Here is a 105,384-nt window from a genome sequence, read left to right on the forward strand (position 1 = left end):
TCAGACTCTCTACCCATCCCTATGGACACATGGAAACTCAATAAATACCATGTGGTGGTTATTTATAACACCCGAATCTCCTCATCACATGGAAAAATCATTCTTCAAAATTATTCAAAAATATTCTACAACATTTAAAAATTAATCAAACTAATTCTATAGCAGATGACTAGTCCTAACAATGCAAAAACACAACTAAGTCAAAAATCACCGAACAACCCTGGTAGAGCCCTATATGACTTCGTAGTCACTACGAACCGTACCTCATCAGTGATGGGGGTCGGGTTTCGTTGGCTAATGGACGCCTCTGCAGGCGACTCAGCCTAGTTTGAACTGGACACAACCCACCCTCCATTACCCAACCTACTCTTAATCAGAATTTGTACCCATCCTAGTAACTAGGGCAAACACAAGAAAACATAAACAAAGCAAAAAAACCCATGTGGTGGATATTTATAACACCCAAATCTCCTCACCACATGGCATCATCATTCCATGACACTTCAAATTTATTTAACAACAACTATCAACTAAAATCAGAAATTAAATAGTAAATCACACGAAAAAATCAATACAGTAATTAAACACCTAAATTCAAATAAATGTTATAATTAAACACAATAATTAGATTCAATTAACAAAAGCCCTCAAAAACCACCTTACTAAATCGGCTTCTGAAATTCAAATTCAGGTTTGGAGGGTGAGTAGGGTTTCGATTTTGAGAGAAGGGGCGGCAAGAGAGTGAAATGATAGGGTATTAAGAGAGGGGGCAATGAGGAGATGAAATGATAGGCTTCGGTTTTGAGAAAGGGGTGGCGAGGGGATGAATAGAGGGGAACAGGGAAGAAGAGTGAGAGATGTGGCTTAGACGAAGTCAGGGTTGAGAGGAAGAGAGGGCGGTTGAGAGGGGGGCGTCGAGGCCGAGCAGCGGCAGCAAGGAAGCAGTGGGGAGTTGCGGCAACTAGCACAAGAAGAGGGTGAGAGGAGAGGAGAGGAGAAAGATCAAAAAGGGAGAGAACGAAAAAAAATAAGAAGCGAGGGCTTACGTGGCACAAGATGATATGACATTTTACGTGTCTAAATGGTGACGTGTTTGTCGATGTGTATATCTACTCACGCGGTGCTGATGGTGTGGTAACACGTAATCAATCAAAGTTTATGTGTCACCTTTGACTGTATACATGTACAGTAGACCAATCAAAGTTAAGTATTTTTCCAAATAAGTTCAAAGTGATGTCATTTATCGAAATAAGTTTGTTAAAATGGATAATTTGGTAAAAGGCCCGTGTTCATATCTCATTGACAAGAATCCAAAGCAATGAGGACAGGCATAAATTGAGATCAGATTTTCTTATACATGTCCCCTTCACAAACTTTTCCAGTAAAATATTTGTGGAAAAATGGTTCTAAATTCATACTAAAACTTCCTTCAGAAAATTTTCACCGGCATAAATCTGATTGAAGTCTTCCAGTTCCAACAGTAGAATTCTTAAATGATGTGGATCTTTGCCTGTCTTCACCAATCAAAAGGACTGAGCATCAGCTGGTCGTAATCACAAATTGCACTCATCAAGCGATCCTATCTATTCACCCACTTGCTCCTTTCATGGCCACCAGCATGGAACATCGCCATTACTGATAAGCTAATCAAGGAAGGAGACATTCATGGCCTACCTACTTACAGTTTCGATTCATGTGCACGTGCTCTGACGAGATCACAGATAAGGTTCTTGTGCAGGCAGGTTCTGGCTTTTAATTGAATCGTAAATGCAATCCTCTTTCACCTTCTCCAATTACATAAATTCATGGGGTCCTGGTCTCAAATTTACAGTTTACCATGGACGAGTCTTGTAACATTCTCGTCACGATCAGAAGGACGCAGAGAAGAGAACGAAGGTTAAACAAGCATACAGCTTTTACTCTTTTCAGCCTGGTAGAGAATGTTTTTTTCTCCGTTTTGGAACCAACCTCTAGATTCTTCTGCAGACATTTAGATGTCTAGACAAGAAACCCACATCAAGCAGTCCAAGTCTGGACATAAATTTAAGCTGGTTTTCTTTGATATCTCAACCTCTCCCTCATGCAGCGAGCTGAGAAGGTGAAGTGTACATGTCTGTGACAGCCTCATCTATTGTCTGCTCAAAAATGGCGTCTGCTATCTTTATTCCAATCTCTTTGATGTATGATTCCGGCTGAAGCCACTCAGCGGATGAATTGAAGTAGTCTGCTCTTGCTAGTTGTTTACTGTTAGGTGCGGCATTTGTCCATGAACGTATCTGATCGCAGATGATTTTTTCGAGCATCTCGGCTGCTGTATATGCATGGGAATTCAACCTTGTCTTCTTCATGTAAATCTGCTGCGCCTCTCTTATGTAGTCTAGCAAAAGTTTCTTTGTTTGCTGCAACAACCTTTTGGTTGTCATTGTCTGGGAAGAAGAAAACCCAGGAAGCTCTTGGTCTTCTGAAATCTGGAGACCTATTTTATCTGCAATTTTTTGTACTAGATATTCCAGTTGAGTTGCTGAAAGTAGTGATCCTTCTTGTTCTTCGCCTGCGGTTGGGCTAAAGTCGTCAGTTTCTGTTATGGAAATGACAGAGAAGCATGAGAAATGAGCATCCAATTTCGAATTACTCTAGAAGGGGAAAAAAAGAGAGAGAGAGAGAGAGAGAGACAGAGGGAGAGAAAAGTTGAGATGAAACTAACTGTGAGAACTTGCTGGTTCATCATCAGAGGGAACTTCTAATACAGAAACAGGACTCCGTTGCTTACAGTGTAGCATGCTTCTCCATTGATTTCGAGCCTGTTACATTTCTCAGATACTGTAACTCTCCAAACACGGATGCGATTCAGAAGTAGCAAGAACCGCTAAATAGAGAAATACCTGTGCTTTTGAAGAATGCAGTTTCAGACATCCGATTCTATGTCCAGCAGAGATGCGGATGAAAGCTGTTGGACCAGTCAAACACTCTTCCATGTCGCCTTCAGAACAAGAAAGAAACAGAGATTTACTGTTCGCAGAGGGAATTCTGTCCTCGTCTTGGAAAGCGGTCTCGCGCCGTACACCAGAAGCACAAGATGAATTACTACACCTCCCCTCAACGGAATATTTTCTGCCACTCTCAGGTCGTCTCCCTCCGCTGCCATCTCCAAACTTGCTGAGGACTGACCTGAGAACGGCGTAACACTTACGCAGAGCCTTCTCTTTCCTGTTCCTCAAACGATTACTGTTCAACCTCTTTGATTTCAAGCAATTATTTATGTCAGATTCTGAATCCGAGCTTTTTCTCGAGTGCCTCTTTTCAAGAAGGTAAACATCAAGAAGAAAGGGGTCCTGCTGCTCCTGGAGAAGCTCACGGAACTGACGTAGAGGACCACGGCTGTAACCAGACGCCATTAAGGATGGAGATGAAGGAAGAAGAAGATGCCAGAGAAGATAGAGCGAAAAGAATTCAAACACTGAGAAGGAAGAGTCGGATGAGTATTAATCGGTATAAACAAGGCTATCTGTCAGTTTGGGACTGAACATGAAGAGAAGAAGATTCGAAGCAGGAGCATGGAGAGGGGGGCAGCCTCCAGGTTTGCTTGTGATTGATTGCAGACAGCAGATAGCTCAAAAAGATAGAATCCAGAGGTGGTTTTTGAATTGCTTCAATTGTGTACGCGGGGACCTGTTTCTCTCGATTGACAAGTGACAACCACCACAACTGAAAATCTTTACTGTGTGAGACAGCCGTGAGAAGTACCATTACATAAACTAACTCAAGAACCAAAGTTGGGTTGGATCCCTGGAATCAAATGCTGAGAGTGAATAGAACCCAACTTTTCCTATAAATAGGTCACATTCACATAGAACTAAAGCCATTGCTATTAGGTATATTAGCAAATCTTATCCCATACCTCAAGCAACTAAGTAGTCTTATAACCATGGTTGTCGGATACGGTTTAAGACGGAATTTGATCAAACAAAAAGTTCATAGTGTTAAAAGACACTCACGTGTGTAACGGTGGTATGGCTAATAAATAAGAAGAACTTTTATAAAGATGATATAGAATCGTAATTATGCAAGTTGGTGTATGACCTATTCCTTTTAGCTCAAATTCGTCCATGCACCCCTTTCTTTGTTCAAATTACTTCTTTCCTATCTCCCAATAGTTAGAGTTCTTGTCTTCTCTCCTTCCATTCGATCTCTTGTGTTTATGTCTTTGTCTTTGTAAATCAACACATAGCATCTAATCCGGAGATTGTGATTAGTCTCTTGTGTAGAACCCAGTCACCCTCCAGTAAAATTGTAAATAGGTTTATCTCTATATGATCAATTACAACCTCAACCCATTTATGGATAAAATAATTCACCTAACTCACCCAGATGGGCAACCATGATATATCTTTTCTTGAAGCTCCTAATATGCTTCTCACAGTAAAGATATCTCACAAGATAGTCCTAGAAAAACAAATCGAGAGAGAATGACTCAGTGGCCCCTGCATCTTTCGTCGTTTAGTAGTCACACCCTTAACCTCCGATTGTGGTCGGAGGCTAATTGGCCTTTTGTTTCTCTTTCGCAGGAAAGCTTGTCTGCTGGTTGACTGCTAAGTAGTGGCATTTTTGTTTTATATACAGGAAGAGTGTTCAAGTCCTTATTTCTCTTTTCTTTTAATACTCTACTCCTATTTAGCTGTATAAGTATCTGAGATTATTGATCTCAAGAACGTTAAAAAGTTCATCATGGGGATTCCCTGTTTGTTTTAAGAACAATATTCGGGGCTGAAGCCTAAATCAACAGAAACTCAGAATCAATTTTCTCTCTTCCAGAAGTGGAGAACCTCCATGTTCTTCGTATTTGGATAGAATTAATCAAATCAAAGATGAAAATGAGCGGTGAAAGAAATTCCTACCAACCATCTGTGGCGGAATAATCAAAATAATGCCGACAGGATACAAGCTTAGTTAGGAACCTGAAGTAGAAAATAGAAGGGTCAAGCACAGGAAGAAAGCTACATGAATCTGTCATTTAATCTGATCGAGGAACAGATAAAAGCGTCGTTCATATTCTGTCATCGGAGAGATTCAGACCTTTTTGTTTGAATACTGTAATGTAACAATTGCAACTAAACACAAAAGGAGGGTAAACAATGAAATCCTATTTGAGGAGAGATTTTGAAGTAAAAGGTAAGAATTCTGAAATAAATGCTGGATGGCATACTGTAAGAGGTATTCTCCAAAGGCCTCTACCATTTTAGAACACATCTGAGTCGAGACAGAAGTTGAGACAGTATTTGTCTGGCTTTATTAGAAAAGATCCTGCGAGAACTGCATAATGCATTGATGTTCACGGTATATAATAATATAATGATCTCCAATTACAACATCACCGTGTTAGAGTAGCAAAAGAATATGAGCCACAGTCTCTTCAATTAGCAAACAAAGGGAACAGATAAATTTACCTTTTAATACAGAATTTGGTACAAAACACTGAAGAAAAGCACAGTATCTAATGAGGCTGCTAACTTGCATTCTGATGAAAGACCTGCAAAACCTCTTAAAACTCATTATCGTTTGCAGGCACTATGTGCCTTTAAACCCCACTTTCTTTTGGTATCATAATTGAATTGATCATTCTCAATTTCTCAAATTTGTCCTTAAATTCATTATGAAATGTGGCGAGACAACCCTGTCGATGAGCAAAAGCTTGGCTTAGTCTTCTGGTTTCTGCTCCCATATCTTTCCTCTTCTGCAGTGCTTTGTTCAGATCTTTTAAAAGCTCTTCCTTTTGGGCAGCTAACAGAGCAACATTGTCAGCAGATGTGGAAAGGTTCTGGATGAGAGAAGTTTTTTCCTCTCTCAGAAGGTGACATTCCTCTTCCAATATGTGACATCTTTCCCTGGAAGCCTCCAGGAGTTGGTTACTAGAACTGCACTCTCTTTGCAAGCTTTGACATCTTTCTTTAATAGCCTCAAGAAGTTGAAAGTTTGAAATACACTTTGCACTGTCATTCATTGCTTCAGAAGCCAAACCCTTCATCACAAGCATGAGCATCACCATCTTAATTCGCTCCAGTTATGTTAATATTGCAAATAAAGCATTTCAAGGTATAGGTAAAGTCAACGTTGCATCAATACTTTTGGAATAACCAAAGGGACAGTGATGTTATCAAATATAATTATTTGACAGCTCTGCATGAAATTAAGGTGCACTCCTGTTTTAAGTTCAGGAGACGGAATCTTATGCAGCCAGTGTGTCAACGTAAACATCATTTGTGCAGGCTCACCAGACTTATGTATAGGCCCTATCATGGAGATAAATTCCTTACTTGAATCACACGTGACACATTAACCTGAAGACCATTACTTCAACAATAGAAAATTAGTTTTAATATAAAACGAGCTAGGTCAGAAAAATGTTGTCTATTAGGAGTTGCAGCTGTCTATTTAGGCAGCAATTTTTTTTTTTTAAGCAAAGCTTGGGTCAGTTCCAAAAAGGTAGTTTTCTCTCCCTCATCAAGTTTAATATGTCCAAAAATTATTTTCGATTCAAGTTCATATATCTCTAAGGTTACACTGTGAAGCTCATATTTTCAGAAGATCTTTTACATATCCCTTGTGAAGTGCCTATCATATACTCCATACCTAGTGCATAGGCATCTCCTGGTTTCATTTGGATCCTCAGTCTCATGAAATACTCCTAATAAATGCCATAATCTGACAGTGTCACAGATATGAGGAAGAAAAGGTAAATTAAGATTCACAATTGTCCAAATCATGACTGATTTTGCCCACAGTAACCTTGAAACTGAGTTTCACAATCACCACTTCAGGGTCAGCTTAATTAATAAGCCAATATTGTAAACTTCACCAACCAAACAAACTAGCATACACCTGAGTACTTAGAAGGGCTGCTTAAGGCTACTTGCTTTTCAACTTTCCAATAGTAGGTCATTGCCGTCCAACTCCATTATAATATCAAACGCCTCATCATGATGAACCCATGAATAGATACAATCACAAAAGTTGATACTGCTTTATTAGAAGAAACTACAACAAGAACCTTCCTGATCATTATTTTGTCACTCTGCACAAGTCTCAATCAACGATGAACCTGGCTGATCATAGATATGACGAAACATAGAATTACCTGACTTAAGCTAGTCAGTTTAGGAGGAACTAGACAACTTATCATGGTACAACAGATGGTGCTGAATCTGTAGAACATGTTGAGGAACTATCATCCATCAGCACTCAGTAGGTGAACTCTGACACATATGGCCTTGATATAGCTCCTTATTTGGTATGGTATGTTGTTATTAATAAAAAAATACTTTTTGGTTCAAGGGGAGATCGCACGAGATGGTTTGGCTCGGGGTCTCCTCTATAGTGACAGTTTGCTTGTCTTTATCAGTTGCATATCTTCCGCATCATCAACTCCAAAAAAATTTAGTCACCCCCAAGAAATTTCCCTGAGGTCATACTTGTTCCAATTGGTTTGGTAAGCAATTTTAGTTCTACCGTAACAATTTCATTATTACTGAGGTGTTTATTTCTCTTCCTTTCATCCCCACATGACCCTTTTAGTTGATTACCTTCCTCCTACCATCTCTTTTTTTATTCTCGTTTACCCTTTTAGGCTAACCTCTTGGTGTATTACTTAGGTTGGCCCTTTCTTTATAGATGGGAGTTTTTTATTGGTGCCCCTTTTAAGTCCTTTTAAGTGACAGGAATTACTTTGGTTAGTGATTATTATTACTATTTTGCGTTCGCAATTCTATGAGGTTGGTTTCAACTCCTTTTTTCTCGCCTATATTTTTCTTTTTTGAGAATATGTGTCTAGTTGAGTACTTATCCTTGGAACACCTTGATGGAGGAGATAATTAATACAGTTATTTTTTTTTCAAGCTAGGATAATTGTCATTACCTCCCAACTTGAGTAGGAGTATAGAAGGAAAAGTATGAAGGATGAGGTAGGTGAATGAATCTACAATGAAGAATTCCACCTATTTTGATAAAGAAATTTAACATAACCAGAATATCTATGTCAAAGGAAATATATTATGAAGAATTTTTTCTTCACGGCCGAAAATCTTTTCCATTACAAGCTGAAATCATAAACTCTAGCTTGAGGGAGCGTGTTGAAGAATAGGTATGGGAGAGTCTTACATGACTCACACAACTAGAAATCTCATAAAGCCTGAATTAATATGGTGAAGTTTTACAAGAGTCTCACAGAATAGCCTCAGCTACAAGGTGTTCTAGTTATGTTAGTCTTTTATTTATGTTCAGTTGCTTAATTGCTCTAGGACTTATCTTTCAATGTTTGACTTTTAATATAACTAAGTCATGAGTAGTTTATTTGTCATCAGATTCTATTTGTTCCTTCTATTATAAATAGAAGCTCATTGTACTCAGTTATAATGAAGTCAGTGAATTATTTCTCTTCCCAAAAATTCAACACGCATTAGAGCAAGAATCAATGGTCATCTGTGAAAAACCCTTCCAATGACTTCCCAATTGATTAGTTAACTAACTAAGAACATTTTGAGTATATATGCATTTCAAATAAGAAACTAATTTCATGTGTTGGATCCTCATAATAAAGGTTCACCAAACTAAAACTCAGGCAATGTTTGATGTGGTTCTAGACTAGTCAAACTGGTGAGTATTTTCAAACTTTCAATATTTAGTTTGTTTAAAATAATAATAGAAGTCAAAATAGGAAAGCCAGCATGTTTAACTTGAACCTCCTTTTTTTTTCATAAACACGAGTCATCTTGTAATGTTCTCATGTCTATAAGTACCCTTGAGCCAATTCTTCAACATTATGCCCTACAACAAACATCAGTGTATACAACATTTATACTGATAACCACTAAATCATCTACCACAACCAACAAAAAGCAAAAATCTTACTTAAATATCTTTTTTTAACAAGAGAGGTGTCATGTGTTCTATATTAGAAGATTAGACTGCACTACAAGCATTTAGACCTTTCAAATTATGGTCCAAAAAGCCTATATGTCAATATCATGTACATATACTAGCTTTTCAATTTTCTTGAAAAGGTCAATTTAAACATCCAAGACAAATAGTTCTGCACAATGATCAATATAAATTTTTGTGCTTAAGTCAGTCCATTAGTAAAATCTAAGATTAAACTTCTGCAGCATTATCAATAAAGAGTTGTATACTTGACCCAAGTGTAACCCATTCATATCATCTGAAAAAAGTTACTTCTAAAAATGCATTATTGAACCAACATAACACACCAGGCTATTTTAGCCGTTTGAAAAGGACACATCACAATCATAAAACTATACAAAGAAAAAAGGATAACAAAACAACTGAAAACAATGTCACAAGTGAATAACTACATCTTAATGAGTGCAAAGAGACAACTACCTCTTGTGGTTGCCTCATATGCTTGTCTCCAAGAACTGGGGCATGTGAATATATCATATTTGATATTGCAGAATTTACTTTTGCAGAAAGCACTTTACATTCTTCCTGAATAACCAAACTGTCCTCCAAATTGATTTTACTGCCATCAACTGGCTCTGAGAAATGAGTTTCTAAAGTTGAGAAAAGATGGCACCCTATGTCATAGGTGCCAGAAAGCAAACTTGCCTCAACGGCCTCAGCAGGTCCAAAACTCTGACAAATGAATAGAAGCAGATGAATCAGGTATTTCACTTTTAAAGTATAGACCACAATTTTTCATCTTGGATTGAAATAACTAAATAGAGGATTCATGAAAAGAGATTTTACCTGCATAATCTTGCAAAGATCCTTGTAAGTTTCCTTGCAAGTGGCCACAGCTTCACACATCTTTTGAGGGATTTGTCTAACTAATAACAACTCTTCTTGAAGCTCAGATATTTCGTCCATGAGCTGATTGTTTATAAGTAACTGTGTTGCACGACTTTTCTGCAAATTACAGAAATGGGCAAGAACATTTAATTTGGAATAACAAGTAGAAAATTGAAAAATGGACAGCTAATAATTTTGTAACAGCAAGAAAAAAGGATTCTATTGAAAAAGCTTTTCAAGGGTGAAAAGGGTACGAGAAGAAACAAACAGCCTTGAAAAAAAAAATCCAGGGAACCAAAAAAAAACATTTAAAAAAGGAGGTCAAAGGGAAAGCAACATTTCAACAACGAGGTGCTGCTGGGGACCCCTTCCCTAGCTAGTGTGTCTGCTATGCCATTTGCACTTTTAAGGGTGTATTTCCAAAATACATTCAGGTTTTTATGTAAGTCTTCAATCTCATCAAAATAAATGAAGAGACGGCAGAAAGGCCTTTCTTTCCCCTTGCAACTACTAATAACAGCCGAATCCCCTTCTATGACTGGAGGGTCTGAAAATCTTCCTGTGTAGAGTCGAGGGCACGGGAGCAGAGTTCTCAACTGTACCACAGTTGCATCCTCAAGACCAAAGGGAGCAGAGTAAATAAGAAGGATGTTACCTAAAGAATCTGCCAATCAACAGATATGATCTAGATACTATATAATAAAAGAACTTAGTGGTATTATATGCACGCAAATACACTAAATGCACGCCCATTCGGCAGAAAAATAAATGGAACTTAACCAACTTGTTGCTAATAACAAGTGGCAATAAAAAAACATGAATACCACAACAAATCTAAAAATTTAAATGGGGTATTACTAATTTACACACCTCCAGTTCATCCTTTTCTTGAATTGCTTCCAGCAGTTGCCTTCTAAGAGTCTCAACCTCATCTTTGTCACATTCAACCTGCATCAGATTATAACTTAAAGATAATTGATACTGAAATGCAATACAGGAACCTTTTTATCCTTTTCAGAAGCTATAGGCTCCATAGAAAATAGTAATTTAAAACAACACACCAGCTCCTGGATAACATTTTATGACAAATTCAATTATCTAAATAAATAGTACTTGAAAGAAAACTTGGTATTTTTTTTTTAAATTGATGAACAAATAATAAAGTCAGATTAAAAGATGTACAGAAATACATCAGTTTAAAGAGGTCAAACCCAAAGCACAAGCAATCACAGTATTAGCAACCTAAACTGAAACTTTAACAAAACAAATCAAGCAACAGATTTGATAAGCTTCAAAATCAACATGGAAAAATATACTTCAGAAACTTAAGACACTTGGATTTTTGTAACCAGGTAACTCCTTTTATGAGAAATGCTATTCATGTCAGAACACAGAAAAACTTTTTTGAGCTGAACCTACTTTTCTTCTCTTAAGGTTGATAAGAGAAGCGTTTTTCTTTAGTTTGCAAGTACTGTGCTTGGATCAAAGGACTAAAGACAAGCTCAAAGTATGTTAGAGTATTGACCAAAATAAAGCCATATATTAGTTTATTTCTCAGAATGAAAAGGATCAAGTCTATAATCAGAATGGTAACAGCCCACAAGACAACACAGCACATTCAGAAGGAATACCCTCAAACACAGCGTCTCATCTCAATGCAAAACCAGCAAAGAAATAGAGAAAGAGGCCAAACATCAGCTTCACCCATGAGTGGCAGTTACTACAAGAACGAAATACTCACAGGACATGTGTTAATGGGTGGCAAAGAACAGCTCTTTTTGGCAGGGGTGAACAGAACCGAATCAAGATCTGTGTTGTGTCCGTTGTTCAATCTCAGCCACATATCCTCATCAGCTACATCTACAATACTATCTGAAATAGGGCTAGACTCCACCATCTTTGTATAGTTTGACCTCTTCATAACAAATGCGTTTGGTATTGCCCGAAAGTTAGGAGTTCCAAAATCATCTTCCTCTAATGTACCACTTTCACCACTGGAATCTTCAACACAACTTTGCCTCAGAGATACCTTTCCCTGCACAAATTAGTCTCCCAGTGTTAACTTCTAAAAAATTCAAAACAAAAATGAAATGGTAACTGTTGTATAAAATTCTATTCAATCTTTTTTCTCCAATGCGATTGTAGGAAAACAGAAAAATTCTCCAATCTTTTTTATACTGATCATGATGAATTTTATCTAGCTACACGTCTATCAAATGTGTCTTTCTCATCTAACAATTTAGAATTTAAGGTAAAGAATAACCAAATTGGCTGCAATTAATATCATGATGTAGCGAAGCAAGCTAAAGCTTACTTGGATATATTTGACTGATCCACGCCAAATAAGAAGAAAGAGAACAAGAAAGAAGCCCAAGCCCCTATTATTTAGGTTACTTTTTCCCTCTGATTTTTCCATAACTTTCATAATAAAAGGTTTAGAACATTTTACCATTCATAAGTAATAATCATTAGGGTTATTTTGGTCTCTTTAAATATGTTTGGTTTTAAATATCTATTTAGGGTTGTAATTGTGCAATCTATTGATTAAGCAGAATCATGGCAGCCATCTCTGCTTTTCCTTACTCTCCATTTGTCATCTAGAGTTTGAACACAGAAACCTCTTGATTTCTCATCAATTTGCGGAATTATATCACCAATCACCTTCCTTTAAATAATGTGGCCAATAAAATGATGGTTTAAGCTGACTCGGCTATTGACTGGATTGAGCATGAAAAAGTGCATCACATTGACTTTCAGTCAATCATCTAAGCATCCAGACTTTGATGAAGAAAGAGGTCTATATGAAAAGTAGAAAAAGAGCAGCAAGCGAGCAAGAGAGAAATTACGAGAGAGAGAGAGAGAGAGAGAGAGAGAGAGAGAGAGAGAGAGAGAGAGAGAGAGAGAGAGAGAGAGAGAGAGAGAGAGAGAGAGAGAGAGAGAGAGAGAGAGAGAGAGAGAGAGAGAGAGAGAGAGAGAGAGAGAGAGAGAGAGAGAGAGAGAATAGAGAAGAGTGAGAAGAAGAACTAGACAACCCGCTGAACATTTAGTCCGGCTCCATCTCTCCCAATCCTTGCATAGAGGGATGGATAGAAGTAACAGTATATTTGTGTCCAAAATAGATATGATAAAGAGAGAGAGAACAGCATGATGAATGTGCAATCACCAGTAGATCATCTAAAAACATCTCACTACAGTGATTCCTCATGGAGCAATAGGGTAATTGTACAAATAAGACCTACAAGAAGAGCTTGATTACACACACAGAGACTGAGAGTAACAAAGGGGTATCATAAGTTGGTTAATAGACCTATGGATAACCATCTAACCACTGCCACATTTCCATAACAAGTATAGAGTTTGCTTTAGATGCTACAGCAGTTCAAAAAAATAGACTATAATCATTCCCAACATTTGTGGTTCAAATTCAGCTCAACCCACTCATATAGGATATAGAGTGATCATAGGTTGTTAATAAGTAAAGAAGTTTTTTAAGTGCTACCAGACATTACTGAGAAGTTAAAGGAACTTTGTCTTTCTACGTCAAAACAAAAAATGGATCATAAATCTGTCGGAAATTATTCATCTCCAGTTCAAAATCAGCTTAGGCCACTAAATCACCAACCAATAGCAACCAAATTTGCCATCCAAAGTACCTTTAGCCATACCTGTGGTCCCACATTCAGTTTATATCAGGCATTAAAGAAATATAGCATGTGGATATAGGAATAACTTTGAATAAAACAACCCAGTTTAAGAACTAGCTCAGTTCTAAACTCAAATAGTAAAAGAGCTAAAGCTGTCTTTAAAAATGATGATCTATCCTGCAATCTAATACAAAGTAACCAGAATATATCAATAAACTGTTTTAAAGATTAGGTCCATCATCTGATTGAATATAAGACAATATACAATGTGATCCGATGCAAGTAGGTAGCCTGTAAAACCATTTTAGGTTAATCATACTCGTGCCCCCAAGAAATTTGTGATGCTACATACCTCCTTTGAATATGGATAAGTACACTCACCCAGTTAGTTTGTAATCTCTTGCACAACACCTTGCTCTATTTTTAAAATTTAAAAAAAAAAGACAAAAATGACATTGGTGAAAGGTTGCTAATCTCTTATATCTTATGGCCTCACGGTCTCTCTAGTTTAATGTGAGACCAAAGTTATGAGGGACCCACCTAATGCAACCCACATTCAACCAAGTGAAGCCACTTTTCAATGTGAGCATGCGTATTTGGTGGGGGGCCCAATTAATGTGCTTCTCAGTTTAAAATGACCCTATTATTATCATTTAAATGGACCTACTTTTAAAATGTAGAGCTCGTTAGATCGTTATTAAATAAAAGATGCATGCCCACATTGAAAATGGGTCACTACTTTAAGTAGGAAGCACTGTGCGGGTCCTGAAAAAGCAGTGGCTACCACGTTAAACTAGTTGGACATGATGTCCAAATGATATAAGAGATAAATAAAATTTCAGTAAGGGTACTTTATCTAGTTTTAGGAGAAAAAGTGTAAGGACAAGGGGTTGTGATGCTGACATGGAATGTAACACACCCTAAAGACCAAGTTTGCATTTCAGATCTACAGGAAAAACAGAAATCCAATAAGTTTGCACTTCAACTTGGTTCTGACCAAGAAAGAATTACTGCAATTTTGACATAGTGTTTGTCAATCCAATCGAAATTCCAAAATAATTGAGATTGAAGAAGAAAAGCAGCAACTTTATTTCCAAATTTGTAACTGAAATGTGGGAGAGGTTTAAGATTAGGGTATTAAACCCACCAACCTCCCATTCCCTTACAAATGTCACTTTTGAACATCACTTAAGGTTCCTCCCTTAAAATTACAATGATACTTTAACTTAATAACTAATGCACCTATCAACTAAGAAACTTAAAACAAAAATAAAGACATAAATGACCCTGCCAACTAAACACAAATAACAAAGATACCCTTTATGCTGGAAACTAACTCTCTACAATTATTGGCCGGATATAAAATAAAGTATATGAATATTCTATGCTTGAGAAGCCGCCTTCTCAACAATATGGCAAGATCATCTTGGCATAACTTTTTGACAGCTCATCATCTCAAGTTCTTCTCCAAGTTCTTCAAACTGTTCATGTTCCATCTTTTTTTCATTAGACATTCATGTGGCGTCTCTTGTCCTTAATTACATTTGGGACTGCATCGTTGAGTATAAGGAAATATCAAAAGTAGGTGAGGAGTAATTATTGATATTTTGGGTGGGAGTGTAACTTTGCAACTTTTTGAAGGGTGAGTGTATTTAATGCTTTCATAAAATTAGCTAAAACGCCAAAGATCTGAACAGAAATTTTTGGTAAGAGTAATGGTGAGCAGTTGTATATTATCCTAAAAGTTACTTCATGCTTAATGAGGAGATCATTCCCACCACAACCATGAACTTGTCTTGTCCTTGGTGTTGTTACATTCATGAGATGCAACTCTTTCAAAGATGTTATGGTTTGCTAAAGTTGGTCCAGGTTCATCCTAAAATTGCTACAAGAAATTCGAAGTTCTTTTCCCAACTACAACCACAGATTTTCCTAACTTTAACCAATGTGGGATTCTTTCCATTCATGATTTAATAATGATACTTTAGAAAATAAATTAAATGACAAAGAAAAAGATATACAAAATGATTAAACAAGCCCCAATTCTTGCTAAGAGACTAACTTTCAAACCTATTTACCTAGTGGAAAAAATTATAATCACAACAAAAATTAGATAAAAATACACTAAGATCCACCACAAGATTAAAAAGGTCTTCAGAGAAAACAGTTAAAAAGATGGTACCTGGGTTGAGCTTCGATCAGACTCGGAAAAAGTAACAAGGCTGCTAAGATTATCTATTTTCATTTGTTGCTCCCTTATGTGTTCCTCTCTCTCTTTGTGAGACTTCCTTTCTTCCTCAAGTTCCATTGCTAGCCTTTCACGCTCTAATTCATACTAATGATCGTAAAAAATACAACAGAAAAAGTAAAAATGAGCAAAGCTGCACCATGAGGCATTATATAAATGGTAACTAATGCAACTAACAAAAATTGACAAAGAAAATAAGTTAAAACAAGGGACTCCAATAAATTAAGGGTAACACGTTTTACGATGCAAACCACCAACATGAGATGGTTGTTGGAGCACTTTACCCAATCCATATAATAAAATAGCAAATTACTTACTTTGGGATAACGATTATGATGTTATGATGGATTAAAAACTGACCTTGAGCATTTCGTTTCGGATCTTTAGAATCTCTTGCTCTAGAACCTCAGAGTGAGATCCCTGTACAACAATACAACATTGTTCACAAACATTCAAAAAAATTTTACAACATCCAAAAACATATATATATATATAGATATATATATATAGAGAGAGAGAGAGAGATAGATATAAATATATATATCAAAGCAAAAGTGGCAACTAACAAGGCAGATTGTGAGAATACAAGACATAAACCTGAAGTTTTCTACGAAGTTCTTCAATCTCCAGCTTCTGCCGCTTCAAAAGGGTCGCATCAGTTAAAACCTGTTATGAATAATCAATCATTAGAATACCAAGACAGATAGTACAGTTGAAGACGCTTCACAGATCACTCTCAAAGATAGATAAATTTGTACCTTCACACTATCACTATAAGAAGAAGAAGAAAAAGTGGGAAAAAAAGTCTAACATATATACATACATAAAGATATATAAATAGGTCCAGCCAACCTTGGTTGCATCCAACTTTCTCTTCCTTAGAAAAGTTACTCTATTTAAAAGAATATCTTTTACTTCATTATGTATACAACAATGCCATTATTTCCATTTTATCATTACAATTGATAAAAATAAGAAAAATAAATAAATGAACATCAAATGAATGCATGGGATAACATGTAACAAATAGATATAAAGATACACACACATACTTCACTAAATAACATTGAAGTAGGTAAAATTGCACATATTACAACGATGAACAAAGATAAATACCATATGCTTACTAAGATGATAAATTAAACTAATTCAACTTACAAAACCTAGATGATTCAATTTGAAAACTTTAATCTATGCTGAATATAGTACCCACCTCATTCACTTGTACACAATTAGTAATTCGTTTAGCTCTACTTGCAAAGTGGAGGGTCCCCCTAGTTTCTTCAATATGAACCTAAATATGACAAGTAAAAGTTGGAGCAGAATCCCAGAAACTATTATCCAAACCAGCATAAGATAAATTGAAGGCAATCAATAAAAAAAAAGACAAGGTTAATAGACAGACACCTCTTCTGGTGAAATTGTGCAGATAATTGAAGTTTTGGCATTGCCACCAAGTGCAGGTTGGAGTATGCGAGTCAACTTACTATCACGATAAGGAATGTGAGCCCTGAATCAACATTTCAATCAGTTAAGACACAATTTTTTCCTCAAACAATAAACAAAGTGGCCATACAGCTTCAGACCCACCTTTGTTTGTTACCTTCACTAAGTTTATTGATTACATTTCCAAGAATCATTAAGCTCTTGTTAATATACTTTCCTTCCTTCAAACGGACACCACCAGCTCCTGTCTTAGCAATCCGCTCAGACCCAGCTAAATCAACCAAATTCTGACAGCACAATAAAATTCCAAAATATATCAAAAGATATACGAACACCAAAAAACTTCAACATTTGATAATAGATGATATTAGTGGATGCCCATGGACATGCTCCAACAGCACTACTCTATAAGTATGGAGTTAATGCAAGAATGATGCTCACGCACCAATACAAAATGTGATCCTCCCAACCATACATGTGCATCTTCGCATTTTGTTATTGTTAAAGTTGGTTCTAGGACCACCACAAGACAACTGACCAAAACTAGGAAGCATTTTCTCAACTAATAATTATGGAATATAACTTATAAGGGATTAATTCCCATTAACCTTCCCCCTTCATCCAGGTCTAAACAAATAGACAACAAGACAGATGTACACAACATAAACTGGCACAAATTTAAATAGGGCAAAACTAGGTTCAATGGAACAATAGTCCTGCTCTAGAGGCATGCTAAAATTGGTTTAGTTCCATCTCAAAATGACAAGCCAAAGTTAAAAGGCATTTTCTTAACTAATAACCAAAAATTATTTCCAAAATTAAACTTATTCAGGATTATCTCCACTAACAATTAACCCCAGACTACTCCCATCTCTAAAACATGAAATCATTGATAACTCTGCTTCATTCTATCTACTGAATTTTTTGGACTTCTAAGGCATAATTGATTAAAAACAGAAACTTAGCAGACAAAGGAATAGAACAAAATTTGTTTTAACAAGAAGCAAGAATTCGTGTTGAGCTTTACAGACCAATACAGAGACACGAACTGCATCTGCACTAAAGCCATCACCAGAAGTTGCATTTTTGCCCTTGCTCTCAATAACCTAATTCAGATGTCATTAGGTAAGTACCCACAACCAAGAAATCAAAATAGAGACTGAAGCAAAGCACAAATCATCTTGCAAAACGTACCATCCTAAATATAGTGTGGGATCTGCTACTTCTGATGTTCATGTTTGTCTGGCCGAAGTGTCGATTAACTACAAGATTGCATTCATCCAAGTAAATGACACTGTAATCCAATCAATATAACAGAGAATAAAATAGGGTCTCCAGTTCATTGTCTGTGCATAAGAAGGATGATCTAGTTTAAACAGTTTAACCTATATTTAACGTGAATATAGCTTTCAAGAATCAGAGGCAATCAGATAACATAACAAAGAAGGCTAAAAGAATCTAACCATCAATCCAGAAATACTCAATTAAAAACAAATATTATGGTGCAAGATTCTAACAAAGGTGATACAATAAGCTTTCCAATTCATAATTTTCAGAAGGAAGTCTGCATAAGTGCCTGTTTTGCTACTATAGATAAAGAAAATATAACTCTGTGACTAAGGATTTTAGACCTTCAAAACTATGAGAGAAGAGAGAGGTCCAACTTATCTCAGAGTGTATTACAAGCAAATAGTTTGACATAACCCACTCTTCTACTCATCTCTAACCATATCAAGAGCTCAACAAAGGGAAAAAATTTGACCTCACCTTCTCCTAATTCAATGAGCTTTATAACTTGCTCAGCATTATTCACAATTTCTTCTCGAAGCCCTGCGACAAATATACCACGCTAAAGAATAAAGAAAAAGAGTCAGTATATAATGTAGTCTCTCAAGGTACAACCAAATGTCAAACACCCTTAACTCACCTCCAGACTCTCATGAATTTGAAGTTTATGGTTCTCTGGAGCGAAAAGATCATTAATCTCTTCATTATAAATTTCCATATACGAAACTCGGATGAGAAATTCACGGTCAGCTATCTGAAGTTTAAACAAAAAAAAAAGAAAGAAAGAAAACAAAACATGATCAAACAAAATCATGAAGTTACAGTCATAACTTAATTATTTCAAACAATAGACTAGTATTCAATACCATCTTAATATTTTGGAAGATATCTTTAACAGCCAAGTGAATAATCCCAGGATCGGTGTCAGAACCGTTCATGGTGTATGTCTTACCACTGCTTGTCTGACCGTAAGCAAATGCTGTTCCTGAATAACATAAACAAAATTGCAGACCAAATTTAATCCGACAATACCAAAAATGGAAAGTCCAGATATGAACAAAGATAGGAAAAGGCAATCAAAGAAAGTACTTCCAATCACATAAGCACTTGACAAGAGTTTATGGCGATCAAGTAAAGTGCATCGCAGTAGTTTACTTACTTTTTCTATATTTATGTGCAAAATTACTAACATCACAAGCCTCAAGCATGATTATTGTCAATGAAGCAATCAGGCAATCAGGCATAAAAGAAAAGCTTTATGAGTTTTAGATGACACAGAAAATCAAGGGAGCACATTTTCCTTTTGGACTTGCACACCAATGAATGGTAAATTTATCACAAGGACCCAAGAAGGAGGTCAACTCATAGGACCCGGTGTAGCATATTCTCACGCAGTAGCAGGATGCACATACCTTGGAAGCTCCTATACCTTAGATTAAAAGTTCACCAAATGAGTTTCTGATGGATCAATATTCAAAAGATGGAATTTCACTAACGGAACCAACTGTTCACACCAAATATAGCCTGTCCTTTCATTCAACCCAACTGTACACTTGGTTGGAGACCTGAAGCTGGCCCCGAGTACTCCACAACTGAATGTTGTGTAAATATGGGCCTGACTTGCACATAGATTATGGCTGCAAAAAGACCCCTCCAACACAATCAGTTTGCAAAACTCCCAACTTACTTATCTTAGCTTCCATCAGGATGAAGTCAGCAAAAATATGCCGTAGAAATGGCTTGGCTTATGGCATAATTTTGATCTGCTTGTTGATTGTTTATATACAATTTCTCAAGGATGCTTTAGTCTTACAATTACTCAAAATCCTTATAGTTACATTCCCTTTCAAGAGCCAATGAGTGTGAATATAAACGAAGGGTCAATTGGTACATACATAGGTAAATGGAACAAATTTTTACAATCAGTAAGTGTCTAGTAATTGACTTCCAAAAAGCGTAACCACTTAATTTGCATTAAGGTGAGAGCGAGGCAGTTAGAATATGAATAATGGAGAAAAGAAACAAATCAAAACAGTGAAACTGCAAAGGTGAACTAGTTTGGGAAACAAGAGATAATCAGTTTATTATTACATATCAGACTCTTTCCCTAATTGGAAGTTTGAATGATTATATCTAAGCCAGTACTTGTAGTAACGAGTCTAGGATACCAACTAGCAAAAAGCATGCAAATTATCTACCAGCGGAATTGGGTCCGCAGAAGAAAAATTCATAGTGATGCATCTAGAAATACCAACTGGAGAAAAGCATGCGAAGCTGTTTCCCAGGTAAGTTGTTAGACTCTTGAATCCAGATGCTCGAATTTCTAACCTTATAAGTACTCCACTGTCCATAAATTTCCAGAATAGAATTAATTTTTAGACATGTTAAATATGCTTTATTTTTACCTATCCTATGGAAGCAAGAAAAAGATAGAAAAAAGTAAACAACGTAGCGGAACCATTAAATCCTAACACAGAAAAATACTCCCACAAACTCACTCATGAAAACACGGAGCAAATATAGCAAACTATGGGACTTGACAATGCAGAAAGCAGATGTACCATTAAATCCATCGACTGCAGCACGAATGATGTCTTTGGTTAGAAGTTCGTAAATCCATGCATTTGTACACTCTTGATCGAAAACGTGATCTGCACACATAAAAAATCTAGATATCAAGACGAAATCTGCAATGACCAAAAGAGGGAAGGAAGAGCAGAATGTGTACTTTCTGATCCTTTGAGTTATTATTTTGCAGTTGTTAGAGACAGCCGAACTTGTACTCACCGAACGCGTAAGATAATCCGGGAATCGGGGTTCCTAGAGGCCTATGCAAGGAGATGCGGTTGTCCTCGACCTTCCAATGCGATGCATTTTCCACGGATTCTCCGGAGACCGGAGGACGAACTCGAACTGCAACGCAGATTTTCTCCATAGAAATTCAGAGAGAGAGAGACAGAGACAGAGAGAGGATTGAATAGCTGGTTCAAATGAAAGACTGCAAGGCGGGATTTTTCAACATTCAGTAAAACAAAAGAAAGTGCTTACACTAACCCCTGGACATTACGAAATTACACTCAGCCCCTTCAAGTATCAAATATTGCGCCACCCCATTTGTTTTCAAAATTTGAATTTTAATACACTTACCTCCTTGGCCTTTTATGCAAAATTCATAGGTTAAGATTACAAGGATGTTAATGTAATTTTCGTTATTATTTAAAACAATAAATTGGTCTGTCTTGTACAATCTCACAGAGACGATGAGAAACTCCCAATCTGCCTTCGTCTTTGTCTTCGATTCTCAAATTTTAGTTCTCTACAACCTCCTTCGTTACCCTCTACCATTCGCAAGATCGATTTCTTCGATTCTATTTTGATCACCGACAACCAGTTCTTCCGTCAAGCTGTAATGCAGGTGAATTGATATTCGTTAAGATAAAAGTTGAGAGAAACCTGCTTCCTTATTACGAAATCTAGAAGTTAAAAGGCTTATAGATAATGAGATTGTTTTAATTAATGAGGTTATCATCGAAGAAAGAGCAGAAGGAATCCCAACTCCAAAATATTAGTTTGATCCGACTGATCAGAAGTACAAAACAGCGTAATCCCAACTCCAGATATAGAGGAGAAAAAGGCCAAAATTCTTAGACTAACTGTCGCCTATCTATTCGTTCGATTAGAGTACCAAGGTCGAGAAACCTCCAGTCCTTCATATTCAATAAAGAAGCAAACAAGAGGCCCTTCAAGATGCTGCATTGTTTGGCCATTTAACCCCTCATGATTTAAGAGCTTACTTCTACTTTGATAACCAAGCATGTTTTAGTGTTCTTACTACTAAATCATCTTCTAGCATATCATATTGAGCCTAAATTTTTTAATGGCCCCAACATGAGTTAATTGCTTACAAGAGGTTACATACTAAGCTCAAAATTTTGAAATATTTAGTGTGTGATGTTGTTTAATACCTTGTGTTCAATACGATTGAAATCATTTGTTATTCAAATTGTTAATTTGAGGTTTGATGTCCTTCCATTAGAGTTATGCTATTGATTGAGGAGCACCTTTGAATTGGCCTTGTACTTTTTCTTAAAGATGTTTGAAACTTTGAAATTAATTGTGTTGGATTTAACTCAAGTTTCTTTTTAAATCAACCTATCAAGAGGCATTGTATTATAGCTATAATATGAGTAAGTAACCCTTGCATTGTATGTAGTCAAAGCCTTATGTAGGCAAGACCTTACCACATCACTTGCTGAAGAAATTCTTAAGACAAATATTAAGTTGATAGAAAATCCGTCAAAGGGTGTAGGTTGAAGAGCCTTGCTTGCTAACAGGAAGAGCCAAGTGTGGATAGGTGTCGAAGAAAGTCCCCAAAGTGGGCAAAGGTGGTTACTAACTCTTAAGTCCCAAATGTGGCCAAATGTTCAAGAATGTCTTTTGTAGGGGATAACTATTGTTGTTGACCTATAAAACTTTAGTGTAGGCAATTGTTAAAGAAAATTATATAAGTGGTCTAAGTTTGAGTGCTTAGTTTTTTGTCGATAAAAATCTCAAGAGTGGATCTAAGTTTGTATGCATAGTATGTAGCTGAAAATTATTTTGCATCTTGGTTAGTGACCCTGATTTACTGTTGAGGAAACTCTATGTCACAAGTCTAGACTTAATAGCCTAGTGAACTATGATGAAAGAATAATGAGTTGTGTAAAGGTTGAGGTGGTCAATTAGATGGTGTAAGCCCCGAGAGTAGGCAACATTGTAATTGGATCTACGAGGACGAGGTGTTTGATTCAAATGTCATTAGGCCAATATACATAGTGAATTAACTCCTACATGCAAACACCTAAGAGTTAATTAGTAATATGAGTTTGGATTGTAAGGCATTGTTATAAATCATTATGTGTCACTAAATTTGGTTGCATATCTGTGGGTCTTAGTATTCAAGATTCTCAAGTAGAGCATTTGTTAAAATGAAAACAAAAATATGCCTAAATTGAAATACAAAAATTTAGTTTGCAAAATGATGTGATCGTGAGTACAACAATAAAAGATAATTTATAAAATTTAAGGTGATTTAATGTTCAATCTCCAATTTATTTCTCTTACTTGATTTCCAACACACTAGTTTGACTCAAACTTGACTTACTCCTATAGATGTACTGAAACTTATTTGGTTTGTTACTTGATTTGTAACTAACATCCTGATGCTTTATGAGAATATTTGACCTCATATCGTATGTAGTAGCTTCAACGATAGTAACAAAGTAGCAATAAAAAAAGATTGATTGCTACTAGGAATCCTATAGGGCATCAAATTGATTGATTGAAGTGTTGATAAAATATTTCAAACTTTTATTTACTTGCAAATAGAAGTTCGACGTATTTAAAACTTAGGAAACATTTTTTAGAGTCTCTTCAAAAGCTCCCTTTAGGTCATTTTTAAAGTTTACAATGGACCTTATGTATAGGGTAGTAGCTCCTTTGCCACCTTTGCTTTAAAGTGGAGGTTCTTACGATGCCGCAAGTCGCCCCAAGTGTCACTTCTCTTGTTTGGGTGGAGTTTCCTTATGATGCTACGTGTCACCTTTTTGTATTACCCTGTTGCTTATGTAGCACTTAGGCATTGTTTATTTTTTTTATTTGATTTTAGATCATGTCCTCATGCAATCCACTTCGTCTTGACCGACACTTGATTGGACCTTGATCTAGGTAATCGAGTCAAAACCCTGATTTTGGCTATTGATTGGCCTTTTGACTAATCTTCTAAACTTTGATACCATTGATCAACTGGCAATCAGGCTCCTCCAATCTCGACCATTGATCGATGTCAATTTTTTATATCGTTGATTGAGGTCCTAATTCTGGTGATTGAATTTTCATGTCTATAACATATAAACAAAAAATTGAGATCAAGCAAAAAAAAAAAAACCTTTTCGCCCGTCCCACCTCTTATTTGTTTCTCACGAGATCTAACATATTCAACCAAAAATTCTTATTTTATGAATAACATTATAAATTAGGAGCATCGACTGATGTTGGACCATCAATATGATCCTAAATACTACCCTTCTTGATGCCATATTTTGAATATAGCCTTGTAGATAAAGTATTTTCATGTTATCTAGTTTAAAATACAATTCAACAAACTATGATGTGGTATTTATCCTTGAGATTGTTATTTTTAATTAAATAATTATTTATTATATTACAAAATATATGACGAGGAGAACTTCTCCCACCTTTTTTAGTGACAAAGAAAGGGTAGTGGGGAAAGGGTCTTAATTTCATCGTTAAAATTGATAACAATAAGAAAAATATTAAAATAACATCAATATGAAGACATCGAATAATAAATAAATATAGAAAACAAATTAAATTTTAAGTAATTCAATTCAATTTTAATACTATATATGAAAATTAAGTACAATTGAGCTTTATGGACTTAGGTCTATACTCATTTTTTCTTAATAAAATATTATTAAATTATTTTAAAATAATTTAAAAATAAATGGGTGATACTATTATGTCAAATAATATTTAAAATAATAATAATATTTTTCCATATTTTTTACAAAATTTATAACAATGAGGCCGTATTTTGCTAAATAATTATAAGTTTAATTTAGTGTTATACTTAAAAATACCGCAACTAAATTGTAAGACAATAATAGTAAAAATACGGTATCTGGGTTATAATAGTACGGACAATAATAGTAAAAAATACGGCATCTAGGTCATAGTAATACGCTATTTTGTTGTTTTATTTATTTTATATCAAAATCAATCGATTCGTTACCTCGTTACCACGCAGCAATCGTCTCCTCAAAACTTTGGAAACGATTCTCTCAGTTGTTCTGAATGCGACTGTTTAAACTTTAAAGCCGCCTTTCGTTTTTCTCAGGAAATCTAGCTTTGGTCGTTGCCGTTGGCGATCAAATTTGTAACAGGTATTGATTTCGGTTTTTTCAACAATGCCATCTGTTCTATTACCTTGCAGCATTTCATTATGAATGGCACCTCGCGTTAATTTTCTTTTGTTTTCATCATAGGGTTCACAATTTTGCTATGTATCATCATACTTTCCATCTAGACCTGATCCCACAGGGTATCATTTGGTTCCTCTTCCGTGTTTGCTTCTAAAGATAGTTAAGATGTTGCCAAACCGATAGTTACTGAAGATGCTGCCGAAGCATTGTTCATGCTTTTAGGCAGGCCAAAGCATTGCCAAACCCCCATTGATTTTATTTTTATTTCTATTTTTTTATTATTACAGCCGGTTACATCTTTTTCTATAACTCTTTTTCCTTTGTCTCACATTAGCAGGAGGCGGAGGTAGTGCAAAGTTGAGATTTGCGGGCATTTCTTCGTTCAACAGTAGATTTAAAGGATGACTACAAAGTCAACTAACAGGACGCTCTCTGTTTATCTATACATTCCTAATATAATCGGTAGGTTTAATTATTGTTGCTTACTGCTGTAGTTCTTGAACTTCTTATAACACAATTAGCTGCTGTTTACTTGTGGAACCAACTTACCAATTTGAAGCTGTGTGCTTCTACATATGTTTGCTATTCTATTGAACGAGTTCTGGATTCTGGTTGTATACGGTTGATAATGACATGGGATTGTGTTTGGGCTGGTCTGCTAATTCTAGTGGCTCAATTTTTGGGGATTGGAAAGATGCCTGTCACTTCAACTTAAAAACGTAAACTTGTAAAATTGAATAAAGTGACAATTTTTTAAAAATTTTTTTTTTTGGTTAGTGGCTAATCTTATTTATTTCTGTGGTTGACTTCTGTAAATTTGTCTAATTCTTAGAAATATTGTTGTCTTGTTGAGAGTCTCTAAAGGATCTTCTTAGTCGTTCTTCATCTAGCTGCATGGGTTAATTTTCCCCTTTGTTTATGTACACGTCTCCTGGATGGGTACTACTGCTGTTGAAAATTGTCTGTTGGGAAATGGCTCCTGAAATGAATTTAATGGTCGAAAGTACTCAAAATGCATGTCTGGCCCTGAGTTTAGGAGGTGTTCCTGAATCAATACCTTGGTTAAACAGCATTAAGTAGTACTGTCTTTGAATTGGCTGCATGCGTAAATTGCTCTGTAATTTCTCTTTATACTGTTGTGTCAGAAAATGGTGTCATATGTTCCCAACATCTTTTTTTGGTACTTCTTCATTTAATTGTGCTTCATCCTGGACATTTCCATGATTCAGTAAATGTCATGTGCTTTCTTTTCTGTTTTTGTTGTTTGGCCAGCAAAGTATTTGCATGATGAGTTGAACTGTTGGTTATTCAAGGGGAATTCTTATTGTCCGTTTCTTCTGGTAAATGCAGGATACATTAGAGTTATCTTGAACTGTGTTGCATTTGGTCAATGTTTTTATAATAAAAAGCTATTTGCAATCCTTTATTTTATCAGGTACGCATTGTGGTCTCTTTTAGTTTTTCTTGTGTACTTTCATTTGTGCATCTAAATAGCTGGTATAGATTTACAGATTTGTGCTTTCAGTTTTGTTGGGGATGGGCTAGATGGTTGGTTTGCACGCAAATTCAATCAAGGTGGGTTTAATCTCTTACCCCAAAACTAATCATCTGCTTGCAGCTAGCGCTGAGTGCTTACATTCATCAATCTTACATTCATCAATCTAGCAGCATTCAAAAGAAAGAAAGCGAGTTCATCAAGCTAGTCCATTCATGTTTAGTAGCAGTGGAAGATAAAAAAACTAGAAATGATGACTTTAACATTCACACCATATGACTTATGGCACAACCTCCAGAGAAGAAACCTTCTTCTTGTTATTCCTATTGGCAAATTTTTGATCTTGTATTGACTTTATTGGATAACTGTTTTGACAGTTTGCCAGACTAGAATTAGACTGTAAATTCAGTGATGGTCCAATACATTCTAAACAATTTGGAATATTCTAAAATTTTCTGAATACAGTTAGCTCTTATCTGTTGCTTTACATGTCAAGCTTGCATGTTGGTAAAAACTGACAATCCCTATGTCATTTTTCAACAATGCTAAAGTTGGTCACACATTCATGCCAAAATGATTAGCCAAAGTTGGGAAACTTTTTCTCAAGTAATAAGTTTAGGATCATTTTATTCCCGAATCTATGTGAGAGTAATCTTAGCACTCTCCCACATGCGGTTTCTTTATGGCTCATACATGTGCGCAATTAAAGGTGGCCCATGTACTGGTACTTGCTCATATGCCATGTTAAAGTGGGGTCTAGGTTCATCCCAAAATGACTAGTCGAAGTTAGATGACCTTGTCCTAAGTAATAAGTACAAAATCTTTCTAATCCTGAATCTATATTGGACTATTTTTAACAAACCAATTTTGTTTTGTTTACAACAATTTATGACAATAAAATGAAATTAATCTTCATGCAATGACTTGAAGTTTTTACATGTTGCATCATTTGATTGATGTATCTGATGATTCAGTTTCGACTTTTGGAGCTGTTTTGGACATGGTCACAGACAGGTAAGCCCTATCCAAGTTAATTTCTAAGGGAACCAATTTTTATAGGGTGAGAAAAGGAAAATGATCTGTTAAGTTTATATTTAACTGTTTTTCAGTTGGTCAAGCTGTCGCTAATGTTGCATAATCCAATCATTGCATGTGATTAAAAATAAAAACCGTCCTCATTGTGCTTTACTGTATGATTGTTTCGAATTTACTTATAGAATGGTGCATATGTTTAACTTGGTTCTTTGCTGCTTTATCTCCTTTCTTCATCCTTTACAAAAAAGACATTTCCATTATGTATAATGTGCTTCAGGATTCTAAGAGCAGCCGTATCTTTCTCAAAAAAAAAAAAACATATAATAAAAAAAAGCAGTTGTATGATATATGAGCAAATAAAATTTGTTTCTTGGTTCATTTTGTATCAGGGTCAGCACTGCATGTCTACTGGTGGTCCTCTCTCAAATATACAGGTAAAAACTTCTCTCAAGTACTCTATTCTGTTTCTATGTAGTATCTTTGCAGTATTACAATTGTAGCATTGAAATCTCTGTTATGACCATTTTGCAGGCCTGGGTTGGTTTTCTTGTCATTACTTGCCTTGGATATTGCAAGTCATTGGTTCCAGATGTATAGGTATTCCTTTATGTTCTCTTACACCTCATCTTTCTTTCATGTGTGTTATGTAGTCGTAACAAGTTCAGTTATTCTTCATGGATTGAACTTGCTTTTCTTAAGTTGTCTGAGTTCCAAGCTATGTGAGCTGAATCAGTTCAAAAGCATGACTTACAAATTTTGGAAATTGGGGCATTTCGGTTTGGCTTTGCTTCTTTGCCACAGCCTCTCGCAACCTGCAGACACTCACATAATCAAGCATAAATGGTCTCATTGACTTATTAGATACTTCAGTTCTTCACCATGATTGGATGTGTTTCTATTTCTCGGCTTCTTTTTCAGATGTATAAAAAGTTATAGTTGAATGGTAGATTGACCTGGCATCTAAATCACTACCACTTGAATTTTTTTGACAGTCTTAATGTCTTGTTCTTATATTTCACTTTGATTTGGTGATTGCAGTACATTTCTTTCAGGAAAGGCTAGTCATAAAGATGTAAAAGACAGCACTAGTTGGCTCTTCCGAATGTACTATGGAAATCGATTATTCTTGGCCTTTTGCTGTGTGGGATCAGAGGCAATTATTATTCTCCTCTGCTAATATTTTCTATTTCTTTTCCTTAATCTCTCTGTTAAAGCAAATGCAATGTGCTGCTTGCAGGTTCTTTATATTTTGTTATTCCTTCTTGCAGAGAACCAGTCCGAAGATTTGATTGATGTATGTATTTTTATTTTATTTGTGAGTACCTATGTGGATATATGAAAGTTTCCAGGCTCACTGACTTTTTTTTGTCCTACATGATAGGTGCTTATGAGTGCTATAAGACAGGGTTCACTTGTTTCATTACTTAGTGTTTTAGCTTTTATTGGGTGGGCAATCAAGCAATTAGTCAATGTTATACAGGTATCATATTCGTTAACTTTCCTCTTTAAAAGAAAATTTTGTCTCTCAATGTTGATGCATATAATAAATGAGGAAGAATTGTTAACAGGACCATCATATACAAATGCTATAGATGTGATCTCTCATGTTTACCAGAGAGAGATCCCTGTTATTTTGCTTCTAAAGAAGTTCTCCTAATCCAGTGAGAACTTATTAAACTCAAAAGTTTATCATACTTAGTTAGAGGAACTTGTATCATTGTTTATATCTTTTTTTTTTACAAAGACAAGTCTCACATGTTGTATGACTGGAATAAATTCCGCTAGATTGTCCATGAGGATGTGTGTCTATGTGGCAACATTTGGAATTTGATATCAATTCCAATGTTTTACTTTCTCATGGTCTCCTGAGGACCCATGCTTTATTTTCCATGACGGTTGGAAAAGCACGTAGAGGTATTTCTTGGGATATGTCTTCTTCATATGCACTTTAACTGATTGAAAGCCACCTGCATGTGCTCTGCTTACTTGTCATGAATGCATTTGCTTATTTAAATTTCGAACTCTTTTAGTCTGTACTTCTATTTTTGTAATCATTTTAAAATTTGGAAATTGATGGAGAAGTTCGCATCACATTCAGTTATCGACTCTTTGTTTTATGTGAACATTTGGTTACCTACTTTTTTTTAATGTGATCATTCAGTTGTTTACTTACCTTCTATAATAGAGGACCTTCTATAATAGTGGACCCCTGTTCAAATGTGTGTAATACTTTCTAACTGGGATTTATTGTTTTTGCTTGGTCTCAGTTGAAGACAGCTGCGGATGTGTGTGTAGTTTATGATATGAAAAGGGAGAAACCCTAGCACTCAAGCCTTTATGGACATTTTTAACTTGTATTTCACTAGTTTCTTTGACAGGGAACTTTTTTTTTTTTTTTTTTGTGTGCTTCAAATGCTACATGGCATCTAATTGTTTACTCCTGTACTTGATTATTCTCGATAGAAGCACCTACAATATGTTGGATGCATGTTTTATTCCCATGATAGATTGTTTGTACTGGATGAGAGCATCCACCAAGCTCTCCCATTTCATGAAATGAAAAATCTGTTTTTTTTTTTATACATTGACCGGGTTGGTTCTGTAACTTGTGACATGGAGGGATTGGAAAAATGGCAGTTTGAGAAATACTGAAAGGACCTAAAGTGAAAAATCAGATTTCTGTTCATGAATGAGAGATTGGGCATGCCAGTAGTCCCATTTGCCTTTTCTATTTGTCATTTGTACATTTTTGGCAATGAATTTGTTCAAGAATGAGACTAAACTGACTTCTCATTTTGCTTGCCTAAATCCTTTCCAGGAAAGAGCAAGCAGCAAGCTTTAAGATAGTGGAGGTCATGGCCCTTTTTGAGGACAAGACACCGTTTATTAACATTGAGGATTTGTAAGAAGTAGGAGAGCATCAGGTCACCCTAAAAGTCAGGTTCAGCTACCAGAAACTTTCAAAGTTCATGGAACACAAGTTGCATACCCTTCCAATTAATAGAATTGATTTCCAGAGAAGTGTCTCAGTATGAAACAGCGATGGTGACCATTCATTCATGTGCGTCCTACTTGAATGAATGGTTCTGATTGAGACTGTCACAGGAAACCTCAGGGACGAGAGAAAGCTTTGCATTTGCACACGCAGGTAATGACACTAATCTTAAGAGAAAATGATGCATACTCGTAAACAATCCAAAAGTAACCCAACTGCTTTAAAAAAGTGAGTCCAAATTTCCAAGCAAAGACCTCAAAGCAACTGGTAAGAATATGGGATAACTTTTGTCTTTAGAATTGAATCTTAGGCATGATAATGGTAAGATTTTCATCCTTTTCTTCCATGAGCTCATGTTTACACTTTAATTGAATTAGTTTAGAATGAGATGACATCATTGTGTGCTCAGCCACCCTTTCTTTAACCCAATCTTATTATTTATTTGTGTTTACTCAGTCATCTTCTTTGATTGCTTTTAGTGAATGATAGCTTCTTGCTGTAAACCCTATCCAATAAAAGGGTTAGCTTTAATGCACAAGAGAGTTCCACACAAGAAAAGGAAAGACTTCGATAATAATTGATTACTTGGATAGGTTTAGTTCTATTTAAAAGAATACTTCCCTCAAGAACAAACAAAAGTAAGTTGATATGTATTTGTATCGGGTATTGTATTGGAATACTTTAAATTTGATAGATTAAGTTTGTTAAATACTCTACCATCGGGCTGTTCCTGAGTCTTCTAGGCTGCATTGGCCACCTTGAAATCTTACAAATATCGGTTGATACGTAAAATTTGTCAATGAAAGAGATTTGTGGAGCTTATCATATAAAGTCTAGTATATGTTTTTATTTCTTTAATATTGTTACCCCTTGGTCATTGAAAAAAGTTATTCGGAAGGGGCAACTTCTATTGGCATGGTATGTGCAACTACCATGGAAGATGGTGCAAATGAGTGATGTGGACTCAAATTTGAGCTTTAATATTTGTCCAATCGGGGGACTTGGAAATGCATGAAACTATTGATAGGTGGATGAAAATTATGTTCACTTAGGCCTCGTTAGTGCCCCAAGTTAAAATTTTATATCCCAAGAAAATTTAGAAATGTTTTTCCTTTGATACATATTTCCAAGAAACTTTCGGATAAAATCCTATTAGTGCCTTACTAGGAAATTACATGATTTTTTTTAGAAATTTCCAAAGAAAATTAAATGTACCTGTCAGTACATTTTTTTAGAGAAATAAATAGAAATTAATAATCAATCTCATACATTACCATACTTATTTGATAAATTTTTGGTAAAATAAAATTTCAAATACAAAATTACCACGAAAAATTGCCTTGTGTTGAAAGTATTACAACATCAATTGTAAAAAATTTATTAAAAAATTTTTCATACGGTTTTTAGGGTTTTTCGACCCATCTTGGTTGAAAAATCTTACTTAAAAAATTATATGATTTTATTGGCAAAAATTTCTATATAGAAAAGTATTTCACTCTAATGATCTCTAGAAACATATTTCTACTATAAATATATTTCCAACGTTTCTTTGAAAAATGTACTAACATGGCCTTAACTTAACTATAGTTGTGAATGAATACTCCTTATTAATCTAGACTATTATAAGCACTTCTTCAACTAGAAATAAGAAATAAAAATGAATTTGCAAGCTTTATATGATATAATCCTATACTTTGCATCGACAAAAGCACCATCATATACCAAGTTATGCATTTCCACATGTCGTTATGGCCTATTGACACGTGTCTCCCACATCCACAAAAAAAAAATTGGATCATTCCATGCCATTACAAAAGAGAAGAAAAAATAATCTTAAACATGTTGTCTTGGTTTCCAGAGAGATCTCCCATTTCGATTCTTGTTTAGCCTTTCACCACCACAAACATGCTTAAGCAAATGTCAATGCAAAATTATGGAGTTTTGTCATGCTCAGCTTCATAGTTAAAAAAAGGGGAAAAGTGAGAAGAGAAAATTGCATTGAAGAGCCAAATTATATTAATGGTATCCATGGATGACTTCAATTTTGTCTCATGCCACATTGAGTTGCCTCCAATTCCTTTCACTTTTGTTACCTATACCTTTAAAATATATTAAGATTGCTTGTATTTTATTGGTTTTCAAATTATACATAATAAGAGTTTAAGGTTCCTCTTGATCAGATTCGATCCAATTAAGGCGACAGTTCGAACAAAGGCGAAATTTCAGTTTGATCTTGAACAATAATTTTATGATTAGACTATCTAAACTAAATTAGATTAACCGACTTTCCACCTATGGTATGCGCAAGAAGAGCAACAAATGAAAAATATTTTTTTTATCGCGAGAGGGATAGGGGGATTATTTTTCTTTTAATTTAGTAAATAATTTCACATTTTTTTTTTAAAAAGGGAGAGTGATTCTAAGTGTTGTCTCTAGTAGGACAAGTTTGGTAGTTGACCTATATTTGAATCCACTACAATCATAAATATTTTACTTGATGGCAGGACACATGTCAATTTATGGTTGGACCAAGAGGGTGTTACCAGTAATACGAATCCTTTTTCTCTTTCATTCTAACGCAATTTCATCCCAGTCATTCTTCGACACGTGTCAATGCGGTAAGTGTAAGATAGCATTATGGGAACAGTATCCTACAATTCCAATATTTGCTTACGCATCTGGTGGGGCCCAGCGGTTAAACCAATCAAAACACTAAGAATAGGATAAACGGATATAGTTGCACCTAGATAATACGGTGAATTGTAACCGTTCATCCGATCACTTTCGATGAAGTAAAATTAATTAATCGACGGTCCCGATTCACTTCCCATGGAATTCCGTGAGGAATATTCGCTTTCGCTCGACCTAAAGCTGCACCACTCGTTTAATTTAATCCAAAAGCGATTAATTTAAATTGGCAAAAAACAGTGGGTCTCTTGTCTTAAGCCTATTCGTCACTGTCCTTTCGTTTCCTTCATCGAATTGAAAACCAGTCCTGCTCTTACCCAACTCGACCCATTTCCCCGGCATCTTCCTGCCAAAATTTCTATGCCTGATTGTTATCACTGGTTTTGTGGTTTCCGCAGTGCAGTTTGGTGGATATGTTTGTGTTGAGAATACTTTCGTAGTTGCTGGATACGTGGAAAGATTTGCAATTCAGAGGAGACCAGTAGATTGAAGAAAACGATGCGAGAATGGAAGAAAAGAGCAGAAAAGCTTTATTTTTTTATTTTTTTACATAATGCGGTTTCAGTCAAAACCGCGAGATGATTTTCCAAACCCCGATTTTTCCGAAAGCCATGAAAAACTTCTCGAGGTTGTCATATAATATAACCCTCTGATTACTTTCTTCTGTTCCCAAGTTTTAAAAGAGTAATATACAAAAAGCAAGAGAAAGAAGAGAAGAGAAAGCAATGGCGTTTCTGTTCTCTAACTTCCCCTTTTTTTTTTTCTTTCCCCCGTGGGATGGACGGTTTAATGATCATGGTCCGTTATTTATCTGATATTTATAGAGGGTTTTGTTGGTTCACGGACGCCAAATGCTGGAGCCGCCGGAAGAGCAGAAACCGGCGAATATCCTGAAGTTTCCTCCGGAGTTCCTGGGACTCGGACCGCAGCCGGTCGTTTTCCTGCCGTAACATCTCGTTGTGTTGCAACGCCAAGTTCAACCGGTTCGCCATCTCTCGGTTATCGAGCCGGAGCCGGTTGGCCTGGCTCCGCAGGTCGTCCAAATGCTTCTGTTTCCGCATCCGAGACCGCCTCGCAGACTCCCGGTTCGATATCTTCCGTCTTCGCTTCCGATCGTCATCCGCGGACCGGTTAAACTCATCCGAACCGGAATTAGAACCGGCCGGGCTGACCTCCATCATAATGGAGTCCATCGACAGCAGCGCTTCCGCACTTTCCCAGAAACCGCCGTCGAATACCGGCAGCGGTATACCGACGAGACCTTCCGTCGACATCATGGCCGGGAAACCACCAATGAGAGAAATCTAGGTGTGGAGGGAGGGAGGAGAGGGAAAGGGAAGAGTAGCGGCGTAGGAGCTCGGTATTTATGGATGAAGGAAAGCCAACCCGGGGGCCCCACATCTGGGAAAAGCCTGATGACGTGTTCTCAGATCGTATAAAAATCGTATATACATCGTATACAAATCCTATACTTTTGAGTCAGGTAGCACTAATCTGGCCGTGTCATCTTTTTTTGTGGGTCCCTTATCCAATTAGCTTAATCCCGAAGGAATAAAGTGTGGACCAAGCAAAAACTCTCCACGTGTCAACATCTCGCTCCGCTTCGACGAACAGATCATGCGGACTGATCCGATTCGTCGGGAGCCTTAGTTTGAAGTTGGGAAAACACTAATCGGTCCCCTAATTGATGAAGAGTGAAGCGAGTGCGTCACTAATTACGTTATTAAGAGTGAAATTAGGCTCGTAATCTAATGATCCGTGACGTAAGCGCGATGGTGAATGATGGATGTCGCATCCACATGTCGAGGTACCTGGTCCGGTTGGCGGGCCCAACGGGCAATGTCACGTCGGAGTCCTTGGATCTTTGCCGGAGTGTGGTCAGCGACGTGTAGGGTGGCGATAACGCGGGTGTTATCGGTTGGGAAGGCGACAAGCGCGAGAGATGATTAAGGGAGTTTATTAATGAGGGATGATTGTTAATGGTCGGAACTTGACGCGGATTTATTTAATTACGGAAAGGGCATCCGAAGCTAACGTGGGCTTTGGGCGCCTGTAACTCTAAGGTCGGAATTCGGAGTACTCAGAACGTTCGAGATTCTGATTCGCAGTTAGGGCCGCGAATTGGCATTCCCAAGTTGCGAACACGTGTGATGGAATGGTTCCCATGTGGGTCCAATTTCCGATGAAAAGCCACAAAGCAGCGCCTCACGTGTCTAACTGTAGGATGTAGAGTGGAAAAAGGGGGCCCCACCGACGGGTTCTTGTCGATCTCGATGGGGCCCACATCAAGTTGGGCTGCTAACTGAAAAGAAATATCGGGAGGCTGGTGGAGGGCGACGGGCGACCGGAGACGAACAGGCGGCGGTCTTCTTCCTTCCGCTCTTCTGTGTTTTTCTTTTCTACTTTAATGTGTCTGTTCTTAATTCTTAACAGAGAAGTCTCATGTTAGTCACTTTCGTATCCAAGCGACTGTGTAATCTGCTTTTCCGCTCTTTGCTCGGCTTCTTTATCCTTAGTTGCTCTCTTTCTTTATCCCCAGGTCTCGTCCGAACTTTTTCTTCTTTAATTGGACGTGGGTGGCTGCCAATGAAACAGAGCAGCTCTTTCTTTCTCTTTCTTGTCGACATGAATACAGTATTGCTTTTCCTTCCCAGGAATCTCGCTCACCCTCTTTCTACTGTGGGCGGCTTCGTCTCTTGTTGCGACCACTTTGTTACAGTCCCTTCCAGAATCGGAAAGTCTTGAGAACATGGGTTACTTAATACTTGGTTGGATCTATCCAGAAACTCGCCCACTCTACAGTTGCAACAAAAGCACTCGTCCCGTCTGTTAGATAAATTTATCCGTTTGAACATGCTAACGACTAAAATCCCATTTTTTTTATTCATGTCAAGGCGGCTTCACGAAGGAGATCGAGCAGTCTCTCTCTCTCTCTCGACCTTTCTTTTACCCTGTAAGAAGAGTACAATGGCCGCCTCTTTTCCATTTTCACCAATCAAAACAACCCACTTCGATCAGTATCTTTCTTCTCCTTTTGACGATCCCATCTTTTTTTACCAGGAGTTCCCTTCCTTTAACTCCAGGAGAACGGGACTCATTGAATGCCCTTTAGCTGCAACCAAGAAAATCAATAGTATCAAAATTTTAAACCGTTTTTGCTTTTTCAAACTCTGATGGATTATATCCAGCAGAATCCAAAGTAGGGCCTCCCACTGCAACCCAAATCTAATGAACAAACAAGTGGAAGGGGATGGCAGTAAAGACATGTTTAAATGCGGAAAATAAAATAATCAGAGATCTAGTAGTGGGTCCTGCGCATCACATGCAAAGTTAGAACTGAGTTTGGCGGAGACTGTTCATGCACTGCACATGGACTCTTGCTGTATCTAAGCATAAACAAGCTCTGCTTTGCTCCCTAATTCCGCGGCTTTTAGAGCTGGAGTTGCTGTTGGAATGACTGAATGATTTGCCCTGTTCTTGGGCTTTCGGCAGGGTTAAATGATTGCTGAAAGACAAGAAGGGTTGGAGAGTCCCTTTTTGATCTTCTTTTCTTAGTTGTTGCTTTGGTTGAAGCAGTTGGTTCCAAACTCCCAAACAAACAATATTTTGTGTTAGAGAGTACTAATACTGTGGCCAGCTCGATCAGAGGAGGAAGATAATCTGAGTAGGGGTTTGCAAAACATACTTAGACAAAAATAACCATGCCAATAAGAAAGTTGAGGATTGAAAAAAAAAGGTTAATTTCTTCATTCATATGGATTACAATATGTGGGAGTTACAAAAATTTATGCTCTAAGCTCCATTCAATGTTTAAACTTCTTGCCTTTGGCCAAAACTGTGAAACAAAATAAATGAAAAAACCTTTAAAATATAGTTCAAAATTCATCTATTTAGACGATTTATCTACTGATTTCTGTGAAGATGGGGCACCCTGACTTGAGGTTATTTTTGCTGATGACTCCTCTGCTTCCACTAGCTTTCGAAGCCTCTCTTGCAATACTCGGACTCGATCTTCTGTCTTTCGCAACTTCCGCCACCGGTATGTTGTGTACACAGCCAACCCTCCATAGACAACAATGTAAGAAGCCCATACGTAAGGGTACGCCTCTGCGTGCTCCTTAGTTTTTAGCCATTGATCCTCGATCTTCTCCTTCCAACTCATTGGCTGCTTGGGGTCTTCACTTTCTCCCTCCAATGTCATGCTTATTATTATTTTTATTTCTTATGTTCTATCAGCCACTGAAGAAGATTGTCCAAAAGGGGTTTTAGATTTTGATCTACCTGGGCCAGGTAAGTGCCTTGGCTGTCATGGATGTTGGGTTATTGAGTTTGGTTCATCGTAGGCTTTCATGGTTGAGAATCGAGAAGCTGCATGGCGCACCCAAACCTGAGATGGCAATTGATATTAAACACTTAAAATGCCCATGGACCAGAGAAAAACAGATATATGTAACAAGGTTAATTACCTAAATACCTCTATAGCATGATATAATTATATGCAACCTCTAAAATTTTGAATTAATTTTCACATACCTTGTAAAATAATAAATTACTTATTTCACATTAATTTCTATCAATGCATTCAAGTTTCAGATGTAAAAAGACAAAATTATGCAAGACAACAAAAAAAAAAGAAAAAAATTAAAGCCTGTAGAGACACAAAGAAAGACCTAAGCAGAGAAGATAACCTCCTCTCCTTCCCTTTCTCCTATTACTTCATGGATGAAACAAGGAAAGGAATGGCCTCGAAGGGGAGGCTGTTTCCCCTCCTCTCTACTTCCCACAGATGCTTGTAAACCCTTCTATAGGTGGGACACATTTGTATCTCATAAAATATTATACAAGTTTTAATTTAAGAATAACCTTACCTTTAACATGCCAAAATTAAATGTCTAACATGGAATATAATTACCATTTTAAAATGTAAAGACAAGTTAGTATGTATGCCATAGGGATATTTAAGTACTTGAACTAATTTGAAATTGACATGATTAAATATAGATTATAACCAATGAAAAGTATAACATTTTAAGGTAGCTTAAATGCTCACTAATCAAATCTGCTAGCAACACCAACGAAAGTAAAATAAAATAAAATAAAAATTTACATAAAAAATAAAAACATTTTCAATCATATTCACTTTGTTTATCACATCGAATAAGAATGATGAGTAATCCTACTTCAATCCTTAAGTTGATAAGACTTTCCATTTCGTTGGAAGGTAAAATCAGGAGTATTATGCTGGCCTTATCACTTTGGGGAACTCCCCAGGTGAGCCCTTGCCTTACATTTTCTGGTTGCTCACTCTCAGGTCAGGGAAGGGCTGATAGCCTTGTCTAAGAAGGTTCTTCCCGTGGTGATATGGTCAGTCCACCCAGGGCTTGTTTTTGTGGTATAGTTTCATACATGTAGTTCATGTGGTCTTATTCTCAGTTATTTAATTTCCCTCATGTAATCTAAGTCAAAATGATTCACCTCTGCCTCCCCTAACTGCAGGGTTGGCTCTATACTACTATTCTAATACAATTGCAATCACTTTTAAAAAAAAAAGAAAAAATCTATCTTATATTCTACTAAATTGGACGCATAAAATAGTAGAATAAGAATATCATAGATGGCATGGTTGAGATAAGAATAACTGCAGTACTAAGAATCCCATCCCAATTCCCACCAGCACCATCATTAGGGCATACCAGCATTGTAGAACATAATTGAGTGTATAACATAAAAAGTCTAGTATAAGAAAACCACGACGTAATAACTATCTCCAAATTAAAAGTAAGGAGCAAAACTAATGAGTACTAAAAGTTGAAAGAAACTGAGGTTGCCTAACATTTCCAGAAAAAGAATGAAAGCACAGCGCTAAGAATTTGTAAAGATCTTTGAGCATCTGTGTACTCTCATAAAAATTCAAAACATAGTATACTTAAGTTTCCTAAGGCTACCGATCAATCGCTTGGAATTCTTAAATGGTTACAATGAACAACTGAGAAACACAATCTTGGCTGTAAGCAAATTTACAGGCCCATAACATGTCGTTGTTCATGGTAGCTTATTCAAGAGCCTATCTTATTTAAGCAAGAGCGAATCTATTTTCATTCAGAAACCGAGAGAAGAACAGGAAAATCCCAAAACGTAAAATATAATCCCTCTCCAATAACAAGAGGAAAAATCACATTGATAGACACGAAAGTAAAACAAGACGAAGGAATTTTCAAACAAGTAATAAATCATACGCAATCAAGGTAGAGATGTGTACCATTTTGCTCTATCTGAGCTGCCCACTGCCACGCCTATACGCCTTCAGGACTCGGGATCAACAGCAAGGTAAACTAGGGTTTTGCATCGATAGAAGTCGGGTCGGTTTGGAAGGTTGGCTTTTGGACCCAACTGGTTACTGGTCCATGTATCTTTTCCTTCCACAAGGCCGGTTTAATACGAAAAATTATTTAATGGCTAATGGCTATTTCAACCGTCTGATCATATTTGGAGGGTTAAAATAACCATTGATTGGTCGACTAATATAACCGTTGATCAGTAGGTATATCTTAAAATAAACTATTCCTTATGTTGTTCCATTTGTATATGGTTTATTTGTATATTGTTTTACTTGATTATTTATACATTGTTCTGTCACAGTTTATTTACCTAGTAATAAAGATAATGGGTAAATAAACAAAATTATTAAAAAATATTTAATAATATGTTTATATTAATAAAAAACTAAAAAAACATAAAAATTATGAAAATTACTGATCTAATACAAAAAACCATTTCGTGAGAAACATGAAAATCCGATCAATCCGATTATGATGGATGACTAAGATAACCGTTTCACATATTTTTTACCAAATAGCTTTTGGTATTTTCATCAACAGTGTGTATATGCACTCATCCTGTGCTCTAAAAATTTCAGTTTGGAACATAATGACCTCTATCTCACCCACTCAATTAAATTCCCATTTTCAGTTTGATGACAAACGGCTGAAGAAGAGAGGACTCCGGACACTCTTTCACTTTCTTCCACCGTGAAAGAAGAGTGCAGATAGCAGCCTCTTTTCCTTTTTCACGAGTCAAATTTTACCCAGTTTCAGCCTCTTTTCCGTTGTTGATGGCTACCATCGTTTTCTTTTTCTTCTTTCACACAGGCAAACTCGAGTACTGAAGGAATACCCTTTAAACAACAGCATTTGCACTCCTGAAGAATAGAGATCTAGTTGCAGAATCCCAAGTAGGGTCTCCCACTGCAATCCGTATCTAACGAACAAACAACTGGGTGATAATGGCAGTAAAGACATGCTTAAATGCGGAAAATAAAGCCAGCGCACAATATAAAAAGTTGAATTGAGTTGGCCGGGGACTATTCTGGGACACTTGCGGTAGCTAAGCATAAACAATCTCTGCTTTGCCCTCCCAAAATCCACAACTTCAGAGATGGGTTAGGTGTTGGAATGGCTGAATGATTTGCCCAGTTCTGCGACTCCTGGCAGTATTAAATGACTTTTTAATGGCTCAGAACTTGAAAAGAGATGGGCCATTTCCTAATTGGACGCAGAACTTGAACTTAAACTTAATTAGATGAAATGAATAATATATATTCTTTAACCTTTTAAAGATAAAATTACAAAAAATAATGCCTAAATACAACCTCTTATCCTTGTCTAGACATGTACAAATTGTTGCCAGCACTCTACCATTTTTGCATTGTTCTGTGTTGATTCAATCCTTATTCTGACGCTAGCAAGGTATGATGCTCACAAACTTATTGGTGGAGTTTTCTGTGCCAGTAAGCATATAACACCCATCAGCATCCTCAAAGTGAAAAACATGGAAATGTTTTGCATGTACAATGAGAGCTCTGAACTTAATTTAAGGATCTTATAGGCTTGGTATGAGCAGATTATTAGTGGCTAGATACAGGTAATTGCATGACCTGGTAAATGAATCTCTGAAAAAAGAATTAGGACATAAATTGAACCCACATAAATTAATTTTTGGAACTGATTGCAGTGTAGCCATAAAATAATGGAAAATTAAGGGATAAAGAATGAACAGAGACGTAGAAAGCTCGTGTATGAACAACATAGATTATCAATAACAGGCAGATTGAGATTGCTTCCTGTACTTTCAAAGAACTTACCTTGAACAACAAGTCATGTGCAATTTTCTCCCATGGTAAGGATATAGACATTAAGCAGCATTTTAGGGGCAAAAGTTCATCATCTGATCTTCTTGTGGCAGCATAAGCATGTCTTGCCGCCACAGATGCAGCTGAAGCAGCTTGACGGACAAATGTACCAAGACCAATTCCAAATCCTTTCTTCGACAATTGAATTGGTGAAGATGGGCCTGAATCGAGGCTTTGATCTGCATTACAATTCAAAATCATTTGCCAATGGTGGTACTGGTAAAGATATTGAATGTGAATTATGCAAAACCATAGGAAGATGTTTACAGACCTACAACACCAGAAACAGCAACCTCAACTTCACCACGTCCACCAGGACCTCTCATGATGAGTCTGTCTGTTTTACTAGGATAATTACTGACAGATAGAAGGCTTCCCAATCTTGATCTACCAGCTACAAATGAAAGAGATGAAAGAAATACTTATGTTGGATGACAGGTTTGAACTTCATTTTTCTCACTATATTGAACATTTAGAGCCAAAACCAGAGGAATACTTCTTTGCTAGAATCAAATACCAACAAAATCAATCAGATAAAGATGTACCATCATACGCCTCTCGAACCATTTTATAGCTAACGAATCCTGAGAAAAGTGTAAGCTGCAATTGCACATGGCATTGGTCATTAAATACTTACATTACCAAGTTCGAGAAATGAATAACAGAATTAGTGGATGGGTAATACAGACATGGTGCCCCTATATTGACAAAATAATCCCAGTCACTGGTTCAAGTCAGAGTACACCCTAAGCTAGTGCAGCACCTAAATGGGAGAAAAGTGTTTTTATGCATGTAATTTGTAGCAAGTGTGACTGGGATTACAACGAGAAATGGAAACCTCATTAAATTTCATCCCCTCAGAATTCACTTTTTTCAGCTCATTGTCAGAAGGAAATGCTGCTCCACCATGTGCATTGAGAAGTACACAGTAACAATGATCTTGTTCAGTCAAAACCTGTAAAGATAGAAAAATCCAGAACCTTATCAGTTGTTAAGATTAGTTTAAGCTCTCATGATTTCAGAACAACAAAGTGGGGGCAGATTCAGTGAAAGTAAGGCCCAGTAATTTCATGAAGTGAAGACCTCAGGAAGCAAATTTCTGACAAATTTAAAAGGATACATGTACTTTCCATTATACTTTTCGTTATTGAAATTTAAAACCAAGATAGAGAAGTAAGCATGAATCATCTTATTGAAAACGTTAACAAAACACATAATGGGAATGAAAGGGACTCACAAGAGACAATAAATGGTAGAGTAAGAAGCAAGAATTTGGAGAGATTGTATAAGCAATAGGTTGGAAGTAATTAAGAAGAGCAAGCTTCCAAGTTGCCACAATTACGACTACAATTTTATATATATAATATTTAATATTTAATTTTTTCAAATAACTGTTCCATGATCTAAAGTTGAACTTGAGCATCATCACCAATTTTCCTATCCTTTTACTTTCTATTTTTTTGAGAAACATTTCATCATCAATAGTTTTTTTCAGGAAATCCCCGTCAAACTAAATATCTAAGACACACAACATCATATAACAGAAGTTTAAAGAGAAATGAGCAGATAAAATCGCTAGGAAAAAGTCCAGGTCAATCCAACAACCTGGTAGGCAACAATCAAAATATAAATTAGGATTATGAAGGACTGTCCACTGTCAAATGCTTGTATGGTTGGTAGTAGAAAAGCTAGAAAGAAGACTTTAGACTTGGAAAGGAGGACTCCTCTCAAAAGCTAGGACTTTCTCCTAAACTCTTGAATCACTGGTGTTCCAAAATTTACTTATATTTCATCCTTGTCCAGTGAGTGTAGCTAAAAAAAAGATAAAAAAAATAGAATGCCGCAAGAAGATATTCTTGTGGAGAGAAGTAGAAGAGGGATTCAAGCACCATCAGGTTAAACAGGAAGAGGTTAGCAACCCAAAAGCCATGGGAGGGTTGAACATCAGATCAGTAAAAGACATAAACCATGCCGTCTTGCTTAAGTGGTTTTGGAGGTACAACAAATGCTGGCAATTAACTTGGGGTCGGATTGTCGAGGAAATTGGGATGGGACAAATAATTCTTGTTGGCTGGAGGGAGGTAGCCAGAGGAAAATCTCCTCTCTTGTGGCCTCTCTTTCCTCTTCTCCTGAAGTTCACTAAAGGGATAAAATTCTATGCATGGAGGGTGATTCCGTCAAGTTCTGGGATGACTTGTGGATGGGGGAGGCTCCATTAAGCATTCCAAGCCACTCCTATACAGTCTCATCGTCAACTGATAACCATCCAGGATGCATAATAATTGCTAGCACTCTGAACTTTGTCAATGACAGAATCTTTGCCACAATTCTGGCCTGGATTAGCTCCCTCCTTGCATGTGAATGCCTCTAGGGTGGGATCCTTAGAGACAATTGCAATCTTGTTGCACAGATGTCAACTCCCTATACGGTGGAGATCTCAGCATAATACCCCCCTGTTGGTGCCTTTGACAATCTGAGACCAGCAGGCGGGAGTTCTCCAGTCTCTTGATGACACAATCTTACTCAGACCCTTTGGGATCACAGATTCCACCACGGCTGAGATCCAAGCCCTCTTGCATGGATTCATCATTTTCAGAGACGTTGTTGGTGGCAAATTTGAATTGAGGGGGATTGTAGTGTTCTTCGTGGGTGGTGTCCTTCCATGAGATCATTGGCATATCTTGTTCCTTTAATTGTATCTGGAATCATGTTCTGAGGCCAGCTAATCATTTAGCTGGCTCCCTTGCTAAACGGGGAATCTTCCTCCAATCTCTTATTATAATGGAGAATTCCCTTGCTTGTTAGTTTTTTAATTCTTTGCCTCAGGCATTAAAGTAAAATGTAGCCTTTCTCAAAGAATAAAAACTTGCCTGACTAGATTAAGGGCAAAAATTGTAGAGTCAAATATGTTTAAGGATAAACAGGACAAGTCATAAACCATTTATACATGCAAGGGGTGAGAACTTATAAGATGAAAGTAGTCCTTTCAGTAACTGAAGTAGTATCCCTTACCACTGCATCAAATGTGGAATCAAAGTCATCAATTGCAAAACAAATATTTGGATAAGCAGGATGTGTTTCAATTTCCTGAAAGCATATTAAGTCAATCTTTAGATTTAATTATAAAAAAAGAACACTAAATGAGGTGAATTGCAATCTGGAAGAACATAGAAATATCTAACAATAAAAGGAACTGACCTTTTTTGAGTCCAGTTGAAAATCTACACGACTTGGAGAAGCATAAACAGTCTTTACAACCTGTAGAGATGGAAGTCCACGGCTTGTTTAAAGATGACATCAATCACCAAAAAAAGACTATCTTATGAAAGATGAAATACCAACTAAATACTCCATGAGATATTGTACAACTTCTAGGATGGTAGTAAGAAAAGCACATGGCTAGATTACCTTATAAATGCTGGACAATGGTGTCTCTGCTCCATTTTGACGTCTCTGCAGGGCTTGCAGACTAAAAGGCATTCATTTAAAATGTAAAGTGAGTTATCAGATATACAGTAGATTGTGCAGATTGGAGTACTTACTATGACCAAAAATCCCCATGAAGTTTCTAATTCAATAAATGAGAGCAATTGACTAATATCTACAAAAATTTGTTCGTTGCCAAAACACTGGAACCTATAAGAAAGAACAGAGGTTGCAGAGCAAGCCTTGGGCTCAACGCCCACATGAGAGGGTTTTTAATGTAAGATATTGGGTTCAAATCTCACCAGGGAAAAGAGTATAGTGTGCATGTGTAATCAACATTAAAAGAAAAAGAACAAAAAATTTCACCAATTAATTTCTCGAAATTCTGAGCTTGCACTTTGATTAGATTGATGAGACCTTGGCTTTAATTATTAAATTTATGCTTGCCACTAGAACAGGTGGTTCAACCTTGTCTAAAATCATATTTGCTTCACTGTAAGTCCATTAAAAGCATAAATGCGACAAAGACATGAAAGGACATAATCTGACTCCGGGATTTAAAAAATATCGAAGGGAGAGACAGCCAACTCAGGATACCAGATAAAGATATGAGAGGAGACAATGACATGCACCACGCCTTATTCTATAGGAAGACTTCCCCCTTTTTGCAGTATTCATACTTACACTTCAAGAAAGCACAGTAGAAATGAAAGATATTGCAACCCATAAAAGAATGGGAATCTAGAAAGGCCAAACCCCTTTGTTTCTTTGCTCATTTGTTTTCCAAAGGATTGCAATGGATTTTATGAAAAGAGATCTTTCTCCCAGTAAAAACTCCACAACCAAAACACACTCTGAGCAGGAAAATGGAAATAGACAAACATTCCCCAAAGCCAGTGGTTGGAAACAAGCCAGCAAATATTCAGTCTTAAGCATTTTGTAAGTTCTTGTCTACTAAGGTACTGTTTGTAACTCTTTGGCAGCAGAAAAGGTACCTTAGCTTTTCTCCATGAGAAACAGGTTCATCAACCACTAGAACACCAACATAGTTTTTGCCTCCTATGGCTTCTACTACTTTTGTGATGGCAGTTCACATGAACATCTGAGAGAACTGGGGTACAGATTTATTTTTCAGTATCATGAGTGACATTTAATGCTCACATTCCACAGCCCACCGGGTTTGGAAGTGTCCACTCAAGTGAGAGTGCACTCCCTTTGAAAAGGCGTATAATTATATGCAATGATATTTCATCCCCTTTGAGGGTAACTTTCTTGTTAGTGCCTAGCCAAGTGTTCCCAACAGACCGGTCCGGGAGGAACCCGAACAGCTAGCGCACGCCCAGCGGAAACTGTCGCCATATGTTCACGTTCCTAATCCCTGCTAGGACGGGAATTCGAACACCGAACCTGGCGCCCAGCTCTGATACCAATTTGTTAGTGCCTAGCCAATTGTTCCCAATAGACCGGTAAAAAAAAAACCGGTCCGGGAGGAACCCGAACAGCTAGCGCACGCCCAACAGAAACTGTTGCCGTATGTTCACGTTCCTAATCCTCGCTGGGACGGGGATTTGTACGTGAACATACGGAGACAGTTTCCGCTGGGCGTGTGCTAGTTGTTCGGGTTCCTCCCGGACCGGTCTGTTGGGAACACTTGGTTAGGCACTAACAAATTGGTATCAGAGCTGGGCGCCAGGTTCGGCGTTCGAATCCCCGTCCCAGCGGGGATTAGGAACGTGAACATACGGCAACAGTTTCCGCTGGGCATGCGCTAGCTGTTCGGGTTCCTCCCGGACTGGTCTGTTGGGAACACTTGGCTAGGTACTAACAAATTGGTATCGGAGCTAGAGTTTTCCGACAACAGCGCCGGATTTCAGCTCCGTTCTCTCAGCTTCCTCTGTTCTGACGGGAAGAGATTTCTCTGTCCCGAGAGAGAAGCTCGTTTTCTAGTTTCTGTAAGTGCTGAGAGAGGACTCTGTTTCAGAAAGTCCAGAGGGAGAGAAGGGTTAAGCAACTGAGCAAGGGAAACTCAATTTTTCCCTTTTGTGATTGAGATTTTTTGGGTATAATGGCTGCGAAGTACCCAGTAGAGAAGTTCGATGAGCAGATGAGTTTCAGTCTATGGCGCATGAAAATGCGTGCCCTGTTGGTACAATAGAGTTTCTACAAAGCATTGAATGGGAAAGAAAAACTTCCAGCTACGATGTCAAAGGAAGACAAGGAGGAACTGGACATCAAAACACTTAGTTCCATTCAGTTGTGCTTGACCGATGAGGTTTTGCGGGAAGTTGCGGATGAGATTACCGTGGCTGGTTTGTGGCTCAAGATGGAGAGTATTTATATGACTAAATCTCTCACAGACAGGCTGTACTTGAAACAACGCCTCTACACTCTTCGCATGAAAGAAGGTACATCTATTAAAGGCCATTTTAATGAATTCAATAAGATTGTTATGGATTTGAAGAATATAGATGTTACCATTGAAGATGAGGATCAAGCATTGATTGTACTGTGTGCTCTTTACCTTTTTCGTATGAGCATTTCGTTACGACTATGATCCATGGGAACAATACCATCTCTATGGAGGATGTTAAGGCATCCTTATACCTAAGAAGTTGAGGAAGAAGGTGTCTACCAGTGGGAGCGAGGAACAAGCAAATGGTCTGTTTGTTAGAGGGCGAACGAAGGGAAAGGAGTTATCAACTTCTAAAGGCAGTGGCTGTTCTAGGTCGCAGTCAAAAGGGAAATAGGGCAAGTGCAATTATTGTCGTCAACCGGGTCACTTTGTACGAGATTGTCTAAAACTCAAAGAGAAAGAGAAAAGAGAAGGAAAGAAAGATGTTGTTGGGGTTGCTGAAGATCATTTTGATGGTTTAAAATATGTTCTCACAGTTGATGCTTGTGCTGCACACTCACAAGATGAGTGGATACTTGATTCGGGTTGCTCCTACCACATGTATCATACCAAGGATTACTTCGCGACATATCAGTCGGTGAATGGTGGGACAGTTTTGATGGGGAACAACATGCCCTGTAAAACTGTCGGGATTGGAACGGTTCAAATCAAGATGCATGACGGTATAGTGAGGACTTTGTCAGAAGTTCGACATGTACCAGATTTGAAGAAAAATCTTATTTTTTGGGGTTCTCTTGAATCCCTTGGTTGCAGATATACTACTGAAGGTGGAGTCATTAAGGTCTGTCGAGGTGCTTTGGTTGTGATGAAAGGGAAAAAGGTTGGTAACCTTTATGTGCTTCAAGGCAGTACAGTTATAGGTGCTGCAGCAGTTTCCTCATCTACAGATTCAGATTCAGACACGACTCGACTGTGACATATGAGTGAGAGGGGTTTGACAATTTTGAAAAAGCAGAGTCTGCTTGGTGGTTAGAAAACAAGGAATTTAGACTTCTGTGAACACTGTGTCTTAAATTCAGTACGACAATCCACAGAACCAAGGGTACAGTGGATTATATTCATTCTGACTTGTGGGGTCCCTCTCGTGTTCCTTCAAAGGGTGGTGTTCGGTATTTCATTACCTTCATTTATGACTACTTTAGGAAGGTTTGGCTCTATCCGTTGAAGACAAAGGATGAAGCATTTGTTACTTTCAAGCAGTTTAAGGCCATGATTGAGAACCAAACTAGAAAGAAGATCAAGCGTCTGAGGACTGATAATGGTTTGGAGTTCTGTTAAGGGGAGTTTAATGATTTCTGCAAGAATGTGGGAATTACTCGGCATCGCATAGTGAGGAAGACTCCTCAGGAAAATGGTGTCGCAGAACGCATGAACAGGACACTCTTGGAGAGGGCTAGGTGTATGCTCTCTAATGCAAGTTTGGGGAAAGATTTTTGGGCTGAGGCAGTTTTCACAGCATGCTACTTAGTGAATCGATCTCCATTGACTGCTATTGAGTGTAAGACTCCCGTTGAGGTATGGTCTGGAACTCCTGCTGATTATTCTAGTTTAAAATTTTTTGGTTGTCCAGCTTATGGTCATGTGAATGAGGGAAAATTAGAACCTCGTGCAAAGAAATGTATATTTCTGGGTTATGCATCTGGGGTGAAAGAGTATAGATTATGGTGTACTGATCCTAAGTCACCTAAGTTTCTTATCAGTAGAGATGTTACTTTTGATGAAACTTATATGCTTCACCCAAGCAAGGAGTCTGTTGATGAAGGCAGAAATCGTGGTATCAGTGAACAAGTGGAGCTAGAGTGTGACACTTCTGGGAGAGGCATAGAAAACACTCTAGTTCAGTTTATTGAGGAAAAGGTGCAAGATTCTAGTGAGGTAGAAGATGCATCACAAGAGCAACAGTACAGTTTGGCTCAAGATCGAGAGAGGAGGCAGATAAGGCCAACTCGAAAGTACGGCTATGCAGACATGGTTGCTTATGCATTGATTGTGGCAGAGACCGTTCAGTTTCAAGAGCCTTCTAACTACTGTGAAGTTGTCACGGGTAGTGATTCTGAAAAATGGACTATTACTATGAATGAGGAGATGAAATCTCTTCAAAAGAACCAAACTTGGGAGCTTGTGAAACCACAAAAGGGCAAGAAGATTGTTGGATGCAAATGGGTCTTCAAAAGAAAGGAAGGAACTCCAGGTGATGAAAATGTTAGATACAAGGCACGTTTAGTGGCAGGGCTATATTCAGAGAGAGGGTGTAGTCTTCACTGAGGTCTTCTCACCTGTTGTGAAACATAGCCCTATTCGCGTGTTGCTTGCTATGGTTGCTATGTTTAACTTAAAGCTAGAGCAGCTTGACGTCAAGACAACTTTTCTATATGGTGAGCTTGAAGAGCAGATTTATATGCATTAGCCAGAGGGGTTTTCTGTTTCGGGAAAGGAGGACTATGTTTGTTTGCTTCAGAAATCTTTGTATGGGCTGAAACAATCACCTAGACAGTGGTATAAGCGGTTCGACATGTTTATGATGGACCATGGTTATTCTAGAAGTGAGCATGACAGTTGTGTTTACTTCAAGGAGCTTTCAGATGGTTCATTAGTGTATTTGTTGTTATATGTTGATGATATGCTTATTACAGCCAAAGATATGTCTGTGGTCAACAAGTTAAAGGCACAACTCCGTGGTGATTTTGAGATGAAAGATTTGGGCACAACAAAGAAAATATTGGGCATGGAGATTCGCCAGGATAGAAAGGCAAACAAGTTGTACCTGTCATAAAAGAGTTATCTTGAGAAGGTACTTGAGCGTTTTGGGATGCAGGATGCTAAACTTGTGAGCACTCCTCTTGCTGTTCATTTCAGACTTTCAACAGATTTATCACCGCAGACCGAGGAGGAGGAGGAACACATTGACAGCGGCTAGCCAATATAACCCAATAGACCGATCTTTTAGGTGCGGAAAGCTACCGCCTACAAGAGTGGATGGAACCACTCTGACACCCACCCCACCCATTCTTGACCACTTCTCACAGGATTCGAAAGTGGGACGTGGCGTGCCCAGCTCTGATACCATGACAATGGCTAGCCAATACACCCAAAAGATCGATCTTTTAGGTGCGGAAAGCTACCGCCTACAAGAGTGGACGGAACCACTCTAACACACATGTCTCATGTTCCCTATGCTAGTGCAGTTGGGAGCCTTATGTATGTCATGGTTTGCACTCACCAGACATTTCACATGCGGTTAGTGTTGTGAGCAGATATATGGCACATCCTGGCAAGGGACACTGGCAGACTGTGAAATGGATATTTCGATATCTGAAGGGTACTACTAGTACTGGTTTGGTATTTGGGGGTTGCAGAGATGATGGTGTTATTGGCTATGTTGATTCTGATTATGCTGGCAATCATGATAAGAGGAGATCTCTGACAGGTTATGTTTTCACTCTCTCGAGTTGTGCTGTGAGCTGGAAGGCAACATTACAGACTATAGTTGCCTTATCCACTACAAAGGCCGAGTACATGGCTGTGACTGAGGCAGTGAAAGAAGCTATCTAGTTGAGAGGTTTACTTGGTGAGTTTGGTTTGCCACAAGGTGCTACAGTTGTTCACTGTGATAGTCAAGAGTGCTATACATTTGACTAAAACTAAGATGTATCATAAGAGAACTAAGCACATTGATGTCAGATATCATTTTGTGAGAGATATTGTCTCTCAGGGCCAAATTGAGGTAAAGAAGATTGGTACCGTAGAGAATGCAGTAGATATGACGACAAACCAGTTCCTACACTCAAGTTCAAGCGCTGCTTGGACTTGATTGGTGTTCGCAGTATCTGAGGAGGATGCCCTAAGGGGCAAGGTGGAGATGGCGATAGACAGTTTCATTTTTCAGAGAGGATTAATTGAATTCAAGCCAAGGTGGAGATTTTTTAAGTGGGTGTCTTGAACCCGATTACCCGTTTCGGATCCACGTTATGACCCGACGGATGACTTAATCGGGAGCTCTCTGATCGGAACGTTTATTCACACATTACCTTTTGAACTATTCCAGTTAAATTTCAGAACAACAATTGGATATCTTTACAAAAGCTAATTGAGCTCAATCTTGTCAAGGAAACATTCAGTTATGAGAGGGAAAAAAAAAAAAAAAAAAACAAGGGAATTAAAAAATATGAAAAGGATGGGCCATGTTATGAAAACAGAAAATGCTGGACAGAAAAGTTACCTGCAAATTGCAACTGTAGCAGTAAATGAAGTATGTGCAATCAGATTCAGGTAAAATGATCTTCTCCAGTCTACATCACTAGATACTTCACCAAGAACTGTGTCCAGCTGGAAAACATGAAAATGAAACATAGTTACTATGTTATGCCTCCAATCATTTTGGGCATTGTTAATATCCAGAATCCAATTTTAAAATTGGCAGGATCATTTCTGGGTTGAGTTCTGATTCTAATTGATATACCTTCCCATCCAATTCATTTAAGAACTTGAAAGTCTTTCACACGACTGAAACATTTAGTTAAACTAGCTAATAATCAAAACATCAAAACTACACTAACATATCAGATTGAAGTCTATAATTAATTCAATAGAGAGCACGTTACCAGAAATCCACAAATCACTAATAAACTTGAATATACATCATATGCAAATATAGGATAGTAACTGTTTCTGATTTGTTACTAAAAAAAAAGCCTTGTGATGGAATCTTTGTATCCATCCTCATAAATTGGGAGAGAACAGAAATACAATGACAAAACACAGTCAAGTAATGATAAATTTCTTCAAAAGAATCTTAGAGAGCTTAATGATAAGACTCAAGCAACATGAAGAAAAGTAAGATCGCTATGTGGTACAGACATAAAAATGAAATTATTCCAATATTGCATGTGAAGGGACTTTCAAAATAAAAGGAATTTTTCAGGATGTCATCTCATGATGTTTCTTGATGCTGAAGGGAGCCATCAGCATCTCATTACTAAACAAAAACTTTTGAACATTTTATCATATGCTAGTGAAAAAGATAGGCATTCTGGGATTAACAACTAAAAAAAATTCAATGTCTCCTCTTTACCTTAGGTGCCCACCTGCGAACAAAATAAGGAGGACCTCCACCCATACTGTCGTTGAAACCAATTCCATGCAACTTCTAGAAAAACACCAGTCAGAAATCAGAAGGTTCCTTCCTCCCCCCGCCTTGAAATAAAATTTCACATTCTCAAAAAAAAAAAAAAAAAAAAAAGAGTTCCTAAAAGAAAAAAGAAAGAATATTCCTTTCCTTAGCAAAAGATGCTAGGATAGTCCAATTACAGAAGAAACTTACAAATGCAAAGATATGACATTAATAATAACTAGAGCAAACAGTCATCATCAACTTTGAAAGCAAAACAAGGTAAATTTGAAACTTGGACGACCAGATCAATGATTTCATCATTCATGAGGTTAGGACAAGAATAAGCAGTAGAGTCTTAATGCCAAAACCCTTCGGTTAGTGAGAGAAAATGTACTAAACAAAGCAGTTCCTAGTCAAGCACCAATTTGATGGTGAAGCTGTTCAACTGTAAAGGAAAGTTCTGGTTTGCAAAGGGAGGGTCTCAGCAAAAACTACCACATTTTACATCATAACAATTAAGATGCAGTAAACAACCATACCATGCTTTTCACAAAAAAAATCAGATCATCATCTTCACGTCCCTTTGACTGCTTTCCGCGAATGAAGTACAAATCCAACATGTCATGCCAAAATTGTGAATTCATTTCAACATCTGAAACATCTTCCTCATCAAATGTTGCTTCATTCAATACGGTGGAATGCTTCCTCACCATGCTCAATAGTTCATGCCTGTCCAAAACATAGTGAAGTAGATGCAACATAATGGCACGAAGTATTAAAAAATTCTTTCCATAAAAATCTAAGTCATGTAGATTACTCATGCATCTAACCAATTACAATTGGAAGACATGATCAATACCAAAGAAGTGGAGAAGAAGCAAGCTGCAATAATTCAACAAAAAGGAATGGAAGGTCTGCTTATCTAGAGCTGCTTTTGGCTCCTTGAGATGTTCGTCTAGGTAACGCCTGGTGCTTATAGACTACCACTTAACCCATCAAGCAATTGCCCAGGCATGATTACATCATAACAGCACTTATGCTTGTCACTAGAGATTCTGGTGGTTGGCACTGAATCATGCTGACACTGCTTCAAAAATTAGGAGACTCCTTTGGAAACATGTGGAAGCCTTAAGATGAAGAACTAAAATGGTTCACAAAATGTCTAAACTTCCACTATTTCTCATCAGTGCTCAAACCACCCAATTCTACCGCCATTTCAATCCCAAAATATCAAAAATAGAGAAATAGCTCTCTAGTTTATAAACACTTTCTCAATCCTATGCACAGGTAAAATTTCATGATTGTGAAGTCGGTTGGTCTTCAGCTACTGGGATCCATATCTCGTCTTTTCTTCGTTAAATCTGAATTTAATAACATATGAAGTAGAACTCATTCGATTGAAGGGGAGCGAGCTAAGTACACACTTTTATGCTAAGAGAGAAGTAACACCTAGGACAATCGTTGATATTATAGGAAACACGGCGGTCAATGTCTGCATCTTGTCTTGAAGTTTTTTCCACCATTACTGAAACGGCAAAGCTAATTCTCTACTTTTGTATCAGAATAGAGTGTTTTTCATTGCATCCACCATAAGTTTGCTTCATTTTACTCACTCGAGACCTCCTTGAAATCTTTAAAAAATTAAGATTATAAAGTCACGACAATAACAACAACAACAACAACAACAACACTACATTGCACAACCTATTAAACAAGATTCAGTCATCAAGCGACTCCAATTTTATGTTATTCCACTTCAATTAATCCCACGCGGAAGATTCCAAAATTTCAACCATCACAATCGATGCGTACAAGAAAAAAAGGAAAGTATCAAGAGATAAAAGACGAAGAGTCATTACATAGAGGGAGTTTCGCCAGCGAATCCGGAGGAATCCGTTCCTCCATCTCCGACCATTATTCCCGTCACTTCACAGTGCTTTCCGTCTTATCCCTGGAGGTTATCCTGATCGAGAAGAAGTTTAAATTCTGATAGAGGAACCGCGGGTGTCTGAATCTGCAATCAAGAAGCCTTGAACGTATCGACGTTTTCAGTTTTCACGCAATCCCGATGTTAATTTACTACTGCCGAGTGGCAGCTCTGCGCTGTGCTCCTGCTGTACTGCAGAACACTCCCATTTACCGTTCTCTACGCTCGCGGTTACGCCACGTACATTACGTGAGTATTTACTGTTTACTGAAGTTGTTGGCGAGGGAGTACAGAGACATCGGAGACGAAAGTGGGCGGAAATAAGAAATCCAAGTGGCAGCGAGCTGAGGAGTCTGACCGTCAAAGGGGAAAGGGAGGGGCTACCCTTTGAACCAGGTTTCCCGTTTATTCTAGGGGAAAACTTAAATTTACTTAGATTAGAGGGCATTTTGTTATCTGATCATGGGTGCAACCACAACGTATCAGATCCATTTAGTCCTGATGTAGTGAACAAGTAAATCCCATTTTTTTTTTTTTAAAGTTAGCTTCAACTATTGGTCATTCACTCAAAGAATGAAGTCTTGAAGGGGGAATTTGTGGATGCAAAATTTAATAATGAAAATTAGGACCCAGATGGTCCAGATCATCAATATTGATCAACTTCAAGGTTGAAGGAGCCTGATCGCCAATTGACTAATGATTATAGACATTCTCAAAAGTCAAAGTCTATAGAAGTGATCAAACAGTCGATCAATGGTCAAAATTAGAGTTTTAGTCAAAATCAGGGTTGATTACCAAGACCGATGCCTAATGAATAATCATGATAAAGCCAATTGCATGGACCGAGACTAAGATCAAATGAAAGGGGAACACCACCTAAGTACCAAAAAAATAGAATAGGTGACACATGATGTTGTAGAAAAGTTCCACCCAAGCAATAGAGGTGACATATAGGCAACGCATGGTGTCGGAGGAATGCTCCGCCTAAAAAAATGAGGTGGAAAAGGATAAGATGAGATGTTACATTGATAAGAACTCTACTTGTGAAAAGTCCTCATCTTTTCTTAAAATTGAAAGGAATATTTGAAAGAGAGATATTATAAGGTTGGAGTAAGCGAGTAAGGGAAGAAGAAAGGGAGATAGAGAGAGAGAGCTAGAAGGAAAAGAAAGAAGAGGAGAGGAGAGAAGAGACGAGAGGGAAAATAGAGGGAAGAGAGATTTTGGAATAGGTTTGATTGATTTTTCCTACAATAATACCCCTATTTATAGCATTATTTGGAAACTCTTTAGTCAACTAGGATTACAAAACTCAAGGGAAGATTCTATGGAATTGAAAGGATTACATCTATTTAGGAGAGCTTTCTAGGAATTGAAAGATTATATCAATTAAAGATAAATCTAATTTTATCAAGAAGAGGGGATACTTTTCCCTTTTTGCCCACATGCTCCATGCCCCTTATTTCTTGGAGGTGGCATTTTCTATTTTGTGGTGGTTTCTCTTTCTATTTTTCTTCTTATTTTTTTCCTTTTTTTTCTTATCTTGTTTCTTGGAGATAATTTTGGGTTTTTATCATTCCACTCCTCTTGAGTATCAATCGTATCGTCAAAGTCAAAATCAAGGAATTGTAGAAGGAAATCATCCTCATGTGTCCAAAGTTGAATCTCCTCGTTTTTTTAGAAAATAACATCAAATTGCCACTTTTACCCTTAAGGTGGTGGCCCTAAAACTTTAAAAATTCCGTCAAAATCACAATTTGTACCCCTCCCCTAGCTTGGTATTGTGAAGTTGGGTCCAATGTCCATTCCAAAATGACTAGCAAGTAATAAATCCTATTTTCCAACTAATAAACTCAAGATATTTATACTCACTAATCCATGTGAGACTTTTCTTTAGCACCCCCCCTCACATATATGCCCTTTTTTTGGCTCTATATGTGGATAATTTGGGTGGAGGCCCACGTATAAGTACCTGCTCTGATACTATATGAAGTTGGGTACAACGCCCATCCAAAAATGACTAGTAAAGTTAGAAAGCCTATTTTCCAACTAATAAACCCAAAATCTTTGTACTCATTAATCTACGTGGGACTATTCTTTAACAGGTACATGTGTATTTTTACATAAATTTGGGTTTTATTATTCCACCCTCTTTTGGAAGATCAACCTTGCCCTCAAAGTTGAAGTACTAAAAAAACATTTTAAGAACTTTGTCTTCCACCTCCTACCTTGTGTCTTTCTTGTTAAGCCCATTTTGATTCTACTGATGTGCTATGTTGAACTTGTTCTTATTGAGCTTGGAACCAGATCTCAGAGCAACCAAGCTTCTAGTAGACCGGGAACATTTTTGTGTTGGACAATGGTGGGTTATACATAGGTGGTGCATAGGGGGTGAGGGTTTGGTTATTGGTAGGAGTGAGAATTTTCCTGTTGGGACGATTAAGGGTTTGGTTTTTGGAAAGTGGTTTGAGTTGGGTTTGAGTTGAAAAATAGAGACGTAATGTGGAAGGAATAGGATGGGGATAGTCATAGGGGAGGGTAACTTGATGAGTAGTTTGGTAGAAATGATTTGTTCGGGTAGGAGAGGGAGCAACTGAGATGAATGGAGAATATGAGGGAGTTGGGTGAGTTGTATGCAGATAGGATATTGTCAATCCGTTTGGGTTGAGGTGAGGGAAAAATAGTGAGGATTGTTTTCTTGAGATGTAGAGTACATGATTGGATTCATGGGTTTGTTTATAGGAGGGCCAAATTGAGAGTGAAATTGTGAGGAAAGTTTGGGCTATTGTGATATTAAGGTGGGTATTGGTGGGGTATATACGTTGTGTTTGAAATTGATTACATTAGTGCAATGAAATTGTTGATGGATAGGGTGAGATTTTCTTAGTCGAGTGTAAAAGTATGGATGCAGTGGGTTCAAGGGTGTGGTGGCCGGAATGGAAGCATAGAAAGAAGGTGGAGGTGATAGGCGGTAATTTTGGCCTGTAATAGAGGTGGCTTAAGGAGGGTGAGTGGGGGTAACATTTTGAAGAAACGTTTTGGTGGGGGAAAAAATGAGGGAGGTTGGTTTAAATTTTTTTGGTGGTGGTGAATAAGAAAATTTACCCGAAACAAGTTTCGTTGAGGTTTTATGATCCATTGTTTGTTGAGGAGGGAAGGAGGTCTTGCCACCCTTGTTTCCATGAAAGATGAAGAATGCTTGTTAGGTGTTGTATTTGTCCTTCCTAACTAGTGATCTTTGTGCCCAATTTTTTTTTTTTTTGGCCAAACCTGTGAGTAGCAACAACCTCATGTTGTTGTTGTTCTATGCATCTTGAGTTCTTCATACTTTTTTTGTTTTTTTTGTAGAGGTAATTTTGGAGGAGGGAGAGAGTGTTTAGGGGAGTTGGGAAAGGAAATAGGGAGGGAAAGTTTGATTCTCCTAAGATGTAGGGATATATATATAGATATATATTTGTAGATGGGTGTAAACCTAATGGAACTCTAGTACGTAAAACATGTGGAGTATGGTAAAAATAATAATTTTTAGGGTTTTTATGTAATGGGGGAAGGGAAAAGGAGGGTTAGGTCAAATAGGCTCAAAAAAGAAAAAAGAAGTTACAACAGGATTGACCTTATGGCTTCCGATGATGATATCTCATAGAATATAGCTTAGAGTACCAACCGGCTTGTTTCTCAAGAAAGTAAAGTAAAAGACATTTAATTTGGTATATAACGTGATGTGTAAAACTCTCTCTTTAATTTCTTTTTTTTGGCTGTTGGATTAGCTTTATTATGTAGTAGGACCCTAGTCACACCCGATGGGATATATCTCTTTGTAGAGAAATCTGATTGACTTTAAAATATTTTTCTTCCAAAAATAGACTTGAATATATTTTATGTATATATAATTTTTCTAAATAAAATATACTTCTTGTGAAGTAGATTATTTGATAAATCATTAAATTTTTAGTTTGACCTAACTGATCTTCAATTCGATTAACGATTGAGAAGGAGAAGGTCCCAAAGAAGGACGACTCTAATGCCAATTTGATAAGAAACCTACTTGTGAAAGGGCCCTAGAGAAAGAGAAGGAGATAGAGTTAGAAGGAAAAGAAAGAAGAGGAGAGGTGCTAGAGCATGAATTTGAGAGGGGAAAGAGAAGCAACAGAGATGGAATAGGTTTGACTAATTTTTCATCAACCAATACCCCTATTTATAGCATTATTTGTAAAACTCCTTAATCAACTAGTATTACATAACTCAAGGAGAGTTTCTAGGAAATTGAAAGAATTACATCAATCTAGGAGAGATTCTAGGAGTTGAAAAGATTACATCAATTTAAGATAAATCTAATCTAGTAGGATCTTATCTTATCAAGAAGAAGATGAGACATTTTCCCTTTTTTCCCCTTATGCCCCACTCCCCTTAGGCATTTTCCTATTTTGCCCTCAAGCCCCTCGCCCCTTGCTTCTTGGAGGTGGCACTTTTTATTTTGTAGTGGCTTCTCTTTCTATTTTTTCTCTTCTACTTTTCTTCTTCTCTTGTTTATTTGGGGGTAATTTTTGGTTTCTATCATTCTCTCTTGGAAAGAAGAATGAATCTTGCAACATATCTTCTTCTCCTTGCGTGTGTACCTAGTCAAGAGGAAGAAAAAAAAATAGGAAAAAAAGGTGGCATGATTGAACCGACCCCACCACCTAAAATAAAGGTAACCCTTTGGATCTTTTGGGGAGAGAATTTAGGAGAAAAGAAAAGTTCAAATTGTGCTCTCGATGTCACAAGTCCCATCAGATATGAAGCAACAAACAATTTTATTTGTTACTATATAGTTACTATCCTTGAAGCCACTATACATATACAAGTTCAGATCTTCTCATCAAGCATCAAGTGGAGGCTAACTACAAATCGTGGTTAGTCAACCAAGAAAATTTGAGTCTAATTCGGGTGTGGAGATCAACTAAGAGGTTGGATCTTACATCATTGAAACTTTGTAATTTTCTTTTGTTATTGTACTTATAATCATGCATTTTCGTGGATCGAACCCCTTACACATTGACACATGAACAAGCTTAATTCAACTAGGTTATGTCATCTAAATAAATAAATAAATGCCTTGAATCACACCCCTATCACTCAACTGAGTAATTACTCTACCTTTCTTAACATAAAAATAAAAATAAAAATAAAAATGAAACAACCATATTATTATTTTGTAAATACTTCACACCATGAGGTATATGACTATTTATTGCTTTTAGATTTTATTACTATATATAGTATGTGCCTTTAATTTTAATTTTTGTGCATATAAAATAGATAGAAGATTAATTCAAATTTATTGGTTCTCTAGTAATAAAAATGCATTAAATTGGACCAAAGATATTTTTCTAATTTTAATAATTAAAATAATTATTGTCAAATAATATTAATCATTTCACATTCGATCCGACTAATTCTTTCTTATTTAATGAAGAAAAGATGTATATCTATAAAAATTAAGAGAAAACTATTAGTCCATTAATTTACAATTATCGGTTCTCCAATAATACAATTGCATTAAATTGGACAAAAAATATTTTTCTATTTTTAATAGTTAAAAGAATTATTGTCAAATAATATTAATCTTTTCACATTTGATTTGACTAATTCTTTCCTTTTTAATGAAGAAAAGGTGTATATCTATAAAAATTTAGAGAAAAATATTAGTCCATTTGATTTTTCAAACTTTAAAAATTAAAAATCTAAAACGAGAAGGGATTAAAGTTAAACATTTAGATATAAGTTTAGCAATAAATGTAAAAATTAGAGTATAAATTGTGTATTAAATAATGCACATATATGTATATATATAACCTTACAACAAACTCCTCATCAGAAATTAAATTGCTATGTACAAGAAAAAAATGAAATTATACATGTTTGTACTTGTTTACATACATTAAAGTAGCACTTCAACATCCTTGTTAATGATTTAAAATCCCTCTTAAAATCAATTAGAGGCTTATATATGTAGTTATTGTATCCTAAAATTAATGGCCAATTTACATTATAATTATGTTTCTCCTAAGTGGATGTGATTAATTTTCAAATTAAAGATGCTGAGTAGGTGTTCAATCATGGTTGGGAGTAGGTTTAGATAGTATTTCTCAATGTTTTAGGTGGATTTGGAGATCTAAAATTCCTTCTTTACTCCTTCCTTACCTCACCTACACTTGAAGAAGCATTACCAATGGTAATCTCTGAGTTAAAAAATAGACTTTGGAGCTACCTCAGTTGGTACATATTAAGGGTCGGTTTGGAACTCCTAAAAAAAAAAAAAGAATTTGACTATTATTATTGTTAGGAATTAGACGCCCTGATTTCAAACGAACTAGAGCAATAATAATAATCGATAGAGAAAGAAAAAACAAACACAAAAAAAAAAAAGATTTATACAGGTTCACCTCAAGGTGAGACTACGTCCTCTATTCCGCTGTTGTAGTAATCCACTATGAAGATGAAATAGTTTACAAAGAACAATCACACGCACTTACAGGTGTATTTCTCTAACCTCTTGGGGACTGTAGCTCAAAGTCCTTTTCCGCGATAATTTTACTCCGAGTGATAAAACCCTAACAACGACGTCCTCAAATATAAAGAGAAAATTAAGGTAACCGGATTATAAGTATAAAATCCCCAAACCACCCTTAATTAAACAAAAGTCAATATATTATGAATCTAGAGGGACCTCCACCTCCGAACCCACGAGGAGGGTGGCTCCCCGCCCCTCTTTCAACCCCCACAGTGACATTAGCGTGAAGGTCAACCCTCGTACCGAATAAGCACAGAGCGTTGATTAGACTCCATAATTTAATAATAATTCTAAAAAATAATTAGTAAAAATGAGATAATAATCAAATTCTCTTTTTCACTAACTATTTTTAAAAATAATAATGGTTAAATTTTTATTTTATTTTTTATTTTTTTTCATGGGATTCCAAACCGACCCTAAAAGATGAGGCACCGCCTCTTTCCACACTAGGTTAAAACATATTAAAATTATCACTAAAAATATCCATACTTCATTCAAGATGGATTCCACTAAATACTAAAACAACTATTTTTCTTTTCGGAAAGATACAAAGTATGGCTCATAATTGACCCCTATCTTGCTCTTTGCTTGCTTCCCCTCTATGTTGGAGTGGTCAGATGCCAAGGTCGCCAGCAAGAGACAGTAAAGAACATCTACCCATTAAAGAGAGACAGTAAAGAATAAAATCCAAAGAAGATTCATGACTTTGTGGTCAATCCTGTCTCCAACTTTAGGGCAGTGGGGGGTCTCACCACGCTTTGTTTTTGCAAAAAACTGGTACTCACCATGCTTGTCCAATCTTCATTCTTCTAACCCTTAAAATTCTTGACTTTATTCTTATCTAAAGTACTGTACACAGCACACCCTCTTCTGATTGATTTCAGATTTTTGTTTTTGTTTCTATGATATTGTGTTGGTCTGCTGTGGACATTATGAGATGGGATGGCTAGTGGGGTGTCCCTATGATGATGAGCACTTTCAGCTGTGGGTCTCATCATTCTTCTATATTATTATGATTTAGGTCACAATCATGTCTATCATTTTATATAGGGCCATTAGTATCAAATCCACACCCACCCACATTACTATTTGTAAAAAATCTAAATGGGTTTTGATTAAGGGTGTTCTTATTGGTAACAAGTATGAGACCTTTCAAATCTGATATATGTATCACATAGGGTTAAAATTAAGCTGGTTAAGAGGGGAAAGAGGGTTCTTGGTTTTGGAAGAAAGGGGAGCTAAAGAGGACTTTCAAGTGTTTGGCCTGATGTGAAACTGTGCAAGAAAACTGTTTCATGGATGATACTTTTAGGGAAGAAGAGGGGTTTAGTACTTTAATGTACCGGGTTAGTGGACATTCTCTTTTTTAAAGGGGAAGATGGAGTTTGAGGAAGACACCAAGTGGAGTGGGAAAACTTTCTTTTCTATTAATAAAATGAGTCATTTTTATCTCATAACATGTACAAAAAATATAGAGTCAAGATCTAGGAGTGGGTGGTATTTGTAATACGACCTTTAAATCTGATAGTTTATCGATGAACACAACATGTATACGTTCTGATTAATGTAAACAATTAATAAAGATTATTGTTGAAAAACAGTTATGAAAGAGTTTTATATGACTCTCACAATAAAAAGTCTTATAAAATCAGAATTATCATGTAAAGAGGTCTCACAAAAGAGTTTTACTTACAAAAGTGTTTTAGTTATGTTAATATACTTTAATTGTAATCAGACTCTACTACTTTCATCTATTATCTTCGTATACTCAGATTATATCAGTTTACGGTATTAACTAATAGGCTCACTCTAGGGTCTCTCTAAACCTGAAAAAAATTAGGATTATAGAATTCTTAATCATCCCTTGGATCCCGTGCATGAGACTCTTTCCCCTTCCATAAAAAGGTGCTATTCAATAGAGCAAATGAGAAAAAAGGATTCTTGTTGTGCCTTTATACGAAGTGGAACCCACCATCGATTAGAGAAACAATACACCTACCCTTATAAAAGGTGATTTTGTGCAATGAAAATTAAAGCCACCCAACTAAACCAAATTCGGGTATCTTTCAATTTCCTGCAACAAGAGGAAGCATCCATGAACGCACACCTCCCATATATATATATATAAACCCGTTTCCAGACCCTCTGTAAACCCTCTATCGTTGCCTTCTCCACACTCACTTCTTCCTTTTTTCAGATCCATGGCTACCACCACTTCCACGAGCTGCTCCACCTTCTTCAATCTCGGCTGCACCTCCGACCATCCCGCCCACCGGGGGCCTACCCATCACAATTCCTCGGGTTGCAGGAAGCTGGACAGGGTGGCGATGTGGGTCGGCAACGGGGTTGCCACCGCTTTCTTTGCGTCGCTGGAGAGGTGTTCCTGCATTAACATTGACACTGAGGACGACGGTGACGACGCGAACGATCTGCCTTTGATTTACAAGGACTCGAGCCTGCACAGGGATGATGGCGTGGCTGTCAGCCGGAGGAAGGCAGGGAAGGGGAAGAAGAGAGGTGGGTTCGTCGAGGAATTCCATGGCTGATCATCGAGTTTCTAGTCAACAATTAACGGAAAATATTGCGGGGGATCTAAAAGTCATCTGAGGTACTTCTGTGAAGTTCTTTCTCTCGGCTTCTGGTTCGTTGGGTGGTTTGGGTACGGTGAGCGTGAAGAGAGGTAATGGATCAGGCGAGGATGGGACGATGACGAATGGCTTTTCTTTTGAAATAACTTCCCTTTTTAATTCCTTGGAATTTCTGCTGGTAACTTTTCAGATTTTACTTGTAAAAGTCGGTTCGATATAATAAATAATTTCAGATTGTCCTCCATTACTGAACTCTCGGATCGTCTCTAGAGGCAAATGGCTACACCTGTAATCATCTGCAGATTGACAGTGTCCGCTTCCAAGAGGTGATGATTGGCCGATTGCATTAAAATCTGGGGTATTGAGTAGGTGAGGTTCTTTAGTTTAGTTGAGTTGATATCTGTCGTCCTCGCAGATTCCAAAAGAATGACTAGTTGAGCTTGATTACTCAGTTACAGAATCCAATTTCGATAGTAAAACACCCCAGAGATTTACTGAACCTCGTCGGAATTAGATGATAGAGATAAAAGGATAAGGGAGCTCATCAAAATACAACACGTAGAGTTATACATGGTATGGAACTTGTTGTAAAGTTATAAATACTTGTCACTTCTTCAATGAAAATTATAGTTCTTATTAGTATCTTCTTCTCTTTAATATCGTCAATAAGTGTTGAACTGTATAGTTGTATAGCGTGATCGGAGGAAACTGTATAGCGTGATTGTTTCCCCCGATCCCATGATTGTATTCTTGATTTTATCCCTTGATTTTAGGATCTAAATTGATCCTAAAATCGACTTGTAATGTATTATAAATAGCCTCCTAACGGATAAGAATATATCGTTGGAAAATCATTCTTTGAATCTCTGTTATTATTTTTTCGGTTCTCTTTGTTTTACATGGTATCAGAGCAGGAGAATTATCCTCTCTTTTCCGTCGCTGAAAGTCGGAGCTAAGTGTTCCCGTAATCACCGAAGGAGGAAGCCAGAGAAAGAAAAAAATCGTCGGAGTTGCAGAACTCTGTTTTTTTTTCTGCAACTCCGTATTCCGGTTGTCCTGAAGCCAAAAGAACGTTGTCGACGACCGATGACAATCACTGAAGACCGAAGACGATTGCCGACGACAGTTCCACCTTCTCGTTATTACTGCCGATCACCACTGTTGCCGAGGGAAGCTGAATTGCCGAAAGAGAACAAAGTTCTCTTACGATGGTCTTGTCGCCGAAATCACGTCACCGACGAGTGCCGACGATCGCTGACGAGTGCCGACGATCGCCGACGAGCGCCGACAAGGATCATCAAGCAGTCGAAGCCCTCAATCCTCTAGCAAAGGTAACAATCGTGTATGTATTCATTGCGGGAAAAAAAAGGACATTCACAACACCAGTGTTATGAGATTATTGGCTATTCGGAGTGGTAGGATTTCTCGAAAAATCCCCGTAACAAGATTGCTGGGAAAACTATAGTGACATCAATGGAAGATAATCAGGAGCTACCTACTGCAAATGTTGCCCATCCAGGTATTCTCGATAATGCATTAGTATTTTCTGTACATTCTAAGAATAGACCTTGGATTATTGAAACAGGTGCATCCGATCACATGACACGGGATCCCAGTCAGTTACAATCAATCCGACCTTCTCCACAATCTGTTATTTCAACAGCCAATGGTAGTACCTCTCCTATTACTGGGGAAGGATCTGTTATATTATCCAATAATCTGACATTAGATACTGTCCTGGTGGTTCTCTCTCTTGAATATAACCTTTTGTCTGTTAGCCAAATTACTTCCACTCTTGCTTGTACTGTAACTTTTTGGTCATCATTTTGTGTCTTTTAGGACATTCTAACCCGGAAGATTCTTGGTTATGGTGTTAGACGGGGCAAACTCTACTATTTGGAGTTGACAGAGAATGGGGGATCGAAAATCAGTCAAACAAATCAAGCTAGCAGTGAAGATACTGCTCAAACAACTGTATGGTTATGGCACCGACGATTAGAGCACCTTTCCTTTGGTTATCTTAGGAAATTGCAACCTCAACTTTTTTCAGGTTTGACTGATGTGCATTTTCATTGTGACACATGTGAATTGGCTAAAAGCCACCGTATTGCTTATTTACCGAGTTTGAATAAAAGTTTCGAACCTTTTGAGGTTATTCATTCTGATGTTTGGGGTCCAGCCAAGGTTCCCTCTATTTCTAGAGCTCGTTACTTTGTGACATTTATTGATGAATGCACTATAATGACTTGGGTATCTCTGCTTATCCAAAAGAGTGATGTGTGTCTTGCATTTCAGAAATTCCATACAATGATACATACTCAATACCAAAAGCAGATTCGTGTTTTGCAATCTCACAATGGTACTAAGTTTGTTAATGCTTCTCTTGAATTTTTTTTGACCACTCATGGAATTCGTCATCAGACTTCTTGCACCTATACTCCCCAACAGAATGGATTAGTAGAAAGAAAGAATAGACAACTTTTGGAAGTAGTGCGTGCCTCTCTCTTTGGCATGAACATGCCTCAATTTTATTGGGGCGAAGCTATCACATCTGCTGCCTACCTCATCAATCGAACACCTTCTAGAGTACTTGATTTTCAAACTTTTCTACGCAAGCTACAATCCCTGATTTCAATTCCCCATCTTCTGAATCTTGAACCTCGAATTTTTGGTTGTACCGCTTATGTTCATATCCCAAAGATCTTGCGAAATAAACTTGATCCATGTGCCAAGCGATGTGTATTTGTTGGCTACTCTGAATTTCAAAAAGGATATCAGTGTTATGATCCACACTCCAACAAGCTCCATGTGACTCTAGATGTTTCCTTCCATGAATCCGTCCCTTATTATTCAGAGGGAGTTTCTTGGACATCTCTTCAGGGGGAGAGTTCAAATGAAGAGAATGTTCCACATGAAACTAACGGAGGTGCTGAGTTTATTGAGTTAGAAGCAGTGAATGAATTTTTCAAGTGTCATGATGTGCAACAAGACTGTGATTCAGTAATTTCACCTGAAGAACCCCCAAAGTTGCCCCCGTCTGTACCAACAACCGAAGAATCAACCCAGAATGTTCCTCCTCAGGTAAATACGAATCCTGTATTTGATGAGTCTAATGAAACATGTCTTCCTACAGAAAACATAACCCCTAGATATCCACAAAGATTGAATAGGGGAGTTCCAAAAAAATAGTATGAACCTGATCTTGAAGCCAAGACCAAATACTCAATCAATAACTATGTGTCCTCCCATAGGTTGACTAAATCGTATGCATTTACTGTTGATCAATTATCCAAGGTTTCTATTCCTAGTAATGTGCAGGATGCATTAGTTGATCCAAAATGGAAAAAAACGATGAACGAAGAGATGGAAGCTCTACAAAAAAATGTCACTTGGGAACTTGTTCCCCAACCTAAAGGAGTAAAAACAATTGGATGTCGATGGGTGTTCACATTGAAACTCAAACCGGATGGAAGCATTGACAGATATAAAGCTTGGCTAGTTGAAAAAGGATATGCGCAAAGGTATGGGATAGACTATCAGGATACTTTTGCACTAGTAGCTAAGATCAATACAATTCATATTCTTATATCTATAGCAGCAAATTGAGACTGGCCTCTGCAACAATTTGACATTAAAAATGCCTTCCTCAATGGAGACTTAGAAGAAGAAGTCTACATGGAAGTACCACTAGGCGTAAAAAGTGGTTCTTTGTCTCAAGGTAAAGTTTGTAAATTGAAGAAGTCATTGTATGGGCTGAAACAGTCACCTAGAGCATGGTTTGGGAGATTCTCAGCTACAATGAAGGAGTTTGGTTATAAACAAAGTATTACTTTGTTTATAAAACACAAAGAAGGAAAGGTAACAACATTAATTGTATATGTTGATGATATGGTCGTGACAGGAGATGACCCAGGTGAAATGCAAGCTTTGCAGGAGTATTTAGCTACTAAATTCGAAATGAAGGATCTCAGACAACTTAAATATTTTTTGGGAATTGAAGTTGCAAGATCGAAACATGGAGTCTTCCTTTAACAACGAAAATATGTGTTGGATCTTCTAACCGAAATCGGAATGCTTGACTGTAAACCAATAGAGACGCCCATGGAAATGCATCATAAACTCGGAATTCTTCCAGATCAAATTCCAGCAGACAAAGGGCGTTATCAGCGATTAGTTGGAAGATTAATCTACCTATCACACACAAGGCCCGATGTAGCATATGCAGTAAGCGTTGTGAGCCAGTTCATGCATGCACCAAGTGAAGAACATATGAAAGCAGTCTATCGGATCTTGAGATACTTAAAGAGTGCTCCAGGAAAAGGTTTGTTATTCTAAAAAAATGGTATCTCTAGTATTGAAGGGTAAACAGATTCTGATTGGGCAGGTGATCAGACAACCAGAAGATCCACGTCGGGTTACTTTACTTTTGTGGAAGGGAACCTTGTCACTTGGAAAAGCAAAAAACAGAAGGTAGTATCAAGATCAAGTGCTGAAGCTGAATTTCGAGGTATGGCTCATGGTGTATGCGAGTTGTTATGGATACGGAATATACTGAGAGACTTAGGGATTGAATACGACAAACCTATGAATCTTCACTATGATAACAAGGCAGCTATCGCAATTGCACAAAATCCAGTTCAACATGATCGCACTAAACATGTTGAAGTTGATCGTCATTTCATCAAAGAGAACCTCGATGCAAAGATTATACAATTCCCCTTTATTCAATCTGCGAGTCAGATGGCTGATATGCTCACGAAGGCAGTATCAGGGAAAACATTTCATGGTATAATTGACAAGTTGGGCTTGACTGATATCTATGCACCAACTTGAGGGGGAGTGTTGAACTGTATAGCTGTATAACGTGATCAGAGGAAACTGTATAGCATGATTGTTTCCTCCGATCCCGTGATTGTATTCTTGATTTTATCCCTTGATTTTAGGATCTAAATTGATCCTAAAATCGACTTGTAATGTATTATAAATAGCCTCCTAACGGAGAAGAATACATCGTCGAAAAATCATTCTTTGAATCTCTGTTATTATTTTTTGGGTTCTCTCTATTTTACAATAAGGTATCAGAGAGGAGCTAGATGATCCTCATCTTCTTTCTTCTTGGCATTGTTTGAATTACCGAAACTCGACACCGATGACCGCAGACCCTCGGCCAAAATTGCCTCTTCATATTTCCTTTCTCAACTTCGACTACGCATCCGAAAGCTGTAATCACAGCGTTGCCACCCGCTGGAACCTCTCTGGAAATTTCTTCATCAACGCCATTGTTTTTCTTTCACTTCTCTATTTCTCATCGCCAACGTCAGCTAAAATCTCCAGTGACCACTCTTTCACCACCGATCCACCATTTGTGCCACTTATGAGTCATCGGCAATGATCAACATCTTCTCTACTGTTGCCGAGCAGAGGAAAGCCACCCTGTTGCAGCTGCAGGCTCGCCATCACTAGAAACCTCCTTTGTCATCGGACCCAAGGGCTGTCCGACGCAGCAGCCATCGCCGCTGCCTCCTTCCTCCCTACTGCAGACTTGTAGTCTGAGGACTCACAGAAGAAGTCGAAGCATGCCATCCGTGTGAGCCACGTGTGTAAAAAAAAATTTTACTTTGACGATCTTCCAACTCGTCAACAAAAACTTGGGAGGGAGGGGGGAAGTAGAGATGAATTACCTGTCATATTACTCCATTCATTTGATTAGGCTATTAGTGGTGAATGAGCGCCTCTTCATTTGAATCACGCCAGGTAATCTTCTCAGGCAAAAATTGGAGAATCGTGTTTCATACCTATTTTGTAAATCATTCAAATGAGGCGATTGCGGGACGCGTCTCTCCCTCCCCTGATGAATTTTTTTCCTCATTTCGCTTTGTTCTCCCTCTCTCTCTCAACCTTCCTCTCTAGAAATTTTTTTCTCCCGCTGTCTTCCCCCTCTCGGCTTCTTCTCCCTTCTCGCTGTCTCATTTGCTTCTCCCGTTCTCTTTTCCCTCTCGACTTTTCTCCCTTCTTGGCCTTCCTCCCTCGATTTTTTGCCCTCTATCTTCTCCCTCTCGGCCGCCATCGTAGAGCACGGGAGGTCGAGCCTCTGTCTCAGAGCCTCTCGGCCTCCCTCTCTTCTCGCTCTCGGCATACCATCGGAGCTCCGCCTCCGTCGCCGTGAGGAAGATGACGCTAGTTTAATTTTTCCTAAGTTCGAAAAAATTAAACCAACGTCATAACTTCATTATATTTATTTTGTAAAATAATCCATATTTTGTTATTTATAAAATATTTTGCTATTTATTCATTATATTCATTTTGTCATTACTGTATTAAATTAGTGATTTAATAGTCATAATTAAAATATTGTTAAAGTAAACATTTGATAAGTTATTTCAGTTTAATTATCCCATTGCTATAATTAATTAAACCAAAGGTTTTAAATTTTGTGTCAATATATTATGAATTAATAATAGATAAAAATATATATTATGTTATTGATAATATAAAATATTTATTATATTATTATATTTATTACTATATTAAATTAGTGGTTTTTAATTTTAAAATATATCTTATGTTATTAAAAAAATTATTTATTTATTTATTATATTCACTTATGTTATTTTTTACTTAATTAATTTATTTTTTATAATTTATTCTAGTTAAATGTAATTATTATATTAATTTATAATAAACTGTAATCATTAAGTAATATAATATAGTCTTTCATTAATATATTTTAATACTACACATTAAATCACTTATGAGTATAGTAACCATGTTTATTTTGGTTAATTATTTGTTTAGGTATATGTTCTAGTTTAAGTATATTATAAAAAGTTACTCATTCTCTTATTTATATCATATTTTTCATTTTGAGGTACTAACACTGGAATTTGTTTTCCAGTGTACTTGAACTCGCTACACTAACACCCAATGATGAGTTGAAGTTGAATCAATTCACTTAAATCTTAACTTTATTTCAAGTTCATTGTGGACTAACCCTCCTTAGTTTTTCTTGTCATCCAAGTCTGTGCTCATGGCTGATGGTCGACCTTGAACCCGGACCTATTTCGAACACTGCTAGAGGTGTCGTGCCCAAGGACACACTGTTCCACAATGTTCTATTTTTTGTCAGATGTATCCACAATTGTCACCACTGCCAATTCCTCACCCACATCAATTGCAACCATGCCCTTCGGCACAATGCCAACTACAACCATATCTTGCAATCACCACCTCTTTTTTTGAGTCCACCTAGCTTCTGGATAATGGCGCATTGCACTATGTTACATCCGACTTGAATAATCTCTCTGATCACACCCCTTATGACGACACTAATGACATTGTGATTGGTGGTGGCAATGGTCTCCCTATTATACATACTGGTTCCAAATCTCTCTCTACACCCTCCCACATTTTTTCCTTAAATAATATTATTTGAGTTCTTACAATGCAAAAAAATCTCATTTTTATCTCTCAATTCTGTCAATCTAATCATAGTTTCATTGAATTTTTACCTACTTCTTTTCTTGTGAAGGATTTTCGCACGAGGGCAACATTTTTATAGGGTTAAACTATGAATGGTGTGTACTAGTGGTTGTAATCCTTCGTCCATTCTTCACCATTAATAATCTTTTTTGGTGTCAAGACCACTTCATCTGCATGGCATCATCGCTTAGGTCACTCGTCCTCTCCAATTATAAGGCACATTGTCTCTACTTTTCAATTAGATTTATCAAATCATCTGAATTTAATTTTATTTTTCAATTCTTGTCAATACAATAAGAATCACAAATTACCATTCTCCCACTCTACTCTTGTCTCTTCTTCCCCGCTTGACATTATTTTCTCAGATGTTTGGACCTCTCCTATTTATTCTATTGATGGTTTCAAATACTATATTATTTTTTTAGATCACTTTACAAAATATACCTGGTTTTATCCTCTCAAACAAAAATCACATGTGTTTGATACATTTGTTCGGTTTAAATCTCTTGTTGAAAACTTCTTTGGTAAACAAATTGAAACACTCAATTTTGATAATGAAAGGGAATATAAATGAATGTCCTCATTTTTGGCTACCAATGACATTTCTCATCTCACGTCTCCTCCACACACACCAGAACACAATGGGTATTCCGAACGACGACATCATCATATTGTTGAAACAGGTCTGTCTCTTCTTTCTCATTCATTCATACCTCTATCTTATTGGTCATATACTTTCTTCACTGTTGTCTTTCTCATTAACCGTCTACCTACTTCCACGCTTAATCTTCTTTGACCATATGCCAAACTGTTTGGAAACTCCTCCTAACTACTCTAAACTCCGAAGTTTTGGTTGCCTCTGTTATCCGTGGCTCATGCCATACTCTTCTCACAAATTCACTCCATGTTCCTCTCCTTGTGTCTTTCTTGGGTACTTTACTACTCAAAGTGCCTATTTATGTTTGAACCTAGTACCTCTCGTCTTTATGAGTCACGCCATATTAAACTCGTTGAGTCTATCTTCCCCTTCAATACACTTTACCTTCAATAAACTTTAGTCTCACCTTAACCATCCTTCATCTCACACACTCTCCCACTAGTGTTCCTCTGTGTCCTTACTATCAGTTACTGGCTCATCAACCACTGTTTCGATCCTTGCGCCCTCTGTAAGCTCCATTCAAGACCCCACACCTAACCCCACTCAACCTCCTCTTTCTTTGGCCGACCCACCCCCATCACCCCTACCTACTTCCTCACCTCCCCGTGTTATTGTCACCAGATCCAAAAACAACATTCATAAGCCCAACCACAAATTAAACCTCACAGCTAAGCTTCCTACATCTATCGATTGTGAACTAATAACCATGACTCAAGCTCTCACCAATCTCAAACAACATCAGGCTATGTCTGATGAGTATGATGTTCTTCGGAATGGGACATGGGAACTAGTTCCCTTAAATCCCTCGTAGAATTGGGTTGGTTGCAAATGGATTTTTCGTACTAAATATCTCTTTGATGACTCTATTGACAGCTACAAGGCTCACCTAGTTGCCAAAGGGTTTCACCAGCGCCCTGAGGTTGATTATCACGAAACCTTTAGTTAAGTTGTCAAGCCTACCACTATTGTTCTTAGTCTTGCAGTAAGTTGTAGTTGGTGGGTTTGACAACTTGATGTCAATAATGTATTTCTCCATGGTACCCTGTCTGAGGATATTTTTATAGCACAACATCAGACTTTATTATTCGTGATCATCCCCATCATGTCTGCAAAATTTGCATGGCTATCTACGGTCTCAAGCAAACTCCTTGTTCTTGGTATCATGAGTTGCACCAATTTCTCATCACCTCTGGCTTCACCAACTCTCATGCAAAATCCTCTCTATTTTTCTCTCACACAAGTACTGTTGTTTTGTCTATTCTGGTCTATGTGGATAGGGGTGGCATCGAACTAAGCTGGTTCACGAGTGGCTCGAGCTCGACTTAGTTCCGACTCAATTCGATTTGATTTATCTGGATCTCGAACCGAGTTTGAGATCCAGATAAGTCTCATTTGAGTTAACGAGTCGAGCTAGACCGAACCATGGTTCGGTTCGAAAGCTCGCTAACCAGTTCGTTAACTTAACGAGGGCCCGGGAGCGAAAGTCGTCTTCGACTTTGATTTCTTCCTCCCCTCGTCTGTTGTCACCGATCCTTATCACCGTCGAGCCCCTCCCGTCAGCTGCTATGGTTGACTCCATCGTCATCGACAACTGCTCACCGAGCGAATTTGTCGCAGACTCCCTTACCCCCGCATCGTCTTTGTAGCCACTACCTTCACCGCTGCTTTCGTCGCCGACGCCACTAGACCCCCTTGCCCCCGCGTTGTTTCGACAGAAAACCAAAGACCTAAGTTGGGGGAGAAATAATTTTTCCCCTTGTGCACGTGAAAAAAAATTGTTTCTTGAACTCCGGCTGTCTCTTCCTCATGGCTCTTGAAGAGACTAAAATTTTTTGAGGTTCTCTCTTAATGCTAACTCCACTCAAGTTTTTCAAAAGAACATATTGATAACATTTCAGAACTGTTGTTGTATGAATCCATGCTCCGAGGAAAATTCGAAATTGGGCATACGACTAAGTCATCCAAAACCATTTTTCTTAAACTTTTTCTCTGTCTCGATGATCTGGTTTTCCAGTCCTTGAATTAGAACGATTTGATTGAGTAAAAATGGACAACTAGCGTTGCTTTTCAAATGAATATTTTTGTGTTTGATTATTGAATAAATTTTATGCATAATAATTAACTTTTATGAATAATTTTATGCATAATGTATAGATAATTTGATGCAGGGTTAATATACAGATCTTATGTCCAATTTTAAGTAGAGGTTATGCCCAATTTTATGTAATATGTATGCATACTTTTGTATACAATTTATTTGACTTGTATTTTATGCAAAGTTTTAAATGTAGGTTGGAGCTCGAACTCGACTCAAGCTCGAGCTTGAATTCAATTAAAATTATTGGGCTCAAGCTCGATTACAATTTAGACTTGGGGCTAGGCTTGGCTTAAACTCGAGTTCGAAATATTTAAATCAAACTCGGCTAGAACATAGGTAGGTTTGGGCTCGGCTCGATTCGATGCCACCCCTATATGTGGATGACATTATTATTACAGGAGAAAATGATCAAGTTATGATAACGTTCATCCACCTTCTTACTCAGAGATTTTTACTAAAGGATATTGGCTCTTTGACTTACTTTCTCGGCCTAGAAGTTGTTCTTTGTTCTCAAGGATTACTTTTTATCCCAATGTCGTTATATCTCTGATCTACTTGCTTGCACACGCATGATAAATGCAAAGGCTGTATCAACGCCTCTTGCCATGTCATCTACACTCACCTTTCAGTCTAGCACAACACTCTCTGTTCCATCTGAATATCAGACTGTAGTTAGTAGTCTGGAATAATTATCTCTTACTCTTCCTGACATTGCTTATGTGGTGAATAAGTTATCTCAGTTTATGCAATACCCTACTATTGACCAATGGGATGTTGTAAAGTGATTGTTGAGTTATCTTTGTGGAACTTTGGATCATGGTATTATACTACACCGACAATCTCCTTTGTCTCTCCATGCGTTCTTTCATGGTGATTGGGCAGAAAATAAGGATGATTTCACTTCCACATGTGCCTATGTTGTTTACCTAGGTCACAATTTATCTCTTGGAGCTCTAAGAAACAACGAACTGTGGCTCACTCATCCATTGAGGCAAAATATCGATCTATTGCAACCACTGCAGCTGAAATCTGATGGATCTGTTCTCTTCTCACTGAACTGAGTGTTTTCTTTCACAACAATCGGTGCTTTATTGTGACAATATTGGTGCTATAAATCTGTGTTCTAATCCAATATTTCACTCTCGCATGAAACATGTTGCTTTGGATTACCACTATATTCATGAACAAGTTCAGAGTGGCGTTCTTCGGGTTACTCATGTTTCCTTTAGTGATCAGTTGGTTGATACTCTCACCAAACCGCTTCAGCGACCATGTTTGCTCTTCATGATGACCAAGATTGGACTGTCCTCTTGTAGCTCCATCTATAGGGGGCATGATAGAGATAAAGGATAACGGAGCTAATCAAGATACCAAATAAAGAAAAACTCAACTTGTATTTTGTATCTATCTACAACACGTAGCTAAAGAGTTGTATATGCTACGAAACTTGTTGTAAAGCTATAAATACTTGTCTCTTCATCAATAAAAAATATAGTGCTTATTAGTTTCTCTTCTCTTTAATATCGTCAATATTAAACTCGTTCATTCATTTCATGGTTGTACCACTTAGGCTGATTCGATCACTGGACATCCAATTGTATTTGCTCTAAGTTCAAGAAAGTAGAAACCTCCGATCAAATGATTAAACCCTCTTATTATATAATAGTACTTTTTTCTTTCAACAATAACTAAAATTTTACAAGATTCTATGGATATAAACATAATTGTTAGATTATAAAGTTTCATGTCTAAAAGAGTTTAGAGTAGAAGTGAAGAAGGAAAGAAGAAGCGGAGAGAAGGAGAGCACGAGTATAACCAGAGAGAGAAATAGGGTCTCAGAAAGAGGAGCTCGTGTGAATGAGTTTGCTGTCCCCAATACTTCTTATTTATAATGTAGAAGAGAGTGAAATAGGGTTTCACAAAGAGGAGCCCCTATGAATGAGTTTGCCCTCCCCAATTCTTCTTATTTATAATGTTGGATAGAAACTCTAATACATGATAATGAGCAAAATGAACTTAAAATACTTAGTGATTACAAGATATGTCACTTAACCACTTAATCGCAAGATATGTCATTAATACTTCTTCAATCATAATATAATCAATAATAATATTGTTTATATTATAATGTCAAATATGATTTTATATAATATAATATTACAGTTTATGATGGAAATATTAAAATTTTATACATTTGTAAAAAACCTAAATATCTAAAATTGAGCTTCACACACACACACACACACACACACACACACACACACACACACACACACACACACACACACACACACACACACACACACACACACACATACACACACACACACATATAGATATCTCTTGGTTTACACGCCTCACCTTCTTTAAAAAGGAAGATTTATATTTTTGCAACCACTTCAAAAATAGAAAATATTCTTTAAATTTTTATAAAAAATTCCTATAGAATATATTGGCTCTTGTAATAAATTGCTTCAATTAATTAAAATGATAAGGTCCTTTTGGAATGTTAATTTCAGCTAATGTTGTAGACCTGGTTCAATCAACTCATATCGGGGGGGGGGTTTAGTCCCCCAAATGGATACATGAAGATCATCTTCGCACTTGGTGTTAGTGTTGACGACTTCATGTGCACTGGAAAACAGTTTCCAGTGTTAGTGCCCCAACATGAGAAAAACATAAAACACAAGAGAATCTCTAAACCTTCATAGTACACTTAATTACAACATAATCTTTAAACCCCAAATTAGGTAAAACAACCATTATTACTACACGAATAAATTATTTAATGTATCATTAAATATATTAATATATTTATTAATTTAATTAGATATTTTATTATGTATTAATATGGTAATTACATGAGCCAATGAAATACGCACATGATTAATGTTATAAATAAAAAAAATGAAAGTAATACGTTGAGTTATTAATTTATTAATAACATATGCTATACTTTAACCTAAAAATGAATAATTTAAGAGAAAAAATTGATCTAATCATAAATTTAACACACTATATATTTGTACATAATATATTTTATGTATTATTAATTAATAATATATTATCACAAAATTTAAAACCATTGGTTTAATTAACTATAGCAATCGGATAATTATGCCAAAATGATTTATCAAATATTTATTTAAAAATATTTTAATTATGACTATTAAATCACTATTTTAATATAGTAATTATAAAATAAATGCATTAAATAAATAAAAATAATTATTTTATAAATAAATTTTATAAATTAATGATTTTGATTACGATAGTTTTAAACTATCGTTGTCTTCCTCAGGGATGAAAAACTGTCGTCATCTTTCTCAGGGGCGAGCCAGCGGGCAATGGCGACTGCGACGGCTACCGGCAACGCCGATAGAGGCGGCACTCTAACGGTATGCAGAGAGGGAGACCGAGAAGCTCTACAACAGATGATCGACCTCCCATGCTCTGCGACGGAGCTCAAGAGGGAGAGGAGAGGGAGGATGACTGTTAAACCAAAGCTGATGGCTGAAATCAAAGCCGAATGGGGAAATTGATGCCGAATCGAAGTAGAAATTAAGAAATCGAAGCCCAAATGTCAAAATCGAAGAAAATCAAAACTAAAACAAGTGAAATCGCAAGAAATTGGAAGGTTTTTTGGGGGAAAAAATAATAGCGTGAGGGAGAAGGGAGTGAGGTGTTGAAAGGGAGAAGAGAGGGAGAAGAGATAGAGAGATAAGAGAGAGGGAGAAGCGCGCGGGAGGTTCAGAGGGAGAGCGAGTCCGAGAAGGAGAAGGACGCCGGAAGGACGTTCACAGTGAGAGATGGAGGCAGTAGAGAGGGAGACTGGAGAAAGGGAGACCGGAGAGGGACGACGGAGATGAGAGAGGGAGCAGAGAGCTCGGGGTTCAGGGAGACGACAGAGGGGCTGCGGGAATGAAATTTGGAGAAATGAGAGAGACAGTCTGAGCCAGAGAGAGCTCCGTGTATGAGTCATGTAGATGATTCTCAAAATCGGGCAGAAAGCACTTTCCGTCGTTTACTCTTGGGACATGAACTCTTGAGTCATGTATGTTCATGTACATGACATGAATTTTGGCGCTTCCTAACGACATCAGGACATGAACTGCGTAATGCGCATGAAGATCATGTCCTGAGTCATGTGCACTAACCCCCCCACAATTTGTGATAACAATATACAAATTTATGGAACTCTTTGAAAAACTGTTAATGATGATTTTTTTTTATCTTCTTAAGCAAATTGAAATAGATATATGATAGTTTTGAGAAATGTTTCTTTTCCTGGGAGATTTAAGGTACAAATAAGCTAAATCAATCCAAATTTTGGAGGAAAAAAATGGTTGTTTATATTTTCAGAATTAGACAATGCTTTAACTTTGATTCACTTGATTCCATGTCTTAGTTCGGTCCAGTTTTGACAACACTATTTTCAATTCCATCAATAATAGACCTACATTGACATGTAATCTCATGTTTGCACAATGGACCTCCAGATAATGGAACTCACAATCATTAAGTGTATAAAACCAAATAACCTATACACATAAAGTTTTTACTTATAGAAAATTTAGAAAATTTCAATCAAATATACCTCAAATTAGTTCACATAATAATGTTGCTAGTATTTCATAATTCAATGATATTGGAGTCATATAGTTTGTTACAACATTATAATGCACAAAGGAATATCACAGTTTTCTTGATTGTATTTTTTCACCATTTCTAGGGGTCAATCTCACATTGTACTTTTTACCAATTTTCCCAATTAAAAACTTTTTTTATATTGAAATTTCTTCTCTTTGACCAGCTTTATTAATATTATGTTACTACTAAAATGATACAAAAATAGTTGTAGCATTTGTACCTATATTAAGACAAGGGAAAATCTTATAATAACAAAAGATAATGTAAAGGTGATGAGAGTAAGTGATTAAGCACCGGTTAATGCTTATTGTATGGTTGCCTATAATATGTATCAAGTGTCGATTGATACATATCATTTTTTGGACATGGAGTTATAGATTATACCCATGTATGGCCGATATGTATCGAGTATCGGCCGACATGTATCTATTTTTGGGTATGGGGTTATATGTTACATCCAAGTATCGTTAATATGTATCAGGTATTGCAGTACAAGAAATTTGACTTAGGCCATTGAAATATTTTGCTAGTAGAAGTGTTTTTTGTGGTATAAGTTTTGCTCACAAAATTTTGTTGGCAGAGCTACTTGGCACATTTTTGAAACTACTACTTTTGTCGACAAAATAACTATGGCAAAAGTTTCAAATAAGGGTGGGCACGGGTTGGGTTGCGTTGTGGTGGAGTGTTTGAAACCCAAACTTGAAGCTAAACCCTGAACTTGAACCCAAACCCAAAAACAAAAACAAAAAAAATCCATCCCCACACCCCTAGCCCGATATGTTCTCCATCCATGTGTCGTCCCCTTATTCCTGACCATCCCCGCTTTGGCCCATGGCCCAATCTACCATTCATAAAAAAAATCATATTATAAATAAAAATAATAAAAATCTCTTAAAAAGTAAAAAATTCTCTCTTTTTATTTTTAAACATATAATTATAATCTATAAAGCATATAAGTTAATCAGGTTGGATTAGGGTCAGGTCGGGTCGGGTTTGGGTCAAGTTTGGTAAAACCCTTCCCTGCTCGAACCCGTGCATGTTTTTCCTCTACCCACGTGGTGAAACTTAAAATCCATCCTTGGGGTTTTTGGGTTGGGTTAGGTGGATTCCTCGAGAAATTCGGCCCATTGCCAACCCCTAATTTCAAATCTCTATTAACAAAGTTTCATTGGCAAAAACCATCTTCTGCCAACAAAATTTTAACTTTCCTGGCAAAAGTTCTATTTCTCCACATAAATATTGAAATTTTGCTAACATAAGATTAACATTTTGCTTGGGAAACTCCTATTTTCATGAGTAAAGTACAATATTTAAAAAAAATAAAGAACCTTCTATCAATAAAATAAAAATTGCACTAGTAGAAGGTAAATTTTTATTTTCCAAAATATTTTTATTTTATTTTATAAAAATGATATGATATCAGAAAATAATAAATATACTAATAAAAACAAACATAATTAATATACACATTAAAGCAAAAAAATATACAGTCACAAGACAAGAAGTTGATCTTGCTTTATCACATAGGGGGGGTACCTAGGGAACACCTCTCTTGCTTTGCATGGAGTTGTAGAAAGAATTGTTGCATCTCATCATACTCAACCATAGACTATCATGTTGATCTTGTAGAGAATGCATCTCGTTCCGAGTCCAACGCAACTCATCCTCAAGCTCAGTTGCATGACTAGAAGATCCTTGAGGTGTCATGGGAAGAAGCAGCTAACCTTGACCCCACCCCTTGATGTAGCCAGATTTGTAACCGAGCACATACTGCACTATCTCCCACTCACCCATTGGTACGAGTTGCAATTGCTTCTTCCACCATCTACGACAATTCTGAAACCAAACTATGAATGAAGCTAATTGGATATATAATAATATATGGGTCCAAATGTAGCCTTTTTTTTTTAACTCTGGAACCTGGACCTAAATCCATTATTATACCATTGTTCAGATTAATTAGATAATGCAGCATGGTATGGCTTCTGCAAAACCTGTGGAGAACGGTTGGGAGTTGGTCTTTACCCAGCGCCGGAATGAGAGACCAATGCAGTCACCATTGAATCTCCATTCCTCATTAATGAGTCCAAAACCAAACAAAACGGTTCAAGCTTTCATCCTTCATCTACTGTACCTTTAGCCTTTATTATGGCCAGATATTGAGTCTTCGTCCTCGTTGTTCTGCAACCACAGAATCTCAAATTCTATCCATGAGGCACTGGGAGGAGGTGAGACGTGAGAGCAGGAGATGACAAACTGACGATGCCCCATTGAAGAAATCTGTGATGTGTCACTATCTTCCTCTCTACCATGTCGCCGGTGATCATGTGAAAAACACTTTCACTTCTGGATGCTCATGAATGCTACAAGACTGGAAGCCTGTGTTCTTGTTTAACTGAGAGAGAGAGAGAGAAGAACTCGTGGCTCATGAATTGAATGACAGATGGGTTAAGCTGATTAATGGATCATTTCTCTCTGTAATAACTCTTACTGGATCCCCTTCCATGCATATACTCTACTGGTCCCTGTTACAAGATTTCAACGCCATGATTGAGAAGTCTTTGCAGGGATTTGTTCTCAAATGGCCGGCACTAGCTTTCTAGATGCTGAGAATGGGTTGCCTCTGCCGGCCACTGGCCTGCACTTCGATCTGTTTCAATCACCATTGAGAATGATAAAACTAATGTTTACCAGAATAATGGATGACCCTGGTTGCTTATTCCAGGAGGAGACAAATACAGGGATTTCAATGCAATCAATCACGGAAAAGTTTTTCTTTAACGAAAAACAATTCAAATATCATATTCAGGATCAGAAACGAGACTAATGCAGCTGATTGTTTCTAGTGGTAGACAATTCAAAATCCTCCTGCAATTCAGAAAAATACAAGCTTGTCACCTTCTATATGTACCAACAAAACATAACCAATGGATTCTTTCTTGTCACTGTTTTTCTGGCAGGAATTCCGCCTGATTCGGAAACTCTTTTAACTCAACAAAGGCTAGTAATTTTTTTTATTTTTCATTTGGTAGTTGATTGGTCTGGATAGAAGCTCAAGTACATGAATGTAAAACGTAAGAAAGTCATTTGGTATTTGGTTTCCACAATTTCTTCACAGATGGGTTTGTCACTTTGTTGATATTCATCTCACCGGATTTCCCATCAAAAGCTTCTGAGTTGAACAACTCCATAGAAGTCCATATATAATAATTACTAGACAAACCCACGAAGCTAATTGATGGTTACTGGTTTTGAGGTAGACAAAACACTCATTCAACATCATTAAAATACGACTAAAGCCTTGAATTAAATAAGACTTGAAGATTATGTGTTCATAATGCATCAGTTCGTCTACTAGGTGTTACATCAAGTTTCAATCAAAGAAACTTGATAGCTTTTTCACATTGATCTCAAAACTGAAATGGGAACCCGAAACACCAAAAAGATAGTTGTTCCATTTGATTATTTGAACCTTGAATACTTGCGGTTTTTCTGTCATTTGCACTTAGTTTTGCATGGTGGAATCTTATCTTATGGTGATCGTTCAAAGAAGACTAAAGACATCGAGTTCTTGTCTGAAATCTTTTCATTCTTTCAAGATCCACTCAAGATTCATGTGATGGGGACTTCTGTTGTTGGAGAAAATTATGTGTGGAGAAGGTTAGAAAGCAACTGTGTGGTTGCGGAAGAACACGTCCTGTCACCAGGAAGCTTTGACCAGTTACAGGGATTACTGGTCTTCCTTTTCTTTGAAATGGATCTCTATTTCGCCTTTGAACGTTTTAACATTTATCCAAAGTTGAATACAGAGCCGTGAGAGGAAAAGTAGTCTGATTGTTTCAGTCGCTTTATTCTTTCTACAGTAAATGACAACTGCCCACTTTGAGGATGTGCGGAAGATTGAAATCTGAAGCAACTTGTATTTATGGAAGGTTGAGAACTGGCAGCTGAAGCTTATTCGATCATCTTTAGACGGCAAGCTGAACTATCGCGAGCAAACTGTGGGTTCGGGTTGGAAACAGGAACCTGATCAAAATGAATTGCACACACCAGGTGGGTCATTTACAGAACAGAGTAATTCATCGAACAGGACGTGTGCAGTGAAGAGATGAATTCCATTCATAAGCTACGACTGACCATAGTTAATATTTGGGAATTTTACCAAAATACCGGTTTTAAACAACTTATTTATGAAAATAACGAAGACCACAAATTATTTACAAAACTACCGAACTTTGACCGGTCCACCGTATATGTGGACAGTCAAAGGTGACACGTAAGCTTTGACTGTTTACGTGTCGCTCCATCATCAGTAGATGAACACATAGACTGCCACGTCATTATTATTGACACGTCATTCGCCACGTCATGATAAAATTTTGAATAAATTTAAAAAAAATTAAAAAATCACATACACTTTTTATTACCTTATATCTAAAATAAAATATTATTTAAAAAAATTAATAAACAATTAAAAATTAACTCTTACTTATTTAACACCATTTAATATCAATTAAAATATTTATTAATTAAAAAAATTATCGTTATACTTTTTATTTCTTCATATTTTACAAAATAAAATAAAATAAGTAAATTAATTAGATTTAAAATATTTATAAATTAAAAAAATACAAAAAAAATATTTTAGAGTTTAAAAATACTTTATTTGTATATTTTATCACCTTATTTACGAAATAATAATATTTACAAATTTTAAATATTTATAAATTTAAAAAATCTTACTCTTAAGTCTTACCCATATATTATCGATTTAAAATATTTAAAATTTTTAAAAAAATACAAAAAAACTATTTTAGAGTTTAAAAATATAATTTATTTGTATATTTTTATCACCTTATTTATAAAATAATATTTAGAAATTTTAAATATTTATAAATAAAAATAATCTAACTCTTACCCATTTACTATGGATTTAAAATATTTATAAATATTTTTTTTATTTTTAAGTCTTACCCATATATTATCTATTTAAAATATTTATAAATAGAAAAAAATTTACTCTTAAATCTTACCCATATATTATCCATTTAAAATATTTATAAATTAAAAAAAATATACAAAAAAATTGTTTTAGATTTTAAAAATATAATTTATTTGTATACTTTTTATCACCTTATTTACAAAATAATAAATTATTAAAAAATATATTATTTAATTAAAAATCTTACAAAACTTTACAATAATTTTAATTTGGCAAAAATTTTATTAACATAAAATCAGAAATTAAACAGTAAATCACATAAAAATCAATACAGTAATTAAACACCTAAATTCAAATTAATATTATAATTAAATAAAATAATTCTATTCAATTAACAAAAAGGGGAAGGGAAAGAACATCGGCGGCGAGAGGATGAACAGAGGGTTGAGCGGAGGGCGTCGAGGGCGAGGCCGAGCGGCGGCAACAGGGGCGAGGTCGAGGCCGAGGCAGAGCAGCAGCCGCAGGCGAGCGGCGGTAGCGGGGACGAGGCCGAGGCAGAGCAGCGGCCGCAAGCGATTTTCTCCTCCACGATTTTCTCCTCGCCTCTCGTCTCGGCTGCTCTCCTCTCGTCGCTCGCCTTCTGCCGCCTCCCCTGCTGCCGCTCACCTCCCCTGTTGCCGCTCGCCTCCCCTGTTGCCGCCGCTCGGCCTCGGCCGCTCGCCTGCGGCCTCTGCTCTGCCTCGGCCTCGACCTCGCCCCTATTGCCGCCGCTCGGCCTCGCCCTCGACGCCCTCCGCTCAACCACTCTCTCTTCGTCTCAGCCTTATCATTCGTTCTTTTTCTCCGTTCCCCTCTGTTCATCCTCTCGCTGCCGACGTTCTTTCCCTTCCCCTTTCCTCTCGCCGCCGACGCTCTTTCCCTTCCCCTTTGTTCGTCCCGGCCATTCTCTCAAAACCTTGGGGTGATTTTTTAGGGTTTTTGTTAATTGGATAGAATTATTGTATTTAATTATAATATTAATTTGAATTTAGGTGTTTAATTACTGTATTGATTTTTATGTGATTTACTGTTTAATTTCTGATTTTATGTTAATAAAATTTTTGCCAAATTAAAATTATTGTAAAGTTTTGTAAGATTTTTAATTAAATAATATATTTTTTAATAATTTATTATTTTGTAAATAAGGTGATAAAAAGTATACAAATAAATTATATTTTTAAAATCTAAAACAATTTTTTTGTATATTTTTTTTAATTTATAAATATTTTAAATGGATAATATATGGGTAAGATTTAAGAGTAAATTTTTTTCTATTTATAAATATTTTAAATAGATAATATACGGGCAAGACTTAAAAATAAAAAAAATTATTTATAAATATTTTAAATCCATAGTAAATGGGTAAGAGTTAGATTATTTTTATTTATAAATATTTAAAATTTCTAAATATTATTTTATAAATAAGGTGATAAAAATATACAAATAAATTATATTTTTAAACTCTAAAATAGTTTTTTTGTATTTTTTTAAAAATTTTAAATATTTTAAATCGATAATATATGGGTAAGACTTAAGAGTAAGATTTTTTAAATTTATAAATATTTAAAATTTGTAAATATTATTATTTCGTAAATAAGGTGATAAAAATATACAAATAAATTGTATTTTTAACTCTAAAATATTTTTTTTGTATTTTTTAATTTATAAATATTTTAAATCTAATTAATTTACTTATTTTATTTTATTTTGTAAAATATGAAGAAATAAAAAGTATAACGATAATTTTTTTAATTAATAAATATTTTAATTGATATTAAATGGTGTTAAATAAGTAAGAGTTAATTTTTTAATTGTTTATTAATTTTTTAAATAATTTTTTATTTTAGATATAAGGTAATAAAAAGTGTATGTGATTTTTTAATTTTTTTAATTTTATTCAAAATTTTATCATGTAATGACGTGGCAAATGACGTGTCAATAATAATGACGTGGCAGTCCATGTGTTCATCTACAGCATCGCTCTGATGATGGAGCGACACGTAAGCAGTCAAAGCTTACGTGTCACCTTTGACTGTCCACATATACAGTGGACCGGTCAAAGTTCGGTAGTTTTGTAAATAATTTGTGGTCTTCGTTATTTTCATAAATAAATTGTTTAAAACCGGTATTTTGGTAAAATTCCCTTAATATTTTATACACAGGTGACAATTAAGTGATCAATCTGTCGACTGACACATGATAGAGACAAAGATCTACAGTCGAGAGAGACCATATTAAGCGGAATTCCTTAATGACTTCTTTACCGTTTTTTCAGAACCGCAAGCAGCTGCTCAATGTAATAAATGGAAATATTTACAGTTCAGCTGACAACTCCGTAGATACTGGTGTCTGGTTAATCAATGGAACCCTTTTCCTTCCATCTATTCACAGTCAACTGCACACGATATGATGACTCGATAACGCCATCATCCTCAGAAGCTTCCAGGACTGCAAGAATTTCTTCAGTTTTTTAAGGTGTCACGTATGAACACATCCAACACCTGTTTGATTATTTGCCCGAAAGAATGTAAATGCAGGAGTTTGTATATATCCGATGCAGGAAGAAAAGGCCAAAGCAGGGTTCTTTGCGGAAAGTGAACCGACGCAGGTGAAGGATGTCAAAAGACACCAAATCCAGAAAGTCTTTCTTCATTTCTCTCCAATTTCGACAAGCCTTCTCTGAGCGTGTTTACAGTTACTCTACCACTAACCATCATCAACCTCCACTCACATTTTTCCTTGTGGAGGAGGTATTTTCTATCCTCTCTAAACAACAAACAGTGCTTCTGGCTTTCTGAAAGACAATTGCAGACATTAAATCACATAACAGTAAATCTTCTCCGAACCACTGGACCTTCTTTAAGAGTTCTTATTTATTATGGGTGGCCACAAAATCCACAAATAGCTCACTTTGTGCCAAATTTTCGCATTTATGGAATGAAGCATCTCAAAAGCATCCAGTCTTACCAAAATTTTCTCTCCTCTGATGTTCCCTTGGAACGAACCTTTTTGAGCACATTAAACCTACGTGGCGGTTCATCTTCAACCTGTGGAAGTCGTATATTAAAAATGGACCCAGCAATAAAGCTGAGATGGTACTCATAACCTCCATTTTTAAGCTTCAAAGGACCTTCCAATACGATATTCCAATACTAGTAGTATCAAACAGAACATGGAATGGGCTTTTAAAAATGGTGATTGATGAAGAGGGGATAGAGCTTCATGATTAAATTATGCAAAGCTCTAAATTAGTCAGCCCTGATCATGTAACGGATGTAACTACAGTTTACCTTATCCAGCGTTTTCTAGGCTTATTATCCTCGTAAGTAAGGTTTCGATCAATTTTATTCCGAGTCACGTAGAGTTTTTTAACAAAGTCAGCGTATCTCAGATGTTGTCATACGCTGTTCTCTGCCTCGATAGGCTCTCGTCACCTCCACCGTCACCACTCACCACTGTCAGAGCTTTTCTTTTTAGGGTTTACGTCTCTGTAGTAATAGTTGAATAATTAATTAAGGGGATAAACTGGCTTTCTCAAGAACCACAGAATCAATAAAAGGTTACAGTCAACTGCTATCTGCTTCTGTCTCTCTCCATTCTAGAAGCGTAGTTGATTCATTCAAACGCCAGCCGTTGTAGTCTCCATTTTGTTGGGAATAAGTAATCTGTGCTTGACTTTAATGTTATTGAATTAAACTCATCCATTAAATATCATCAGCCAGTGCTTATTACGAGATTAAACTCATCCATTAAATGTCATCAGCCAGTGCTTATTACGAGTTTCCAATATAATTTCTAGCTTCTTCACCGGTTCTGTTTCAATCACCATTTATCTTTATCTCTATCAACCCCTAGTGTTTATTTCCATTCTTGTTTTCTTTCTATTTGCTTATTGTCGATTCCAATATCTATTTGCTTAACTAAGTTATCTTCTACTCTTGATGAATAATGTTATGTAGGGCGGGTTAAATTGGGAACTGTCTTTTTTCTCCTCCTACCCCCTTGGACTCTCCATTTCATGATTCCTCGTCGTATGGTCATGTGTCGCATGTCAACCTTATTTTGTGTGTGTGTGTGTGTGTGTGTGTATGTGTATGTGTATGTGTATCTAGAGGGTGGAGGGCATCCTGCTTTAGTAAGCTGGTTAAATTGGGAACTATCTCTTTTCTCCTCCTCTCTTTGACTCTCCATTTCATGATTCCTCGTCGTATGGACATGGGTCCCATGTCAACCTTTTTTTTTTCTTTTTGTGTGTGTGTGTAGGGGGTGGGGGGCACCCTACTTTAGAAAGGCGGGTTAAATTGGGAACTGTCTTGTTTCTCCTCTTCTCTTTGACTCTCCATTTCATGATTCCTCGTCATATGGACATGGGTTGCATGTCAACCTTATTTTGTGTGTGTGGGTGGGGGAGGTGGGTATAGGTGACTGGCCATAGTAGCAGGGCAAAATGAAGTTTCTAGAGTTTTGACTATTGAAATCTTTAGGAATTGTATAGTTACATCATTTGATTTCTTAAGTGGTAGTAGCCATATTGTAATATTTTACAATAGAAATATATAATCAAACTAAAATGTCCCTTACTTGTATCTATTTCATTTGATAACATGTAAGTAGGTAAATAGGTAATCTTACTCATATCCTAGTATTAATATGGATGGATGAAGAGATAAAATAAATAACTAGTTGTAATATTTTTGAATATTTACTTCACATGGACATTACACCTCTGCAAGACTTGAACCCAAATGATAAATTGGATATACATCACCCAGTTGCCAAAGTCAAAGAAGAAAATAAGAAATTACATCCTCAATATACTTTGAATTTTCTATAAATCTTAATTCCTCTATAGTTTACTTGTGCTAATTACCCTTATCTGATACTTTTTATGTGGTCCTAATATTCCATGAGGAACACATTGCTTCGACGTGGCACCTTTGTGTTTCGAAATAGAGAAGGCGATAATCATGTGTCCCTTATGATTTGTACGAGCAAGACATCTTCGTGTACATGTGTATATGTGTGTATGTGAGAGAGAGAGAGAGAGGGAGAACCCTTCCCCCTTCTCCTTAGTTATCTCCCCATTTACATGTCCACCTAAAGGAGAACTTCAATGGCAACTAATTAGGAAAACAATCCTTCCCCTTTCTTTCATTCGTTGAAATAAAAGAGAATACAATATTTGAGTTTTTTTTTTTTTTTTGTGACCCGGCCAGTGATTGTCCCAAGGAGATTCCCAAGAATTCGTTTTCTACTGGTATCGTTTTCAAGTACCACTAACACGAGAAACAAGTACAAAGGCAACTTTTTCATTCGTGATCCGTTCAATCCATAAACGTAGATTCCCTGCAACGGCCGTCATATACACTTATTTAATATTTCCTTCTCTAATCTCGAATTTCTTTGACCAAATTTGCGGAGAATGAATCGAACGGCTGCGTCCGAGCGGATAAATATTGCCGAAAATAACAACGTTCAATTCCTATCGTCTCCGGTGGAAACGGGGATCGTCCGGCGAACTCTCCCACCTAAACCCGCAACTCTTTGATGAAAACCCGTGGTGGCCTTTCGTGCTTTTAATTACCAGAGTTTTGTTTTTCTATTTTGATATTTAAACCTCTCAACGAAATTTCAGCTGCTATTTAATGCAGCCTTTCCGTTTTTTTAAACCTTTCCCGCACGCGCTTTCGTTGCCTGTCTCGAATCTCAACTCTATAAATACAGCATCCCTGGTGTTCCGAATTCCACACAGGTCGGCTCCTTCCGCTTCTCTAAACATGGCCAGAAATACCCTTCTCTTGCTCGCGCTTCTCCTTCTCTTCTCTCTTGCTTCTGCTGCTCGCCGTCAGCCGCTCGCGGTTGCAGACTCGGCACTCGAGACCCAGGAAATGGTATGTATTATTCTCTCTTTCTTCCTTTGTTTTCCGATATTAATTCCGCCAATCGTATATCTTCACCGGTTATGATTTTGCTTCATGGGTGTTTTTCTGTGTGTTCCTTGTGCAGTCTGTTGAGACGGAACCCACTGAGATGCCGGAAAGTTGCGAGGGGGTTGGCGAGGAAGAGTGTTTGATGAGGAGGACACTGGTGGCTCATACTGATTACATCTACACCCAAGGTGCGGGGAAAAAACAACCTTGAAGAAGAAGCAGAAAAGTTTTAAATCTTTTGTTTCGATTTCTTTTTGAGGGGCTCGGATTTGGGGTCATTGATCCTCTTCTGGGTCTCCCAAATCGTTTCGCGAGATGCAAATACTATAAATAATATGATTTGATTAGTTGAAGAGTCTGAGTTTAATCTGTTTGGTAGGAATTTCCTCGAGTTCATTTTATTATAGTTTTTCATGGGAAGATTCGAAAGGATTACAGTAAACCACCGACAATGAATTGCAGAACTTCTTAATCGGAATTTCTAACTAAAGCAGAAGAATCTACAGAAGTGAAAACACACATGCAGGCTGCGGCCACCTTCCATGTCTGTCCAGTTTTACTGAAAGGAATCTTTTGGAAAAGGAATGGAAACGTTTCCTTTTGCTTTTAATGTCGTTTCACGTTTCTGTTCGGCCGGCTACAGCTCCCTCTGATAATTTTATCTTTGTGGAAGTTTCTACTGCTCTGGACCCAGGAAGAGAGTCCTCAGCAGACGTGTAATTAAAAAGAGGAAAAAATATTTTTCATGAGAGCTTGATTTTTTAATCTCATTTTTATATAAATAAAAATAAAATATTAAAAAAATATTTAATTTATAAAAAATAATTATTTAATTTATTACCATTTTAAGTATTAAAAAGTCTAAAAAATATGTAATGTAGTGTATATATTAAACTTATTTTAATATTGGAAGAATAAAATAGGTAAAAAAAACTATTAATTAACTTCGATATGAGATATTACATAAATGGATACATACAAATTATAACTTTTACCATGATGTTTTGACTAAGCAAATTAACTAGTGATTAAGTTAGATCGATCGGGGTTTTATGAAACTGTGGATCAGACGGGTCGGGTTCAGACTTGCCTCTTCTATTATGGGCAACAAATACATGTCAAATCTTGATTTTATTATTATTATATATTTTTTAAGAAAAATAAAGTTGACAATAACTGCTAAAATAATAAATATTTATTTGATTGAAAGTGCTTACATATTACATAATTTTAAAGGCCAAAACAAATTGCAAACTAGGTTGGCATGCATCTATGTTAGGGAACATTATGTATCACAAAAATACGTAAAATCAGATACAATTAGCCCAATTAGAATACCAAAAATGTGATACAATATGTGTAATGCGCATCATGTGTTAGGATGTTGTATCATGTCCGACATAGGTGCTCCTGAAGTAAATAATTAGTGATTAAAATTTTAAAAAGGAATTTATATTTTTCTTAATTTAGAGAAGAAAATGAATAATACTTAAGACTAAAATTCAATAATTTCATGGTGCATCTCTCTATTTTGAATTTTCCCATAGGGAAAAAATCAAAACCTTTTTGTCAGTATAAAGTGGGAACGAGCCATAATGGGTGACCACCAAGCAGTTTTGGCTCACAATCCATTCACATTTCCTCCCACCTCCGTAGACTTTTTTACATAGTCTTTACAAAAATAATATTATATGAAGTCAGCTATCAGATGGGGTCCCCTCTCCATTCATGTACAAGATGCGTAGAAGCTTCACACAATTTCATTCGGTGGGTGACGTTGGACCAAACCCATTTCCTCATAATGGCTTCACTTTTCTTTTTCTTTTTTGGGTCTGACTTCTCGTCCACTTGGTTGGTTGACTCAACCATGTTTCACATGTGATTTGGCATCGAGCCAAACCAAACTTGAACCTCTCGAGCTTGAACTCAAGCTCAGTCTCAAGCCTAAAATTAGAATCAAACTTGTGCCCAAAAAATTTAACCGAATTTGACCCGAGCTCGAGCCTGGTTTGAACTCCAACCTACATTTAAAATTTAAAAAATAAATAAAAAAAATAAATAGAATATTGTGATGACCTTGGAACTATTGAACTGCAAAGTATTAGAGAGGAGTCCAAGACTTTGCAATGAAATATACTAATGTCTAATAACCAGCTTAATAATCTACAAAGAAATAGCAAACACCTCTATCAATATGTTTATTTGGGTTGAACAATCGATCATCTTTAAGGTTTATGGTAAATAAGAGTGACTATCAACTAACTAAAGAGGGAATTGATGAAAACAATTAGAGTAAAAGATATTTTCATAAAAAACTATATTAACAAGTCAGTTCACGAGTGAATAAGCAGAGCTTGGAAAATTTCAAGTTTGACTTGTTATACTTAACGAGTCTTATTTCAAATTTGAACTGGAGCCGAGTTCAAGTAAAAACTGAACTAAACCAAGTTTGAACGGTTTGTGGTTAAATTCCCTTTGAGATCATAGAAAGTGTGAACCCAGAAGAGAGACCGGATTCAAATGAACCCGGTTCAGTCGGGTCCGAATTTTTATAAGCGTTTAAATAAATTACTCTTTCAAGCAAAGCGTCACACTGGCCGACGTTGATGAACTCCCGTCCAAGTTCAGTCCGTAGAGAAGGCGCAAAAATCGGGCCAAGTCACCTGACCGCGTCTCTTCACAAAAGTGGTGATCCCTTTTTGACTTGAAATGCAATCATCCCATTCGTGGGCCCACCTTCTGCACAAAGTGATAGACGTTAACCGAGCCGGGCCCACTCTGGAGCACGAGCATTGTCGCTTATGCTTGGGAGTTGGGACTCCCCAAATTTGTGCGTGTCCACTTCGAGTCACGTGCTCCACTTCGCATCCCATGATCGACACGTCCGACTCCCGGAAGTCTACGTTGCGTCTTGTCGGTACACGTTGCAGTGAAGGGTACACGTGTTTGCTTTCAGACGGAGAACCGCCGTCCGCCGGCAAAGCTCGGGAGAATCTACGAAGACGACAAGGTTCTTTTGGCGACCAGATTGCAATTAAAACAATAAAATAATTTTTTTTAAATAAGTAAATATTTTTCTGTTTAATTAAAAAAACAGCGCTTTCAAGTGGCTTTTCGCGTCCTCAGCTGATGCTGCATATTGCCGCCAAGATACAGGCCTATTTCCCGCAAAGAAGACAAACACGAAACCTCCGACGAGGTAACCTTCTCTCAAATGGCAGAAGTATGTCAATCTCTGCCAAGAAAAATGAGGCCACAAGTCCACGACGTCAGTCACTACGATTGTATCTGGAAGAGGAAGACAGCTTCAACGTGGAGAAAAGAAGAAAGAAGAAAGAACAAGTCCAGGTAGTAGGAGGGTCTTGCACGACTTGGACTTGCAAACTGAAACCCTAACTACAAGTTCACGACGTAATTCACCACGACCGTAGCTGGAAGACGAATGAAGATTCGACGCGAAGAAAGAAAAACAGTTCATGGGCGGAGTGATCGTACACCCAAGGGAGTTTGTTCCCGACTGAGACTTTGGCCTGTTCGGAAGCAGCATTGAAGGCAGTGGCTACTGATACGACACGAGGGGTAAAGGAGTGGAGTCCGTGATGGAGATGGCCGGCGAGCAGCTATCGTCAGATCTGACAAAGTAGCGGCTATCAAGACGCGAGGAGATGGGGAGTATGCAACGGAGGCGGCCACAACAGCGGCGGTGGCGACGAATATTTTTGGTGATGGCAAGCCATCGAGCCTGCGATGGCTTCGGTGAGCTCTCATGATTTTCAGCTACAGGAAGGAAGAATTTGATCGAGCTTTGATACCATGCAGAATATGAGGAAAAAAGAACTAATTTTCATACCTTTATTGATGTGGAAAAAGGTATTTATAGACAAATTTACAAGGACTCTTAGTTCATTACAAAAACTAACTCTTAAGCTACGTATCGTAGTTGGATACAATGTTTACATATTACTTGAGCTCTATCTCGTTAAAAATTTGTCTCTGTCTCTATCAGTCGACACGTATTTATAATGTATGTGCTCGAATTAATTGGAGAAGGAATAGGAAGAAGAGAGGAAAAGAAAAGAGTTGTTAAGGAATAGTCCCACATGGATTGGTGAGTACAAATATTTTGAGTTTATTAGTTGGCATAAAAATTTTCTAAGTTAGGAAACATTTAATTTTGCTACAGTGTTCTTCTTCCCAGTGGCCCCGAACAGAGGTAGATTGAACTTTCTTTCTCCCCCTCAATGGAAGCTGTAATGGACAACAACTTAGTAACTCGGTGGAGGCTGGGGTCGTAGTCCCCTGCGACACCAACAAAGCTGTGGATGAACAGAAAACAACATCAACATCTTCCAGTGCCTGGTGGGACCATATCTTATGGGTTTAGGCTCATCTTCCAACACTCTTGAATATGTGGACCTCCCTTGGTTGTGTGAGTTTGGGCCCATCTTCCAACACTCTCCTTCAAGCTGGGGGTTAGAGAACATCATGAACTCCTAGCTTGTGAGAAATGGTGTAAAAGATCTTCTCATATAAAATGGCAGTCCTCCATATCTTCCAACGCGTCTCTTTAATGAGGCACAACCTACATAAGATAATTGAGAGTAAAATCACTCCACGTTGTATGACATTGTTCCATACTCCAGTCATAACCCATGCTGGATGTAGGGCACACTCCTATCTTTTGTAGGTAGTGGGTCTATACGCAATACTCAGATGTGTAATAAAACTCCTCTAGAAGTTTTCTAAGTGGCTAGTCATTTTGGGATAGGGCCTTCAACCCAATTTAACGTGGTATCCGAGTAGGTACTCATATGTGGGTCTTCACATAAAAACTATCTACTTGTAGAGCCACAAAAAAAAGAACCTACACCTAAACTATTCACTTGTAGAACCACAAAAGAGGGTCTACACTTAAACTGCCTACTCTTAAATTATCTACTTGTAGAGCCACTAAAGAGGGTCTACACGTGAGGGAAAATGTTAAGGAATAAGCCCACATGGATTAGTGAGTACAAAGATCTTGAGTTTATTAGTTGGTAGAAGAGGTTTCCTAAGTGGCTAGTCATTTTGGGATAGGGCATTCGACCCAATTTAACAAGAGTGTTTACACAAAGAGATCAAACGAGAAGTTATGGAACACTTTTTCTAACTTCTATATTGCATCTAAGCTAATACATATTGGCCCAAGGCTTACTCCATGCACATCATATAGTCACATTCTTGGGTCACTTTGTCAACTCCTAATCAACACAAAAACAACACAAACGATTGCTGATGCCCAAAATATGTGAGGTGTATAACTATTTTTTTGCATGCAATGTATCATCTCCACAATGATCTCATTCTTCCTTTTTACTACACCATTTGGTTGAGGTGTGTATCAGGTTGTCATCTGATGTCAAATGCCACACGAATTGAAGTATGGGTCTCTTGCAATGAACTATGTGTTCTAATCGATCTATAATCTTTTAATCACCTTTTTGCTCTACTTCTTCACATAAGTTTAAAATTCTTTAAAAATTGACATAGTAATAAGTTTTTTCTTCCAAAAATACACTCAGATCTTCCACAACAATTCATATGATTTCCACTCATAGATCAAATGGTGTGAGAAGAAAGAACAAGGGAGAAAACAATAAGAAAGAATAATGTGAGAACTAGATCCAATGAGACTTGTCATCACTGTAGTAAAACGGGTCATTATGCATATGGTTGTAGATCTAGGCTTCTAGCTTCCTTAAGGTGAGTCAAGTTTGGTTACCCAATGGAACCTTAAGCTTGAGTTTCAATGAGGCCCAACAAAATTTGGGCACCTAAGGAAAACACTTGACTTTATGCATGTAGGTGTGCCTTTGTGCTAGGACTTCTAGAATAGATTGGATTATTGATATTGGGTGTTCAGGCACGTGATTGGTGACCGAGGTGCTTTTATTGAGTCTGTGTCCATTTTGGGTAGAACAACACCAGTAGAACTATGGAGAAGACAAAATGTGTTTTATTCAGTCATTGTTATAGTCCTTCTTTTGTTTCTAAAGAGAGCCTCTTGTCACCTCCCCTCCTATTCAAGCCAAGAGAGGAACAAGTCTTGCTCTTCAAAATAATTATTGGGTTCATTTGACTTTTAGTTCACCTCCTAACCAGCTACAACCTTTCATGGGCTCAACTGGCCATTGCCGCGAAACTAGGCAATGAAAGGTCCAGTTCTATTCCAGGCCCGGGAATTTACAAAATTCGTCGTGGACTTACCCCCTTCCGGTAATAGAACTCGACCTTCTCTGCCGTTCAAGCCAAGGAGGCGTAGAAGATGTTCGGAAGGAGGAAATTCCTTTCGTTACCCATGGTGGTCGTAGCATCAGTGTGAGTTCTCTTTCCTTTCCGGATTTTCTTTCTTTGCAGTGGATAGGGGATTTTTATGACTCTGAGAAATGATTTTAGGCCAACCATGTCCGTGAGACCTGTGTGTAATATCCGTTTTGGGTATTATCAAATCTCTGAATTCTTTTGTGTAACCTATCGTTGTGCTGCTGCCTTTTCGGGTTGTTTGTTTACGGGAAGTTGTGGCATGTGTTCTCTTTTCTCAAACTTTAATTGAATTAGTTCATTTTGATCTTTCCGAAAGTGGTTCTGCTTGAGCATTTCGTTATCTACGTTTACTTAAGTTGACTTAATAAAGAATCTACACAGAGGACTTAGTGTGGTTCATATAGGTGGTTTAGCAGTTAGAAAAGAAATCTGTAACTGCTGGAACAACTTAGTTTTCTGGCCACATTAAAATTTTAACTTGGGCAAGTAAAATCATTTTCCTTTTTTGGCATTTCATGTATTTGTTTCATACAACTCCTTCTAAGTGATCTGGACCTAAAACTTTGATCTAGAGACATTCTGTTCTTCCACAGGCGGAAGGCTAGAATCATATGTGCGATCTTGAGGTCGTGAAAAAGAAGTATCCCACCAATTTTTTTTTTTTTCTTAATGGTTCTTAAAGTTCAAACCACTCAGTTCTACATCTAAAATATTTAAATCTATTGTCTAATAGGACATGAGCATCGGGACCTTTACTATGTAGCAAAAGATTGGCACGTGAATTACAAACGTGGTCTTTATGATTTTTTCTTAAGCTTCATCTGAGAATACTTAGGCTATCTGCTAGATGTGTTTGTTTATTAAAAATTCTTATATCCCCTTACTTTTTAATTCTTGTAAACTTTGTGTTTCCCTTTTATTTTTTATTTTTTAACTTTTTTGGGATGGGTGTGATGAGTTGGGATGGAAACCTACAATTCATTAACAAAAGAGAAGTTCAAGTGTATGCCAACATTAGACACAGGTGCTGGTGGTTATCCTTTACTTACACCACCTATTTAACTAGACTCTCCAATATCAACTTCCACCAGAACTTAGCAGCAGGACCTGACCTTTCTTTAGGCAAAACATTTGCTAACTTCTTGGTATCTCTGTATGTACGCTATGATTTGCGTTTCAAGGAATGAGGAACTTCCATTTGCACATTCCATGAACACTTAAAAGTCATCTTTGTTCTCCACTTGCTATCCAAAATGGTAACAAAATAAAAAACTGATGTAACTGCCATGGCGTCACCGTCAGTATTTGAAACTTGAAATATTGGTGTAGGTCAGATACAAAAGGACAGCACCCACACTCACAGGCACCCACCCACCACTTGCTATCCAAAATGGTAACAAAATAACAAACTGATGTAACTGCCATGGCTTCACCGTCAGTATTTGAAACTTGAAATATTGGTGTAGGTCAGATACAAAAAGATAGCACCCACACTCACAGGCACCCACCCTCCACTTGGTATCCAAAATGGTAACAAAACAACAAACTGATGTAACTGCCATGACCTCACCATCAGTATTTGAAACTTGAAATATTGGTGTAGGTCAGATACAAAAAGACAGCAACCACACTCACAGGCACCTACCCACCCATGTACCCTATGATTGATAACAGAACCATCGAAAGTTGCAAATACAAACTCTGCAGAGGATGGCACTAAACTCTTGGTGGCTTATTCGTATTCATAACAAGCTGACTCTGCAAGTCTAGCTTTTTAATGAAATTTCTCTTAATTGTTCCTGCAGTTAGCAAAACGCATGTGGTTATAAGTTTCTTTTTTATTTTATTTTTTATTTCAATTGTATGGTTATAAATTCCTTGGAGGAATTTTAACAGAAACAAGTACCAGGGAGAAACTCCTTTGAAACTTCAGTTATTTTCATGTTCCTGTATACCTCCCTAAGTGAAGTAAAAAATATCTTTCTAGGCCATCTGAACATGGTTATAGAAAACTTTTGAAATATCTAAAACAAAAAATGCATCTTGAAATTTTGAACAAGTAACCTTTGAAAGAGAAGAAAACCTAAATATTTTATTCCAGACTTGAGCTGCAAAATTTGGACACTGAAATTAACATACCCAATAGATTCTTCACCTTCCTATAGAAAATATATGAATTAGACAAGGACCCAGGAATGAAATTTGTCCTTAGTTAGCAATCTCTTTTGGGACATACTCCGCATCAAAATTTTATGATGGAAGCAAGGTCACTTCCAGATGGGATTCCAAAAAACAGCATGAGGACAAATAGTATACATCAAAAATTTACCTGATGAATTGACATCCCTCTATTACTAACTCTAATGAAAAGGTTATTCAACCAACCTACTCTTAACTCTTGGCCAAATTTTTTAATTCTTCTCCAAGGGTGAGGGTTCTCTTGTCAAGATTGATCCCAAACTAAACATCTAAAAAACTCCCATAATGTGGTAAGATTATTTAGTTCATCTGAATTTCACAAGTCGAACCATACACTTGTACCTCTTCATTTTTTTTAAGCTGATGAGCTTTGTTAATCAAAAGCACAAACAATTAAAGGGGCATTCCAGTTACAATAAAAGATTGCAAAGAAACACCATTTTTGGCAAGAGAGTTAGTTACAAAAGTGGCTGATTTCAGGACATGAGTCCAAGTACAAGAGAAAAAGGATGAAATATCCAAAATGTCACGAAAGGTAAACCAATGACGTCAAGGGGGCTCAGAGAAGGGGGAGGAGCACCAACTAATCACCATGTTGGCGTCGCATTCAATGATAAAGAGGCCAAATATCCCGGAAGATGATGAACCCCTGTAGGAGTGCCATCAGCCCGGCGGAGGTGGAGTCTGAAATATGCATAGTCCCGGAATAGGAGATCACGGTGGCACCATCGGGGATCCCGGATGACACCGCCAAAACTGGCAAGACCTAGATCGTCAAAAGTAATGCCATTACTAGGAGGTAGGGGATTCCATTCTTGCATTGTAGGGCTGTAGGAGGGGCCATACATTTGCAAAAGAGCCCGCCAACAATTGAAAAGAGGAAGGCCACCGAGGTTAATGTCCTTTCGCGAGTACATCCAAGTGGATATCTATCCAATGATGTGGCTGGAGATACCCTTAGCACTAGAGAATTTGAGGGAGAATCACCAGTTGTTACATTCATTCTAAAGGCCCTAGGGGATGTAGGCAAGGCAAGCTGAGAGAAGAACCTTACCATCCTCAGGATGGAGGAACCCACGAGTAAGCAGTAAGTATTGTAGAGGTCATGTAGGAAGCACACTTGGAGACCAATTAAATCGAGGAGCCGTGTCCACACTCTCCAAGCAAACGGGTAGTGAAGGAGGACATGAGAGACTCCCACCAACGACATTGCAGAAGAAGTAGGTGATGGAGGGGCCAAAGTTGCCTCTTTTTCGGAGATTGTCCACAATCAAGATTTTATTATGAAGTGCACTCCAAATGAAAATTCTAACTTTTGGAGATAAGCACTAGGCAATAGTTGTGGGGTGCAGTTCATGGGGCTCGACGAACTAGCAAGATGAAGGTAGGCAAAGGCAACTGAAAGGTGCTACTGTCAGCAAGTCTCTAGATCAGCTTATCTTCGTTGTGATTTCTGATTTTGATGTTGCTAAGATCAGCGAGTAGGGCACCTACATCATGGGCTTCTGAGTCGGTCAGTCCACCGAGATATAGAGGTGGTGGCTGAGGCCAATGAGCAGCATGAGGCCAATCCACCAACTATTCTAGAAATTAATGTGCTGAGCATTTCCAACAACAAGGCTGACAACGACCTTGAAGACGGGAGGAGGGCTTGTAGGTTGTGCCAGAGAGGCGAAAGTTTGTGGCATGCTCCCCTAGATGTTCACCAAGCGAAATTGCTCTTAACTTGGAAGCGACCATTCCCCTTCAAATGGACCGTGAAGAAGAGTTGAATTTCCATATCCATTTGAGGAGGAGGGCAATGTTCATGTCATTGACGAGTTTAATTCTCAAACCGCCTAGGCTCTTCGGCTTGCAAATATCTTTCCAGTTGACCTGGTGATATTTAAAACCACCATCAGCCACATGCCAAAGATTTTTTTTTTTTAATGCTCTCAATGCGGTGATATACTGAGGTAGGATAGGGCAGGAAAGAGAGGCAGTGGATCGGGAGGTCAGAGATGCAGGAATTCAGAAGGACAAGGCAGCCAACTTTGGAGAGGAGTCAGCCTTGACAAGTAGCTAATCGTCTATCAATCCTTTTGATCCTGGGAGTCCCAAGCCCTTTGCAAGGATGTCAGTCAAAGAGGGGGTATTCCAAATAGGTGACGGGAAGAGTGGTGATAGAGCACCCAAGGTAGCTAGCTAGAGATTGAAGTTTGTTCGGATCAATGTGGAAGCCTATTATAGAACACTTGCGCTAGTTAATTTTTTGTTCGAAAGTCAATTCAAATAGCCCAAGGAGCACCTTGATGTGCTTGATCTGATCAAAAGGTGTCATCACCAAACCATAGCATGTCGTCAACATTTTGGAGTAGAGGGACGTTGAAGTCCATCGGATCAAATAAACCATGAAAGAAAGGTGCTCGGCGATAAGGTTGAAGAGAAGGGGGGAGAGAGGTCCCTTTGATGGATGCTACAAATGCCTTTGAAATAACTCCATACAGTGGCATTGAGGAGAATCGAGTAGGAGGTCAAGGAAATGCAATTTTTGATCCAGAATTGTCAATGCTTCTCGAATCTCATATGTTTGAGAATGCTATCCAAGAGATGCCAGTTGACATAGTCAAAAGCCTTCTCAAGGCAGTTTGAGAATAACTTTAGGTTAGCCAGATCTTTTGAGGTGGTCAATGAGTTCATGCGTCGTCATTGCTGAGTCAAGAATGATACACCATTTGATAAAGGCACTTTGGCCTTGATGAATTATCGTTTGTAGGGCAGTCTTGAGGCAGTGGGCAAGGATTCTGACAATAACTTTATAGCAGCTAGAGATGAGGCTGATTGGTCTAAAGTCCCTCAGGTGCTCCACAACCATCCTCTTGGGAATGAGAGCAGTAAAAACTCTCATAGCATGGTAGGTGAGTCCCATATGGTAGAAGTTGCAAACTATGCTAGAGACGTTGTCTTTAATAGTCGGCCAACATCTCTGACAGAAGTCACCGTTGAAGCCATCCCAGAGCACGATCTGATGCCAAGCCAAGCACAGCAGCTTCAATTTCTCGGTGTGAGAAAGCTAACTCGAGAAGGGAGGCCAAGTAAGGGGAATTCTAGCGAATTTTGTGTGCTGGACAATAGGCCATATAGGGCAGTCCTCCATATATAACCCTGCAAAAAAAAACTGATAATAGCGTTAGTAATGAAGGACTTTTTTGAAGTTATCTCGCCCTGAATAAGTAAAGAGGTAATTCAGTCAGTCCTCTATCTGGTAGAGGCAATGGTATGAAAGAATTTGTTGTTGCCATCTCCTTCAGTCAGCCATTGGAATTAAGCTCTTTGCTTCCATTGGGTGCATTTCAGATTTGAAATGTATTGAAATTTGCTGGGGAGAGGAGCGGTGGGAGAATTCAATGGAGGAGAGGCTTCTTTGCTCTTCAATTTCATCCAGAGATGCGATTTGAGCCTTGAGAGAGGTTCTCTCAACCACATTGGCAGCATGGCAGGTAGTGGACCAGGATTTGAGTTTGCTTTTCAAACCCCAGAGCTTTTGAGGGAAGCACCATCCAATAGCACTAGAGGCATTAAGACCAGACCACCAGTCTGAAATTAGCTTGTTGAAGTCCTCGTCTGAGAGCCAAGAGTTCTCAAAACAAAAAGACTTAACACCTCATCATCCAACCTTGGTGTCGAGCCGAATTGGCCAATGGTCTGATCCGGTGCAGTTGAGAACTTTGCCGGCAGCACACTCATAGAGGCGCAATCAATCTCCTGTAGCAAGGAATCGATCAATCTTGGATAGTACAGGAGAGACCACCTGCTGGGCCAAGTTAAAGCTTTACCGGATGTGCCGATTTCATCAAGTTCGCAGGTACCAATAAAATCAGCGAAGTCCCTCACTGTAGAAGAGATTCAATTGGCATGGGGAGACTTTTCATTGCAGTAGCAGATGGCTTTAAAATCACCAGAAAATAGCCACAGAAGGGGCCATAGTTGGGCGATATGAGTGAGTTCCTCCCAGAAATCAGGGCGCTCTTGATATTTTGTAGGACCATAAACTCCGGTAAGACTCCGAACATGGCTTAAGGTCGATGGTATATGCTCCATGAATCACGGCGTTAACTTCACTTGAGGATGAGGATGCCACCTGAATGGCCGGTAGTGTGGACAACGGTCCAACTTAATGTGGCTTGTACTTGTACTTGTACCTCTTCATTGGCCACTGTTTTCTAAAACCCTCCTCTATAATGTCCCTAGCCTCCCCAGTTTTCTTACTAACTCTTGAATGACTCAATTTGATAAGGAAATATAACACATTTATATCTGGAAAATACTTGGTTCCCGTTATCATACCCATTTGGATTCTTTCTCAACCCAAAACCCCAAGGCAACTTTGATTGATATGCTCTCTCAACCCATGATAAGTTTCTTATAGCTAAACCACCTCTCTCTCTCTTGTGGTTTACATTGAGTCTGCCAGTCTAGTAGGGAGATTGTCTGTTTATCGTTGCTTGACCATAGAAAACTAGTTTGACTCCTTTCTGGGTCATTTTGAACTCATTGACAAAAAATTACACCGTAACATATGATCAAGAATAGTTTGCAACATGGACTTTATTTAAGTGACTCTCCCTGCAATGGATAGATATTTAGATTTCGAGCCTGCTAATCTATTCCTAATTTGTCTTGTAATTCAGCAAATTGGGTCCTACTTCGCTCCCTATCTCCCTCCTATAGGGACACCCAAATATTTCTTCAGTTCTTCTTGGCTCCTTCTAGAAATGACTGAATAAGTTATGACAGATCCTTCTGGTGCTCTGTTTTCTTTTTGTGTGGACTGTTTCAGAAGGGGACTTTAAAAGACTCTGAAAGGGAAGCTTTTGAGCTTTTCAAGTCACTCACAGTCGTGGATTAAAACATGTGCAAAACAAAATTAATTGTTTAGCAGAAACTGCTGAGTATTAAGGTTGTATGATTGGGAATATTAATGTTTGTTATTATAATTTTTTGCTGTTTATTTCTAAAAAAGCAGTAGAAAGGGATTCCATAACCTTTTTTTTGGGATGGATAGCTTGAAGCAGAGATTCATCTGAAGTACAACATGGAATATTGCTTAACATTGTTAAGATTGTCTGATAGGAGACAGAGAAGCAAAGCTTTCAGGTTTTGACCGCAGACAGTTGTTAGTAGAATATGCATCAAGCATTTGAGTCGATTAAATGTAGGGAATCTTGTTTTTATCAGCATTCACAAAATAAAGAATAAATAAATGAAACAAGTGATGAAGAAGATGCTTCTAAGATCCTTCTTTAAAGATTTTCCTATCTTTACACTGCATACTTGCTTTGAACATACTTTGGTGTCTTGCCTTAAATTCTCATGGTAGAGATCCATAGAAAAATCATCTGAGTAAATGGGTTAACTCTGGCTCCTTAATTGTGACAAACTGCTGCTCCATATGCCATTCAATCCTACGAACAATGTAGAGATTCAATGTTGCTTTTTGTAATTTACCTTTTTCTTTTGAGTTCCTTGGTAGAAATAATGAGCTCAGTTTTTTGCAAGTTGTGGCTAAAAATATACCTATTTGGCCCTGGGAGTATGGAAAGCAGATAATCTAGTGGCAAATTGAGTGCACTTATGTACTTCCATGACCATTTAATAGTGAAATACTAGAAACATCCGTGAGTATTCTGTATGCCTTTGGCTGAGTTTTCAACATAACTTGATATCTTCAGGATAGGTGTGGTTTCAGGGAAGGCAATATTTGGTCCTCCTCTGGAAGAATACTGGGCAAAAAAGCTTCAAGAAGAGAAGGCAGCGAAGGAGAAAGATGCAAGTTCCAGATAAACTCTGCAAACACAAGATACCATTCTTTTTAAATGTAGAACACAAATGCAAAAATCTATGTTAAGTCATTCACATCTTTTGTTTTTATTTTTATTTTTATTTTTATGGGTGTCATTCACAACTTCTTGTCACCACTTAATGATCTCACTCCTATTCTTAGGGTAAATACTTTGTTCATCATTCCACAAGGTTCCATTGATCACTACAAAAGTTTGAAGTTGCACTTATATCTCCATTTTCAAACTGATAGAAATAGCCAAGAGTTCTTTTCTGCAGTAAATGGAGAAATAGGCCTGGTAAAGAAATCCAAGTTGTTTCAATGAGCTATTAGAATGTTTTATAGCTACACTTTCATTAATGATTAGGAGAAATCTATTGGTTGTTAGTTCGATATATGTCCTGGAAGACATGGAGATCATCTTGTCATTTCTATCTGATCTGCTTACTCATTCATGTCTTATCTATCAGTGCAGACTTTGTTTTATATGAACCATCTCATAGATAGAAACGACAAGATGATCTCATTCATGTCTTATCTATCAGTGCAGACCTTGTTTTATATGAACAATATCACAGTAACATAACTCACGGGGTGTCATTATAAGACTCTTTTATCAGCTCACTTTTTGCATCCTCATGCAACTAGTTCTTCAAATTATCTTCTGGTAACCAATGCAGGGGCCCTTCTCTACTGACAGAGAAGATGAGGATCACCGTTGATATTTATTTTTAAGTTTTTTAAAGGTGATAAGGTCTTTATGATATCATGACAGGTTAATCCACAATCAAACCCAATTAACCCAAATTGAACTAAACCTGAACCATTGTCAAATTAGATTCTACAACATTGTTTGAATCTATAAACCTACAAAGTGACAATTTTATCTGATTAACCCAATACGAATTTACATTTTTGATAATTTTTTATGACTGTCATAGTTCATGTAATTATCGTCTGCCTCTTATCTAATCTGTTCTTTACTGAAAATTAGCATGACGTGTTTGAATTTTCTGGAGCATCCATTAACAATAGAAATGTTTCAAGCTCTCACTTGCACCACATAGCTCCTCATAACATTTTCGCATCGAGTTTTCCACGCCAAATTGTTCCAAGAGTACGAACTTAATCCAAAGACATAAAAAAAGTAAGATAGTTTTCTGATTTTGAAGCCTGCCTAGCAGAAATAAAAAATTAACTAGGAAAGAACATAAATGGAAGTCCATCGTTGAAGGAAGTTCTTTAAATGGAATTGAGAATTCTAGTTTTGATAGTTTTGAAAGGATCTAAAAAGTTAGCAAGCTTATGAGATCAGTGGATAGATAACAAATATGGATTTCTCAAATGAAATGAAGGATAAAAAATACAAACTTTCACAAATTTCTCATAAAAAACCAGAGAACCTGGATGGATACCCATGCACCAAAACAAAATGAAGCTAAAG

The 105,384-nt window shown here is 37.3% G+C and overlaps 7 protein-coding genes and 1 long non-coding RNA gene across 10 annotated transcripts; 3 read left to right on the top strand and 5 right to left on the bottom strand.

Annotated features, from left to right (window-relative positions):
• Window positions 1–1,324: 1,324 nt before the first annotated feature.
• Window positions 1,325–3,661, bottom strand: LOC137952122 (uncharacterized). Of its 2 annotated transcripts, none has more exons than XM_068799191.1 (3): window positions 2,883–3,661; window positions 2,705–2,801; window positions 1,325–2,551 (listed from the first exon to the last, which is right to left on the bottom strand). In XM_068799191.1, exons 1-3 carry the CDS (start codon window positions 3,393–3,395, stop codon window positions 2,079–2,081), a joined length of 1,083 nt encoding a protein of 360 aa, XP_068655292.1. In that variant the 5' UTR covers window positions 3,396–3,661; the 3' UTR covers window positions 1,325–2,078. The 2 variants fall into 2 exon arrangements, with proteins under 2 accessions (XP_068655292.1, XP_068655291.1); XM_068799190.1 differs by having other exon boundaries at window positions 1,325–2,578.
• Window positions 3,662–5,267: 1,606 nt separating this feature from the next.
• LOC137951565 (kinesin-like protein KIN-7N) lies at window positions 5,268–21,381 on the bottom strand. Its single transcript, XM_068798306.1, has 18 exons — window positions 21,211–21,381; window positions 20,985–21,074; window positions 19,290–19,408; window positions 19,064–19,177; window positions 18,904–18,985; window positions 18,331–18,398; window positions 18,168–18,242; window positions 17,281–17,423; window positions 17,098–17,200; window positions 16,904–16,984; window positions 16,288–16,356; window positions 16,051–16,110; window positions 15,625–15,777; window positions 11,540–11,833; window positions 10,669–10,746; window positions 9,757–9,915; window positions 9,391–9,642; window positions 5,268–6,016 (listed from the first exon to the last, which is right to left on the bottom strand). The coding sequence occupies exons 1-18, from the start codon at window positions 21,356–21,358 to the stop codon at window positions 5,576–5,578; spliced, it is 2,529 nt and encodes an 842-aa protein (XP_068654407.1). The 5' UTR covers window positions 21,359–21,381; the 3' UTR covers window positions 5,268–5,575.
• A 3,830-nt stretch (window positions 21,382–25,211) lies between these two features.
• Window positions 25,212–30,518, top strand: LOC137951593 (probable CDP-diacylglycerol--inositol 3-phosphatidyltransferase 2). The gene is made up of 11 exons (XM_068798357.1): window positions 25,212–25,367; window positions 25,744–25,868; window positions 26,757–26,841; window positions 26,932–26,981; window positions 27,876–27,915; window positions 28,326–28,370; window positions 28,468–28,533; window positions 28,975–29,089; window positions 29,174–29,230; window positions 29,318–29,416; window positions 30,204–30,518. Exons 2-11 carry the CDS (start codon window positions 25,808–25,810, stop codon window positions 30,258–30,260), a joined length of 675 nt encoding a protein of 224 aa, XP_068654458.1. The 5' UTR covers window positions 25,212–25,367; window positions 25,744–25,807; the 3' UTR covers window positions 30,261–30,518.
• Window positions 30,519–34,437: 3,919 nt separating this feature from the next.
• Window positions 34,438–34,893, bottom strand: LOC137952137 (bZIP transcription factor 44-like). The gene has a single exon (XM_068799204.1). It carries the CDS (start codon window positions 34,891–34,893, stop codon window positions 34,438–34,440), a length of 456 nt encoding a protein of 151 aa, XP_068655305.1.
• Window positions 34,894–37,342: 2,449 nt separating this feature from the next.
• On the bottom strand, window positions 37,343–40,010 carry LOC137952351 (uncharacterized). Its single transcript, XM_068799491.1, has 2 exons — window positions 39,879–40,010; window positions 37,343–38,006 (listed from the first exon to the last, which is right to left on the bottom strand). The coding sequence occupies exon 2, from the start codon at window positions 37,818–37,820 to the stop codon at window positions 37,506–37,508; it is 315 nt and encodes a 104-aa protein (XP_068655592.1). The 5' UTR covers window positions 37,821–38,006; window positions 39,879–40,010; the 3' UTR covers window positions 37,343–37,505.
• Window positions 40,011–41,178: 1,168 nt separating this feature from the next.
• LOC137952046 (uncharacterized) lies at window positions 41,179–54,807 on the bottom strand. Of its 2 annotated transcripts, none has more exons than XM_068799115.1 (12): window positions 54,616–54,807; window positions 53,296–53,485; window positions 52,718–52,789; window positions 51,866–51,972; window positions 45,216–45,276; window positions 45,006–45,065; window positions 44,820–44,894; window positions 42,646–42,762; window positions 42,353–42,407; window positions 42,079–42,201; window positions 41,760–41,986; window positions 41,179–41,397 (listed from the first exon to the last, which is right to left on the bottom strand). In XM_068799115.1, exons 1-12 carry the CDS (start codon window positions 54,669–54,671, stop codon window positions 41,374–41,376), a joined length of 1,167 nt encoding a protein of 388 aa, XP_068655216.1. In that variant the 5' UTR covers window positions 54,672–54,807; the 3' UTR covers window positions 41,179–41,373. The 2 variants fall into 2 exon arrangements, with proteins under 2 accessions (XP_068655216.1, XP_068655215.1); XM_068799114.1 differs by having other exon boundaries at window positions 52,718–52,792.
• A 34,381-nt stretch (window positions 54,808–89,188) lies between these two features.
• Window positions 89,189–89,970, top strand: LOC137952253 (phytosulfokines-like). The gene is made up of 2 exons (XM_068799362.1): window positions 89,189–89,578; window positions 89,694–89,970. The coding sequence occupies exons 1-2, from the start codon at window positions 89,333–89,335 to the stop codon at window positions 89,826–89,828; spliced, it is 381 nt and encodes a 126-aa protein (XP_068655463.1). The 5' UTR covers window positions 89,189–89,332; the 3' UTR covers window positions 89,829–89,970.
• Window positions 89,971–95,824: 5,854 nt separating this feature from the next.
• LOC137952383 (uncharacterized) lies at window positions 95,825–104,169 on the top strand. The gene is made up of 2 exons (XR_011112232.1): window positions 95,825–95,974; window positions 103,831–104,169. It is a non-coding gene; the product is annotated as an uncharacterized lncRNA (long non-coding RNA).
• Window positions 104,170–105,384: the final 1,215 nt, after the last annotated feature.

The sequence above is a fragment of the Aristolochia californica genome, unplaced genomic scaffold (assembly GCF_029961685.1).
Source record: "Aristolochia californica isolate CCGP_79_NKW_82.1479 unplaced genomic scaffold, dmAriCali1.0.hap1 SCAF_15, whole genome shotgun sequence".
Lineage (NCBI taxonomy): Eukaryota > Viridiplantae > Streptophyta > Magnoliopsida > Piperales > Aristolochiaceae > Aristolochia > Aristolochia californica.

Bases quoted from the DNA above. Each gene is read 5' to 3' on its own strand.
- LOC137952122 (XM_068799190.1), bottom strand. From the start codon at position 3,395: ATGGCGTCTGGTTACAGCCGTGGTCCTCTACGTCAGTTCCGTGAGCTT. The intron at 2,802-2,882 runs GTATTTCTCTAT...GAAATGTAACAG, and splicing joins TGCATTCTTCAAAAGCACAG to GCTCGAAATCAATGGAGAAG. The intron at 2,579-2,704 runs GTTAGTTTCATC...TTTCCATAACAG, and splicing joins TGAACCAGCAAGTTCTCACA to AAACTGACGACTTTAGCCCA.
- LOC137951565 (XM_068798306.1), bottom strand. From the start codon at position 21,358: ATGGAGAAAATCTGCGTTGCAGTTCGAGTTCGTCCTCCGGTCTCCGGA. The intron at 17,201-17,280 runs GTGGGTCTGAAG...ATGTTGATTCAG, and splicing joins AGTGAAGGTAACAAACAAAG to GGCTCACATTCCTTATCGTG. The intron at 16,985-17,097 runs GTGTCTGTCTAT...TGTCATATTTAG, and splicing joins GCACAATTTCACCAGAAGAG to GTTCATATTGAAGAAACTAG.
- LOC137951593 (XM_068798357.1), top strand. From the start codon at position 25,808: ATGACTACAAAGTCAACTAACAGGACGCTCTCTGTTTATCTATACATT. The intron at 27,916-28,325 runs GTAAGCCCTATC...ATTTTGTATCAG, and splicing joins TTGGACATGGTCACAGACAG to GGTCAGCACTGCATGTCTAC. The intron at 28,534-28,974 runs GTATTCCTTTAT...TGGTGATTGCAG, and splicing joins CATTGGTTCCAGATGTATAG to TACATTTCTTTCAGGAAAGG.
- LOC137952137 (XM_068799204.1), bottom strand. From the start codon at position 34,893: ATGTCGACGGAAGGTCTCGTCGGTATACCGCTGCCGGTATTCGACGGC.
- LOC137952351 (XM_068799491.1), bottom strand. From the start codon at position 37,820: ATGACATTGGAGGGAGAAAGTGAAGACCCCAAGCAGCCAATGAGTTGG.
- LOC137952046 (XM_068799114.1), bottom strand. From the start codon at position 54,671: ATGGTCGGAGATGGAGGAACGGATTCCTCCGGATTCGCTGGCGAAACT. The intron at 52,793-53,295 runs GTATGGTTGTTT...GTGTTTTTCTAG, and splicing joins TTTTTTTTGTGAAAAGCATG to AAGTTGCATGGAATTGGTTT. The intron at 42,763-44,819 runs GTAAGGGATACT...CTATCTTTACAG, and splicing joins ATTCCACATTTGATGCAGTG to GTTTTGACTGAACAAGATCA.
- LOC137952253 (XM_068799362.1), top strand. From the start codon at position 89,333: ATGCAGCCTTTCCGTTTTTTTAAACCTTTCCCGCACGCGCTTTCGTTG. The intron at 89,579-89,693 runs GTATGTATTATT...TTCCTTGTGCAG, and splicing joins CACTCGAGACCCAGGAAATG to TCTGTTGAGACGGAACCCAC.